We start from the raw sequence: 144,179 nt of genomic DNA, 5'->3' as shown, positions 1-144,179 counted from the left end.
ACTGGTCCAATCCTTTTGAAACTTGGAGGGTATTTTGAGGAGAGGCATCAGATGCTATCCTGCAAATTTGCTGCCTCTATTTCAAAAGCAGACCCCCCCCCCCATAGCCCCAGATACCTGTGGATCAATTCATTATATCCTATGGGAATTGGTCTCCATAGGGAACAATGAAGTGCCCAGGAGACGGTTTAATCCCCCCCCCCCGCTTACTGATGACGGTTTAATCCCCCTCCTGGCTTACTGATGACCCTGAAGTGGGGGGAGTGCCTCCAAACCAGAGTTGGGAGTGAGCAGTGAAGTGGCCAAGTTTGCGGATGACGCTAAATTGTTCAGGGTGGTGAGAACCAGAGAGGATTGTGAGGAACTCCGAAGGGAGGCTGGGTGAGTGGGCGTCAATGTGGCAGATGAGGTTCAATGTGGCCAAGTGCAAAGTAATGCACATTGGGGCCAAGAATCCCAGCTACAAATACAAGTTGATGGGGTGTGAACTGGCAGAGACTGACCAAGAGAGAGATCTTGGGGTCGTGGTAGATAACTCACTGAAAATGTCAAGACAGTGTGCGTTTGCAATAAAAAAGGCCAACGCCATGCTGGGAATTATTAGGAAGGGAATTGAAAACAAATCAGCCAGTATCACAATGCCCTTGTAAAAATCGATGGTGTGGTCTCATTTGGAGTACTGTTTGTAGTTCTGGTCGCCGCACCTCAAAAAGGATATTATAGCATTGGAGAAAGTCCAGAAAAGGGCAACTAGAATGATTAAAGGGCTGGAACACTTTCCCTATGAAGAAAGGTTGAAACGCTTGGGACTCTTTAGCTTGGAGAAACGTCGACTGCGGGGTGACATGATAGAGGTTTACAAGATAATGCATGGGATGGAGAAAGTAGAGAAAGAAGTACTTTTCTCCCTTTCTCACAATACAAGAACTCGTGGGCATTCGATGAAATTGCTGAGCAGACAGGTTAAAAGGGATAAAAGGAAGTACTTCTTCACCCAAAGGGTGATTAACATGTAGAATTCACTGCCACAGGAGGTGGTGGCGGCCACAAGCATAGCCACCTTCAAGAGGGGTTTAGATGAAAATATGGAGCAGAGATCCATCAGTGGCTATTAGCCACAGTGTGTGTGTGTGTGTATATAAATTTGCCATTGTGTGACACAGAGTGTTGGACTGGATGGGCCACTTGCCTGATCTAACATGGCTTCTCTTATGTTCTTATCCCCTGCCCCCACTTGGGGATTACAAAAACAAGAGAAATCACAGGAACAAGAGGCAAACCAAAAACCTCTGGAGGTATATGTGATCCCAATTACTAGGCTGTAATGTCCATATTGAAGATATATTTGTTCTACCTGTGAACCATACCTGTGTGAGACATTTCTATGAGACATGTGGTTTATTAAAGAATTTGATATGCAATATGGACATTACAGCCTAGTAATTGGGATCACATATATCTCCAGAGGTTTTTGGTTTCCCCACCTGGGGATTGGCAGCCCTATGCCCACCAAATACAGTCCACCAGGGCTTTCTTTGTAGCAGGAGCTCCTTTCCATATTAGGCCACACACCCCTGATGTAGCCAATCCCCCCGGAGCTTACAGTAGGCCCTGTATGAAGAGCCCTGTAAGGAATTCTAGCAGGACCTCCTTTACATATTAGGCCACGCCCCCCTGATGTAGCCAATCCTCCTGGAGCTTCCAGTAGGCCCTGTACTTAGAGCCCTGTAAGGAATTCTAGCAGGACCTCCTTTACATATTAGGCCACGCCCCCCTGATGTAGCCAATCCTCCTGGAGCTTCCAGTAGGCCCTGTACTTAGAGCCCTGTAAGGAATTCTAGCAGGACCTCCTTTGCATATTAGGCCACACACCCCTGATGTAGCCAATCCTCCCAGAGCTTATAGTAGGCCTTGTACTAAGAGCCCTGTAAGGAATTCTAGCAGGACCTCCTTTGTATATTAGGCCATGCCCCCCTGATGTAGCCAATCCTCCAAGAGCTTACAGGGCTCTTAGTACAGGGCCTACTGTAAGCTCCGGGAGGATTGGCTACATCAGGGGTGTGTGGCCTAATATGGAAAGGAGGTCCTGCTACAAAAAAACAAACACCTGCAGTCCACCAAATGCATACTGACCTCAGAAGGGACTGGATGGACCGTATGATTTTGTTGCCTTTCTCTGGCGGGGCTGATTCACATGTGACTTTTATTCAGACATGAACTGGGAGTTCCATGCTGAGAGATTATTTCCCAGGCTTGTGGGATCTGAATTCCAATTTAAATCCGAGTAATGTTTGGAGTCCATACCATCAAGTCAAGGGTGTAATGGTGCGCAGACTCTTATCTGGGAGAACCGGGTTTGAGTCCCCACTGCTCCACTTGCAGCTGCTAGAATGGCCTTGGGTTAGCCATAGCTCTCGCAGAGTTGTCCTTGAAAGGGCAGCTTCTGTGAGAGCTCTCTCAACCCCACCTTGTGGGGGAGGAGGGTAAAGGAGATTGTAAGCCACTCGGAGACTGATTCAGAGAGAATGGCAGGATATAAATCTATGGTCTTCTTCTTCTTTATTTGAATAGGGGTCCTATTCCCCACCCCAGTGAGGATGGTGTTTCCTCTCGCCTCCTGTTGCCTTCCACTGCTCTGAGAGATGGTGGGAGAATTTAAAAAAAAACCCAAACCAAAACACCACAACGTATGCAACAATATGTCACTTCTGGTGAAAAAAACCCAGGTTGTGACATAGGTTTAGGTATAGGAATCACCCCAATCTCTATGGCTTTACCTATGTCACCTGTTTTGGGGTTTTTCACTAGAGTCATGTGTTGCTGCAGTGGGCATCAGAATAATAAATAATTATTATTATTGTGTGACGTTGTGTAGAATAGCCAGGAAATCATAAGATTGTCTGGCAGCCTGAAGTTCTAGCTCTTTTAGAATTATGCGCCACTAGGGGGCAAGCTAGATTTGTTTTCAAGGCAAGAGACATTTCAGAGGTGGGCATCGCAGCTCCTTTGTGAGGGGGCATCACAGCTCCCCCTTGTTCCCCACCCACAACCCTCCCAGTGTGTCACGAGCTGGGGCCAGGCCAGGCGAAGTCCAGGGGCAGTCCAAGGTCTGTAGCTGGGTAGCAAGGAAGGACCAAAGCGCCAAAACCGAATCACCATCCAGGTATCGCAGGTCAGAGGTTCAGAAGCCGAAGTCAGGGGGTCCAGAAGCCGAAGTGGATGCTAGAACGTCAGGTAAGTGACTAGTTGCTTCCACAAAGCCTTCTCTCAAAGCCCACAGCTATATAGCCCTCTGCTGTCTGTTGCCCATTTGGGCTAATTGCTGACTCAGAGGGCAGCCAGGATCCTGCTGAGACTCAAGCACCCTCACTCCTAGAAGGGCCAGAATCCTTTCAAAACTCAGGGCTCAGGGAGCGTCTTGCTCATGAGCGTGCCGCCCTCCTCCGATCCCTGAGGTCCTGACGAAGGCGGTCACGCACACGAGCCACCCGAGAGGGCGAGGCAGGGGGGCTTGGATCTTCTCCAGCAGGAGGCAGGGGCACTGGTGCAGGTGGCAGGGGCACAGTTTCTTCTGCAGGCTCGGCTTCTTCTGCAGGGCCCCCAGCACCCATGACACTCTGGCTCTTTCTTTCCTTCCCCAGGGGACTGGGCAGGGGGGGAAGGAGCCTCAGCCAATAGAAGGAAGAAAGACTTGGCTCAGCAGCTCTACTGTGCAATTGAGAGAGCCTGGCAAAACAAGCTATTCCTCCCCCCTTCCTCCCCAAGGGAGGAGCCTCAGCCAATGGAGAGAAATAGAGGTTTTGCTCTGTAGCTCCTGTGTGATTGAGGAAGCCTGGCAAAGCAAGTTGTGATGCAGAAGGAAGCAAGAGAGAGGGAGAAGGAAGCAGGTGACAGGCAGTTGCTCAGGGGCCTGATAGGAGCCCTCTGGGGACCTGATTCGGCCCCCCACCTGCATGTTTGACAACCTTGTTCTAGACAAGATAACTGCAAATTACCCCTCTATGTTGAGTATGCAGTTTTAAAATTACTTTCTCCTATGCAGCCACAATGTCTGCTTTATATGTTTTGGTTATTTCCCCTTTTTTGCGGGGGGAAATATTAGAAAGTTTGCGAAATCTTAGCATTCAGCAGAATTCTCACAGGAGCTAATAGTTGGGGTGGGGGTAAGAAAGAGCGAGCACAATAATATTTGGAGGTTCTGAAGCTTCGCTCCTGCCCAAAATGAGGCCTGGTACTACGCAGGGCCGTAGCCAGGATTTCACGTTTGGTGGGCACACCGCAGGATTTGTTGTTGGGGGGGTGCGGTGCGAGGAGCCACCTGGTTTGGTGGCCCTGCGCTCTTAGCATTGTAAGCTGCCCTGAGTTCCACAATCTAACCCCCCTTTGCCTGGACGGTCACAGCAGCTCTGCTCCCCCCCACCCCCTTCTTATGTGCCCCTCTCTCAAAGAGAGACCTTGTGACTCCCCCCCCCCCGCCCCCTTGCTCTGCATGCTGTGTTAGGGAAGGGGAGAGAAAAAAGCAAAAAGACCAGCAGCAATAGGGTTGCCAATCCCCAGGTGGGGGCAGGGGATCCCCCGGTTTGCAGACCCTCCCCCCGCTTCAGGGTCGTCAGAAAGCAAAGGGAGGGGAGGGAAATGTCTGCTGGGAACTCTGTTATTCCCTATGGAGATTTATTCCCATAGAAAATAATGGAGAATTGATCTGTGGGTATCTGGGGCTCTGAGGGGGGCTGTTTTTTGAGGTAGAGGCACCAAATTTTCAGTACAGTATCTAGTGCCTCTCCCCAAAATACCCCCCCTAGTTTCAAAACGATTGGACCAGGGGGTCCAATTCTATGAGCCCCAAAAGAAGGTGCCCCTATCCTTTATTATTTTCTATGGAAGGAAAGCATTGAAAAGGTTGGCCAGAACTCCCTTTAGAGTTCAATTATGCTTGTCACAGCCTTGATTTTGACTCCACCCCAAAGTCTCCAGGCTCCACCCCCAAAGTCCCCAGATATTTCTTAAATTGGACTTGGCAACCCTAAGCAGCAATGATGCTACTTGTTCAGAGTGGCAGTGAGCAAAGGAGACAGATTTGGGTGGGGCCCTCCATACAGTTGGAACAGGGGTTTGAAAGGATGGGCCTGGCCTGGTCTCTCCCAGGCCCCCCTGTAGCTACGGGCGCGGTACTGCGTCAGGTTAATTTCACATTCGCCAGATATTATGTTTTCAACGTGCTGTAGCAACCCTTTGCGACCTCAGTGCCCAGTTGCTGGCTGTTCAGAGAAACTGGCCAACCACTGTGTGAGGTGAGATGCTTGACCCTGCTGAGGCCCCTCCCCTTTCCAAACCTTGCCTGCCCCCCAAATCTCCCGAAATTTCCCAGCCTAGAGCTGGCAACCCTAAATAGGGGACAGATGGGAAGCTGTGGACAGTGATCCATAAAGGTGATCGCTTAGTTCCCCCATTAGACTGCTTGAGAGGTGCTCCCCTCCCATTTGTTTTACCATCCAACCCCACCGAAGAATTCAAAGAGGGTGAAAGCGTGTGTATTTTTTATTTATTTTATTTAGTAGGCTTATATTTCACCCTTTCCCATAACGGGCTCTGGGCGGATGACAACATAAATTGAACAATAAAAACCTAAAATTTAAATTTGAAACAATATAATAAAAACCCAAACAATAGATCAATAAAACAAAATAAAGTGCATTATCGGCAGGAAGGGCACATTTCACAAGATGCAGCAGTCTTGGACCCAAGGAAAATGATGTTAATAAGATTCAGCAACATAATAAGGCTGTAAAGCATGGTGTCAAAACAAGGGAAGCCAACTGGTGGAATAGCTGCTAAAACTGGACGTCCACTGCCGTGTTGGATACTGGCATGACTTTTTTGTTATTATTTTTTAAAAAACCAGAGTATTTTACATTTTTCACATGCATACTGAAATCTGAATTCTTTTCCATGCGCTCCTGTTCTTTTTCTTCTGTGAGACACTTGGCTTTTAAGCTTCTCTACCGATTTTTAAACTACTAGCATCAACTGCAACACTGGTACAGAAGTATTTTGTCACCTGCCTACAAGGTGGTAGGCTTTTAAAAACATGTATGCATTGATTGACCAATAATCACCTTTCTCTTCAGAGAGGACCCAGAGTGGCGGACACCATACTCTTATCCTCTGTTATAACCTCACAATCAGGGCATTTTTTATAGCAGGATCTCCTTTGCATATCAGGCCACACCTCCCTGATGTAGCCAATCCTCCTGCAGCTTACAGTAGGACCTGTACTAAGAGCCTTGTAAGCTCTTAGAGGATTGGCTACATCAGGGGATTGTGGCCTAATATGCAAAGGACTTCCTGCTACAAAGGGAAAAAAGCGCTCTGCTCACAATAACCCTGTCACAATAAGCCTGTGAGGTGGGATGTGACCAGCTCTGGGTTGTGAAATACTTGGGAGAGTTGGTGGGGAGGGGGGGAGCCTGGAAAGGGTGGAGTTTTGGGAAGGGAGGGGACTCTGCAGGTATAACGTCATAGAGTTCACCTTCCAAAGCAGCCATTTTTACCTTGAGGTTGGCAGCCCTCATGTGTCTGGCCCGGGGCTACCCAGCAAGCTTCCATGGCACAAGTGGGAATCTGACAGGGTCTCCCAGATGCCAGTCCCGCACTCTAACCACTATACATCACTGCTCCCCCCCCAAACACAACCCAGGCTTGAGTCTGATCTTCTCTTCTAATCAGGCCTCTCTAAGTCCCACTTTTCCTCATGAGGTGCTTCATTTTAAGGGATCTTTTGTCCCAACAAAGGACAGAACATAAGAACATAAGAGAAGCCATGTTAGATCAGGCCAATGGCCCATCCAGTCCAACATTCTGTGTCACACAGCGGCCAAATATATATATATATATATATATATATATATATATATATATATACACACACATACACACTGTGGCTAATAGCCACTGATGGACCTCTGCTCCATATTTTTATCTAACCCCCTCTTGAAGGTGGCCATGCTTGTGGCCGCCACCACCTCCTGTGGCAGTGAATTCCACATGTTAATCACCCTTTGGGTGAAGAAGTACTTCCTTTTATCCGTTTTAACCTGTCTGCTCAGCAATTTCATCGAATGCCCACGAGTTCTCGTATTGTGAGAAAGGGAGAAAAGTACTTCTTTCTCTACTTTCTCCATCCCATGCATAATCTTGTAAACCTCTATCATGTCACCCCGCAGTCGACGTTTCTCCAAGCTAAAGAGCCCTAAGCGTTTCAACCTTTCTTCATAGGGAAGGTGTTCCAGCCCTTTAATCATTCTAGTTGCCCTTTTCTGAACTTTCTCCAATGCTATAATCCTCAATATGTCACAAAAGAGACAATTCCAGGCAGTAAAGACACAGGACCAAGGTGATATGGTTGAATTATGACATTCATCAGATAATGTTTTGATTGCCCACAGTTTAACTCATTTGTCGGATGCCATCAAGATGGGCCATCCGTCAAATGAAGGCAGTGCAGAGAAGGCGAAAAACCTGGGACCACCAGGGAAAAATTCCTTCTCAGCTCCAAATAGCGGCAACTAGAAAAACAATCCTGCACTGTCGGGTTAAAATGGTGGGCATTGCAGTGACAAGAAATTTATTGTGATGAACAGTCATTGTCTTCTGCATCCCGAGTCTTCGGCAAGGCTGCCTCGAGAGAGAAGCCCGTGGCGTCTTCTGTCTTCAGCCGCTCTCTCAGAGGGTTCATAATGAATGGCTCCCATATCTGGGAGATCGTCCTGTAAACGGGAGGATAGTTTTGCTGGAAGAGAAAGTTACCTACCTGACTTACCTTCTGCAGGTGGGCACTGCGCTGAGGACAAGGAACTTGTCATGAACAGCCATTGTCTTCGGGATCCTGAGGGTGTCTTCAGCAAGGTTGCCTCGAGAGAGAAGCCTGTGGCGTCTTCTGTCTTCCGCCGCTCTCTCAGAGGGTTCATAATGAATGGCTCCCATATCTGGGAGATCATCCTGTAAACGGGAGGATAGTTTTGCTGGAAGAGAAAATTACCTACCTGACTTACCTTCTGCAGGTGGGCACTGCGCTGAGGACAAGGAACTTGTCATGAACAGCCATTGTCTTCGGGATCCTGAGGGTGTCTTCAGCAAGGTTGCCTCGAGAGAGAAGCCCGTGGTGTCTTCTGTCTTCAGCCGCTCTCTCTGAGGGTTCATAATGAATGGCTCCCGTATCTGGGAGATCGTCCTGTAAACGGGAGGATAGTTTTGCTGGAAGAGAAAGTTACCTACCTGACTTACCTTCTGCAGGTGGGCACTGCGCTGAGGACAAGGAACTTGTCATGAACAGCCATTGTCTTCGGGATCCTGAGGGTGTCTTCAGCAAGGTTGCCTCGAGAGAGAAGCCCGTGGCGTCTTCTGTCTTCAGCCGCTCTCTCTGAGGGTTCATAATGAATGGCTCCCGTATCTGGGAGAATCGTCCTGTAAACGGGAGGATAGTTTTGCTGGAAGAGAAATCTACTTACCTGACTTACCTTTGTCAGGTGGCCTCTTTCAAATATGAGGGTGCACCTGGATCCTGAAAGGGAATGTTACACATTTTGCCATCTTCTACCTTTGGCAGGTAACCTCTCCTAACAAGAGGGGGATGGGAGAGGACTGAGATCAGTCCAGCAGGCCACAGCGGGGAGGGTGCCTCTGAGGATAGGCCAGAAATCCTGGCTTTTTATAGAAATGGTCTGATTTCCTAAGCAACATGGAGCATTATGACATCGTAGAGGCACCTGTCGCATCAACCATCACCAGTGGTCTGACCTAGCCTCAGATCGCAAAGCATGGAGACACACCATCCACCAGGCTGTCTCTTTCTTTAAGAACGCACGCATAGCTGGTCTTGAGGACAAAAGGAGATTGAGGAAGAATCGCACTGCTACAGCAACAACCCTAAATCAGACTTTTCCCTGCAGCCACTGTGGCCGGACATGCCTGTCCCGCATTGGTCTTGTCAGCCACCAGCGAGCCTGCAGCAGACGTGGACTATTGCACCCTTCTTAAATCTTCGTTCGCGAAGCCAAGCCGAGAGAGAGAGAGGCTGTTTTGGCTTCATTGTGACTGATTTTTTCCCCCATAGGCAGGTTTGAGACCTGTTGGTTTGGGGTATAAGTATGATCATTGTCACTGATAATGACAAAAATGTAAAGAAATAATTATATACGGGGCTTTTTTGGTAGCAGGAACTCCTCTGTCTATTAGGCCATGCCCCTCTTATGTAGCCAGTCCTCCAAGAGCTTACAGGACTCTTATTACAAGGCCTACTGTAAGCTCCAGGAGGATTGGCTACATCAGGGGTGTGTGGTCTAATATGCAAAGGAATTCCTGCTACAAAAAAAAGCCCTGATTATATACATTGTTGGTTGCACACAGATTTTTGAAGGTTTATTAGTACAGTTTACACAGTGGTTATTTTCATTACTAGTCTGATTTCCGTGTTTCCATTCGGTGGTTTATTTCCTATCTTAGGAATATGACGGACAAGCAATTTTTTTTGGTATTTACTACTGATGATCTAAACCAGGGTTGTCAAACTCATTTGTTTTGAGGTCTGGATCTGACATAGATGAGACCTTGTTGGGCCAGGCCATGTTGGGTTGGGCCAAGCCATGTCAGGACGAGACACTATTTAAGATTAGGTAGCAAAGATATAAATTTTATAAAGAACACATAGAAACACAAATGTTTTTTAAAAACTTAAAAAATGCTTAAAACATTAGCACTCATTGGTCTTAAAGGTGCTTTCTTTGTATTTCTCCCATGGGATCCAGAGAACTGGCAAAAGAAGCTCTGTGTCACGGGCTGGGGCCAGGCCAGGCGAAGTCCAGGGGCAGTCCAAGGTCTGTAGCTGGGTAGCAAGGAGGGTCCAAAGCGCCAAAACCGAATCACCATCCAGGTATCGCAGGTCAGAGGTTCAGAAGCCAAAGTCAGGGGGTCCAGAGGTCAATGCCAGAGTCAGGGGGTCCAGAAGCCGAAGTGGATGCTAGGACGTCAGGTAAGTGACTAGTTGCTTCCACAAAGCCTCCTCCCAAAGCCCACAGCTATATAGCCCTCTGCTGTCTGTTGCCTATTTGGGCTAATTGCTGACTCAGAGGGCAGCCAGGATCCTGCTGAGACTCAAGCACCCTCACTCCTAGAAGGGCCGGAATCCTTTCAAAACTCAGGGCTCAGGGAGCGTCTTGCTCGTGAGCGTGCCGCCCTCCTCCGATCCCTGAGGTCCTGACGAAGGCGGTCACGCACACGAGCCACCTGAGAGGGCGAGGCAGGGGGGCTTGGATCTTCTCCAGCAGGAGGCAGGGGCACTGGTGCAGGTGGCAGGGGCACAGTTTCTTCTGCAGGCTCGGCTTCTTCTGCAGGGCCCCCAGCACCCATGACACAGTGGGGGCCAGGCATTGCCTGCCCGCCCTAATTTAAGCTGCGGTATACAAAGCCTCATCTACCCTTCTTGGAATCAGGCCTCGAAAAACCCACCTTCCTCAAGAGCCTACTTCGTCTGGCTGATCAATACAAAGTATCTGCCACTCAACCAGGGGTCGTTTTGGAGAAAAACAGATGGTGGAGCTCTTTAGCATCTTATTAGCATATGCCCCCCATCAGCCAAAAGCAAGTCGACGCAAGAAAGGAGAGCCCCGGGTGAGCGAGGCCTGCTTGGGCTGGCTAGAGACCCAGCCAGCCCAAGCAGGCCTCGCTCACCTGGGGCTCTCCTTGGCTGCCTCCCCCACAGTCAAAAGGCCAGCAAGCCACCCGCCACCCAAAATCACATAAGAGGTGGAGAAAGGGTGGTGTGGGCTTCTCCGGGGGTTAATAGGGGCTGCTGGGGGCGTGGCAAAGCCTCTGGTGGCTGGCTGGCTGCCCGCTCTCCTAATCCAGGGATTGTTATGCAGCTGCACCTCCTATTCAATGGACAAGGTAGGTGGGGGGAGGAGGGGGAACCCTCAGAAAGGTTCAGGAGCTGTGCTCCTGTGAGCTCCTGCTGAATTCAAGGTCTTGTGGCAACTAATAAGAGCGTCTGGGCCATGGCACACAGGGACAGGGTGCTAAACCTTTCTGTAACACTATTTTCATTACCTGAAATGGATGTCAGGGAACTTTGTTGGCCCCAATGCAGGTTTCACCTAAACCAGAGAGTTATACACAGTTTTCTGCAGTGGGGCACATAGCATCCCTCCAAGAACCTGTCGGGTCAGGAAAATGTAGGTTTCCCAACACTACCTAGGCAAATCTCAGGAGATGTTGTGGGTGGTGCCTGGGGAGGGTAGCGTCAGGAGAGGATGCAATGTCACTTTCAGGTGATGCTCTAGGAATTTCCTCTTAACTCTATGGTGAAGGCCATAGAGACTAAGGAAAATTCCTAGAGTGTCCCTATGGAGACCATTTTTTTCCATCAGCTTCGCAATTTCATGAGAGGGAGGTGGGGCTGGGGGTAAGGGATTGGGCCTGGGCATTTGTGAAGTTTAAGAAAATGACATGAGGGAGGCTAGCCGCTGCACCTGTAGCGGAAATTACAATCGTAAACATGAGATAGGTGGTGAGCTATACAGCCCTTCTCCATGCAAACAGCAATCCCAGGGCAGCAGGGTGTTCAATTCTACACAGCACTGTAGATAAAGAACACCTGGGATGAGAGGGCTGTGTAGATAATAAGCAAACAGAAGCAGAAGAAAATGGTAGCTTCTTCGAGAGAAGAGAGAGAGCGTGGCTTCGAGCAGAGAAGAAGATACTGGATTAATATCCTGCCCTATACTCTGAATCTCAGAGTGGTCACGATCTCCTTTACCTTCCCCACCCACAGGACTCCTTTTGTAGAAAAAGCCCAGTAGGAACTCATTTACATATTAGGCCACACACCCCTGATATCGCCATTGTTCCACGCAGGACTTTTATTGTAGAAAAAGACCAGCAGGGACTCATTTGCATATTAGGCCACACCCCTGACACCAAGCCAGCCGGAACCATGTTCCTGTGCGTTCCTGCTCAATAAAAAGCCCTGCCCACCCATAACAGACACCCTGTGAGGTGGGTGGGGCTGAGAGAGCTCTTACAGCAGCTACCTTTTCATGGACAACTCCTGCAAGAGCTATGGCTGATCCAAGACCATTCCAGCAGGTGCAAGTGGAAGAGTGGAGAATCAAACCCGCTTCTCCCAGATAAGAGTCCTCACCCTTAACCACTACACCAAACTGGCCCTTGGCAGCCTGGAAGAAAAGAACCTTCAATGAGAGAGGACAGAGGTTTCTGGGCTGTGTAGGCTGCTGAGAAGTTCTGTACTCCGTTCTTGGACCCAGCCTGGTTCCTTGGAAGACTGCCTGACTTTGTGAAGTAGACTTTTTTTTTTTAATAAAGCTCACTGGGTGGGTGAGGGATTCGCACTGTTCTTTCTGTTAAGCTGAATAAAGCTGCATTCCATTTTTCACAGTTATTGCTTGTAGGAATCAATAGAACCCATGGATAATATAGCACCTCATTTACCGTATGTTCTTAACCTATCTACAATATGCAGCCAAAACTCCACCATGTACGTATCCAGGGCTTTTTTTGTTAGCAGGAACTCCTTTGCATATTAGGCCACACACCCCTGTTGTAGCCAGACCTCCAAGAGCTTACAGTAGGCTCTGTACGAAGAGCCCTGTAAGCTCTTGGAGGATCGGCTACATAAGAGGGGTGTGGCTTAATATGCAAATGAGTTCCTGTTACAAAAAAAAAAAACAAACCCTTGTAGGTATCTTCGCCTATCCCAGCTCCTTTAATTCCTTGCAGCAAAACTGGCCAAAATAGTTCCGTCTCTGCTGACTCACATTTTTGTGATTGCTGAATTTGCAGCAAGCACAAGACTTATAATCCTATCCTCAGCGTTTCTCCTCATCCTCCAACGAAGGAGAACGCAGGAAAGATGGTTGTGATTGTGGCACATTTTTCTCAGCTCTTTGAAGGGCTCTGCAAAGATAATATTGCAAGCCAAGCCTTAGAAGACAATACATTTTCAAGCTCTGATCTGTAGATCTTTACTCATTCACGCGGTGTACCGGGTTATTACAAGGTCTGCAGAATGATCATACAAAGTGCTTTTTAAAAGCATTATAGTGGTGCTGAGTAATTCCTTTCAACCATCACTCTTTCTAGCGGTAAAGATTAAGGGTTGTGCGAGGGGCGAAAGGGGGGGGGGTTTACCTTCAGACAAAGGAGGGGTTTCTACAGCTTGTGGGAATTCTCCAAATTGGAGAAAAAGAAGACTTTGTGAATGAAAAGATAGCCTCCCTCCCCAAATAGAGAGGACTGATGATGGTGTTCTAAAAGTCATAGAATATTGAGACGGTCCAATGAGTTAAAACAAAAAGGGCAGAGAAGGAAAGAAAGGAAGCTGTTCAACCCCTTGAATGGGCAGGGCTGTCAAACATGCAGTTTGGGGGCCGAATCAGGCCCCCAGAGGGCTCCTATCAGGCCCTCGAGCAACTAGCTGTCATCTGCTTCCTTCTTGCCAGTTTGGTGTAGTGGTTAAGTGTGCGGACTCGTATCTGGGAGAACCGGGTTTGATTCTCCACTCCTCCACTTGCAGCTGCTGGAATGGCCTTGGGTCAGCCATAGCTCTGGCAGGAGTTGTCGTTGAAAGGGCAGTTGCTGTAAGAGCCCTCTCAGCCCCACCCACCTCACAGGGTGTCTGTTGTGGGGGGAGAAGATATAGGAGATTGTAAGCCGCTCCGAGTCTCTGATTCAGAAAGGGCGGGGTATAAATCTGCAATTCTTCTTCTTCTGCCTATATCTTGCTTCCTTCTGCATCTCAGCCTGCTTTGCAAGGCTTGCTCAATTGCACAAGAGCTATAGACTAGAGCAAAGCCTCTATTTTCTCCATTGCTTGAAGAGCACTTGGTGTAATTAGTAGACTGATCAAAGCCCCAAGGTAATACACCGTCTTTCAGTTTGCAAAAATATATTATAAGGATTGTGTACAATGCATAATAAACAATACACTAATGATAGAGGCCGGCAATGCAGGGGCCTTTTAAAGTAACAGAAACCCCAATGGACCAAAAAAAAACCCCATCCCCAAATGAATAGATATAAGTCCAAACTTAGAAAGAATCCAAATGAAATTCACAAGGTGAACGCTGCTGAGAAGCGTAGCTTCAATGCAGCCGCTTTCTTAAAAAGACGTCGCTCTAGATTTTGAAGACATTTCAATTCTTTCTTATTTATTATTTATTTACTTGCTGCACTCAGAATAGGTTTGTCAATCCCCAGGTGGGGGCAGGGGATCCCCCGGTTTGGAGGCCCTCCCCACCTGCTTCAGGGTTGTCAGAAAGCTGGGGGAGGGGAGGGAAATGTCTGCTGGGAACTCTGTTATTCCCTATGGAGATTTATTCCCATAGAAAATAATGGAGAATTGATCCACGGGTATCTGGGGCTTTGGGGGGGCTGTTTTTTGAGGTAGAGGCACCAAATTTTCAGTACAGCATCTAGTGCCTCTCCCCAAAATATCCCCCAAGTTTCAAAACGATTGGACCTGGGGGCCCAATTTTATGAGCCCCAAAAGAGGGTGCCGCTATCCTTCATTATTTCCTATGGAAGCAAGGCATTGAAAAGGTGTGCCGTCCCTTTAAATGTGATGGCCAGAACTCCCTTTGGAGTTCAATTATGCTTGTCACAGCCTTGATCTTGGCTCCACCCCTAATGTCTCCTGGCTCCTCCCCCAAAGTCCCCAGATAGTTCTTAAATTGGACTTGGCAACCCTAACTCAGAATCATGCTTCCACAACTGGGCAAAACTCTGCCAGTTTGGTGTAGAAGAAGAAGAAGAAGATATTGGATTTATATCCCGCCCTCCACTCCGAAGAGTCTCAGAGCGGCTCACAATCTCCTTTACCTTCCTCCCCCACAACAGACACCCTGTGAGGTGGGTGGGGCTGGAGAGAGCTCTCACAGCAGCTGCCCTTTCAAGGACAACCTCTGCCAGAGCTACGGCTGACCCAAGGCCATGCTAGCAGGTGCAAGTGGAGGAGTGGGGAATCAAACCCGGTTCTCCCAGATAAGAGTCCGCACACTTAACCACTACACCAAACTGGTTAGGAGTGTAGACTCTTATATGAGAGAACCGGGTTTGATTCCCCACTTCTCCACTTGCACCTGCTGGAATGGCCTTGGGTCAGCCATAGCTCTCGTAGATGTCCTTGAAAGGGCAGCTGCTGTAAGAGCTCTCTCAGCCCCACCCACCTCACAGGGTGTCTGTTGCATGCGGGGGGGGGGGGGGTGGAAGGTAAAGGAGATTGTGACCGCTCTGAGACTCTGAGATTCAGAGCATAGGACGGGATATAACTCTAATATAAATCCAATATCATCAAACATCTGATGTTCATGTCTTGTGGCTCTCAGACATCTGCCGTTTATTCTACATGGCTCTTACGTTAAGCAAGTTTGGCCACCCCTGGGCTACGTGATGTTTAAACAGGTGATCTAACATTTGTCACTGTGGCAGATGCGCTCTGGCTTCAACACAACCGAGCGATCGAGACAAATGCGTTTGCTCAGCTTAATTAAAGTAACTCTTGAGGGTTGGTTTGTTTGACAAGCTGCAGGAGGGATGTCTCTTTAGATCCAGCAGGCTCGCTTGGTCGCCACTGCTCAGAGCTCCATTTGGCGTTCCTCACGTGGCCCGTCCCTTCTGCTGAAGTCTGTCGCTGTGTAAGCAGCCGTGGTGGCAAGATCCCCCCCTCAATGCAGATCCCCCCCTCAATGAGCGGAATTCAGCAGAACATCAATAATCGTCAAGTCGTTTACCGCAGAAGTCTTTGCCAGCTTGCGCAACTCATTATGGTTCCTAATTGAGTCTCCCACTTTACAGACTCTTTCGCTAATGCTCTGTGGCAGGTTTTGGTGCCCGCTTTAGATTCGTTCATGCAATGGTTGCAAAAAAAAAATCAAAATCAAAACAACAACAATAACAAACACACATCCTAGGACCCGCTCTAGACTGTCTGGCACCCTAGGCTAACTTCCGCCCCCCACCCTGCACTGATAACATCACAGAATCACATGGGGAGTGCCTAATTTGGCGTCTGCCTTCTGGGGGACAATTGCCTAGTTTGCCTAATGGCAGGGCCAGCCCCGCACACCCCAGTGTGCTCAAAGATTACTCACCGGGTCCATTTCCTCTCAAGGGGATAGATCAGGGGTGTCAAACATCTGTCCCAGGGGCTGAATCAAGCCCCCGGAGGGCTCCTATCAGGCTCCCGAGCAACTAGCTGCCATCTGCTCCCTCTCTCTTGCTTCCTTCTGCATCACGGCTTGCTTTGCAAAGCTTGCTCAATCGCACAGGAGCTACAGAGCAAAACCTCTATTTTCTCCATTGGCTGAGGCTCCTCCCTTGGGCAGGAAGGGGGGAAAGGAAGAGCTTGCTTTGCCAGGCTATCACAATGGCACAGCAGAGCTACTGAGCCAAGCCTCTCTTCCTTCTATTGGCTGAAGCTCCTCCCCCTCCTGGTCCCCTGGGGAAGGCAGGAAAGAGCCAGAGCTTCCTTTGCCCAGTTCCCTGGGCCCCATGGGAGAAATACAAAGAAAGCCCCTGTAAAACCAATGAAAGCTAATATTTTAAGCATGTTTTAATGTGTTTGTATGTGTGCTTTGTATGTGTGCTTTGTATGTGTGCTTTGTGTTTGTATGTGTGCTTTATAAAGCTTATATCTTTGCTATCTATTCTTAAATATGTACACATATAGCCGGCCCAACAAGGTCTCATTTATGTCAGATCCGGCCCTCATAACAAATGAGTTCGACACCCCTGGGATAGATCAAGAGAATCGCCATGTTAACCTGTCTGTCACAACAGCACCCTAAAGACCAACAAGATTTGTGGAAGGGAGGTGCTTTTGTGAGCCATGGCTCACTTCTTCAAGCAGCGTTCCCTCTAAGCTGAGATCGTGTGAGCTACCTCGCCGATTTTTAGCCTCCACCTCATGCATATCTTAGTTCAGGAAGGATGGCCCCAGAGCAAACTAATTGATGCAGGAGCTCACCACTTTATTGCCAGTAGCTCACAAAGCAGAATTTTTGTTCACAAGAGTCCACAGCTTAGAGGGAATATAGTTCTTCCGATACAACTAGAACGTGAGTCTATTTGTCCTTATATCTTGGAGAGTGGAGTGATTTCAGATGGACTCAGGTTCTAGCTGCTATCTGGAAAAGTGATCAGTGTGACTCACGGAGAGCCAGTTTGGTGTAGTGGTTAAGTGAGCGGACTCTTGTCTGGGAGAACCGGGTTCGATTCCCCACTCCTCCACTTGCAGCTGCTGGAATGGCCTTGGGTCAGCCATAGCTCTGGCAGAGGTTGTCCTTGAAAGGGCAGCTGCTGTGAGAACCCTCTCCAGACCCACCCACCTCACAGGGTGTCTGTTGTAGGGGAGGAAGGTAAAGGAGATTGTGAGCTGCTCTGAGACTCTTCAGAGTGGAGGGCAGGTTATAAATCCAATATCTTCTTCGTCTCCTATCCAGTCACAAAGTTTGTTAGTCTTTAAGGTTCAACTGGACCAGGCCTCAGATTCAGCAGGAGCTCACAGGAGCACAGCTCCTGAACCTTTCTGAGGGTTCCCCCGCTTCCTCTCCACCTACCTTGTCCATTTTGTCGTCGCCCATGACACATTGAACAGTAGGTGCATAACAATTCCTGGTAGGGTTGCCAAATCCAAATCAAGAAATATCAGGGGACTTTGGGGTGGGGCCAGAAGACTTTGGGGGTGGAGCCAGGAGAAGAAGAAGATATTGGGTTTATATCCCACCCTCCACTCCGAAGAGTTTCAGAGCGGCTCACAATCTCCTTTACCTTCCTCCCCCACAACAGACACCCTGTGAGGTGGGTGGGGCTGAGAGGGCTCTTCTAGCAGCTGCCCTTTCAAGGACAGAGTCTCAGAGCGGCCTACAATCTCCTTTCCCTTCCTCCCCCACAACAGACACCCTGTGAGGTGGGTGGGGCTGGAGAGGGCTCTCACAGCAGCTGCCCTTTCAAGGACAACCTCTGCCAGAGCTATGGCTGACCCAAGGCCATGCTAGCAGGTGCAAGTGGAGGAGTGGGGAATCAAACCCGGTTCTCCCAGATAAGAGTCCGCACAACCACTGCACCAAACTGGCTCTCCAGGGTGTGACAAGCATTATTGAACTCCAAAGTGAGTTCAGGCCATCACATTTCAAGGGACTGCACATAGAGTTGCCAAGTCCAATTCAAGAAGTATCTGGGGGTGGAGCCAGGATACATTGGGATGGAGCCAGGAGGAATGGTATGACAAGCATAATTGAACTCCAAAGGGAGTTCTGGCCATCACATTTAAAGGGACTGCACACCTTTTTAAATGCCTTCCCTCCATTGGAAATAATGAAGGATAGGGGCACCTTCTTTTTGGGCTCAAAGAATTGGATCCTCTGGTCCAATCTTTTTGAAACTAGGTGGGTATTTTGGGGAGAGGCACTGGTTGTTATACTGAGATTTTGGAGCCAGTTTGGTGTAGTGGTTAAGTGTGCGGACTCTTATCTGGGAGAACCGGGTTGATTCCCCACTCCTCCACTTGCACCTGCTAGCATGGCCTTGGGTTAGCCATAGCTCTGGCAGAGGTTGTCCTTGAAAGGGCAGCTGCTGTGAGAGCCCTTTCAGCCCCACCCACCTCACAGGGTGTCTGTTGTGGGGGAGGAAGGTAAAGGAGATTGTGAGCCGCTCTGAGACTCTTCGGAGTGGAGGGCGGGGTATAAATCCAATATCTTCTTCTTCTTCTACATAAAAAAAACAGCCCCTCCAGAGCCCCAGATACCCATGGATCAATTCTTCATTATTTTTCTATGGGCATTTAATGTATTTTAGTTTGTGATGATAATAACATAATTGCATCGTTATTAAAGAAATTGCTTAAGCATTTATTTGCAACATAAAAAAGCAGTGGTTTATTTCTAGTGTTTGCCCACCTGGGGATTAGGAGAATGGGCAGCCAGCCAGACACCAGGAGCTTTGCCCCCCCCCCCCCAGCAGCCCTCATTAACCCCTGGAGAAGCCCACACCACCCTTTCTCCACTTCTTATGTGATTTTGGGCGGCGGGTGGCTTGATGGCCTTTTGACTGGGAGTATGTGTGGCCAAGGAGAGCCCCAGGTGAGTGAGGCCTGCTTGGCCTCACTCGCCCAGGATTCTCCTTTCTTGCATCAGGTTGCTTTTGGCTGGTTGGGGGGGTCATATGCTAATGAGTTATGCTAATGAGCGCCGCCACCTATTTTTCTACAAAATGACCCCTGGACTGGACTCTTGCTCTTTTCTGCTGCTAAGGTGAACACTCAGTGTCTTCACCTTGATGGCATGTTCACAGCTTGAGCAAAGCCATATTTTTCATAACTTTGCACGCACAGTTGGAGGCCTCCAGCCGGGCAGGCAGGTGACTGGGCAGACAAGTATGGTCTGTGCAGGATGTACTGGATTTCTGCACTCATATGCACCCCCAGGTCATCACGGACAAGCCACACATCATTTTGTCAACTTAATTTGCTTGCGTTATCGTCTTCCGAGCTTGCATGTTGGGCAGCATCTGTTGTTTAGACTTATTCATCCTAGAGTTGGAAGGGACCTCCAGGGTCATCTAGTCCAACCCCCTGCACAATGCAGGAAACTCACAAATACCTCCCCCTAAATTCACAGGATCTTCATCGCTGTCAGATGGCCATCTAGCCTCATTTCATAACCTCCAAGGAAGGAGAGCCCACCACCTCCCGAGGAAGCCTGTTCCACTGAGGAATCGCTCTAAACTCACAAACACCTTCACCTAAATTCACAGGATCTTCATTGCTGTCAGATGGCCATCTAGCCTCTGTTTCAAAACCTCGAAGGAAGGAGAGCCCACCACCTCCCAAGGAAGCCTGTTCCACTGAGGAATCGCTCTAAGGGTCAGGAAGTTCTTTCTGAAGTTGAGCTGGAAACTGTTTTGATTCAATTTCAACCCGTTGGTTCTGGTCCTACCTTCTGGGGCCACAGAAAACAATTCCACACTGTCCTCTATATGACAGCCCTTCAAGTACTTGAAGATAGTGATCATATCACCTCTCAGCTGCCTCCTCTCCAGGCTAAACATGCCGAGCTCTTTCAACCTTTCTTCATAGGACTTGGTCTCCAGATCCCTCACCATCTTTGTTGCCCTCCTCTGGACCCGTTCCAGCTTGTCTATATGTCAGTACACCTTGTAGTGAGACAATGCGTAATTTAGAGACAGCCCCTTCAAATTAAAAATGATGGGGAACCTGTAGTCTGTGGACTTCCCCTCAGATCACATGACTGTAGCTGGTTCTAGAACTGGAGTGGCCAAACTTGCTTAATGTAAGAGCCATGTAGAATAAATGACAGACGTTTGAGAGCCACAAGACATAAAAGTCAGATGTTTGAGAGCAGGAAGGAGGCAAATAGATGGGGGAGGGAGAGGTGGAAAGAAAACAACTTTAAATGCATTCTACAAGCTGTCAGCTGGCTTGGCTTGGAGAAGTGATTTCAAGAGAGAGTGTTTTCTGTGGCCCCAGAAGATAGGACCAGAACCAGTGGGTTGAAATTAAATCAAAAGAGTTTCTGGCTCAACGTTAGGAAGAACTTCCTGACCGTTAGAGCGGTTCCTCAGTGGAACAGGCTTCCTCAGAAGGTGGTAGGCTCTCCTTCCTTGGAGGTTTTTCAACAGAGGCTAGATGGCCGTCTGACAGCAATGAAGATCCTGTGAATTTAGGGGGACGTGTTTGTGAGTTTCCTGCATCGTGCAGGGGGTTGGACTAGATGACCCTGGAGGTCCCTTCCAACCCTATGATTCTATGGCAACAACATGCACCACATTGGGGCCTTTTGGTGTAGTGGTTAAGTGCACGGACTCTTATCTAGGAGAACCGGGTTTGATTCCCCCCCCTCCTCCACTTGCACCTGCTGGAATGGCCTTAGGTCAGCCATAGCTCTGGCAGAGGTTGTCCTTGAAAGGGCAGCTGCTGTGAGAGCCCTCTCAGCCCCACCCACCTCACAGGGTGTCTGCTGCAGGGGGAGGAGATACGGGAGATTGTAAGCCGCTCTGAGTCTCTGTGTCAGAGAGAAGGGTAGGGTATAAATCTGCAGTCTTCTTCTTTGGCGTAATCCTATGCTGGGTGCCTCCAGTGCAAATCCATTCATTTCAATACGCCTCGGCAAGTAACTCAGAGTCAGATTACCTGGTTAATTGATCCAAACATTTCCATCCCATTCATCTAACCCATTTTTCAGCTGATTGTTGCAGGCGCGGTAGCGCTAGGTGTGCAAGATTTGCTACCTCTGAGCCGACGACACGCACAGAGATGTCCTGGCCAAGTCGCGTGGTGTGCCAAGCTCTGTTTTAGTGAAAACTGCAAGGCAAGGGAGTGCGTTTGCCAGCTGCTGCTGCTGCAGCTTGCCTGAGCAAAGAGAAAAAAGACGACTTGTGACTGGCTCTGACCAGGAGCTACACAAACGAGCACGCTGGAGAAAAGCAAGGCAGCATTCCTGTCAAACCCTTGACACAACCCACGACTGATGCGTGATGGAAAAGGCTGGCAGATCTTTCTAATTCTGAGGAAGTATCTTTGAAAATCAGGGTCCTCCACAAAGGTCTTGGGTACTGGGAAAGATGGAAGAGACGACAACCGAGCCAAAGGCCACTGCGAGCAAACTCAGGATCCGTACCTACTCCTGGCCCACACTTAAAACTTTTCCAGAGTCTGTGGTGCATAACACTAAGTTTGGTGTAGTGCTTAAGTGTGTGGACTCTTATCTGGGAGAACTGGGTTTGATTTCCCACTCCTCCATTTGCACCTGCTGGAATGGCCCTAGGTCAGCCACAGCTCTCGTATGAATATATGAAGCTGCCTTATAGTGAATCAGACCCTCGGTCCATCACAGTCAGTATTGTCTACTCAGACTGGCAGCGGCTCCCCAAGGTTTCAAGCTGAGGTTTTTCACACCTACTCGCCTGGACCCTTTTTAGTTGGAGTTGCAGGGGATTGAACCTGGGACCTTCTGCTTACCAAGCAGATGCTCTACCACTGAGCCACCATCCCTGGCAAAGATGGAAGAGACGACAACCGAGCCAAAGGCCACTGTGAGCAAACTCAGGATCCGTACCTACTCCTGCCCCACACTTAAAACTTTTCCAGAGTCTGTGGTGCATAACACTAAGTTTGGTGTAGTGCTTAAGTGTGCGGACTCTTATCTGGGAGAACTGGGTTTGATTTCCCACTCCTCCATTTGCACCTGCTGGAATGGCCTTAGGTCAGCCACAGCTCTCATATGAACATATGAAGCTGCCTTATAGTGAATCAGACCCTCGGTCCATCACAGTCAGTATTGTCTACTCAGACTGGCAGCGGCTCCCCAAGGTTTCAAGCTGAGGTTTTTCACACCTACTCGCCTGGACCCTTTTTAGTTGGAGTTGCAGGGGATTGAACCTGGGACCTTCTGCTTACCAAGCAGATGCTCTACCACTGAGCCACCGTCCCTCCCAGAGCTATCTTTGAAAGGGCAGCTTCTGGGAGTGCTCTCTCAGCCCCACCTACCTCACAGCGTATCTGTTGTGGGGGAGGAAGGTAAAGGAGACTTTAAGCCGCTCTGAGACTCTAAGATTCAGAGTGGAGGGTGGGATATAAATCCAATTTCTTCTTCTAAAGGAACTTGAACATCTGGCTGCCAAACAATCTTAGGATCCCCTGGCTATTCTGCACACGCTGTCATACGATGATGATAATTATTATTAACGTTCCTATACTGCATTCACCCTTTGTGCAGGGAGGAAAACCTGTGTACTGACCGGTTGAAGCTTGTCTTGTTCGTTCTGTCCATGAAAGATGCATTTCAGACTCCCACAGCCTCAATTTGCCTTAGGATTGTGCAGCAAAAGGGAGATGGTTAACTTTTCAATCTCCACTAAGTTTTAATATTTGAAACTGGAATCCCTGCTTGTTATCAGCATTGTGACTGGAAGGAGACATTTCTAAAGGATGTATCTTTTTCTCCTTTAGAACGCAAATCACAAGCAGCAAGCTTGGTTTCAAACACTAAAACCAAACAGCCTGAAAGGGTTAAGAGCCCCTCTCCCAGCACTGCCCTCAGGCAATCTGAGGCTGCACAAGTCTGCAGTTTGCAATTTATAGGTGGAATGGCATGTGATCTTCATCTTGTCTGCTTTGGGGGGTGGGGTAGAAGGGGTTTAATAAAGAGTTAGGTATTTCTAAGAAATAGAAGAGAAAAAGAAATTATATTCAGATTTCTGTTCTTCAATTTGCTGTTATCTTCCCTTCCTCCTATCCTTCCTCCTCATTGGGAAAAAAAACACCCATTCAGGATGTTTGTAGGTTCATTGATTTAGATCAGGGGCAGTGTTTCCTCTAAGCTGAGTTAGTGTGAGCTAGCTCACAGATTTTTAGCCTCCGGTTCACAAATTTTTGTCTTCGGTCAGGAAGGATGACCCCGGAGCACACTCATTGATGCAGGAGCTCACAACTTTAATTCCAGGAGCTCACAAAGTGGAATTTTTGCTCAGAAGACTGCAGCTTAGAGGGAACATTGATCAGGGGTGTCGAACTCATTTGTTATGAGGGCTGGATCTGACACAAATGCAGGGGTGGAATTCCAGCAGGAGCTCCTTTGCATATTAGGCCACACACCCCTGATGTAGCCAGTCCTCCTAGAGTTTACAAGGCTTCTTTTACAGGGCCTACTGTAAGCTCTTGGAGGACTGGCAACATCAGGGGTGTGTGGCCTAATATGCAAAGGAGCTCCTGCTAGAATTCCTTACAGGGCTCTCAGTACAGGGTCTACTGGAAGCTCTTGGAGGATTGGCTGCATCAGGGGTGTGTGGCCTAATACGCAAAGGAGGTCCTGCTAGAATTCCTTACAGGGCTCTTCGTACAGGGCCTACTGGAAGCTCCAGGAGGATTGGCTACATCAGGGGGCGTGGCCTAATATGCAAAGGAGGTCCTGCTAGAATTCCTTACAGGGCTCTCAGTACAGGACCTACTGTAAGTTCCAGGAGGATTGGCTACATCAGGAGGGCGTGGCCTAATATGCAAAGGAGGTCCTGCTAGAATTCCTTACAGGGCTCTTTGTACAGGGCCTACTGGAAGCTCCAGGAGGATTGGCTACATCAGGGGTGTGTGGCCTAATATGCAAAGGAGGTCCTGCTAGAATTCCTTACAGGGCTCTTAGTACAGGCCCTACTGGAAGCTCCAGGATTGGCTACATCAGGGGGGCGTGGCCTAATATGCAAAGAAGGTCCTGCTAGAATTCCTTACAGGGCTCTCAGTACAGGGCCTACTGGAAGCTCCAGGAGGACTGGCTACATCAGGGGTGTGTGGCCTAATATGCAAAGGAGGTCCTGCTAGAATTCCTTACAGGGCTCTCAGTACAGGGCCTCCTAGAAGTTCCAGGAGGATTGGCTACATCAGGGGGGCGTGGCCTAATATGCAAAGGAGGTCCTGCTAGAATTCCTTACAGGGCTCTCAGTACAGGGCCTACTGGAAGCTCCAGGAGGATTGGCTACATCAGGGGGGCGTGGCCTAATTTGCAAAGGAGCACCTGCTAGAGTTTCACCCCTGCATAAGTGAGATCTTGTTAGGCTGGGCCATGTCAGGTTGGGCCAAGCCATGTTGGACTGGGCCAGTCGGGCCAGGGTATGTGTGTACTTATTTAACATTAGGTAGCAGAGATATAAACTTTATAAAAGACACAGACAAACACAATTAAATATATTTTTAAAAAAGCTTAAAACATTAGCACTCGTTGGTCTTAAAGGTGCTTTCCTTGTATTTCTCTCATGGGGTCCAGGGAACTGGGCAAAGGAAGCTCTGGCTCCTTCCTTCCCTCTAGGGCTGCCGTCCCCAGTCCAGGCGGGGATTCCCCCGCCCGGAAGGTTCCCCCCCACTGGCCCAATGTGGGCTGGCAGGGGAAACCTCCCCCCACGTTGCCGGCGTGATGATGTCACTCGGAAGTGACATCATCGCGCTGGTGACAGAACGCAGCGGCTGCTCTAGGTGGTTCCAGGAGAACTCTATGGTTTTCCTTGATGCTCTAGCCATTTGGGAGGGGAAACTCTATGGTACAATAGGTACCAAAGTCCACCACTCTGGGGTTAAGGGGACTTGGCAACCCTACTTCCTTCCCCAGGGGATGGGGGGAGGAGACTCAGCCAATAGAAGGAAGAGAGACTTGACTCAGTAGGTCTGCTGTGTGATTGAGAGAGCCTTGCAAAGCAAGCTGTTATGCAGAGGGAAGCAAGAGAGAGGGAGAAGGAAGCAGATGACAGCCAGTCATGACAGCCCCCGAGCTTCATGCTTGACACCCCTGCATTAGATATTTGCAAGGTGGAGGGAGAGGGAAGGTCAGAATAAAACCTGATGCTTTTCACTGCAAACTTCCAGAAAAGTAACCTGCAGTCTAGCAAAAGAAAACCACTGTTATTTTAAAATAAACTATACAAATGGCTGCTCTTTTTTTTAATGTTTAAATGGCACAGTTGGTAGAAAACGTTTGCAAATAAGGCATCTGCAAGGGCCTAAAGCAGGGGTCCTCAAACTTTTTAAATAGGGGGCCAGTTCACTGTCCCTCAGACTGTTGGAGGGCCGGATTGTTGTGGTGGCTGCCGTTACTGTACAAGGCCGCGGGCCGTCAGTTCTCCGTCTTATGCATCTCTCTCCCTTCCCCACACCACACACCCCAGCCTGGGAACTCACCTCACCTCAGTATCGCCTTACACTCTGTCTCTGCTGCCTCAGCCCAGTGCCAGAAGTGTGTGTTGCTAACGCGAGTTTAGGTCGAACGTCACTTCCGGTCTGATTTTGCCATAACCCGGGCCGCATAAACATCCTCAGCGGGCCGCATCTGGCCCGCGGGCCGTAGTTTGAGGACCCCTGGCCTAAAGCGACTGGGTTGGCGTAGGAAGCAACGTGGAGCCTTCACTGTTGGGCTGAGAACTCTACGCTAGGGATTGTTAGATCCAGACGGGTAGCCGTGTTAGTCTGTTTGCAGCAGTAGAAAAGAGCAAGACCGATTTCCCACTCACCCGACGCCGCTCTGACGCTCCTCTTTTCAGCGTGATGTCCTTCCGATTTCCCACTATCTGCTCCGGGGCTTCAGCTTGCGTCGGCATTTTTGTGCGGCAACAAGAAACTGGTTTTTAGCAGTTTCTGTTTACTGCACAAAAATGCCGATGTAAGCTGAAGCCCCGGGGCAGATAGTGGGAGACCGGAAGGACGCTGCGTTGAAAAGAAGAACGTCAGGGCAGCGTAGGGTGAGTGGGAAATCGGTCCAAGTGTCCAGTAGCACCTTTGAGAGTAACAAAATTTGCGGCAGGGAAGAAGCTTTCGTGATTCACTGCTCACTTCTTCCGATTATTAGGAAAGGAACCGAGGATAAAATGACCGATATTGTAATGCTCTTGTATAGTGCTCTGGTGCGGCCTTGTTCGGAATACTGTGTACAGTTCCGGTCACCGTATCTCAAAAAGGATCTCTCAGAGCTGGGGGGAAAAACTACAGAGGAGGGAAACCAAGATGATTAGGGGATTGGAGCACCTTCCCTGTGAGGAATGGCTGACCAGTCTGGGACTTTTCAGTTTAGAAAAGAGACAACTAAGGGAGGACATGAGAGAAATTTTTAAACAAAATTATGTGTGGGCTGGAGAGAGTTGACAAAGAGAACTTTTTCTCTCCCTCCCGAAAGACTAGAACTTGAGGGCATCCAAATGAAGCTGATGGGCAGGAGGTTCAGGACGGACAAAAGCAGGGGTGGAATTCTGTCAGGAGCTACGTTGCTTATTAGGCCACCCCTCCCTGATGTAGCCAATCCTCCGAGAGCTTACGAGGCTCTTTTTTGTAAGCTCTTGGAGGATTGGCTACATCAGGGAGGGGTGGCCTAATATGCAAAGGAGCTCCTGCTAGAATTCCACCCCTGGACAAAAGGAAATACTAGTTGACACAGAGTGTGATTAAAATGTGGAACTTGCTGCCAGAAGATGTAGTGATGGCCACAGGAATAAACCACTTTCAAAGGGGATTAGATAGATTCATAGTGGATAAGTCTATCAGTGGCTACCAGCCACAGTGGCTGAGGGGAACCTCGACATTCACAGTCAGTCAGTCTCTGGGAGCTGGGAGGCAACCTCAGGGGAAGGCCTCAGCCTCTGTGCGCTGTTGTTGGCCCTCCAGAGGAACTGGTTGGGGCCACTGTGTGAGACAGGAGGCTGGACTAGATGGACCACTGGTCTGATCTAGCAGGGCTCTTCTGATGTTCTAATGAAGGCCTCGGCCTCTGTGCCCTGTTGTTGGCCCTCCAGAGGAACAGTTTGGCCACTGCGTGAGGCAGGGTGCTGGACTAGTTGGAGCTGAGGTCTGATCCAGCAGGGCTCTTCCGGTGTTCTGTTTGGATTAGGCTGACTATACAAAAGGAAGACAAACTGCAGGACAGGTTATTCCGATCCTTGGTTAAGCAAATCTTTTGAAAATGGAGATCATTTGAATTCAAACCATCTTCCTGCATTTCACCGGAACCTTCAGAGTGTCATTTTCAAAAGAAACATGTTCGGTTGCATTCACATTCAGTAATTATTGCATGTTTTTGCTAGTGGTGCAGCTCGACTTCTTTCTTTCTGAAGGGTTCAGATAATGAACCCCAAGACTTTTCTTGTAGCAGAAACGCCTTTGCATTATTAGGCCACACACCCCTGATGTATCCAATCCTCCAAGAGCTTCCGGGGCTCTTAGTTCTCATCCTAATGTAAATTCCAGGAGGTATAGTGGTTTGTAGCTCCAGGAGGTGTAGTGAGCCAGTTTGGTGTAGTGGTTAAGTGTGTGGACTCTTATCTGGGAGAACTGGGTTTGATACCCCACTCCTCCGCTTGCAGCTGGGTTAGGCATAGCTCTTGCAGAGTTGTCTTTGAAAGGGCAGCTTCTGGGACAGCTCTCTCAGCCCCACCCACCTCACAGGGTGTCTGTTGTGGGGGAAGAAGATAAAGGACACTGTAAGCCACTCTGAGACTCTGATTCAGAGAAGGGTGGGGTATAAATCTACGCTCTTCTTCTTGGCTACGTCTGGGGGTGCGTGGCCTAATATGCAAAGGAGTTCCTGCTACAGAACAAAAGCCCCGATGAACCCAACGACTCTCGGTCACGCTGCAGGATCTTTGAATTCTTTTCCTTCCATCGCACCGTCTCTCGTGCAGATCAAGGCCAAAGCAACAGAAGCGCTTTCTTCACCTATCGGCTGGCGCAGTGGAAACTGCCATGCTAATGGGCCCGGCTGCCCTGTCAATGGTTAGAAAAGCAAATAGATGCGAGAAGATCGAAGAGGTTGCAGGACTGAGGAGGCGCAGACTGGGAGAAGTCTCCACGCCATCCGGCTCCTTTCTGGTCATGTCCCTCATTCCCCTGGGGATGCTTTGGTTGGATGACGGCACGGGGGGGTTGGAGTTCCGGGTAGCATCATAAGACCTTGCAGGAGCTGCAGCATTTGGCACAGTGGGGCTTCTTTTTCTTGGGGTTGAAGATCATGAGGATCGCTTCATCAAAGACGGCCTTCAGGCCCTTCTGGGTCAGTGCGGAACACTCCAGGTAGCACTGAGCCCCAATCTTGAAAGAGAGGGAGAAAACCAGGCATGAATGGGGGGTGAGCAGTGCACAGTGTTTCTATCATTTTGTTCTCGGCAGATATTACGCTCGGTTCATAGAATATTATTCCATTAACTAAGGCAGGAGCGTCGAACTCATTTGTTACGAGGGCCGGATCTGACATAAATGAGACCTTGTTGGGTAGGCTTCCCAACCCTCCTGCCCTGGCGGGGGACCCCTGGATTTCCAGCCTCTTCCCCCACTCCCCCCAAAAAATGGAAGCGGGGGGAGGGGGGGGAACGGCGCCAAGGAGCGTGGCGAGCCACCCCATCTCGGAGCAGGCGACGCCGCTGTGCAGCTGCCGCCTCTTCTCTGCTTCACCATAGCTGCTCCTCCAAGATGGGATCAGGCTGAGCCCATCTCAGAGGAGCAGCTACGGTGAAGCGGAGAAGAGGCAGCAGCTGCACAGCGGCGTCGCCCGCTCCGCTCCGCCTCTGAAGTGAAATCAGAGAAAGGGAGGGTGGAGGGAAGGAAGGCATTTAAAAAGTTGTGAGGTCCCTTTAATTGTGATGGACAGAACTCCCTTTGGAGTTCAATTGTGCTTGTCACACCCTTGCTCCTGGCTCCACCCCCAAAGTCCCCAGATATTTCTGGAATTGGACTTGGCAACCCTATTGTTCGGCCAGGCCATGTGTGGACCTATTTAAGATTAGGTAGCGGAGATAGAAATTTTTTATAAAGAACACAATCACAAATACACACACACACACACACACACACACACACACACACACACACACACACACACACACACATATATATATATATATATATATATATATATATATATATATATATATATATATATATATAAAACTTAAAACATGCTTAAAACATTAGCACTCATTGGTCCTGAAGACGTTTTCTCCATAGGATCCAGGGAACTGGGTAAAGGAAGCTCTGGCTTTTTTCTTCCTTCCCTAGGCGACCAGGAGGGGGAGGAGCCTCAGCCAATAGAAGGAAGAGAGCTGCCGTTTGAAGGGCACTTGGTGTAATTAGTAGACTGATCGAAGCCACCAAGTAATACACCATTGTTCAGGTTGCAAAAATATATTACAAGAATTGTGTACAACACATAATAAACAATACAATAATGATAAAGGTCGGCAGTGCTAGGACCTTTTAAAGTAGCAGAAACCCCAAAGGGGCCCCAAAAACCCTTCCCCAAATGAATAGATAAGGCCAAACTTGGAAATAGTCCAACTGGAATTCACAAAGTGGGTGCTCCTAACATAGCTTCAACGCAGCCGCTTTCTTAAAAAAGACATCTTCCTAGATTTTGAAGACGTTTCCATTGGCCCCGATGTTTATACTGAAATGAGAAGCTTGATGCTGTGGTTAGAGAGTGTAGAATGGGGTTCCTGAATAACTGAGCCCTTAAACTGAAGAAAGAATTGAAACAGCATCAAAATCTAGAGAAACGTCTTTTTAAGAAAGCGGCTGCATTGAATTCCAGTTGGACTATTTCCAAGTTTGGACTTGTATCTATTCATTTGGAGATGGAGTTTTTTGGCCCCTTTGGGGTTACTGTTAGTTTAAAAGGTCCTGGCATCGTCGACCTTTATAATTATTGTGTTGTTTATTATGTGTTGTACACAATTCTTGTAATGTATTTTTGCAAACTGAAAGACGGTGTATTACTTGGTGGCTTTGATCAATCTAATAGAAGAAAGAGAGGCTTGGCTCAGTAGCTCCGCTGTGCAGTTGAGAGAGCCTGGCAAAGCAAGCTATTCCTCCCGCCCCCCCAAGGAAGGAGCCTCAGCCAATGGAGAAAATAGAGGTTTCGCTCTGTAGCTCCTGTGCAATTGAGCAAGCCTTGCAAAACAAGCTGTGATGCAGAAGGAAGCAAGAGAGAGGGAGAAGGAAGCAGATGACAGCCAGTTGCTTGGGGGCCGGATAGGAGCCCTCTGGGGGCCTGATTAGGCCCCCAAACTGCATGTTTGACACCCCAGAACTAAGGGGTCACCATAGGGTTGCCAGGTCCAACTAAAGAAATATCTCGGGACTTTGGGGATGGGGCAAGGAGACTTTGGGAGTGGAGCCAGGAGCAAGGGTGTGACAAGCATGATTGAACTCCAAAGGAAGTTCTAGCAACCACTTTTAAACGGACCTTTTAAATGCCATCCCTCCATTTGGATGAATGAAGGAAAGGCGCACCCTGTGTATGAGTGTTATCTCCTTGAATGGGATGCCTCTTTTGTCTCAACCTGGGAACTCCCCTCTGACCCCTCCTCTCTCGCTTTGTCCTCTCCCTTTCTCACATGGCCTTCCATGTCTCTGCAGATTTCTGCTGTAGAGACAATGCCCTCACACTCCCACACACACGATGCTGGACAAGCTGACCATTTGTCATAGGAGAAGTCCTCTTTAGATTAGGCTTCTCTTTCTTTGCTGGACTGCAACCTGAATGTCAACTGGATCTACTTGAATAAAGGTAAGTTTACCTTTTTTGCAATATCCTTCTTGGGAGATTTATTTACTGCACTTAGTTTCACACTTCTATGACTGTGCAAACTCTGCTTATTAACCAGATATCCCAATAGTAAGTTGGTACGATCAATAGCATGAGAAGACATGTAATAAACAGTGTGATAGGACTAGGATGGCAGAAATCTGACCCAAGGCATAACTATTATACATGACATGTTCAACAGTGCAAGAAAGGGAATTAAGCAGAGAACTCTATGATTCTGTTATTTCTATACTTCATTTGAGTCACTTGCAACACCAAAAATGTTAACTGAAATGTTCTCATGCTCCAAGAAAACCACCCTACCTCTTTTGCCAGCTTGATGCCATGCTCATAAGTCAGGGGCTTCTCCTTCATGTAGAGCAACCGGGTCAGGGTTTTGGGGTCGTCTCGAAGGTCAATCTAAAAAGTGGACAGATACACAACTCTTTAACAGCCTCCGAGCAGGCATCTTTAGCGTATGTGGAGAAATGAAGAATCAAACTCGGTTCTCCCAGATAAGAGTCCGCACACTTAACTACACCAAACCACATTTTTGTAGAATCACAAACCAAACCATGAACCAAGATATCAGTTCACGAACCGAACCAATTCATACCGGTTTGTGAGCCATTTAAAGTTTAAACCCCTGCTTTCTGCTCCCCATGAAAAGCTGCAGGGAGCAGAAAGTGTGGGGCTCATTTAAAACAAACAGCTGGGCAGGCAGAAAGCTCCTGGCTGCTCAGCTGTTGTTTATGAAGAGCAGAAAGCAGGTGTGATGGACTCAGGTCCTTAGCCTGAGTAGCTGAGGAACAGGCTTGCAGCGATTGGCTGGAACGTTGCCCAAGCAATGGAAAAGTATCCTTTGGAGGTTTGCTCAGCAGAAAATCACCTCAGGATTGTTAGTCTGAGCCAGGGGGTCTTTGAATTCTTCAGTATACCAGTCTAAAGTGAAGACAGTGGGCTTAAGCCGGGCAGTTGTAAAACCAACTGGACGAGGGGCTGAGAACAACCAGAGAGGCTGAGGTTCTTGTGGGAGACAGAGCTGAGTGGACTCTGTCTGGAAGAGGGAATTTTCAAGCACTGTGAAACTCTGAGGGAGATTTTGCCAGTGCATCAGGCAATCTCCAGGTACAAACAAAATCACACAAAGACACACTGAGGGGAGAACTGGATTCTGGAGGTCAGCAGGGTTACCCAAGACTCAGACCAGAGGACTAGCTGTGGGCCTGAGACGCATCGGAATTGAGGGGCGCGAGTCCTGGAAGATAGCTAGTGTGAAAGGGTCTGTGAGGCAGAATACTGACACCAGTCAGGAGTTCTCTATGTGTGTGTGGAAGAGTGATTGAAGTTTGTTATTTATATGATTTGGCACTGCCTAAGTTAGGGTAAAACATCTGAAGAAACAGCATTCTGAGTGCCCAGAAAGCACAGATAGCCTGTGTGAAATAAGAGTCTAGTGGGACTCTGAAACTTGCCTGGTTTACTGTTCATTTTAAAGATATTCTGCCAAAGTCTTGTTATATTTTTACCTCAGCCTGAGAAATCTCTACTCTCTGCAATTATTTTATTCCGCCAACCAGCTGCCAACTGATTTTAACATTGAACAGTTCTAATCAATATTATTTCACCCCCCCTCCTTGTCTTTTGTTACCTAATAAATATTTTGTGGTTTTTAACTCTAAAACTATCTGGTGCCAATTATTAATAGATCTGACAGGATTTCTGGGAGTGTTACTGAGGGACTGTGGGAAGGTGACCGGGGAGAAATTTTAAAGTGGTTGTCTCCTGAGTGAAGCCTCTGATGGGGTTCCTTACAGCAGGGGCTTCAGCCCCCTGCTTTCTGCTCTTTGTGAACCAATGTGAATTGCTTCTATACTGCCTCTTCTCCATCATTCACCTGTGTTCCTATAAGGACGTAAGGCACATGAGGCATGCACCCTTTCAGTTCCGGCACCCATTCTTCCTGGACGTTGTGGTACGAGGCGGGGTTCACAACAGAGAAACAGATCAAAAACACATCTGTGTTGGAGTAGGAGAGGGGTCGGAGCTGATTGTAGTCCTCCTGCCAAATAAGGGAAAGAATCCAAATTAGGGCATTGCGACATCAGTGAAATGTAGAGAAAACTGAAACCAACTATTTTTCCAACCTTGGAAGGGGGCAAGGGGAAGAATTGATTCCTAAGGTTCATCCAAGCTACCACAAGAACACAAGAGAAGCCATGTTGGATCAGACCCATGGCCCATCCAGTCCAATACCCTGTGTCACACAGTGGCCAAAACCCAGGTGCCATCTGGAGGCTAAACTACTTCACGGGACTGTTGCAGTTAAGATAAGAAAGGAAAATAAAGTATGCCACTTTGAGTCCCTATTGGGGAGAAAGATGGGTATAAATAATATGATGAACCTGATAAATAGTGGTGTGGTGTTGTAGTTTGCATGTAGGATTAAGACTGGGGTTCAAATCCCCATCCAGTCTTGTGATCCTAAAACCACCATTCAGCCTACTGAAAACCACTTGTCTGGCGCAAATGGCTCTGGCGCATAGGGAAATGCATTTCATGACAGAGGCATGCATGAACTCATTCATAGCAAGGGACTTTCAGGGCCAGGGAGAAGCAGAGGTGGTTGGCCATCGTTTTCCTCTGCAGAGCCTTCCTTGGTGGTCTCTTATCCAAGTCAAATCACAACCATGAACCAAAATATCACTTTGTGAACTGAATCAGTTCATACCGGTTTGCGAGTCATTTAAAGTTTGAACCCCTGCTTTCTGCTCCCCGAGAAAAGCCCCAGGGAGCAGAAAGTGTAGGGGGGCATTTAAACCAAACAGCTGGGCGGGTCGGAAGCTCCTGGCTGCGCAGCTGTTTTTCATGCAGAGCAGAAAACAGGGGCTTAAACCCTGGTGACCCCAGAAAGGGTTTTTCAAAGTAAGTAAGAAAGCAGAGGTGGTTTGCCACTGCCTTCCTCTGCAGAGTCTTCCTTGGAGGTCCCTCTTCCCAGTACTGACCCTGCTTAGCTTCCTAGGTCTGATGAGACTGGGCTTTAACAGGCTGCCTTCCTGCCTTTCTTCTTTCTGTGTCACTTTATTGCCAAACGGAGCTCTTAGAGTAACCACAAGATGGCAGTAGATATCTGGATAAGGTTGGAACTCCTCCGCCCGTCCTACCTCATTCAAACATCTTAAGTCTTTCCTGGTTTGAAAGTGGAAGCTGGGAGCACTATTCAGAATGTCAGTACCACCATGGAAATATGGACTACTGAGTCAACATGCTAACTAGATGGTATGCGGGGCAGGCACCTGACTTAATTGCAGCTGGATTATATGGCCACTCACTCTGGCCTAGGAGCACAGCTTCGCCTCTTGCAAGCACCAACGGACAACTGCCTTGAACTGCTCTTTCCTGCCCCCAAACCACTAATATAAATAGGGCTGCAAAGCCCCCGGGCCGGGCAGGGGTTCTCTCGCCCAGGAGGTTCCCAACTTGCCGGCCCACATTGGGCTGGCGGGGGGAACCTCCTTTGACATCATCATGCCGGCGACATTGCGCGCCGGCCACTCTAGGCGTTTCTGGGAAAACTCTATGGTTTTCCTGGATGCTCTAGGATTTTGGGAGGGAAAAGTCTATGGTACCATAGAGTTTTTACCTTCCAAAATGCTAGAGTGTCTGGGAAAACCACAGAGTTTCCCCGGAAATGCCTAGAGTGGCCGGTGCGTGACATCGCTGGCACGATGATGTCACTTGTGGGTGACATCATCGTGCTGCGTGCGCAAAGAGCGCGTGCAAAACCAATCCCCTGCTGGAGGCCGTGGGGGACTTGGCAACCCTAAATATAAATTCCAGTTCTCACCTGGGAATTGGCTCTCCCTCCTGAAGCATTCTGGGACAGATACTCTCATAACTCTGATGGACTTCCTGTCCCCTCTAGGGAGTTGCCCTCAGATGTCTGGTTTAAGAGAGGAGGGGAGGATGGGAATGAAATTAGGCCAAGGCCTACCTTGAGTTTGACATATCTCCCCATCCTCCTCACAGTTAAACAACTACAAAATGGCATTTCTCGTAGGGTTGCCAGGTCCGACTCAGGAAATCTGGACACTTTGGGAATGGAGCCACGAAGGGCGTGACAAGCAGGACTGAACTCTGACGGGAGTTCTGGCCATCACATTTAAAGGGACTGTATGCCTTGTAATTGCATTCCCTCTATTCAGAAATAATGAAGGATAGGGGCATCTTCTTTGGGGGCTCATAGAACTGGACCCCGTGGTCCAATCTTTTTGAAATTTGGAAGGTGTTTTGAGGAGAGGCGCTGGATGCTATGCTGAAATCTGGTGCCTCTACCTCAAAACAACAACCCCTCCAGTGTCCCGGATACCCACAGATCAATTCTCCACTATACCTTATGGGAATTGATATTAATAGGGTACAATGGAGTGCCCAGCAGACATTTTCCTCCCCCCCTTTCTGCTAACCCTGAAATGGGGGGGGGAACCTCCAAACTGGGGGTTCCACTGCCCCCAACTGGGGATTGGCAACCCTAGTTTCTCCACAGCCTGTTCAGACAGGCAGCAGCTTTCCAGGATCTCAACTAGAAGTCTTTCTCATTACAATCTTTTTAACTGGAGATGCTGGGGATTGAACCTGGGACCTTCTGCATACCAAGCAGATGCTCTACCACTGAGTCATAGTCCCCTAATATATCTCATCTGACAGAAAGGTGGTGAAAAAAAGGAGAATTGCTTCAGTAATGGTCAGTTTATGGCAGGGCTTTTTGTGAGCAGGAATGCAGCTCCGGGTGGCTTGGTGTCAGGGGGTGTGGCCCAATATTCAAATGAGACACTGCAGGGATTTTTCTTAGGGTTGCCAAGTCCAATTCAAGAAATATCTGGGGCTTTGGGGGTGGAGCCAGGAGATATTAGGGGTGGAGCCAAGATCAAGGCTGTAACAAGCATCATTGAACTCCAAAGGGAGTTCTGGCCATCACATTTAAAGGGACGGCACACCTTTTCAATGCCTTCCTTCCATAGGAAATAATGAAGGGCACCTTCTTTTGGGGCTCATAGAATTGGACCCCCTGGTCCAATCTTTTTGAAACTTGGGGGATATTTTGGGAAGAGGCACTAGATGCTATACTGAAAATTTGGTGCATTTACCCCAAAAGACAGCCCCCCCCCAGAGCCCCAGATACCCGCGGATCAATTCTCCATGATTTTCTATGGGAATAAATCTCCCTAGGGAATAATAAGAGATCCCAGCAGACCTTTCCCTCCCCTCCCCTCCGCTTTCTGACGACCCCAAAGCAGGGGGAGGGCCTCCAAACTGGGGGATCCCCTGCCCCCACCTGGGGATTGGCAACCCTACTTTTTCTACAAAAAACCCTGTGCTAAACAATGGTGAAGTCAGGCGATGTGGCCTAATATGCAAATGAGATACTGCTGGGCTTATTCTACAAAAAAAACCCTGCGCTAAACAATGGCGATGTCAGGGGGTGTGACCTAATATGCCAATGAGTTCCTGCTGGGTTTTCTGTACAAGAAAAAACATGAGCTTATCTATTACGGTAAAAATTCTTGGGCAGCACTGGTATTGCTATCCTTGTTCCTTTTTTCATGCAAAGGAAAAGCTGATGCGTTCAAGGGAGACGAGGAAGGCGGTGCCATAATGTTGAATGCAGGAGATCCAAGGATGGTATCCAAAAATGGAAATCAAACAAATCTTAAATGCTAATGGACTGAATTGATCTTACCTGCCCAGCAGTATCGTAAAGTCCAAGCAAGTATTGTTTCCCTCCTACTGTCACAGTTACTGTAAAAAAAAAAATCAGAAAAGGTGTCAGATGAGGACAAAAAGCCAACCCAGAATATATCTAGTGACATCTTGGATGTGTGTCCTCCTCTCCTTGGCCATTATTACCGCAAGAACCTCAAGGTGTTGGGTTTTGGACCAAATATGCTCCCTTTTTTTTTACCATCCGTACCGTAGAGTTTCCCCCCCTCCAATTGCTAGAGCATCCCATAGAGTTTTGAGCAAAATCCTAGAGCAGCCGTGGCACTTCACTGGCAGCCGTGGGGGACTTGGCAATCCTAACATTAGTAAGAAACCTGAAAGGTTAATACGCAATTAAAGAGCCAAACATTAAAAACAAACTGTAAAATAAATTATAAACCAACATACATGTATTTATTGTAGAAAGCTAAAACCATTTCAGGGCCCATCATAAGCCTCTATCGTATGTACAATCATAAAACCTCAATGGGAACCCACTCAACTTGACCTGACGTGTTTCAGCCTAGACTGGTCTTCTTCAGAGATCAGAAATGTAAGTACACCTATTGGCTCATAATACAGACTAGAACAAAACAACAGAACGATGCTGGACCACAAGGAAATGTAATGAAGTGACAAAGGCTTAAAGGAATTCTTGAGGCCTCTTATTCTACAGTCTTATGTCTTAATCAAGGGCGTACATATTGCATCCAGTGTCTTATTGTATGCCGCATGGTCCAGAATTGATCAAGATAGGTCAGAGCCTATGTGCCAAGAGTTAAGTGTAGTTCACCAGCTTCCTTGCGGTCTAGCATTGCTCTATTGTTTTATTCTATTCTGTATTATGAGCCAATATGTGTACTTACCTTTCTGACCTCCGAAGAAGACCAGTCTAGGTTGAAACGCGTCAGGTCAAGTTGAGTGGGTTCCCATTGAGGTTTTATGATAGAGGCTTATGATGGGCCCTTAAATGGTTTTAGCTTCCTACAAGAAATACATGTATGTTGGTTTATGATTGATTTTACAGTTTGTTTTTTTAATGTTTGGCCCTTTAATTGCATATTCACCTTTCAGGTTTCTTACTCCAGTTTTTGGGTTAAGTTTCTTTCCCGTCTTTGTTTTTCCTTTGCCCTAACATTAGGCCACACCCCCCCTGATGTAATCATTACTCCTGGAGCTTACAGTAGGCCTTGTACTAAGAACTCTGTAAGCTCTTGGAGGATTGGCTACATCAGGAGGGTGTGGCCTAATATGCAAAGGAGTTCCTGCTACAAAAAAAGCCCTGGTTTAAGGTATTTGATTGCCCCCAAGCAAGACAACCCGCTCCTCCTTTCTCTGCCATAGCCCGTTAAGTCCAAACTGGGTTGCCACAATCCCCAGGCAGATAAAGACAGCACAACCGAAATTATAGTGACCAAATAACTAAGAACGTATTGAAACAAAATCATACAAATACGTTCAATAGAAGACTAAATAGCAATAACAATTCCGCAAAAGTTTCACACTTCCATCAAAGGAGTCCCAATGAACAGGAGGTCGACTGGATCATTCCTGCTTCGGATGCCCTTCTAGCATAGGGGGCTCCAACCGAAAATCTCAACCAAAGGCAAAAGCTCAGAAAAGGTATGAAAGTGTTTCTGATGCATCAATAAGTTGCCAAAAGTTGCAAAACCCACAAGGTTTTTTTTTTTTCAGCGCATCCAAAGACTGCACCTAGAATTCTCCGTGGACAAATGGGGCAGAAAATCTCCAGTAAGATTTCAAGATGGCACTAACACTGTAAAAGGCTGGGGTTCTGGGGGGCTGTTTTTTTGAGGCAGAGGCACCAAATGTGGAGCGAAGCATCCAGTGCCTCTCCTCAAAAGTCTCAGGTTTCAAAAAGATTGAATCAGGGGGTCCAATTCTATGAGCCCCCAAAGAAGGTGCCCCTATCCTTCATATGGAGGGAAGGCACGTAAAAGGTGTGCAGTCCCTTTAAATGTGATGGCCAGGACTCCCTTTGGAGTTCAGTCAGGTTTGCCACACCCTTGCTCCTGGCTCCACCCCCAAAGTCCCCAGATATTTCTTGAATTGGACTTGGCAACCCTAGTCCAAACTGAGTCCAGGGGCTCAGCTCAGATCTGACCAGACACAATCATTTTGAGCTGGTCCCCTGGGGTGACCTGGTCTCTTCCTCGGGGGCTATCCCCAAAAGTCTATGGTTTCCTGGGACAGAGAATCGACCCTGTAGTAACGTTTTAATAATAGAGCATCACCAACGCCCTTGGTTCTCTACAGGACTATGTAAAACCTCTCCCTGCCTAATAAGACATATCCTTAGAGAAAGTCTGACATTTATAGATAGACAGCAAAGGTTGGGGTGATGCACGGGTTCACGTGGCGGGGCAGGGATGCTAACGAGTGAAAGGGAGAGCCGTGGCGTCTGCTTCAGGCCACCTGTTGACCCACTCGCCCTTTCATGACAGTCCCTTTGGATGGAGATGATCTCCTTAAAGGTCACAAAGAGGGCTACCCTGGCCCCCTGCCCCCCAAATGAAGACAGCCTTCAGTCCAAAGAGTCCTTTGTTATTCCACAGATGCAGAGTCAAACTTCACAAGCAGCTGGTTGTGTCTGGGCTGCTGGAGATCTAAGGCAGCTCGACAGGGTCAGGAAGAGACCCGCAGAGGGGGCATCCTTGCCTTTAGACCCCAAAACTGCTGCGCAGATCTTCCCCGCTGGGAGTGTTTGGGTTATGTCTGGCTTACATACGCGCTGCATTCATTCCCCCTTCCTCCTCATCTATTTGTTCGAAGGGGGGAGGCTCTTTGTAAAATCTCGGGTCTTTGCGTCAGGAGCGGCTGTCTTGCTGAGATCCTGGAAATGATGGATGCTTCCGTGGGATCAAGCAAGACTGCCGCTGGATCTGTTTATGTCTTCTGTCGCTCATCCATTGACATCTTACTCCTTTGATCATATTGGTGTTGTGCCCTTCCTCGTGGTGCCCCAAATCAAAGGAGTACCGCACAGGTATCAGCCAATATTGGGTCTGCTTAGTGTTGTTAATGTAGTAGTATTGCCTAGGCTAAATGCTCTATGTAAATTTTACAACAAATTAATTCAATGTTAAGTCTTTTTTTGTCTTTTTCCTATTTTTCCTACAAATTTATGTTTTTACAACTTGATGATAATACATTTTAACCAATCTTTTAACCAACTGGAGAGCCAGTTTGGTGTAGTGGTTAAGTGTGTGGACTCTTATCTGGGAGAACCAGGTTTGATTCCCCACTCCTCCACTTGCACCTGCTAGCATGGCCTTGGGTCAGCCATAGCTCTGGCAGAGGTTGTCCTTGAAAGGGCAGCTGCTGTGAGAGCCCCCTCAGCCCCACCCACCTCACAGGGTGTCTGTTGTGGGGGAGGAAGGTAAAGGAGATTGTGAGCCGCTCTGAGACTCTTTGGAGTGGAGGGCGGGATATAAATCCAATATCTTCATCTACCTCACAGGGTGTCTGTTGTGGAGGAGAGGAAGGTAAAGGAGATTGTGAGCCGCTCTGAGACTCTTTGGAGTGGAGGGCGGCATATAAATCCAATATCTTCATCTACCTCACAGGGTGTCTGTTGTGGGGGAGGAAGGTAAAGGAGATTGTGAGCCGCTCTGAGACTCTTCGGAGTGGAGGGCGGGATATAAATCCAATATCTTCATCTACCTCACAGGGCGTCTGTTGTGGGGGAGGAAGGTAAAGGAGATTGTGAGCCGCTCTGAGACTCTTCGGCGTGGAGGGCGGGATATAAATCCAATAATAAAAAAATATATCAGGGATGGCCAACGGTAGCTCTCCAGATGTTTTTTGCCTACAACTCCCATCAGCCCCAGCCATTGGCCATGCTGATGGGAGTTGTAGGCAAAAAACATCTGGAGAGCTACCGTTGGCAACCCCCGTTACATATAACCTGGGCTTTTTTTGCAGCAGGGACTCCTTTGCATATTAGGCCACACGCCCATGATGTCACCAATCCTCCTGGAGTTTACAGTAGGCCCTGTACAAAGAGCCCTGTAAGTTGATGAAGGATTGGCTACATCAGGGAGGGTGTGGCCTAATATGCAAAGGTGTTCCTGCTACAAAATTCCTGTATACAACGCACAAGTTCATACAGTCCAATCACAGAACAAAAGCCCACAGATAACAAGTCTGAGGAACCAGCATGGAGATATCACCAAAGCTTTTTTTGAGCAGGAACACACAGGAATGCAATGGCTTGGTGTCAGAGGGTGTGGCCTAATATGCAAATGAGTTCCTGCTGGGCTTTTTCTACAAAAAAGCCCTGCATGAAACAATGGTGACATCAGGGATGTGGCCTAATACGCAAATGAGCTCCTTCTGGGCTTTTTCTACAAAAAAAGCCCCAGATATCACTATATTATGGGATCAGAAAGCTCTCTCCCACATGGAAATAATGTTCTAAGGAGAAGAGCCCTGTGGCGCAAAGCTGCAGTACTGCAGTCCAAACTCTCTGCTCATGACCTGAGTTTGATCCCAGTGGAAGCTGGGTTCAGGTAGAAAAAGAAGAAGATATTGGCTTTATATCCCGCCCTCCACTCCGAAGAGTCTCAGAGCGGCTCACAATCTCCTTTACCTTCCTCCCCCACAACAGACACCCTGTGAGGTGGGTGGGGCTGGAGAGGGCTCTCACAGCAGCTGCCCTTTCAAGGACAACCTCTGCCAGAGCTATGGCTGACCCAAGGCCATGCCAGCAGGTGCAAGTGGAGGAGTGGGGAATCAAACCCGGTTCTCCCAGATAAGAGTCCGCACACTTAACCACTACACCAAACTGGCTCTCCACTCAAGCCGGCTCAAGGTTGATTCAGCCTTCCCTCTTTCCGTGTTGGTAAAATGAGTCCCCAGCTTGCTGGAGGGGGGGAAGTGTGGATGACTGGGGAAGGCACTGGCAAACCACCCCGTAAAAAATTCTGCCAAGAAAACTTCATGATGTGACGTCACCCCAGAGTCGGAAACGACTGGTGCTTCTAAGGACAAAGTGGTTCCCTGGATATAAAATATACCCAGTCTTGTGAATAACAGCTTCAATATTTAGAAAAATGTGATCTAATGAGGTTCAAGATGCGGCAGAACATCCACTGTATGTCAAGGATGAACCTGATGACTCTTGCCGAACCTTGGTGCTTGCCTAACTTGAACTAATACGGATCCTAGCTAACCTTGACGTTTCGTTCGTTTTTCAGAGTGCAATTCACACAGTGTCCCTTTAACAGTTTCTGTGTTGGAGCTCATATACAGCAGAGCATCTAACACCTCCGAAGAGCAACCAAGCTTCACAAACTAGTAAGGAAAAGTGCCAAGCATGGGCTATATTACTACGTTTATTTTGCTGTATTCTGAAGAAAAAGAAGAAGAAGAAATTGGATTTATATCCCGCCCTCCTCTCTGAATCTTAGAGTCTCAGAGCAGTCATAATCTCCTTTACCTCCCCATTCATAATCTTGTAAACCTCTAAAGGGGAATTTATCTCTGTCTCCTGGAGATTAGCTGCAATCCCAGGAGATCTCCAGCGAGTACCTGGAGAGCAGATGTAAGCCCAGGAGATCTCCGACACCCTGTGAGGTAAATGTGGCTGAGAGAGCTCTCACAGCAGCTGCCCTTTCAAGGACAACTCCTACGAGAGCTATGGCTGACCCAAGGCCATTCCAGCAGCTGCAAGTGGAGGAGTGGGGAATGAAACCTGGTTCTCCCAGATAAGAGTCCGCACACTTAACCACTTAACCACTTAACTGGCTCTTAGTGATCAAACTGTAGTTTTGTTAATGAACATTTATTTACATCTTTAGCTCGTGGAAAACCTCTGGGGAGTATACATTAGCACGGCCAACCACTTAAAGATCTGCTACTTTTATATGATTATATTTCAGATGGGTATTCCCCAAAAAAATTTTTTTGGGGGGTACCCTATTGTGTCTGTCTATTATTTCTCCTGGGCATAAGGGGGTGGGGGATGTAATTTTCAACTAGGGTAACGGCGACAGAGAAAGAATTAAGCTCCTCATTCCCCAATCATCCATAGTGCTCCCTAGTGGCTGCTTTTGGGAACTTAACTCTATGTCTGAAGGTCTGGGAATGAATATCCATCCCTTAGTTCATTACAACAGCTTGAGATAAAGAGAACCTTTGCCGGCAAACTTTTTTGTTTTCAATCCGCTGTCCCCAAAGATTCTTTTCCAAGACAGAAAAAAGTACTTCTTTCTCAGCCTTCTCTATCCCATGCATAATCTTGTAAACCTCTAAAGGGGGATTTGTCACTGTCGCCTGGAGATTAGCTGCTATCCCAGGAGATCTCCAGCGAGTACCTGGAGAGCAGGTGTAATCCCAGGAGATCTCCAGACAGCACCTGGAGGCTGGCAACCCCACTCCATATCCTGCTAGCCACATTGCATGAGCACGACTTAGAATTCATTGCCATATGAAGTGTTGGTGGCTACAAGCATAGCTTCAGGAGGGGATTAGATAAAGATATGGAGCAGAGGTCCATCAGTGGCTACGAGCCACAAGGAATCCATGGAACACCTTGTCGGGGAACAGTGATGCTTTGTCTTCTTGGGGGGGGGCACTGTGGGAGGGCTTCTGGAGTTCTGGCTCCACTGGTGGACCTCTTGATGGCCCTTGGGGTTTGACCACTGTGTGACATAGAGCAGGGGTGGCCAATGGTAGCTCTCCAGGTGTTTTTTGCCTACAACTCCCATCAGCTGGCTGGGGCTGTTGGGAGTTGTAGGCAAAAAAACATCTGGAGAGTTACCATTGGCCACCCCTGACATAGAGTGTTGGACTGGATAGGCCAGCATGGTTTATATTCTTATGTAAAGGACAACAACTGGAGATTTTGAATGGATTCTGGGAGTCTCACTCCATAATACAGCCTTAGCATGGTTGGACTAAAGCTGGCTGCATAGTTTTTTGTATATTCAAATGCGGCCGGAGGAAGGCCAGAAATCACACTGATGGGGAAGAGGTCCAGGGAGGGGCCACTTGTGAGTAGGGTTGCCAACTCCAGTTCAAGAAATATCTGGGGACGTTGGGGGTGGAGCCAGGAGACATTGGGGTGGAGCCAGGAGCAAGGTTGGGACAAGCACAATTGAACTCCAAAGGGAGTTCTGGCCATCATATTTAAAAGGATCGCATATCTTTTAAATGTCTTCCCTTCCTTGGAAATAATGGATAGGGCCACCTTCTTTGGGGGCTCACAGAATTGAACCCCTTGGTCCAATCCTTTTGAAACTTGGAGGGTGTTTTGAGGAGAGGCATTGGATGCTATGCTAAAAATTCGGTGTCTTGCCTCAAAACACTGCCTCCCCAGAGCCCCAGATACATGCAGATCAATTCTTCATTATATCTTATGCGAATCGATCTCCGTAGGGAATAATGGGGTGGCCAGCAGACATTTCCCTCCCCCCACCGCTTTCTGTTGACCCTGAAGTCGGGGGAGGGCCTCCAAACAGGGGATCTCCTGCCCCCACCTGGGGATTGGCAACCCTACTTGTGGGCAGGCCAATCTAACCATTAGACGACAAGAGGGAAAGGATTGATCGGCCGTCACCTCCTCAAAAATGGCTTCCTGGTAACTCTAGTTGCCGACAACGGATCTCCGCTATTTATTAAATCAACGGCCAACACCAGCCAGCCTCAATGAAGATACACAAAGCCTTGCGAGAGACAGTTAATGAACAGCCCTGCCGGAGGGGAAAGATTCTTCCTAACGCTTATCGGCTGGAGGTTGACAAGCTGGTAATAGGAATTCAATGTCCAACAAATCTGTTCTTTAAACAGCGAAGGGAAAGCGACAGTCAGGAAGATAAATAGGACAACAGGCCTCTGGCAACCTCCAGAGCGAGGTGGGAGCCTGTGTGTTAAATGCTCGGGATGGTGCTGATTGACAAGAGTTAGATTGATATCCTCACATCGGCAGCCGGAGTGTTGTCTTTAACAGGGTTTCAGGAGCCCTTTCATCACTGCTGCTACTTAAACAGAATTCTGACCAAAGAGGGAAGGGTTTGTTATTGTGATCCCTCAACTTCAGCCCTTGCCTCTGGATTTCCCCCTAGGGTTGCCAGGTCCAATTTAACGAATCTTTTGGGACTTTGGGGTGAAACCAGGAGAGATTGGAGTGGAACCAGGAGTCAGGTTGTGACAAGCATAATTGAACTCCAAAGGGAGTTCCGGCCATCACATTCCAAGAGACAGCACATCTTTTAAATGCCTTCCTTCCATTGGAAATAATGAAGGATAGGGGCACCTTCTGTTTGGGGCTCATAGAATTGGACCCCCCATCCACTCCTTTTGAAACTTGGAGAGTGTTTTGAGGAGAGGCACTGGATGCTATGCTGCAAATGTGGTGCCTGTACCTAAAAAAAACAGCCTCCCCAAAGCCCCAGATACCTGTGGATCAATTTTCCATTATACCCTATGGGCCTCCAAACTGGGGGATCCCCCGCCCTCACCTGGAGTTTGGCAACCTTACTTCCTCCCCACCCCTTCAGCATCCCAGACTGAGAACCTGATGCCTTTAAGGAGAAAAATACGTGTGTGAGCGGAAAAGACAGAGCAGCTGAGAGGAAGGGGAGAGGTGGATCGTGGGGGTTTGGTCATCCAAAATCACCTCCAGATGGAGAGAAGCAGCTCATTTCCCTTGCCCAAACGGAATGTTTCCATCCAAGTTATCAGCACAAATTGCGTGGGTGGGCAGTGCTGTCCTGAGCAGCTTTTGCGCTCTTCTAAGGGCACTGAAGTCAAGGGTCTTTGAAGAGCACAGTTCTGCTTGGGATTGCAAAGTTTAAAATGCACCATAAGGCTCCAAACTGACTGGCGTGACCTTTCTCTACTACTAAGCAGGGGCTGCAGCTGATCTTTCTCAGCGCTTTTAAGCACAGCAACAAAAGAAAGACTCATCCAGTCTGTGATTTCCTCATCCATGCTACGGATGCCAGCCTCCAGGCGGGGCCTGGAGATCCCCCTGGAATTACAGCTCATCTCCAGACTGCAGTTCGGGACAAAATGGATGATTTGGAGGGTGGACTCTGTGGCCTTGTACCCCACGGAGGTCCCTGACCTTCCCAGGCTCCACCCCCAAATATCCAGGAGTTTCTCAACCTGGAGCTGGCAACCCTATGCCCTTCATCTCCTGCTGGTGCCAGGGGTAGGGTTGCCAATCCCCAGGTGGGGGCAGGAGAGCCTCCAGTTTGGAGGCCCTCCCCCTACTTCAGGGTCATCAGAAAGCGGTGGAGGGGGGAGAGAAGTGTCCGCGGGGTACTCCATTATTCCCTATGGAGGCAGATTCTCATATGATATAAAGGATAATTGAACTATGAGCATCTGGGGCTCTGGGGAGGGGTGCTGTTTGTTGAGATAGAGGCACCAAATTTGCAGCATAGCATCTGATGCCTCTCCTCAAAACTCCTTCCAAGTTTCAAAAAGATTGGACAAGGAGGTCCAATTCTATGAGCCCCCAAAGAAGGTGCCCCTATCCATTATTTCCAATGGAGGGAAGGTGAAGAAAAAGAAGATATTGGATTTAGGTATATCCCACCCTATACTCTGAATTTCAGAGTCTCAGAACGGCTCACAATCTCCTTTACCTCCCCGCCCCCGCAACATACACCCTGTGAGGTGGGTGGGGCTGAGAGAGCTCTTACAGCAGCTGTCCTTTCAGGGACAACTCTGCGAGAGCTATGGCTGACCCAAGGCCATTCCAGCAGCTGCAAGTGGAGGAGTGGGGAATCAAACCTGATTATCCCAAATAATAGTTAACCACTACACCAAACTGGCTCTCTGAAGATGTGCGATCTCTTTAAATGTGATGGTCAGGACTCCCTTTGGAGTTCAATTATGCTTGCCACAACCTTGCTCCGGGCTCCACCCCCAAAGTCCCCAGATATTTCTTGAATCAGACCTGGCAACCCTAGCCAGGGGGGACTTTCTAACCCTCCTTGTAACTAACAGAAACAACCAGACCCCTGAAACCAAGCCCCTCTGTGGACGAAGTATTACGGATCTCAAATGTTCCCGTCAGAAATGCAGAAAATGGATTAGGAGAGTTATTTTTAAGCTCACATGCTTTCCCTTCTTACACTAACACTTTCTTAAAATAAACACGTTCCTAAAGACATCCCTTAACTCTTTAAGCTCCTTGTGGTGCTCAAGGAATTAAAGTTAGATTAAACTCTTTAGCAGTGTTTTTGAGACGGCTTCCGAACCAGTCGCATTAAAAACCATACGAAAGCCAGCAGTGCCAATAAAACCTGTCTATCTTAATGCTCAGCTGTGGATGTGTCTGATGGTGAAAGAACAGTCCGATGCTGCAAAGAACAATACTGCATTGGAATGTGGAATGTACGATCTATGAATCAAGGTAAGCTAGATGTGGTCAAACAAGAGGACGGTGGCTCAGCAGTAGAGCATCTGCTTGGGAAGCAGAAGGTCCCAGGTTCAATCCCTGGCATCTCCAACTAAAAAGGGTCCAGGCAAATAGGCATGAAAAACCTCAGCTTGAGTCCCTGGAGAGCCGCTGCCAATCTGAGTAGGCAATACTGACTTAGATGGACCAAGGGTCTGATTCAGTATAGGGCAGCTTCATATGTTCATATGTTCAAGAGATGGCAAGACTGAACATTGACATCTTGGGAATCAGTGAACTAAAATGGACGGGAATGGGTGAATTTAACTCAGAGGATCACTATATCTATTATTGTGGCCAAGAGTCCCATAGAAGAAACGGTGTGGCCTTTATAGTTAACAAGAGAATGAGGAAGGCAGTAATGGGATACAATCTCAAAAATGACAGAATGATCTCGGTCCGCATCCAAGGCAAGCCATTCAATATCACAGTAATCCAGGTCTATGCCCCAACCACTGATGCAGAAGAGGCTGAAGTGGACCAGTTCTATGAAGATCTACAACACCTTCTAGAATTAGCACCAAAAAAAAGATGTCCTCCTCATCATAGGGGACTGGAATGCCAAAGTAGGAAGTCAAAAGATAACCGGAACAACTGACAAGTTTGGCCTTGGAGAACAAAATGAAGCAGGGCAAAGGCTAATAGAGTTTTGTCAAGAGAACAAGCTGGTCATAGCGAACACCCTCTTCCAACAACCTAAAAGGCGACTCTACACATGGACATCCGCCTGATGGGCAACACAGAAATCAGATTGATTATATACCCTGCAGTCAAAGATGGAGAAGCTCCTTTCAGTCAGCAAAAACAAGACCTGGAGCTGACTGCGGCTCAGATCATGAGCTACTCATCGCAAAATTCAGGCTTAAACTGAAGAAAACTGGGGAAGCCATTAGGCCATTCAGGTTTGACCTTGATAACATCCCTTATGAATATACAGCGGAGGTGAAGAATAGGTTTAAGGAACCAGAGTTGATAGACAGAGTGCCTGAAGAACTATGGACAAAAGTTCATGACATTGTACAGAAGGCAGCAATCAGCACCATCCCAAAGAAAAAGAAATGCAAGAAAGCAAAGTGGCTGTCTGATGAGGCTTTACAAATAGCTGAGGAAAGAAGGAAAGCGAAAGGCAAAGGTGAAAGGAAAGATTCACCCAACTGAATGTGGATTTCCAGAGAACAGCAAGGAGAGATAAGGAGGCCTTCCTGAAGGAACAATGCAAAGCAATAGAGGAAAATAATAGAATGGGGAGGAAAGAGATCTATTCAAGAAAATTGGAGAAATCAAGGGAACGTTTCGTGCAAAGATGGCCATGATAAAGGACAAAAATGGTAGAGACCTAACAGAAGCAGAAGAAATCAGGAAGAGGTGGCAAGAATACACAGAAGAATTATACAAGCTGGGTACTCATTTTACTGACCTCGGAGGGATGGAAGGCTGAATCAACTTGGAGGCGGCTATCTGAACCAGCTTTCACTGGGATCGAACTCAGGTCATGAGCAGAGGGCTCCAACTGCAGTACTGCAGCTTTACCACTCTGCGCCAAGGGGCTCTCAGGCAGTGGCAAACCACCCCGTAAAAAGTCTGCTGTGAAAACGTCCTGATGCGACGTCACCCCAGAGTCGGAAACAACTGGTGCTTGCACAGGGGATTACTTTTAACTTTATCTTAACTTGGCACATTTTCACCGTGCCCTGCCTTTGAGGCGTGCAGAGTACCATACAAGATTCTCCCTTCTGTTCTCATGGCAAGCCTGTGAGGTTAATTATTCTACAAAAATGAGACTGTTGCCAAGTTGGATAAAAGGCACATCAGTGGCTATTAGCCACAGAGTATAGATGGAACGCTCTGTCGGGGGCAGTGATGCTCTGTATTCTTGGTGCTTGGGGGGGGGGTCAACAGTGGGAGGGTTTCTGGAGTTCTGGCCCCACTGGTGGACCTCCTGGTGCCCCTGGGGTTTGGCTACTGTGTGACACAGAGTGTTGGACTGGAGGGGCCACTGATTTGATTTAACATGTCTTCTCTTAGAGGAAGAAGAAGATATTGGATTTATATCCCACCCTCCACTCTGAGGAGTCTCAGAGCGGCTCACAATCTCCTTTCTCTTCCTCATCCACAACAGACCTGTGAGGTAGGTGGGGCTGAGAGAGCTCTGACAGAAGCTGTCCTTTCAAGGACAACCTCTGCCAGAGCTATGGCTGACCCGAGGCCATTCCAGCAGCTGCAAGCGGAGGAGTGGGGAATCAAACCCGGTTCTCCCAGATAAGAGTCCGCACACTTGACCACTGCGATGTTGTGTATGTGGACTCAATAGAGGAATAATCGGGTGTCCCTGCCTGGCTCATTGGAGCCATACTGACTGAGTTTGGGGACTTGGGAACAATGGGCAGCAGCAGGATCCAAATCTCTGCCACCCTACACCAATCACAAGCCCTCGCTGGTTTGAATAACCCATTAATATGCTTGTGCGGGAACCCCGAGTTGTATATAGTTGGCCCGTTAGCCCAGTCCTCCAGTCTTTACTGTGCGGCCATCTACAATGCTGTACCAAATAAAGAGCTGCTATTTACTATCACTTTGTCTCTTCAGTGCATAGAACCCACTATATTATAACACCAAACTGGCTCTCTTAAGGTTCCTACGAGTAGACATCAGGGCTTGAATTCAGCAGGAGCTCACAGGAGCACAGCTCCTGAACCTCCAGCCAGGGTCTGCATGCTGTGGGGAGTTCTCTCCCTGCTGCACACAGATCCCAGGGCATATGCAAATGAGGTATGCTACTGAGCGCTCCTGAAGCTTTTTTTCTACAAAATGACCCCTGGCAGACATCCATCAGTAGTTCTTACCAAAAGGTATAGATGGAACTCTCTGTTGGAGGCAAGTGATGCTTTGTATTCTTGGTGCGTGGGGGGGCGGACAGTGGGAGGGCTTCTAGTGTCCTGGCCCCACTGGTGGACCTCCTGATGGCACCTTTTTTTTGGGCCACTGTGTGACACAGAGTGTTGGACTGGATGGGCCATTGGCCTGATCCAACATGGCTTCTCTTATGTTCTTATGTGTGACACAGAGTGTTGGACTGGATGGGCCATTGGTCTGATCCAACATGGCTTCTCTTATATTCTTAAGTGTGACACAGAGTGTTGGACTGGATGGGCCATTGGCCTGATCCAACATGGCTTCTCTTATGTTCTTATAGATTTTCCCTGACCACTTCCAGGGGATGGGTGGGGAGGGGTATGGTTTCCAGATCCAGCAGGTTGAGAAACTCCTAGATATTTGGGAATGGAGTCTGGGGAGAACCTCAGTGGGGTACAATATCATAGTGTCCACCCTCCAAAACATATATTTTTTTCTCCCTGGAAAACTGATCTCTGTAGTCTGGTGATGAACTGTAATGGCAGAGGATCCCCAAGTCCCATGTGGAGGCTGACATTCCTACTGGTCCTAGATCAGCCAGCAGGTTTCATAGCAGTGCAGAGATTTAAACTCAGGGTTTTTCTGGTAGAAAAAGTCCAGCAGAAACTCATTTGCATATTAGACCATCCCCTTGATGTCCCCATTGTTTCGCACAGGGCTTTTTTGCGGAAAAGGCCCAGCAGGGACTCATTTGCATATTAGGCCATACACCCCTGACACCACCATTTCCCCACACAGTGCTTTTTTGTAGAAAAAGCCCAGCAGAAACTCATTTGCATATTAGACCACACCCCTGATGTCCCCATTGTTTCGCACAGGGATTTTTTGTGGAAAAGGCCCAGCAAGGACTCATTTGCATATCAGGCCACACCCCCTGACACCAAGCCAGCCGGAACTCTGTTCCTGCTCAAAAAAAGCCTTGCTTAGGTTTCTCAGTTCATAGGCTTATGCTTTTACCCAGTGGAATTCAGTCTGTGTCACACATAAGAACATAAGAGAAGCGATGATGGATCAGGCCAAAGGCCCATCCAGTCCAACACTCTGTGTCACACATAAAAACATAAGAGAAGCCATGTTGGATCAGGCCAAAGGCCCATCCAGTCCAACACTCTGTGTCACACACTGTGGCTAATAGCCACTGATGGACCTCTGCTCCATATTTTTATCTAACCCCTTCCTGAAGTTGGCTATGCTTGCAGCTGCCACCACCTCCTGTGGCAGTGAATTCCACATGTTAATCACCCTTTGGGTGAAGAAGGACTTCCTTCTATCCGTTTTAACCCGACTGCTCAGCAATTTTGTTGAATGCCCACGAGTTCTTGTATTGTGAGAAAGAGAGAAAAGGACTTCTTTCTCTACTTTCTCCATCCCATGCATAATCTTGTAAACCTCTATCATGTCACCCTGCAGTCGACGTTTCTCCAAGCTGAAGAGCCCCAAGAGAGCTAGATTTACAATGGGCATCAATCAAAAAAGACACATTTATTTTCCTTCCTGGCATGAGGACTTTGCCTCTGGGAGGGCCACGGTTTACTCATTCCTCCAGCGGAAGCTGTTTCAAGGAGGGAACCTCGTGTCTGCAGCAAGCCCCCCAGGGGTAAGGGCTCCCCCCCAACTTTCCTGAAACATGGGGCAGGTGTCACAATGGAGGACAGTGCTTGGGAGAGCCACAGGTGGCACAAAGAGCCACACGGGTGGGGTTGCCAACCTCCAGATGGGCAAGCGAACCAAAAGAGGAAGCCGTGCAACTGACTAAAATGGGAAAAGCACAGAGCTCACGGCAAAAAAAATACCGCAAACCATAAATTGTATTGAAAAACAGAACACACAATGAAAATCCAAACATTACAATTGCAATGTTCCAAATAGATAACACTGCAAATAAAGAACACTGACTTGAGAAAATAACGATAAGCGCTAATCCACACCGATTGCATCTTCACCATAGTTCTTAAAGAGCCCAAGCTCCAATTCCTTCAGCAATCATGTGAAGTTGAGTTTTGGACCAGAAGTCCTAAAGAATTGTTAAACGTCCCAAGCTATTGATATCCAAAGTGCAACAGTGGATTGGTATTGAGGCTGTTTCCCAGAAGACTGCTTCATCAGGCTGGCGCTTCTGGTAGCTCAGGAAGCGCCAGCATTATTAAGCTGACTCGATGAGCGACTGCGATTGTTGCACTTGAGGGTCCACATATAACGGATCAGCGCCTGACGACGAAGTCATCTGGGAAACGGGTTCATTACTGGTCCACCGTTGCGCTTTGGATATCAACAACTTGGGACGTTTAACAATTCCTTAGGACTTCTAGGGATAATTTAGCAGTCGTGCTTGAAAAGCCAGCCAAGACAAAAATTCTCTCATTTTCCCCCTTGTCGTTCTTCTCTTATGTCCAAGAGAACTGAAATGAGAGTTGATCGGCCCAGAACAGGATTAATAATTAATTTGTAACATCCAGGGGGGGGGTTTTGTAGCAGGGACTCCTTTGCATATTAGGCCACCTCCTCCCTCCCCCCAATGTAGCCAATCCTCCAAGAGCTTACAGTAGGCCCTGTACTAAGAGCCCTGTAAGCTCTTGGAGGATTGGCTACATCAGGGGGGTGGGGCCTAATATGCAAAGGAGCTCCTGCTCTTAAGAAATGTAAAAGGGCAGCATTTATACAACCCATCCTCAGTTCTATCAGTAAGATTAAGAGAAGTGGGGTGGGGGAGAAGTGATCTTTATATTTTCAAAATGGGAAAATAATATTAAAAGGTGTAGTCGCTACTCCAAAGGAGCCAAATTAGCAGCATTACCTAGTGAAAGGAGGCTACGCCATTAGTTTGACGTTGGGCTTTGGAAGCCATGGAAATGGAAGAGAACTGGGCTGATCTAAAAACCTAAAGAAATGTGACAAGCTTGTAGGGCTTGTAGGGCTGTCCGGGAGGTTCCTAACCCACCAGCCCACATTGGGTTGGCGGGGGGAACCTCCTCCAACATCGCCGGTGCAATAACATCACCCATGAGTGACGTCATTGTGCCGGTGACATTGCGTGCCGACCACTCTAGGCATTTCCAGGAAAACTCTATGGTTTTCCCGGATTCTCTAGCATTTTGGGAGGGAAAACTCTCTGGTACAATAGGGGGACTTGGCAGCCCTACTGGCTTGTAATTATTTTCCTTTCCTGCAGCCCAATTTCAAACTTTGGGAAGTGTGTGGGGGGGGGGGCGCACGACTTGTTAACTCTCTGACGGCTCTCAAAAATGTTGAGGTCTGCTAATCTTTTCTCCCAACAGGGCTCTTTCCCCTCCCCTTCTAACTGTGTATTTTAATATTCAACAGATGGTACATTATTTTCTGCGTACTGATTTTCAGCATATGGTTTGAATGGGAACACATATTTTTTAAAACCCTAATCGAGGCTTTCCAAACATGGAGTGGAACAGCAGACAGAACCAGCTGTTGGCCAGGGGTTTTCTGCGAAAGCACATCTTGACGGCTCACTTCAGCGGCTGAGATTCTGGACTGGTTGAGTGTTGTATTCAATTTAACAAAAAAAAAAAAAAAAAGTGCAGAGAAACTATTCAATTCCGTATTATTGTGTTCTGTTGGGAAGTAGCTGAGATACTTAAAGCTGCAAAAGCGATGCTTACTTCTTTGGAAGGTAATTGCATTTAGGTGAACAGGATTTAAAAAGGTAAAGGTAGTCCCCTGTGCAAGCACCAGTCGTTTCCAACTCTGGGGTGATGTTGCTTTCACAACGTTTTCATGGCAGTCTTTTTACAAGGCGGTTTGCCATTGCCTTCCCCAATCGTCTACACTTTCCCCCCAGCAAGCTGGGTCCTCATACTGCATAAATTAGGAATCAAGGGCTGATAACAGATGGGGATTTGGGGGCAGTTGGGAGGCATCCCAATAGGGTTGCCTGGTCCCTCGCAGCCTCCAGTGGAGGACTTTCTTTATGCGTGCTTTGTGTGAGTGTGATGACGTCATAGAGTTTCCCCTCCCAAATGGCTAGAGCGTCTGGGAAAACCATAGTGTTTCCCTGGAAACGCCTAGAGTGGCCACCGCATGATGTCGCCGACACAATGACATCACATCTGGGGGACATCATTGCCCCAGCAATGTCGGGGGAGGTTCCCCCCACCGGCCCAACATGGACTGGCGGGTTAGGAACCCCCCAGACGGCAGAACCCCTGCCCAAATTGGGGGCTCAGCAGCCCTATGTCCCAAATTGGGTTGGCTGAAAAAGCCATCCTGAAGCCTCCTCACGCTCCCCCACAAGCCGTTTGCAAGGCGCCAAGTTGCCTCATTTGCGCCCTTCCCCATCCAAGACAAAAAGAGCCCCGTGGCGCAGAGTGTTAAAGCTGCAGTACTGCAGTCCTAAGCTCTGCTCACGACCTGAGTTTGATCCCCGGGGGAAGCTGGGTTTTCAGGTAGCCGGCTCGAGGTTGAGTCAGCCTTCCATCCTTTCGAGGTCGGTCAAATGAGCACCCAGCTTGCTGGGGGGAAAGCGTAGATGACTGGGGAAGGCAATGGCAAACCACCCCGTAAAATGTCTGCTGTGGAAACATCGTGATGTGATGTCACCCCAGAGTCGGAAACGACTGGTGCTTGCACAGGGGACCTTTCCTTACCTTCCATCCAAGACACCCAGGAGGCGAATGGCGTCTGGCTCAAAGACTCGCTATAGCTTTGGAAGTGGCAGCTTTTTGAGTTGCTCTCAGGAGCCATGAGGACGGGAGGAGGACGGGCGGCAGATTTTGCTATAGGGTTGCCAATCCCCAGGTGGGGGCAGGGGATCCCCTGGTTTGGAGACCCTCCGCCCGCTTCAGGGTCATCAGAAAGCGGGGGGGAGGGGAGGGAAATGTCTGCTGGGAACTCTATCATTCCTTATGGAGATTTATTCCCATAGAAAATCATGGAGAATTGATCTGCGGGTATGTGGGGCTCTGGGGGGGCTGTTTTTTGGGGTAGAGGCACCAAATTTTCAGTATAGCATCTAGTGCCTCTCCCCAAAATACCCTCCAAGTTTCAAAAAGTTTGGACCAGGGGGTCCAATTCTATGAGTCCCAAAAGAAGGTGCCCCTGTCCATTATTTCCTATGGAAGGAAGGCATTGAAAAGGTGTGCCATCCCTTTAAATGTGATGGCCCGAACTCCCTTTGGAGTTCAGTTATGCTTGTCACAGCCTTGATCTTGGCTCCACCCCTAATGTCTCCTGGCTCCACCCCCAAAGTCTCCTGGCTCCACCCCCAAAGTCCCCAGATATTTCTTGAATTGGATTTGGCAACCCTATTTTGCTACCTGGAAGGATTTTTAGGTCAATTTCAAAGGCATCTGTGAGTCGACCCAAAGTGCCGGTCTGTAATCCCCCTAGGATTGCCAGCAAGATATGGGAAGGTGGATATGTGGGGGGGGGGGCACTGTCAGCAACATTGTTTGCTGTGCGAAATCATTTCTGGGGGAAACTTGGAAGTGATGCCAGTCCTCTCTAGGAATTGCTAGAAACTCTAAGGTAAAACTGTGTTTCCCCCAAAAGCAACATCGTGAGGTTGGGCCAATATTTTGGTTCACTTCCTCACCACCACTGTTCTCAATCGTGGAGGAAAATGGGAGCTGGTGGGAGGGCTGGGAGCAAAGACATGGAGGAGTGGCAACATGGGTGTGATGCAATCGCTTCTATGTTTTAACAATTTATTAATAACATACGGTTACAATATTTAATTGTCTTTTTCTATACTAACCCATATGATATTTCTACCCCCTCCCTCCAATATTTGACTTCCCCGAAGTTATTAATTTGAGTTCCATCATAAAGGTACCACTAATCTATCAAAGTTCAATACTTTTCTTTTCTCACTAATACTAAAAAATCGTCCAATATCGTTTTACTTTCCACTCTTTCTCCATATATCCTTTAAATTTCTTCCACTCCTTTTTGAATATGTCTATGTCATAGTCTCTCCAAGTTTTAGTTAATTTGTCCATCTCACTCCACGATAAAAGTTTCACAATCCAATCCCATTTCTCTGGTATTTTTCCTTGTTTCCACAGCTGCGCATACAATGTTCTAGCAGCTGAGAGCTGATGCAATCACTTCTGGGGAAAACCAGGAAGTGACACTGGGTAGTTCTGGGAATCTCTGGGAACTCTATGGTAAGAGCTACCTGCTCTAACTTCTGGGTTTTCCTCAGTGGTGATGTCATCACAGCTGCACTGCAAGGGCCTTGCCCACTTCTCTTGCTGAGACCCACCTTGGTTAGCGGAGTCCCTCTTTTATTTTGGACTGGAGAAGGTTGGCTTTGTAAACACACAAAAAAACTGCTTGTGAACTGACTCAAATGTTCATTAATAACTCCTTATTATAATGATTAGATTCACCAATCTATGCATCAAAACAGATGTTTTACATACCCTTACAAATACTTTTGCATCCAGAAAACTCTATTTAGCAGGGCTCTTTTTTCTAGCAGGAACTCCTCTGCATATTAGGCCACGCCCCCTGATGTAGCCTATCCTCCTGGAGCTTACAGTAGGCCCTGTACTAAAAGCCCTCTAAGCTCTTGGAGGACTGGCTACTTCAGGGACGTGGCCTAATATGCAGAAGAGCTCCTGCTAGAAAAAGAGCCCTGCTTCTACTACTGATTTAAAGAAAAAGTCCCAATAATATCCATTCTGTGCATCTGAAATCTCATCACCAACTCCACCTTCCTGTTGATGGTAGACTGTTGTCTTGTGCAAACTGAACGGGTCGTTGGACCTTTGAAGAGCGCAGCCTGGACTCTGTTACAGGGCCGGATCTAGGGGGAGGCAGAGGGGGGTGCTTGCCCTGGGTGCTGACGGAGGGGGGGAGCCAAATTGGGTATGGAGTCCATTGTATTCTATGGGACCATAAAATAGAATGACGCACAAGGGGGTGTCATTTTTCAATTCCCCCCCCTCAAAAAACAGTTCTGCTCTGTTATAAAGTATTCTTCAGTAACATCAACAGGTGACATAAATCCTAGGTTAATTTCATGTTTCTGATTTCCTTCTTCTTGGCCACAACTTAGGTCGGAGCCCGCACTCAGACAAACTCTCCCTCAGAAGCAATAGCTCATCACTCTCAGCATTGGGACATATGGTTCAGAAAAGGGCATCTAGAATAGGGTTGCCAAGTCCAATTCAAGAAATATCTGGGGACTTTGGGGGTGGAGCCAGGAGACACTGGGGTGGAGCCAGGAGCAAGGGCGTGACAAGCATAATTGAACTCCAAGGGAGTTCTGGCCATCACATTTAAAGGGACAGCACACCTTTTTAAATGCCTTCCTTCCATAGGAAATAATGAAGGATAGGGGTACCTTCTTTTGGGGCTCATAGAATTGGACCCCCCTGGTCCAATTGTTTTGGAACTTGGGAGGTATTTTGGGGAGAGGCACTATTCTGAAAATTTGGTGCTTCTACCTCAAAAAACAGCCCCCCCCAGAGCCCCCGATACCTCCAGATCAATTCCCCATTATACCCTATGAGAATCGATCTCCACATAGGGAATAATGAAGTGCCCAGCAGACATTCCCCTCCCACCGTTTCTGGTGACTCTGAAGTGATGGATTGGCATCTCTACTCACGTGTTGCAGCCAGCTTCTTCAAAGTAACACAGACACACCATCCCAAGAGTAAGCCTTTCCAATTGAAGACTGAAGCCTCCGGAGGTGGAAAGTCACATGGTGGCTTTGGGGGTGGGGCTTCCCCCCTGTCGGCCAGTAGACTGGGGACAGGAAGGAGCCTGGGAAAGTGGAAGAACCACTGCTGGGACCTGAGGATTGGCAAGCCTAATCTAGAATGATTCAAGGGTTGGAACACTTTCCCTATGAAGAAAGGTTAAAACGCTTGGGGCTCTTTAGCTTGGAGAAACGTCGACTGAGAAGTGACATGATAGAGGTTTACAAGATTATGCCTGGGATAGAGGAGGGAGAGAAAGAAGTCCTTTTTTCCCTTTCTCACAATACGAGAACTCATGAGCACTCAATGAAATTGCTGAGCAGTCGGTTTAGAACGGATAAAAGGAAATACTTCTTCACCCAAAGGGTGATTAGCACATGGAATTCACTGTCACAGGAAGTGGCGGCGGCTACAAGCATAGCCAGCTTCAAGAGGGGATTGGAAAAACATCTGGAGCAGAGGTCCATCAGTGGCTCTTAGCTGTGGGTTTTAGATGGAGCTCTCTATCTGAGGCAGAGATGCTTGCTGATGGGGGGTGGGGAAACAGTAGGATGACTTCTAGTGTCCCATCCCCCCTGATGGACCTCCTGATGGCACCTGTTTTTTTGGCCACTGTGTGACACAGAGTGTTGGACTGGATGGGCCATTGGCCTGATCCAACATGGCTTCTGTTATGTTCTTATGTTTTTGCAGCCCTGCACGTCGACCGGGAGGCCTTGAGTTTGACAAAACGGCTGCGGAAAGACAGAGTGATAATCGGTTCTCCTTTTACTTTCAGATCTATAGGGGTGATCCGGCTGGCTGCCTTCTTACCCCGGGCAAGCCTCCAAACGGCTTTGTTAGCGAGAAAACCTGCTGAGCTCTCAATCTGTCCGCCTCCCTCCAGCTATATTGATAAAGCCTGAAAGTGAGATGGATGGGGCCCAAGACGCAGGCCATAGTGGAGGTTGTGCAGGCTCTGCACTAAAGGGGTACAAATTCCGGGCCAAAAAAAGCTGGCGCTTTGGAAGCTGCATAAATTCAGCAAAATGAAGCACATTTTCATGGGGATGCACAAGTGCTCACGCACGGTCCTGACGTTTTCCTTCCTCGACTGTTGGAAACCGTGATGACCCTTTGGCTTTGGAGAACTACTGCCAGTTTCTTTTTAAACATACTTTGGGCTTTTCTGCAATCTCCTTTTGGGGAGCCCCGGGTGGAAGGTCTCCAGGGGGTCCCATCTGGAACTGACCCCGTATGGCATTCTGCCCCATCGACGTTCCTCCCCTCCCTAAAATGCACCCTTCTCAAGCTCCACCTCTCAAATCTCCAGGTATTTCCCAACCCAGAGTTGGCAATCCTGGGATATGCTTATATCACAACCAGGGCTTTTTTTGAGCAGGAACTCACAGCAACACAGTTCCAACTGGCTTGATGTCAGGGGTGTGGATTAATAGACAAATGAGCTCCTGCTGGGCTTTTCTACAAAAAAGCCCTGTGTGGAACAATGGTGACATCAGGGTGTGTGGCCTAATAGGCAAATAAGTTCCTTCCGGGCTTTTTCTACAAAAAGCCCCGTGTGGAACAATGGCGATGTCAGGGGTGTTTGGCCTAATATGCAAATGAGCTCCTGCTGAGCTTTTCCCACAAAAGCTCTGTGTGGAACAATGGTGACATCAGGGGGTGTGGCCTAATAAGCAAATAAGTTCCTTCCGGGCTTTTCCTACAAAAAGCCCTGTGTGGAACAATGGTGACACCAGAGGGCATGGCCTAATATGCAAATGAGTTCCTGCTGGGCTCCCTCTACAAAAAAAGCCCCGCGCAGAACAATGGTGACATCATGGGGTGTGGCCTAATATGCAAATTAGTTCCTGTTGGGTTTTTTCTACAAAAAGCCCCATGTGAAACAAGGGTGATGTCATGAGGTGTAGCCCAATATGCGAATGAGTTCCTCCTGGGCTTTTTCTACAAAAAAGCCCTGTGCGAATCAAATGGTGATGTCATGGGGTGTGACCTAATATGTAAATGAGTCCCTGCTGGGCTTTTTCTACTAAAAAAAGCCCTTTTCACAACAGATAGCAATGTAGAGGATGCATGAGCTATGGCTTTGGACAAGGTTTGCACCATCTAACGTGGGCTCTGAAAACATGTTAGATAAGCTGGTTTTCGTGTTTTCCTGCTGTATGACTTTAGAGCATTGTGTTGCCAGTAGATAACGATCTTTTGTTTTGACAGAAATTAAATAAAACTTTAGATATTTTAAAAAACAAAAAAGAAGGTTTGGTTACTCATGTACAACAGCCCTGGGGACCCACAAGAGTTCCACTTTGGACTCCTTGACAGTGTTAGTTTTCGAAGAGCTACAAGGATCTTTAAAGACCTACAAGAGAAAAATTACACAATAACAGGTAATTCTCGATGCTTTGGGGCTGTCTCCTTTGGGGCAGTTAATTTAGCTGTTAGCTGGATACAGGCTTTTCTCCTAGTACAACATCTGTTTAAGTTTGTGTCACCAAACATGCTTTATTACCTATATATTATACTTAGAAGTTTGATTCTCTGACATTTCGGACTGAAAATATCTGCTTTGCTTGGCTCAGTGGCAGAGCATCTGCTTGGTATGTAGAAAATCTCAGGTTCAAACCCCGGCATCTCCACTTAAAACAGGGGTGGGGAAACTTTTTTCTGCCAAGGGCCATATGGATATTTATAACATCATTTGCGGGCCATAAAAAATTATCAACTTAAAAAACAGTGCTCCACCGAGGGAGAATGATTCAGGCCAGCAAAATTAACGCAAATAATTGTTTTTCTACTAGAAGTCACGTGGGGAGAGACTAATCTGGCACACACACACACACCCGGCCCACTGCCCTGGGCAAATGCATAGGTCCAGGGCTTTTTTGTAGAAAAAGCCCAGCAGGAACTCAGTAGCATATTAGACCACACACCGCTCTCTCTCTCGGCTTGACTTCACGAACGAAGATTTAAGAAGGGTGCAGTAGTCCACGTCTGCTGCAGGCTGGCTGGTGGCTGACAAGACCAATGCGGGACAGGCAGATCCGGCCACAGTGGCTTCAGGGAAAAGTCTGATTTGGGGTTGGTGCTGTAGCAGTGCGATTCTTCCTCAATCTCCTTTTGTCCTCAAGACCAGCTATGCGTGCATTCTCAAAGGAAGAGACAGCCTGGTGGATGGTGTGCCTCCATGCTTTGCGATCTGAGGCTAGGTCAGACCACTGGTGATGGTTGATGCGACAGGTGCCAAGGGATTTCTTCAAGGAGTCCTTGTACCTCTTCTTTGGTGCCCCTCTATTTCGATGGCTGGTGGAAAGTTCGCCATACAGAGCAATCTTGGGAAGGCGGTGGTTTTCCATCCTAGAAATATGCCCTGCCCAGCGCAGCTGCGTCTTCAACAGCAGTGCTTTGATGCTTGTAACCTCCGCCCTCTTGAGGACTTCAGTGTTGGTCACAAAGTCACTCCAGTGGATGTTGAGGATGGTGCGAAGGCAGCGCTGATGAAAGCGCTCAAGGAGTCGCAGGTGATGACGGTATAAAACCCACGATTCGGAGCCGTAGATGAGGGTTGTCATCACAACCGCTTTGTAAACATTGATCTTTGTGCTTGTTGCTCCACACTCTTTTGTGCAGTCGGCCAAATGCACGATTTGCCTTTGCCAGCCTGTTGTCAATCTCCTTGTCGATCTTGGCATCTGAGGAGATGATGCACCCCAGGTAGCTGAACTGCAGGACCACACCCCCTAATATTAGCATATTAGGCCACACACTCATTAGCATATTAGGCCACACCATCTGGGATAATCAAGTGCAAACTGAAGTGTGATAGTAACTTTTCCAGGCCCTGCAGCAATTCTGGCCGGCCAGCCAGGCCCCAGGGAGGCTGCCGCACAGTACATCTGGGCCCTGTGATCCCTGCCGACCCTGGGGAGGCTGCTGCACAGCGCGGCTGGGCCCCACAATCCCCGCTGGCCAGCCAAGCCCCAGGGAGGCTGCCACATGGCTCAGTTCAGCCCAGCAATCCCCAAGGGCCACACCAAATGACCTTGAGGGCCGTATACGGCCCTCGGGATGAAGGTTCCCCACCCCTGACCAGGCATTAGATGAAGTGACATTTAGATGCTTCTGAAAGAGGTAGGCCTTATGAAGAAGAAGAGATTGGGTTCACTACTTTAAGGGGTCTCAGAGAGGCTTACAATCTCCTTTCCCCTCCCCACAACAGATACCCTGTGAGGTAGGTGGAGATGAGAGCGCTCCAACAGAAACTGCTCTTGAGAGGAACAGCTCTGTGAGAACTTGTGACTGACTCAAGGTCACACCAACAGCTGCATGTGGAGGAGTGGGGAAATCAAACCCAGTTCTCCCAGATATGAATCTGCTTATCCACTATACCAAACTGGCTTATACAGAAGTGTTACAGACAATCCCATGATCCCATGAAGCTGCCTTATCTACACCATTAAGGAATTCATTAGAGATACAAGCAGATCTACTTAAATGGATGCCAGTTTTCCTTGTTCTTTGGAGAGCCAGTTTGGCGTAGTGTTTAAGTGAGCGGACTCTTATCTGGGAGAACCGGGTTTGATTCCCTGCTCGTCCACTTACAGCTGCTGATGTGACCTTGGGTCAACCACAAGTTCTCTCAGGGCTGTTCCGCTCAGGAGCAGTTCTAGAAGAACTCTCTCAGACCCACTGATCTCACAGGGTGTCTTTTGTGGGGAGTGGATTTGTAAGTCGCTCTGAGACTCCTTTGGTTAGCAAAGGGCGGGGTATAAATTCAATCCCTTCCTCCTCTTCTTCTTCAACTTCTTCTTCTCTTCCTCCTCCTTCTTCTCATGCCCAGTGTGTTCTCATCAGGGCTTTTTTTTGTAGCAGAAATTCCTTTGCATATTAGGCCATGCCCCTCTTATGTAGCCAATCCTCCAAGAGCTTACGGGGCTCTTAGTGCAGGACCTACTGTAAGCTCCAGGAGGATTGACTATATCAGGGATGTGTGGTCTAATATGCAAAGGAGCTCCTGCTACAAAAAAAGCCCTGGTCTGATCATAAAATCTGGATGGCACAAAATTAGTCTTCTGTTGCTTTAAACCAGAGGTGGCCAAACGTGGCTCTTTCACACATATTGTGTGGCTCTTGAAGCCCCCACTGCCCCGTCAGCTGACTTGGAGAAAGCATTTGTCTCTTTAAGTCAGTTCTCCAAGCCAAGCCAGATGGCAGCTTGGAGCATGCCTTTAAAGTTAAAGTTGCTTTCTTTCCACCTCTCTTCCTTCTTCATCTATTTTCCTTCCTCCCTCCCTTGTGGCTCTTGAACATCTGATGTTCACGTTTTGCGGCTCTTAAACATCTGACATTCATGTCTTGCAGCTCTCAAATGTTTGACATTCATGTCTTGAGGCTCTCAAACATCTGATATTTATTCTATGTGACTCTTACGTTAAACAAGTTTGGCCACACATGCTTTAAATGCTATATTCCCTGACCCGGATGGTCCACGCTATCCCCATCTGAACGCAGCAAGATGTTAGCTTCAGGGGTCCTTCAGCTGACTTGAGCCCCAGGAATTTCAATCCCCCAGTCCCCCCCCCCCCCCATGGCCCTGGCCCATTCCACAGAGAGGAGCCACAAAGGAGAAGGCCACGCTCTGGTCGATGCCAGGCAGTCTGTTTTAAGTGCAATATAGCTAACAGATAGCCGCTGAAAAACCGCAGTTGGGCACGGGGACATATGGAAAGAGACGGTTGTTTCCTGGCATTTTTACTGAAGCCTGGACCAACTGTAAGAAGGCGTATTCAGTTCCCTGTAACTTTCCTATGACTTCTCCCCTGGGGTACATATTAAGCTGTTTGATTATCAACGGGTGTGGAAGGGAATCGAGTATTGTTTTATGCTGGGCGGGTGTCTATCCCCTTGACATGTTTTGTCAGGAGGCTAAAATATTATCTTTTTTTTTTTTTAAAAAAGGGCTGCTTATTTTCTCCTTTGAAGTGCATTAACGAGCCTGAAGGATAAACATTTTCGGAGGCGAAGATACAATGCCCCGTGTAAGACTGATCGGTGTCACGGGAAGACTGGAATAGTTGTGGCACATCCTGTATTTATATACGGATTTGACCCAACCCGGTGAAAAGAAGGCAGTAAGGCAGGGTCCATTCTGAAAGTAAGTGGGGGCACGGCCGCCCCTGCCACTAGGCAAACTAGGCGATTGTCTAGGGCGCCAGCCTTCTGGAGGCACTAAATTGGGTGCTCCCCATGTGACTCGATGAGGTTATCTGTGCTCCGGGAGCACTAGGAGAACACTAGCACACTTCTCCAATTCTTGCTGCAAATACTCCTGTAGCAGAGACACCCTTGGCGAAACGAATATTCGCAAGCGTTTGAAATCTGCCTCCCTGCACTGCGATGCTCAGATCTGCACTGATTTCAAGCAACATCACAGGGCTCCGATTCTTGCTGCAAGTACACCTGTAGTAGAGAAACCCTGGCAAAATGAATATTTGCAAGCATTTGAGACCTGCCTCCCCGCACTATGCTGCTCAGGTCTGCACTGATTTCAAACAACATCACAGGGCTCCAATTCTTGCTGCAGATACAACTGTAGTAGAGACACCCTTGGCGAAATGAATATTCGGAAGAAGAAGAAGAAGAAGAAGAAGAAGAAGAAGAAGAAGAAGAAGAAGAAGAAGAAGAAGAAGAAGAAGAAGATGATGATATTGGATTTATATGCCGCCCTCCACTCCAAAGAGTCTCAGAGCGGCTCACACTCTCCTTTCCCTTCCTCCCCCACAACAGACGCCCTGTGAGGTAAATGAAGATACTGGATTTATATGCCGCCCTCCACTCCAAAGAGTCTCAGAGCGGCTCACAATCTCCTTTACCTTCCCCCCCACACACAACAGACACCCTGTGAGGTAGATGAAGATATTGGATTTCTATCCCGCCCTCCACTCCGAAGAGTCTCAGAGCGGCTCACAATCTCCTTTACCTTCCTCCTCCACAACAGACACCCTGTGAGGTAGATGAAGATATTGGATTTCTATCCCGCCCTCCACTCCGAAGAGTCTCAGAGCGGCTCACAATCTCCTTTACCTTCCTCCCCCACAACAGACACCCTGTGAGGTGGGTGGGGCTGGAGAGGGCTCTCACAGCAGCTGCCCTTTCAAGGACAACCTCTGCCAGAGCGATGGCTGACCCAAGGCCATGCTAGCAGGTGCAAGTGAAGGAGTGGGGAATCAAACCCGGTTTTTCCAGAGACGAGTCCGCATACTTAACCACTACACTGAACTGGCAAGCATTTGAAATCTGCCTCCTCTCCCTGCACTGCTCAGATCTGCACTGATTTCAAACAATATCACAGGGCTCTGATTCGTGCTACAAATACACCCGCACTGTAGTAGAGACACCCTTGGCGAAATGAATATTCGCAAGCATTTGAAATCTGCCTCCCCGCACTGTGATGCTCAGATCTGCACTGATTTCAAACAGCATCACAGGGCTCCGATTCTTGCTGCAAAGATACCTGTAGTAGAACCCCCCCCCCCCCCGGCAAGACGAATATTCGCAAGCATTTGAAACCTGCCTCCCCTCCCTGCTCAGCTGAGATCTAGAGTGTGAAATGCTAGCTCAACATTCCTGTTTGTATTTTAGAGGCGAAAATTTTGCCTCATGGCCAGAGGGACAACCCAGCTGCAATGGTGGTATATTTGCAGCTGACTCATCCTAGCATTTCTAAAAAGGACAATAGCGGCCGGTCGCAGGTTGGCGGGGGGGGGGGAAGGAGTGTCAGTTTGGATGGGGTGAGGGTGCGACGTGAGAAGATTGTTAACCCTTCGTCCCTTGACATTTTATCATTTGCCACTGATCTCCTCCCCAGTGCTGTCATTTCCCTTTGCAAAAGGGGGGGGGGAACACAAGAAAAGAAGGAGGTTCCCATCTTAATTTTCTCTTCGAGGACTAATAATAGCCTCAGGATCCATTGGCAGAACTGTTGGGGGAGGGGGAAGGTTAAATGCCTTGGTTGTGTTGACTGTTAGCTGTCTAGTAGAAAATACCACGGTCTTTTCCCCATTAAGAGCTGTCAAATGCTTAATAGTGTTGCATGACAGCTATGTGATACCGAAACATTATTACATGTTATTGTCAGATAAGATAACAGGATGCATTAAATTCTAAATAGCTTTGAATGTCAACTATCAAAGCCTGGTGCGTGCATCACCGGCTATCAAATACTGCAAGCAAACAGCATTGGCAGTCAACTCTACTTTGACACAATGATTCAGAGAGAAGCTTGGGGGTAAAGCGTTAAGGACTATAGACTATACTGGAGAGCCAGTTTGGTGTAGTGGTTAAGTGTGAGGACTCTTATCTGGGAGAACCGGGTTTGATTCCCTACTCCTCCACTTGCACCTGCTGGAATGGCCTTGGGTCAGCCATAGCTCTGGCAAAGGTTGTCCTTGAAAGGGCAGCTGCTGTGAGAGTGCTCAGCCCCACATACCTCACAGGGTGTCTGTTGCGGGGGGAGAAAGGTAAAGGAGATTGTGAGCTGCCCTGAGACTCTGAGATTTGGAGTGGAGGGCCGGATATAGATCCAATATCATCATCATCATCATCATCATCATCATCATCATCATCATCATCATCATCATCATCATCATCTTCTTCTTCTTCTTCTTCTTCTTCTTCTTCTTCTTCTTCTTCTTCTTCTTCTTCTTCTTCTCTGCTGTACATAGTTCATACATTCTATTGGCATAAGTGGGTTTCTGCTATGCAATTTTTGCATTGCTCAATGTATAATGCTGATACTTTCCCCATTGTGTTTGATCTCTGGTTGGTTCCAGATTTCCACAAGTCAAATCCGATGGCATTGTCTGTTGGATGTCCCATCCTGTTGATCATATTGACCTGTTCTTTGTCATTTGCTTGGTGCATCAGAGAGAAAGGTGGACTACAAATAATGTTGGTTCATTGAAGAATGAATAATAAACTCTAGGCAGCAAATCTTTAGCGAACATTCCCTTATCCTGGGAACAGCTTGAGAATATTTCGTTGGAGTGAATAGCTCAGCATGCTCGGACATTGGGGGGGGGGGGCGTTACAACACTCCAAGTGTGTATAGGTGCTGTTTCTTGAATGGGATGCCTCTCTTTATCTCAACCTGGAAGCTGCCCTCTGACCCCTCCTTGCTTTGTCCTCTCCCTCACTTCCATCGCCTTTCACTTAGACACAAGCAGGGCTTTTTTTAATAGCAGGAACTCCTTTTGCATATTAGGCCACACACCCGGCTGATGTAGCCAGTCCTCCTGGAGCTTATAGTAGGCTCTGTGCTAAGAGCCCTGTCAGCTCTCTGAGGATTGGCTACATTCCTCTTCCATTTTTTTAGGAAACCTCTGGGGGAAATGATCATGAGGTGACACCAGAAAATGACACATTGTCACTGCAACAGGGATGAAGTGTTTGCAAAACATGGAAGGGTGGCATTTTTAGGATGCCAGCCTCCAAGTGGGACCTGGGGATTCCTCTGGAATTACAGCTCATTTCCACAATACAAAGACCAATCCCCCAGGAGAAAATGGAAGCTTTGGAGGGTCAATGCTGAGGGTCAGTGTGTACCCCACTGAGGCCCTGTCCTCCCCATATCTCCAGGAGTATCCCAGCCTGCATCTAGCAACCCTACTAGGGTTGCTAACTCCCAAACAGCCTCCAGGGGGGATGTTGCATGCGTGGCACAATGACATCACCTGTGATGTCATCGCACCAGTGCCGCCATGCGCTGACCGCTCTAGGTGTTTCCGGGGAAACTCTATGGTTTTCCCGGACACTCTAGCAATTTGGGAGGTAGTGATGTAATTTCGCCGGTGACATCGGGGGAGGTTGGGAACCTCCAGGGCGGGGGCTTGGCAGCCCTATTCTCTACCATCCCATTCCCCCAGAGCCATACCCAGTGGTGGGGCACATGGGGCTCCGCCCCTTCAAAAGAAGAAGAAGAATTGCAGATTTATACCCCACCCTTCTCTCTGGATCAGAGACTCAGAGTGGCTTACAATCTCCTTTATCTTCCTCCCCCCACAACAGACACCCTGTGAGGTAGATGAAGATATTGGATTTATATCCCGCCTTCCACTCTGAAGAGTCTCAGAGTGGCTCACAATCTCCTTTACCTTCCCCTCCCCCACAACAGATGCCCTGTGAGGTAGATGAAGATATTGGATTTATATCTCGCCCTCCACTCTGAAGAGTCTCAGAGCGGCTCACAATCTCCTTTACCTTCCTCCCCCACAACAGACACCCTGTGAGGTGGGTGGGGCTGGAGAGGGCTCTCACAGCAGCTGCCCTTTCAAGGACAACCTCTGCCAGAGTTATGGCTGACCCAAGGCCATTCCAGCAGGTGCAAGCGGAGGAGTGGGGAATCAAACCCGGTTCTCCCAGTCCATGCACTTAAACACTACACGAAACTGACTCTCAACTGGCTGTGGCCTCACTGGTGACCAGGGAAGACCTGGCAACCCTAGGACATACCAGAGGCCTCCTACCTAGACAGGGCCAGAAATCTGTAGCCAGCGCTGGCTGACCGCCTGGCTAACCTTTGAGCAAAACAAAGAAATCTGCCCTGTGGGCGGTTGCAGAGTGCTCTGTTTTTGCTCAAGCTTCGGGTAAACATTCATTCAGACCAGGATGTCATTCGGCACCATTTTGCTGTCACAGTGTCCTCTTAAAAGTGAGATTTTCGGTACTTTCCTCTTGCCAAGAGAGACAACATAGGAAACAGACTGTGGAGGCAGATAGGAAAGGCTGTGGAAGGAGCGGACGGGAGGGGAATTGAATTAAGTTTTCCACAATACTATAATAATGAAGGAGAGTTATGATTAAGGGTGGAAGAATGTGGAAAACACAGAACAATGAGTTCCTCTGAACGCGAGTTTGTTTTAACAGCTGACTCCTGAACAAATGAAGCTGCCATAAAGGGAGCTGAGTGAGGCCACACCCTTGGTTCATTTGTCTTCTGGTGAGCACCAGTATGGTGTAAAAGCTAGAGAGCTGAAGTTGGACCTGGGAGACCAAGGTTCAAATCCCACTCTGCTCTAAACCTTATTGTGTGATCTTGAAGAAATTTTGAGTCCAGTGGCACCTGTAAGACCAACCACAGTTTATTCAGTCTATGAGCTTTAGTGTGTACACACACTTCCTCAGATACATTGATACATATTATGACCAGGCCTCAGATTCAGCGGGAGCTCACAGGAGCACAGCTCCTGAATCCTTCTGAGAGTTCCACCTCCTCTTCCTGAGAGTTCCACCTCCTTGTCCATTGAATAGTAGGTGCAGCTGCATAACAATCCCTGGATGAGCTCCACCACCTATTTTTCTACAAAATAACCCCTGATTATGACCTATAAACTTAGCTTATTATTGCTGCTTAGTCTTTGTGTATTCATTAAGCTGTATGCTCATCCATCCATCCATCCATCCATCCATCCATCTATCTATCTATCTATCTATCTATCTATCTATCTATCTATCTATCTATCTATCTATCTATCTATCTATCTATCTATCTATCTATCCATATCTGTCTGTCTGTCTGTCTGTCTGTCTGTCAGTCATAAGAACAAAAAAAAATAAGAGAAGCCATGTTGGATCAGGCCAATGGCCCATCCAGTCCAATATTCTGTGTCGCACAGTGGCCAAAAAACCCCAGGTGTCATCAGGAGGTCCATCAGTGGGGCCAGGACACTAAAAGCCCTCACACTGTTGCCCCCCCCCACAAGCACCAAGAATACAGAGCATCACTTGCCCCAGATAGAGAGTTCCAACAATACATTATGGCTAATAGCCACTGATGGACCTCTGCTCCATATGTTTATCCAATCCCCTCTTGAAGCTGGCTATGCTTGTAGCCGCTACCACCTCCTGTGGCAGTGAATTCCATGTGCTAATCACCCTTTGAGTGAAGAAGTACTTCCTTTGATCCGTTCTAACCCAACTGCTCAGCAATTTCATTGAGTGCCCATAAGTTCTTGTACCATTAGAAAGGGGAAAAAGTACTTCTTTCTCTACCTTCTCTATCCCATGCAGAATCTTATAAACCTCTATCATGTCACTCCTCAGTCGACATTTCTCCAAGAGCCCCAAGTGTTTTAACCTTTCTTCATAGGGAAAGTGTTCCAACCCTTGAATCATTCTAGTTGCCCTTTTCTGCACTTTCCCCACTGCTATAATATCTTTTTTGAGGTGCGGTGACCAGAATTGTATACAGTACTCCAAATGAGGCTGCACCATTGATTTATACAGGGGCATTATGAAACTGGCCGATTTGTTTTCAGTTCCCTTCCTAATAATTCCCAGCATGGCGTTGGCCTTTTTTATTGCAGTCGCACACTGTCTTGACATTTTCAGTGAGTTATCTACCACGACCCCAAGATCTCTCTCTTGTCTGTCTATCATCCATCCATCTGTCTATCATCCAGCCAGCCACTGGCTGGCTTGGAGAAATGATTTAAAAAGAGAAACGCTTTCTCCAAGCTGGCTGATGGGGGTGGTGGGGGCTTCGAGAGCCACACAACGTGTGTGAGAAGCCTCATGTGGCTCCTAAACCACAGTTTGGCCACCCCTGTAACAGACGCATAAGCTGTTCTGTCCACAATCTACATTTAGCCAGGAAGTTTCTGATGCAAGAACCTAGAACTTTGGACATCAAAGTGTGTCTCTTTTTGAAAGGAATCTGTTACCCTCTGGGGTCACCGCTGGGCTTCAGAAAGTACAAACAGCAACTTCAAAACAGGAATAGGCTGCAAAGATTCTGGACGCTAATTCTTCTTGCCAAATTAACATTTTGCAGAAATGGCTGGATTTAGAGTAATAATCCCGAGTGTTCGTGCTTTGTATCCTATATTTAGAAACACTAAACCTAACAATGTTTTCTCTCTGTAAATTAGTTGTTTCAACTACTCTGTCACGAGTGCAATCATCCAGATATATAGCTTCATAAAAGCATGAGCCGGTCTGAAACTTCTGCCTCGACGCAGCTCATCCTGCCTTCTGTGACTGAACAGAACTACATCCCCATCCAGTTGTCTTACAGTCAATTGGCAAACCATCTGAGCTACAACAGCCTCATTTTGGGCAGCAGCTCACAGGAGCGGAGCTTTGGAACCTCTGAATTTTGTTGTGCTCTTTCTTTCTCCCCCACCCCCAACCTCTTCCCACAAATTCTTGATTCTGGGCTCTATTGTTCAAGCCCCCTGTGAGAATTTTGCTGAACTCTTAAGATTTGACAAACTGTCTAATACTACCCCACCACCACAAAAAAAGAGAAAATCACCAAAACGTATACAGTAGACAGATGGAAATCTTCCTCATGCCACTGTGGCCACATAGGAGAAAGTCATTTAAAAAAGTATGATGGGATTAAGGTTTTTTGATGGCAATCGGTTTTTTTTTTTTAGCAGGAACGCACAGGAATACAGTTCCAACTGGCTTGATGCTGGGGGTGTGGTCTAATATGCAAAAGAACCCCTCCAAACTTGCTGCACCTACCTCACAGGGTGTCTGTTGTGGGGAGAGGAGGGGAGGGGGGAGGGGAGGGAGGGAGGAAGGAAGGAAGGAAGGAAGGAAGGAAGGAAGGAAGGAAGGAAGGAAGGAAGGAAGGAAGGAAGGAAGGAAGGAAGGACAATACAAGAACTCGTGGGCATTCGATGAAATTGCTGAGCAGACAGGTTAAAACGGATAAAAGGAAGTACTTCTTCACCCAAAGGGTGATTAACATGTGGAATTCACTGCCACAGGAGGTGGTGGCGGCCACAAGTATAGCCACCTTCAAGAAGAGTTTAGATAAAAATATGGAGCACAGGTCCATCAGTGGCTATTAGCCACAGTGTATGTGTCTATATAAATTTTTTTGCCACTGTGTGACACAGAGTGTTGGACTTGATGGGCCGTTGGCCTGATCCAACATGGCTTCTCTTATGTTCTTAGGAAGGAAGGAAGGAAGGAAGGAAGGAAGGAAGGAAGGAAGGAAGGAAGGAGATTAGATTTATACCCCAACCTCCACTTGGATTCTCAGAGCAGCTTACAATGTCCTTTCCCTTCCTCTCCCCACAACAGATGTTGATCACCAGAGCACAATGCTCTCCTGGGATATACCAGGAAAGCCAGTCCCAGAGATACTCAGCTCCCTGGCTGTTAAGGGCCTCCAAGGTCACCCCCAACACCTTGAACTTGGTCCATTACTCCACTGGAAGCCAATGCAGCTCTTGTAGCACTGGAGAGATGTGAACCATGCATGGGGTCCCCATATTGCAACATAAATCTAAACCAAATAGTTGAAAGCTGGTTGCTTATGGGGTGGGAGTGCGACAGGAGCCATGTTCCCTCTAAGCTATGGAGTCTTGTGAGCAGAAATTCTACTTTGTGAGCTACTGGCATGAAAGTTGTGAGCTGCTGCATGAATTAGTTTGCTCTGGGGCCATTTTTCCTGAGCTGAGACAAGAATGTGTGAGCCAGAGGCTAAAAAATTGTGAGCTAGTTCACACGAACTCAGCTTAGAGGGAACACTGGACAGGAGTAGATGAAGCATGTTGCCTTCAAGCCCTGCTTATGGGCTTTCCAGAGGTATCTAGTTGGCCACTGTGGGAAACAGGGAGATAGACTAGATCAGGGGTTGGGAACAGTGGCTCTCCAGATGTTTTTTGCCTACAACTTCCATCAGCCTCAGCCATTGGCCATGCTGGCTGGGGCTGATGGGAGTGGTAGGCAAAAACCATCTTGAGAGCAACTGTTCCCCACCCCTGGACTAGATGGACCATGGGATTAGATCTAGCAAGGCTCTTAAGTTATTATGGGGATAGATGGGTAACTACTGCAAAAAGGGTCTTTTCTGTGAACATATGAAGCTGCCTTATACTGAATCAGACTCTTGGTCCATCAAAGTCAGTATTGTCTTCTCAGACTGGCAGCGGCTCTCCAGGGTCTCAGGCTGAGGTTTTTCACACCTATTTGCCTGGACCCTTTTTTGGAGATGCCAGGGATTGAACCTGGGACCTTCTGCTTCCCAAGCAGATGCTCTACCACTGAGCCACCGTCCCTCCCCTGTAGTGGCTCCCTGGTTCCAGAGCTCCCTCTAGAGACATATTTGTATGACAACTTTGTTCTTTTCTTCTCTGTGTGGGTTTTTTTTTTAAACAACAACAACAACAAGATTTAGCAGTGACTGCTCCCTATCTTTTTCTTAAGCTCCCTTGTAGTCTTCTGTAGTGGAAAGGAAAGGATGAATTAAAGCAATCCCAATACAATAAATAAAGGCTGAAGAAAAGGCTACATTGACTTTTTCTGGCTAGTTGTGTGCATAACATGTGACCGCCCTGGTGGGGTTTTCAAGCCAAGAGACAATCAGAGATGGTTTGCCATCGCCAGTTTGGTGTAGAGAGCCAGTTTGGCGTAATGGTTAAGTATGTAGACTCCTATCTGGGAGAATCGGGTTTGATTCCCCACTCCTCCACTTGCAGCTGCTGGAATAGCCTTGGGTCAGCCATAGCTATTGCAGGAGTTGTCCTTGAAAGGGCAGCTGCTGTGAGAGCCCTCTCAGCCCCACCCACCTCACAGGGTCTCTGTTGTTGGAACCAGCTGCCAGAAGAGGTGCGGGCCGTGCGGGATCTTGGCCAATTCCGTAGGGCCTGCAAAACCGCCCTCTTCCGGCTAGCCTTCTAAGATGGATCTTGGAATAAACATCACACCATCATTAACATAACTGAGATAGTAGCACTATTAGATTATATTTTTTAGAATTTTAGATTATTTAAATATTTAATTGTACAGTATATATTTAATTATACAGTATTGAACTGTATAATCTTGTTTTATTGTTTTAATATGGCTTTTGCCATGGCCTGTAAGCCGCCCTGAGCCTGCCTCGGCAGGGAGGGCGGGGTATAAATAAAATTTATTATTATTATTATTATTATTATTATTATTATTATTATTATTATTATTATTATTATTGTGGGGGAGGAAGATAAAGGAGATTGTAAGCCGCTGTGAGTCTCTGATTCAGAGAGAAGGGCGGAGTTTAAATCTGCAGCCTTTTTCTTCTTCTTGCCTATCTCTGCATAGCAACCCTGGACGTCCTTGGTGGGCTCCCATCCAAGGACTCACCGGAGCTGACCATGTTTAGCTTCTGAGATCTGACAAGATCACACCAGCCTGGACCATCCCAGCAGGGCTATGACTAGACAGCAACCTTAATCGCTGCATTTGATGGGGCCGAGGAAGCGTGCTTTCAGGTTCTGTGTGTTCATCTTAATCAGATGGATTTCTTAGAACTTTAACTTCTCTCCCTGTTCCTAATGAAGAATCCCTTGCGGAGACGGACGGCTTCCTTCCCCTAATGCTGGCAATGGACACAGGCTCCTGCGTTCATTGACAAAACATATTATCTCCCTCTTGTTCGAGCTAGGCAGTGCGTATTACCAAAAAATCCCAGGGGCACCTACTCAATGTGGGACTGAAAAGAATCAAGTTGTTAAGGACAAGCTTCCATTTCAGAGGCGTCGGCCGTGTTAGTCTGTTGCTGCAAACTAGTAAAGAGTTCAGCAGCACCTTTAAGACTAACAAATCTTATTGCGGCATCAGCGCTGGAGAAACACAGCTCTCTTTGTCAGCATCTGATGAAGAGAGCTGTGTTTCTCAAAAGCTTATGCTACAATAAAATTTGTGAGTCTTAAAGGTACTCTTCACTATGAAGAAGAAGAGTCATAGAGTTAGAAGGGACCTCCACAGTCATCTAGACCAACCTCCTGCACAATGCAGGAAACTCACAAATACCTCCCCCTAAAGTCACAGGATCCTCATTGCTGTCAGGTGGCCACCTAGCCTCTGTTTAAAAACCTCCAAGGAAGGAGAGCCCACCACCTCCCGAGGAAGCCTGTTCCACTGAGGAACCGCTCTAACGGTCAGGAAGTTCTTCCAAATGTTGGGCTGGAAACTCTTGATTCAATTTCAACTCATTGGTTCTGGTCCCACATTCTGGGGCCACAGAAAACAATTCCGCACCATTCTCTATATGACAGCCTTTCAAGTACTTGAAGATGGTGATCCTATCACCTCTCAGCCATCTCCTTTCAGGCTAAACATCCCCAGCTCCTTCAATCTTTCTTCACAGGACTTGGTCTCCAGACCCCTCACCAGCTTTTTTGCCTTCCTCTGCACCCGTTCCAGCTTGTCTATATCCTTCTTAAAACGTGGTGCCCAAAAATGAACACAAGATTCCAGGTGAGGTCTTACCAGAGCTGAGTAAAGCGACACCATCATTTCACGTGATCTGGACATTATACTTTTGTAGATACAGCCCAAAATTGCATTTGCCTTTTTAGCCACCACATCACACTGTTGACTCGAAGAAGAAGAAAAAAAGAAGAAGAGGAGATTGGGTTTATACCCTGTCCTTCACTACCCAAAGGAGTCTCAGCTTACAAATCTCCTTCCCCTTCCCCTCCCCACAAAAGATATCCTGTGAGATAGGTGGGGCTGAGAGAGCTCTGACAGAACTGCTCTTGAGCAGAGCCGCTCTGCGAGAACTTGTGACTGGCCCAAGGTCACATCAGCAGGTGCATGGGAAGGAGTGGGGGATCAAACCCAGATAAGAGTCCCTGCACTTAAGCATTATACCAAACTCTCAGTTTGGATCTTTTAAGCTGAATTGTGGCTCAGTGGAAGAGCCTCTACCTTTCATGATGGAGAAGACCCCAGGTTTAATCCATGGCATCTCCAGTTGAAAGGATCAGGCTGTAGGTGAAGTGAGAGACTTTAGCCTGAGTCCCTGAAGAGCTGCTGCTGGTCTGAGTAGACAAGACTGACCCTGGATAAAGCAGTTTCATATGTGTTCATGTATGCACTAAGAAACAGCGGTATCAGAGAAAGATGTCAAACTGGCCGGGAGAAAATTGCTTCCTGACCCCAAAGTGGTGACCGACATTTTTTTGGGTGTGTAAGAAAGGGCCATGAGAACAAAGCATTGAGGCAACCCTTCCTGCCCTCCAGGGGTGGAATTCTCGCAGGAGCTCCTTTGCATATTAGGCCACACACCCCTGATGTAGCCAATCCTCCGGGAGCTTACAAAAAAGAGCCTTGTAAGCTCTTGGAGGATTTGCTACGTCAGAGGGGTGTGGCCTAATATGCAAAGGAGCTCCTGCGAGAATTCCACCCCTGCTGCCATCCCTCTCATTATCTACTTAAGTTCACTGATGTAATACTGGAAGCTCCCCAGGCAGCACCTGGGGGATGGCAATCCAAGCTGACAGGTTGACTTTCAGGATCAGGCCGCTGTGCCTTTTTTGAAAGAAGAGAATCCCAGCCTTAAAGTGGCAGTGAGTCCCCATCTTGGAGATGAGGACACTGTCCTGTCTAGTTGATCCCTGAGTCTGCTCCTACCTAGTAAACAGAGCTTGTATTGCATTCCTGGTCTTTCACTGGTCGCATTACGCAGGTCACATTAACCTGCTTAACGTAAGATCCACACAGAATAAACGTCAGATGTTTGAAAGCTGCAAGACATGAATGCCAGATGCTCAAGAGCCACAAGCGAGGGAGGGATGGAGGAAGGAAGGAAGGAAGAAAGAAAGAAAGGAAGGAAAAAATAGATGGAGGAGGGAGGGATGGAAAGAAAGAAATGTTAAGTTTAAATGCATTTTCGAAGCTGGCTTGGCTTGGAGCAGTGATTTAAAGAGACAAATGCCTTCTCCAAACCAGTCGATGGGGCGGTGGGGGCTTCAAGAACCACACGATATGGGTGAAGGAAGAAGAAGAAGAGGAAGATATTGGATTTATATCCCGCCATCCACTCTGAAGAGTCTCAAAGCAGCTCACAATCTCCTTTACTTTCCTCCCCCACAACAGACGCCCTATGAGGTAGATGAAGATATTGGATTTATATCCCGCCCTCCACTCCGAAGAGTCTCAGAGCGGCTCACAATCTCCTTCATCCCCCACAACAGACACCCTGTGAGGTAGATGAAGATATTGGATTTATATCCCGCCCTCCACTCCGAAGAGTCTCAGAGCAGCTCACAATCTCCTTTACCTTCCTCCCCCGCAACAGACACCCTGTGAGGTAGATGAAGATATTGGATTTATATCCCACCCTCCACTCCGAAGAGTCTCAGAGCGGCTCACAATCTCCTTTACCTTCCCCTCCCCCACAACAGACACCCTGTGAGGTAGATGAAGATATTGGATTTCTATCCCGCCCTCCACTCCGAAGAGTCTCAGAGCGGCTCACAATCTCCTTTACCTTCCCCTCCCCCACAACAGATGCCCTGTGAGGTAGATGAAGATATTGGATTTATATCCCGCCCTCCACTCCGAAGAGTCTCAGAGCAGCTCACGATCTCCTTTACCTTCCTCCCCCGCAACAGACACCCTGTGAGGTAGATGAAGATATTGGATTTCTATCCCGCCCTCCACTCCGAAGAGTCTCAGAGCGGCTCACAATCTCCTTTACCTTCCTCCCCCACAACAGACACCCTGTGAGGTAGATGAAGATATTGGATTTATATCCCGCCCTCCACTCCGAAGAGTCTCAGAGCAGCTCACAATCTCCTTTACCTTCCTCCCCCGCAACAGACACCCTGTGAGGTAGATAGATAGATAGATAGATAGATAGATAGATAGATAGATAGATAGATAGATAGATAGATAGATAGATAGATAGATACATTTTATTTGTATCCCGCCCTCCCCGACCAAGCGGCTCAGGGCGGCTAACAGCATAAAATTCGATACATACATTGTATAATAAATAACATTTAAAAACAGTTAATTAAATCCATAAAATTCTAAAAACATTAATACATTTAGTGCTATTCCATCAGTAAGTTTAGTTGGCAATTTAGTAGTATCAGCTGGTGAAGGCCATTTGGAACAGAGTGGTTTTGCAGGCCCTGCGGAATTGTTCAATGTCCCGCAGGGCCCGCATTTCCTCTGGGAGCTGATTCCACAGCTGTAGGGCCAGAACTGAGAAGGCCTGAGTACGGGTACTTTGGAGTCTTACCTCCTTTGGCCCGGGGATAGTCAGCAGGTTCTTCCCTGCTGACCTCAGTGCTCTCTGGGGTTCGTACGGGGAGGGGCGGTCCCTAAGGTAGGCAGGTCCTCGGCCATATAGGGCTTTAAATGAAGCCCCACAACAGACACCCTGTGAGGTAGATGAAGATATTGGATTTATATCCCGCCCTCCACTCCGAAGAGTCTCAGAGTGGCTCACAATCTCCTTTACCTTCCTCCCCCACAACAGTCACCCTGTGAGGTACATGAAGATATTGGATTTATATCCCGCCCTCCACTCCGAAGAGTCTCAGAGTGGCTCACAATCTCCTTTACCTTCCTCCCCCACAACAGACACCCTGTGAGGTAGATGAAGATATTGGATTTATATCCCGCCCTCCACTCCGAAGAGTCTCAGAGTGGCTCACAATCTCCTTTACCTTCCTCCCCCACAACAGTCACCCTGTGAGGTGGGTGGGGCTGGAGAGGGCTCTCACAGCAGCTGCCCTTTCAAGGACAACCTCTGCCAGAGCTATGGCTCACCCAAGGCCATGCTAACAGGTGCAAATGGAGGAGTGGGGAATCAAACCTGGTTCTCCCAGATAAGAGTTCGCACACTTAACCACTACACCAAACTGGCTCTCCAGGAGCCACATGTGGTTCCCAAAGCACAGTTTGGTCACCCCTGCATTAAAGCATAACAAAGACACACCTCAAGAACTGGTTTCTCTTTGAAGATTGACTTGCTCCTGCATGGATTGAAATTACAGAATTCACAAGCAATTTATCTTCTTTCAGTCAACCAAAACTGGACCGCTTTTTTGTTTTGTTTGACTGCTCGTATGCTTTTGTTCTCTGCCGTTAGCAACCGCATAATGTGCTCACGATGGCTTGTGGCTTTCCAGAGAGGAAATGGAGAAGAAGACACCACAAACCACAGAACGTTTCCTCCTGGGAATGCAAATGCATATTTAAGAGGGGAAGTTCGATTGTTTCCCCCTTAATGAGTGATATTTCTAGCACCAACATATTGGCCATTGTGTTTTGCCAGGCCTAAGTTGCTGAAACACCCAGTATAGAGGAGTTGGATGTTGCAGATCTATTCCTCTAATGCAGGGGTGGCCAAACTCAAGCTCGGAGCCACATGTTGCTCTTTCACACATTTTGGGTGTTTTTACACTGACAGGTTGTGACTCTCTATCACTGCATTGGAAACTCACCTTTTACATTACCTAACGTTCTCACAACTGTTTTGCAACGTTGCTGCCCAAAGCGTCTACATTTGTTTCGGTGAGATGAGTTCCGGTGCCGCTGCCGCAAACGTTTTTCTCGAAACTAGTTTTGATCTGGTCATTTCTCTACAGGCGTTTCAAACTTGCATTGTAGAAGTTTTCATGCCTTTTAAAAGGCTCCTCCAAAAGTCACAAGGCGCAGTAATTTGCATGAGAAATGACAGCGCTTGAAATTTTTACGTATCATTGCTTGCCTCATCTTGTAATTTAAATTTGTAACGTTTTTGCAGTGTTGATTTCCAAGCAATCGTATACATTTCACTAAGCACTGGTATTCCGTCTGCCCTCTGATCAGAGACCTCCCCCCCCCCCCCCAAATTGAAACGCTTTCAGCAGGAAATATAGAAGTTTGGCTACACAAAATGAGCAGAGCAAATCCACCGACGTGAAAGGAAAACAATTAAAGCGGGATGGTGGCAGGCGATTTGAAGAATCTAAAACTCTGGATCAAACTGAATGTAAAAACACCCATTGTGCAGCACTTGAAGCCCTAACTTGGAGAAGGCATTGTCTCTTTAAATCACTTCTCCAAGCCAGCCAACTGGCAGCTTGGAGAATGCATCCGGTGCCTCTCTTCAAAACACCCTCCAAGTTTCAAAAAGATTGAACCAGGGGAAATTTTTCCATTTGTAATCCCGACAGGTAAGTCTCTGCTACTTTTTTAAAGTCATATCCCAGAATCTTAGATATTTTTCGTTGTATCATTTGCCAAAACTTTTTCGCTTTTCCACATGTCCACCACATATGATAAAAAGAACCTTCATGTTTTTTTACATTTCCAACATCTACCTGACATCTTCTTGCTCATCTTTGCCAACTTTTTAGGAGTCATATACCACCTATACATCATCTTGAAACAATTCTCTTTAATACTCTGACATGTTGATATTCGCATAGAGTTCTTCCAAAGATATTCCCATGTATCCATCTGTATGTCCTTATTTACATTAATTGCCCATTTAATCATTTGAGATTTTACTACTTCTTCTTCTGTAGACCACTTCAACAATAACTTAGATATTTTTGATATTAATTTTTCGTTATCTCCGAGCAGAACCTTTTCCATTTCTGTTTGTTTGCGTCTAATTCCTTCAGATTTAATGTCGTTATCCATCGAACTTTTTATTTGTTGCATTTGAAACCAATCATACTTATTACTCAGCTCTTCAGCAGATTTTAATTCAATTTTTTCACTTTGAATCTTTAATAATTGATTAGATGACAAGCCTCTCTCTTCATCAGATTCAGCCATTATTTTTAATATTTCTGCTGGTACTATCCATAATTTCCAAAAGAAGATAGAACTTTAATTTGGCACTTGCTCTCAGCTGCTAGGACATTGTATGCGCAGTTGTGGAAGCAAGAAATAATATCAGAGAAATGGGACTGGATTTTGAAAGTTTTATCGTGGAGTGAGATGGATAAATTAACAAGAACACTAAGAGACTATGATATGGAAGTGTTTAAAAATGTGTGGAAGAAATTTAGAAGTTATGTAGAGAAAGAATGGAATGTAAAAAGACATTGGACAATTTTTTAACAATAAGTATTAGGGAAAGTTAGAATATGAATTTAGATTTTGATAGTTAAGGGTACCTTTATAAGTTAACTTTAAGTATATAGCTTCGGCAGGAGTCTAGTAATGGAGGGAGGGGGGTATAGAAAATATATGGGTTAGGGATAGAGGTGATATAAATAGATATTGTTACCATATGTTATCAATAAAAATTGTTTAACACACACACACACAAAGATTGAATCAGGGGGTCCAATTCTATGATTCCCCAAAGAAGGTGCCCCTATCCATTAGTTGCTCATGCCCCTTAAGTGAGGTCGAATCTGTAGAGCATATGTTTTTCAGTTGCCTGTATTATAGGGAGGCTCATTTTAGAATTATTACTCCATTAGTTGATAAGACACCTGGTTATATTAATACAAACAAAGCAAGACTTTATTGGCTCTTATCAGATAAGAATCCAGAGATTACATATACAGTCGCTGAGTTTTGTGCATCGGTTTTTAGACGACGGGATTTGCATTTTAAAGATTCTTAAACTTAGATTTTTACTTTGTATATTGTGTCTGTTTTTACTGTATCCTGGTCTTGAGACTGTAATAAACTATGATGATCCCTACAAATTTCAAAAAGATTGGACCACCAAGACCCTCAAAGAAGGTGCCCCTATAATTAATTATTTCCAATGGAGGGAAAGCTTTTAAAAGGGGTGCCGTCCCTTTCAATGTGATGGGCAGAACTCCCTTTGGAGTTCAATTATGCTTGTCACAACCTTGCTCCTGGCTCCACCCAATGTCTCCTGGCTCCACCCCCAATGTCTCCTAGTTCCTACTAGAAGCTTACAGGGTTCTTAGTACAGGGCTTACTGTAAGCTCCAGAAGGACTGACTACAACAGAGGGGTGTGGCCTAATATGCAAAGGAGTTCCTGCTACAAAAAAAGAAGCTTTGCTGGGAGGTATTTATGCTGAGAGCTTTAGAACGATGCCTTGCTTGGCGCGTGCCGGCTGAGAGAATGAGCAATTGTCAGCTTGCTTCCAGTTCAGTGAAGGAGCATATGCTCAACCCCTCCAAAGGCATTTCTCCCCAAGAGCAAGTTGGAAGCGCTGCCCTCTCGCACTCGGCCCATGTTGCTATAAATACAGCTGAGACTGTGATGCGGGCTGACACTTTTGTTAAAACCGGCCCTCTGTTCTCTACCTTCGATAGATAATTTCCCTGTCCGCAAGGAAGGCTCTGCAAGTACAGGCTGCTGATGCTCCTCTTAATAGATTTCTCCTTGCCTGTCAGGTTCTGTAAAGGATGTTCCGTCTCCGGCGGTTCTAAACTCAGCACGCCTGGGAGTTAGGCGGCTAGGTCGCCAAGTCACGCAATGCTGCGGATCCAGAGTTGAAAACGAATCCAACCAGAGGCTCCTTTTATATGCTTTCGGATTAGGCTTGCCAATCCCCAGGTGGGGGCAGGGGATCCCTCAGTTTGGAGGCCCTCTCCCTGCTTCAGGGTCATCAGAAAGCGGGGGCGGGGAGGGAAATTTCTGCTGGACACTCCATCATTCCCTACGGAGACTGATTCCCATAGAGTATAATGGAGAATTGATCTGCGGGTATCTGGGGCTCTGGAGTGGCTGCTTTTTGAGGTAAAGGCACCAAATTTTTCAGTATAGCATCCAGTTCCTCTCCCCAAAATACCCTGCAAGTTTGGAGAGGTTCGTTTGCATATCAGACCACACCCCCAACACCAAGCTGTTTTTTGAGATAGGGGCACCAAATTTTCAGCATAGCATCCACTGCCTCCCCCCAAAAATACCTTCTGAAAGGCTATGCTCATGCCCCTTAAGTGAGGTCGAATCTGTAGAGCATATGTTTTTCAGTTGTCTGTATTATAGGGAGGCTCATTTTAGAATTATTACTCCATTAGTTGATAGGACACCTGGTTATATTAATACAAACAAAGCAAGACTTTATCAAAGATTTCAGGTTTTCACGGCTGGTAACATCATTAGGGTTTGTAGAATCTTTCAGACTCAAGTGCCGTGTTCTACTGGAGAAAGTTTTCCTTCCAGACGTTTCGTTCTCAGCTGCGGAGAACATCCTCAGTGGCGTTGCAGCCGGACCTTCTTGGCTGCTGTGCAATGCAAGACTTTATTGGCTCTTATCAGATAAGAATCCAGAGATTACATATACAGTTGCTGAGTTCTGTGCATCAGTTTTTAGACGACGGGATTTGCATTTGAAAGGTTCTTAAACTTAGATTTTTTACTTTGTATGTTATGTCTGTTTTTACTTCTCCATATTATGTTTATACTGTATCCTGGTCCTGAAACTGTAATAAACTATGATGATCCCTACAAATTTCAAAAAGATTGGACCAGGACCCCCAAAGAAGGCGCCCCTATCATTAATTATTTCCAGTGGAGGGAAGGCATTTAAAAGGTGTGCGGTCCCTTTAAATGTGATGGCCAGAACTCCCTTTGGAGTTCAGTTATGCTCGTCACAACCTGGTTCCTGGCTCCACCCCCAATGTCGCCTGGCCCCACCCCCAAAGTCTCCTGGCCCCACCCCCAAAGTCCCCAGATATTTCTTGAATCGGACTTGGCAACCCTATCTGATTCTGGAGCCTTTCCAAAGGGTGGGAAAGGGGGTGGGAATGGGGGTTAGAGATGCCATACTCCAGGTAGGACCCGGAGATCTCCTGGAATTACAGCTTATCTCCAGACTTCAGAGATCATTTCCCCTGAAGAAAATGGATGCTTTGGAGGGTGGACTCTACAGCATTGTACCCCACTGGGGTCCCTGTTCTCCCAGGGCTCCACCCCCAAATCTCCACAAGTTTCCCAACCCAGATCTGGCAACCCTACCTACCCATGGCTGGTAGCCAGGGGGGACTTGGCAACCCTAAGGTAGGTACTTACTGGGGAAGGGCACAGTGATCTTCACTGCTATACAATGACATAACTTCTGGTGTGACCCAGAAGTGGTGGTATCACACCAGTGTAGTCACCAGTGTTCCCTCTAAGCTGAGTTAGCTTGAGCTAGGTTTTTTAGCCTCCAGTTTGCGCATCTTTGTCTTAGCTCAGGAAAGATGGCCCCAGAGCACACTAATTTATGCAGTAGCTCACAACTTTAATGCCAGTAGCTCACAGTTTTGATACCAGTGGCTCACAAAGTAGAATTTTTGCTCACAAGACTCTGCAGCTTAGAGGGAACATTAGTTGTCACCCCAAAGCACTATGGATTTTCTGGGCAAGTGCTAGAGTGCCACTCCAGTGTGATGCTGGCACTTTCGGGTTGTGCCAGAAGTGACGTCATAGCAACGTCGGTAAACTGTGCAGCGCTGCTCAAGTATTCAATATTAATAGTATCTCAGGTGTTCTCAGATTAATAGTATCTCAGTATCTTATTTCAACAATGATTGTATCAATTTATGAACAATAAAGATCACGTATCAAAAAACAATGCTGAGCATCTTACATCTACACAGAAGAGTGTTATTCCAATCAAACATTCAATAGCGAATGAAAAACAAGTAATCTTTTGATGTATAAATCATCACGTCTCTAGCTGTAAATTTCTTTCCTTCTGTCAATGAAAATTGAAGCGAGGAAACCGGTTTCAGTAACTGGACCTTTCTCAGCCCGAAGCCTCACTTGCCCTTCACAAGAGCTTCATTTGCCATTCGTTCCCAAATTACTTATTAGTTGAAGCACCGGTCTATTCTATTTCCAGGACAAAAGTTCCCCCGTTCTCTTGGTGGCTGTTTTTTTATAAGTAATATTTATTGTTCATAAATTGATACAGTCATTGTTGAAATTAGAACATTTGAGAAACTGTTACTATTGAATACTTGAGTGGTGCTGCACAGTTTACCGATTTTGGCAGCATTGTTCAAACTGTGGTTCTTCTTTTCTAGAAGTTACATCATTGCATGACAGTGAAGACATATGAAGCTGCCTTATACTGAATCAGACCCTCAGTCCATCAAAGTCAGTCTTGTCTACTCAGACTGGCAGCAGCTCTCCAGGTTCTCAAGTTGAGGTTTTTCACACCTACTTGCCTGGACCCTTTTTAGTTGGAGATGCCAGGATTGAACCTGGGACCTTCTGCTTACCAAGCAGATGCTCTACTACTGAGCCACTGTCCATCCCCGAAGACCCCCCTCCCCCCATTTTGCCAGCTTGCTTCTGCCTGCCAATCTGATTAGTGTTGGTGGGCCCCAGCAACAATTGCCAGGAGTTTGCCCACTTCTAGCGCGCACTTGGTCAGCGTAGTTATGAAGCGTACAAACTAGACATAACAGTGGGAGATCCATGCATGCATTTCCTTTTTTTTTTTTTACAGCCTTAGTCGCAGACAAAGTCTGCCAAATCTGTACTGAGATTGCAATGGGCGAAGAAGAAGGATTTCCCATTTTGCATACAGAATTCTTCTTCCCTCAAAGAGCCCCCTAGAGTCTCCCCCATTTTTTCTCAGGTCATCCTAGCCAATCGTCAGCGATCACATATCGAGCACAATAACGTCATCAGGTTTCAGAGCTTATCGGATTTGGTGTGCCGTAGCATTACAGAAATGGAATGCAATTGAACTGCTCTGCGGGCAAGGCCTTTTTGCATACTGCGTGTGACGATCCTAGCCAATCAGGAATAAGATAATAAGCATTATAATGTCTTCGTATTTCCTGGCTTATCAGATCTATTGCGATGTAATATTACAAAGAGCGAATGAAACCTAGGTCCTGCAGGCAAGGCCCTTTTATGTATTGCAGGGGGTGATCCTAGCCAATCAGGGAACAAAGACTAAGCATGGGAACATCATGAAGTTTCATACTTTATCAGATCTAGTATGCTGTAACAATAAAAAAGAGCAAAGGCAACCTAACATGGGACTGCAGGCAACGCCCTTTTACGTATTGCATGGGGTGATCCTAGCCAATCAGGGAGACAAAGACTAAGCATGGGAGTTCCATACCTTATCAGATCTAGTATGTAGTAACTGGATTGGTTTTAACTTAATATTTTAATGTTTTATTGCTCTATATTGTAATTTTAAGGTTTTACTTGTTATTGTATGATTGTAGAATGTTGTTAGCCGCCCTGAGCCTGCCGTGGTGGGGGAGGGCGGGATATAAATGAAATAAATAAATAAAAAATAAAAAAAGAGCAAATGAAACCTATTGGGACTGCAGGCAGGGCCCTTTTATGTGCTGCATGTGGGGATCCTGGCCAATCAGGGATCACATACTAAGCATGATAACATCATCAAGTTTCATTCATAGCATATCAGATCTGATATGCTGGAATATAGAAAAGAAGCAAATGAAACCTACTTGTAGGGCAGGCAAGTCTTTTTTTTGGTATACTGATCAAGTGGTGATCCTAGCCAATGAAGGATCACTGTAACAGTCCGACACTTTTGTAGTCATTTATAGCGCCTCCCCTGAGCCCTCCACCCCAACCCATACTGATAAATGAAATGGGCGATTCCTTTCAGCTTAGCTCTACTGCGTGTTCGCAGGTAGGAGATTCGAACCAGGGACTTCCCAGCTAGGGTTGTCAAGTCCAATTCAAGAAATATCTGGGGACTTTGGGGGTGGAGCCAGGAGACTTTGGGGGTGGAGCCAGGAGACATTGGGGGCAGAGCCAGGAGCAAGGGTGTGATAAGCAAAATTGAACTCCAACGGAGTTCTGGCCATCACATTTAAAGGGACAGCACACCTTTTAAAATGCCTTCCTTCCATAGAAAATAATGAAAGCTAGGGGCACCTTCTTTTGGGGCTCGTAGAATTGGACCCCCTGGTCCAATCCTTTTGAAACTTGGGGGGTATTTTGGGGAGAGGTGCTAGATGCTATACTGAAAATTTGGCATCTCTACCTCAAAAAACAGCTCCCCCCAGAGCCCCTGATACCCGCAGACCAATTCCCCATCATTCCCTATGGGAATTGTTCATGGAGGTGCATAATGGCTGTAGGGGTGGGGCTTCCCCCGCTGGCCAGCTGGCTGGGGGAGGGGGGAAGCCTGTAAAACCGGGGGATCCCCCTCTGGGACCTGGGGATTGGGAAGCCTATTCCCGGCTCATACAGCACAACCAGCGGCTTCCATTTTTCAGCTGGCTGTACTATGTGAAGGCCTTCCTGTTTTAAGAAACCAAATAGTTACCACCACCACCACCCCCCGGCCCTTCTTCTTTGCAGCCTGCTCCTCCGATGACAATTAGGCTTTCGCCGCCTAATGATAATCTCCACTGGTTGTGTTCGTCCCCAGAATTATGCAAAAGCTCACTGCCACTCTCAAATTATTACGGTATAAAAACAGCTCAACAGGCCAGTGAGTCACGGCAGTCATTTGGCTTTCGCAGTGACCCCAAGTGTGTTCTCTGTGCATTATGAAGAGGACACCCACCGTGAGCCTTAATGAAGCATAGCTTCTTGGGATTTAATCAGCTCAGAGGAGGGCTACTGCAAAGTGGGACGAAAAAGAAGAGCCTACTTATCTGCCTCTAAACCAGAGGTGGCCACACTTGCTTAACGAAAGAGCCTCAGAGAATAAATGTCAGATGCCTGAGAGCCGCAAGACATGAACATCGGATGTTTGAGAGCTGTGAGACAAGGGAGGAAGGAAGGAAGGCAAATAGATGAGGTGGGATGAGGGAGAGAGAGGCGGAAAGAAAGCAACTTTTAAATGCATTCTCCAAGCTACCAGTTGGCTTGGATTGGAGAAGTGATTTAAAGAGACAGTTGCCGTCTCCAAGCCAGCTGATAGGGCAGCAGGGGCTTCAAGAGCCACACAATATGTGTGAAAGAGCCACATGTGGCTCCCGAGCCACAGTTTGGCCACCTCTGCTCTAAACTGTTAGAGTAACGGCCAAGCTGCGCGATACACTTTTTGGCAAGTCAGATCCAGGGAATGCCATTTTAGAAATCACCGGGAGTCCGATTCAGCTCGGAACTGTGCCATGGGTGGAGGTCTCTGGGCTCTTAAATGAATCAGAGAGTGTTAGCAGGACCCCATCAAAAGTGGAGAGCACAGTGCCCATCAAGATTGGTCAGGGAGCCTGGAACATTTTTGCCTTCTCCTGGGCAAACAGCAGGAGTCACTGGGAAAGTGGAAGAGGAAAGGTAGTTGTGAATTTCCTGTGTTATGCAGGGGGTTGAACTAGATGACCCTTGAGGCCCCTTCCAGTTCTATATTTCTAAGACCTCAGTCTTCCTGACCTGCATAACATCCATCTTATGGCTCCCGCAGTACTCTCATTCTGCAATACATCCAGGGGTGGAATTCTAGCAGGAGCTCCTTTGTATTTTTGGCCATATACCCCTGATGTAGCCAATCCTCCCAGAGTCTTACAAGGCTCTTTTTTGTAACCTATTGGAGGATTGGCTACATTAGGGGGCATGGTCTAATATGCAAAGCAGCTCTTGCTAGAATTCCACCCCTGAACATGTCCAAAATAGAATTGCTCAAGAAGACATTCTTGTAACGGAACTGATCTGTAGCGGGGACAGAATGGCATTGCCTGTACCTTTGTACTTCTGCACCAATCTCAACTGGGTTTGATTCCCCCACTCCTCCATTTGCAGCTGCTGGAATGGCCTTGGGTCAGCCATAGCTCTTGCAGAGTTGTCCTTGAAAGGGCAGCTTCTGGGAGAGCTCTCTCAGACCCACCCACCTCACAGGGTGTCTGTTGTGGGAGAGGAAGATAAAGGAGATTGTGAGCTGCTCTGAGACTCTGATCTCTTCCTCCTCCTCATTATGCTAGCCTGGGCAATTGGGTGCCTACACTGTCATTTAAATTTGCATTCCACATACTATTGCATTATTCATTCCACGTCCTATGTAATCTGCCTGGAGACTCAGTGAGAAGGGCAGGCTCTAAAGAAGCAAAACAACACTGAATGATAATAAAACAGCCTAGGCAAATGTGTCTTGAAGAGAAACCCCACTCTACAATCCTGTGCAATGATTGGGAGAAAAGTTTGCTGTGCACAGAGATGCTAGTGATGGTGATCCTGTTTGGCATGAACATCGGTTAAGGGTTCTGGTTGGAGGAAGTCCCTATCAGATATGTATATTTGCTTATTTCTCTTTGCTGACTCTTCCCCCATTCCAGGAAATGGAAAGTTAAAGACAAACCGAAAGCAGAACGTACCTACAGTCACTGTACAGTTGCCAAGGATAATGTTTGGACATGGCCCTGTGAGTTTCTTACTGGAAGTTGGAGGTAATTTCTGTCACAGTATAGTGGTCTTTCCATGGTAGGCGATTGTTTGGATGGGAGTTTTGATACGTTCTGAACGCATACCCTTGCTAGGAACTCAGGCATAGTTCTGTTTGTGCATTTGTATGACTAAGTGTGACTAAGAAATAGTGTCGCAAGCTTTCTTCAGTGATTCTCTTTGTCTCGTCTCCTCTGGCCCTTCCAACGGGCTGTGAGTTCTTGTCACCCCCTTTGAGCTCCTCCGTCTGTTTTATCTCATTCTTTCCCTAGCCACTCCTTGTTGTCGGGAAGTTTTCGGCACATGACTCAGGCTTATCTCAGAAATCTGGCCAGCTTGAGAGAGGCGGGATCGCTTCTGGACATCATCCCCAGTTTTTTATTGTGTGCAGATAAATTATTCAAAACACGGTCAAACTTTAGGAAGGCCTCTCAACAAAGAAACAAAAAGGCTGAGTTATGTTTCAAGATTCCACAGAGATTTTTCTACATCAATGGTTCCCTGAACTTTTAATCAGGGGATTAAAGACATACATACCCCCCCTTTTTGGTCAATGGCTGTGATCTAGGGTTGCCAAGTTCAATTCAAGAAATATCTGGAGACTTTGGGGGTGGAGCCAGGAGACATTGGGGGCAGAGCCAGGAGCAAGGTTGTGACAAACATCATTGAACTCCAAAGGGAGTTCTGGCCATCACATTTTAAGGGACATCACACCTTTTTAAATGCCTTCCTTCCATAGGAAATAATGGATAGGGGCAGCTTCTTTTGGGGCTCATAGAATTGGACCCCCTGGTCCAATCGTTTTGAAACTTGGGGGATATTTCGGGGAGAGGCGCTAGATGCTATACTGAAAATTTGGGGATTGGCAACCCTCTCTCTCTCTCTCACACACACTCACACACACTTACCGGTTGGTTCCTCCACAACGACATCCGAAAAGAACAGGGGCTACACTGCTCACTTTCTCTCTCTCTCTCTCTCTCTCTCTCTCTCTCTCTCTCTCTCTCACACATACACACACACATACACTTAATTCCTCTGAAACCAAACCAAAACAAACAGAGGGACTGTTGTTGACCCTTCTCATGAAGTACTTCCTGCTCAACTTTAAAGGCACATACACACATTTTGAAACGGACCTGATTGCAGGATTCTAAACCTGCGGAAGTTCTAGAGCTGCATAGTGGCTGTGGGGGGCAGGGCTTCCCCTGTCGGCCAGCTGGCTGGGGGCGGGGGGGGGGGAAGCCTGTAAAACCGGGGGATCCCCCGCTGGGACCTGGGGATTGGGAAGCCTACTGTGATCACACACACTAAATAATGCATTTTCAATCCAATTCTAATGCACTTTCCAACTGGATTTTGCCAGTTCACACAGTAAAATCCAGTTGTAAAGTGCATCAAAAGTGGGTTGGAAGTGCATTATTTAGTGGGTGTGACAGCAGTCAATGTTTGCCTGTTCCCTGTCTTAACCTAGATGTAGGGTTTTCAAACTTCAGGTGGTGACTGGAGTTCTCCTGGGATTACAACTGATCTCCAGCTGACTTTGGCAATTTTCCTTCTTTATTATTATTTTTTTCACCCCAGACCTATCCAGTGTATTCTTAATTGTTCCGTTAAAGTCCCCCATTATCAAAACTTGGTCATAGGTCAGTTCATCAAATTGTTGTATAATGTCTTTTTAAAAATCATCCTTTGCACCATTAGGTGCATACAGTCCCAATAACAACGGGTTTTTTTGCATTTAATATTATTTCTACTGCTACAAATCTTCCATCTTTATCTTTAAACACTAATTTTGGCTCCAATTCTTCTTTAATATAAAAAATCACTCCCCTTTTCTTCTGTTTAGTCAATGAATAAAATTCTAGTCCCAATTGTTTATTCCATAAAAATTTGTAATCCTTTTGTTTAATATGCACTTCTTGTAAACAAACTATATTACAATTTTGCTTTTTAATCCAATGAAACGTTGCCCTTCTTTTTTGTGGTGAATTTAGTCCATTTACATTCCAAGACAATAATTTGTAATCCATCATGGTGCAAATTCTTTATGTTCTTCATAAAATCTACGCAGTTCCTGTGTATTTGTAATTGTGATTATTTTCCCTTGAAGTTCAAAGCTCAAACCTTCAGGAATTATCCATCTAAACCTCATTTAATTGTCCCGTAATTTTTCTGTCAATTTCTTATATGTTCTTCTATCATTTATCACTTGCCTTGGCAACTCCTTCATAATTCTTACTCTGCTGCCTCCCACTATCAATGTCTTTTCAAAGTTTTTGTTCATGATCTTTCCCACCATTTCTTTTGTCATATATCTTATGACAACTTCTCTTGGTAAATTATTTTTTTTGGCATAGAGTGAGTTCATTCTATACATATAATCATACATATTTTTAGTCTCTTCAGGATCTTCCTCTAAAAATTCTGCAATTATTTTTATTATATATTCTTTCAAGTCACCATCTTCCTTTTCAGGTACTCCTCTCAGACGTATCTGAGTCTCCATCAATTTGCAGTCATGGATTGTCATTTTTTCTTGTATTTTCAACAAGGTGGAGTCATGTACTTTCATTCTCCCTTCTACCTCCTGCACTTTCTTCGATGTTTCCTCTGTCTCATTTCTGAGATCTTCCATATCTTTTTTAATCTCTTCCATAATTTCTTTTTTAGATGCAGTTATCATCTCTTCCATGCCTTTCATCATTCTGGCCTCTATTGCCTCTAATTGATCTTGCATTTTCTCCAATGAAGTAGCCCTTTCACGGGTTTGCTTGTGTTCTGACATTTAAAAACACCGAAAATTTTAATCTCACCAATTTCAAATTTGACTATCAAGTTCAAAAGATTAGAGCTTGCTTTTTTACAACAAGCCTAATTTCGCCATCCTCAGAGCTTCCCAGACCGAGATATTAATTTTTAAAGTTTTTAAATCCTTCAAAACGGCGGTCGTGACTTTTTGCTTCTCTCTAAAAAAAATTCTTTTTTCTTTTAAAGGCTTCTAAAGTCCATTATAAACAATATGTCCAATAGTATTTATCTTCTTATCATCACCTCAATTATTTCCAACAATTTTTAATGTCCCGAACACTTTAAAAATATTATTTTAATTTTAACCTCCTTGCAATGGCCGCCGATGTTTCTCTATGGTATTATAATCCTAGAGTAGGCTTTTCATCTGCTAGTTCCTGCTTTACTTGCCACCAAATCTCGTTTTCGCTGGTAAAGAGATCTCGCGATACTTGATGTACTTCCTGTGTTGATTGTATATGCTGCAGGTCTGTGACGATGGTGCTCTTTTTTTCAAAACTGCAAGTAGACCAAACAATAAATTCCTTCCCACTTCTTAGCACTGTCCTTTAAATTTACAAAGTCCAAATTTCACCTCTTCCTCCTTTCTTCTTCCAAGCTTTCTAGATTTTCATTTCCCACCTTCTGAATTTATTCTGTTTAACAGTAAAAAGTCCCAGAAGGAAAGATAATAATCTGTACCTTTTCTGCCAATTATCCAGATCCACTCCGGTCTTGTGTAGCTTGAGATGTTTAGCAATGTCCAAGAAGGTTAGGATTCTGTCGAGCTTATGTCAAATAAATGACTCTGAGGACTTCTGCAGATGATGAAAATGCAACTCTTCTCCGGAGACCCTCAAAGCCTCAAAGGAGCCCCCCCCAGGGCTCCCTTTTAGCCAAGGTAAATCTCCTCAGAGTTTTCTGTGCATATCTTGGACTAATCTCTATCTGAAAAAAGTAGGCAGTAGGCATTAATTTGCCTTCCATTACCCCGAACAGAAGTTCCAGCCTGCTCCCGTTATGAGAAGCAGCTCAGCTCGGCATTTTTCTCCCCTGGAAGTCCATAAACTGTGGGATTTTTGTTTCTATGGTTGTTTAGAAAAGCTCAGTGAAGGGGTAAGCTTGGCCTGTATCCAAGAGCATGATGGGAAAGTCACAAGCTTACGCTGGGGCTGACCTTTACGGAATGTTCCCTATGGGGAATCCACAGGATCATCTCAGCTCAATGAATGGGCCTTCAGAAAATGGCTCTCTTGTGTCTTCGTTTCCTGCTCACACCCGGTATTGTACAAAACCTTTACGAGGATGAAGAGTCACAGCGTGCGTGAGGGTTTCACATGGCTGTTGTCTGACATCCGAATGATGTTTCCTGAATAAAGGCTACTTTAGACATTAGGTTGCTGTGGCGCGTAGGCCCAATTCAAAGGCAACCAAGCCTACCTCAAATCTGTTGGAATTAAAGCTGAAATGAATTCAGTAAAAAGTGTCCTTAAGACACTATGTGTTAAGTGCTGTCGAGTCACTTCTTTCTTATGGGGATCTTATGAATTAATAACCCCCAAAACATAGAAGAAGGAGAAGAAGAAGAGGAGGAAGAAGAGGAGGAGATTGGATTTATACCCTGTCTTTTACTTGGAGACTCAGAGAGGTTTACAATCTCCTTTTCCATTCTCTCCCCACAGCAGACACCCTGTGAGGTAGGTGGGGCTGAGAGAGCCCTGAGAGACCCGCTCTTGAGAGAAAAGCTCTGAGAGAACTGTGACTGATCCAAGGTCACCCAGCTGGCTGCATGTGGAGGAGTGGGGGATCAAGCCTGGTTCTTCAGATTACAACCCTGGTTCCTCAGATTCACCACTACACCTAACTGGCTCTCTTGTGTCAACACAACTCTTTCCCTGCTGTTTTCAACTTTTCCTAGCACTATTGTCTTTTCTCGTGAGTGTGAATTCACCTGCAAAGTTAACAGCTGAATTGTTTCTGCAGGGCTTTTTTTTTTTTGTAGCAGGAACTCCTTTGCATATTAGACCACACACCCCTGATGTAGCCAATCCTCCAAGAGCTCTTAGTACAGGGCCTACTGTAAGCTCCAGGAGGATTGGCTACATCAGAGTCTGTGTGGCCTAATATGCAAAGGAGTTCCTGCTACAAAAAAAGTCCTGGTTTCTAGTGATCTAAGGTATGAATGCTATTGGGTAGAAGTGGTGTTTGGGGACAAAACCCTTGAGGCAATTACCCTTTCTCTGTGCTTGTAGCTTTGCCTCTTATGGAGTCCTTCCTACTGGTGAACTCATCCAACCAATAACTGTTTATACCAGCAGAACAAAGTTCCACCCAAGTGGCATCTTTAAGACCAACAAAGTTTAATTCTAAGTATAAGCGTTCGTGTGCACACATGCTTCCTCAGATACCAATTTATACCAGTAATTCCCAGCGAGGTGCATATTAAAACTGCCAGGTCTCCCACAATGGTGTTCTGTCAATTGTTGACATCACCTACAGTTGCTTTGAGTGGTGGAAAACCAAACCAAATCTGCAAAAAAGTGTGCGGACTCTTATCAGAGAGAACCGGGTTTGATTCCCCATTCCTCCACTTCCACCTGCTGGAATGCCTTGGGTCAGCCATAGCTATCGCAGAGGTTGTCCTTGAAAGGGCAACTTCTGGTAAGAGCTCTCAGCCCCACCCACCTCACAGGGTGTCTGTTGTTGGGGGAGAAGATATAGAAGATTGTAAACCGCTCTGAGTCTCTGATTCAGAGAGAAGGCTGGGGTATAAATCTGCAATTCTTCTTCTAATTCAAAGACTTTTGAGCAGGAAAGAGTTAGGTGAGAGAAAGAATGAGCCGTTAACATGTAACCCGTATTTGGAATGGATTTTTCACTTATTGTCAGTCTGGCAAGACAAGTATTCTTGCTTGCACCTGCTACAAGGGTTTGCTATCTGATTCTTCCTAAAAGCTTCTTTTGCATCTACATAAGAAGTCTTGTGATAGATCTTGGGCAAAACCTTACAATTCCCAGCGTCACTATTGCATTCTACCTGGATGTGATGCTGGCACCACACCCCCTAACATCACCATTGTTTCGCGCAGGTTTTTTGTAGAAAAAGCCCAGCAGGGACTCATTTGCATATTAGGCCACACCCCTTAACATCACCATTGTTTCACGCAGGGTTTTTTGGTAGAAAAAACCCAGCAGAGACTCATTTGCATATTAGGCCACACCCCTAATATCACCATTGTTTCACACAGGGTTTTTTGTAGAAAAAGCCCAGCAGGGATTCATTTGTATATTAGACCACACCCTCTGACACAAGGCCAGCCGGAACACCCGTTGGGGAGTGCAATTGGCCTGAAACGTCAGCCTTCTGTTCACCACTCTTCTCTTCAAAGCTGGTTTCAACGCAGCTCTTCATCCTTGACTTTTATAATACCATTAATCAAAGTGAGCCGTTGCTTCAACAAATGCATTCAAAAGCACCTGGAAGGCAGCCACTGGATGGCTTTGCGGAGTTGTGTTTCAATAAGCCCTTGGTCTCTAGTGTTTGAAGAAATAATTAGTTGGTATGCCCAGCTGGTCCCTGTAATCACTGCTCTTCAGTAATTGCCAGGCCCTCCCCTCCTCCTCTCTCTCTCCCTCCCCCCTTCTCTCTCTTCATCCCCCTTCCCTTCCCCTCTCTCCCTCCCTCCTTCTCTCTTTTCCCCTCCCTCCCTCCTCCTTCCCTCCCCCTCTCTCCCTCCCTCCCTTCTTCTCTCTTTTCCCCTCCCTCCCTCCTTCTCTCTCTCCCTCTCTCCCTCCCTCTTTTATTCTCCCCCCTCCCTCTCCCTCCCTTCTTCTCTCTCCCTCCCTCCCCATCTCCTCCCCTCCCTCTCCCTGTCTCTCCCTCTATCCCTTCCTCCCCCCCCCCCCGTGTGTGTGTGTGTGTGCATACAGCTAGTACTGGATGGGCATTCTCATCAGATTGCTTGGGCAAGAGACCATTCAAATAGTTGGAGGAGGTTGTGGCTTCATGATAGAGGTTATTATTACTACTACTACTACTACTGTTGTTGTTGTTATTGTTATTTTATGAATAACTGAAAATAAAGAGTGCTTTAAAAAACACCATAGTGTTTCCAGTGATCCCTAGAGTGGTGTGGCATCACTTCTGGGTTTCCACGGAAGTGACATAACCCTATCACACCAATAGTGCCTTCGCCACGTCCCTGATTCTTGCTGGTTGCCAGCAGGGTTGCCCGTCTCCAAGTAGGATCTGGAGATCTCCCAGAACTGCAACTGGTCTCCAGGCAAAAGAGATCAGTTCCCCTGGAGGAAATGGCCGCTTTGCATGCTGGGCTCTGTGGTGGTTCTATAAACCTCTAATGTCCCTCCCCTCCCCTCCCCTCCCCTCCCTTCTCCAAATCCCACCCTCCCTAGATTCCGCCTCTAAATTTTCAGGGATTTTTCAACCTGGACTTGGCAATTCTGATGGTCTCTCTGACTTTAAAGCTGTTTGATGCTTCTATTTTAGCTCTGTTCTAGACTGGAACTCTTTTTTTTTTTTTTTGCTTCTCATCTCATTTGTTTCAGTCTTCCATTGTAGCTTGTTTTCCAAGAAGACTGCAGTTTTATACCCCGCCCTTCTCTCTGAAATCAGAGACTCAGAGCGGCTTACAATCTACTGTATTTTTTGCACCGTAAGGCTCACTTTCCCCTCCCAAAAAAGTGGAGGGAAAAGTGTGTGCATCTTAAGGAGCGAATACTGCAAAAAATTCACACAAATGCCTCTAAATTCACACAAACGGCTCTAAAAACTAGGTGCGTCTTATGGTCAGGTGCGTCTTATGGAGCGAAAAATACGGTATATCTTTTCCCCCCACAACAAACACCCTGTGAGGTGGATGAGGCTGAGAGAGCTCTCCAAGAGGCTGCCCTTTCAAGGACAACCTCTGCCAGAGCTATGGCTGACCCAAGGCCACTCCAGCAGCTGCAAGTGGAGGAGTGGGGAATCAAACCCAGTTCTCCCAGATAAGAGTCCGCACACTTAACCACTACACCAAACTGGCTCTCTCAAGCACCATGTTTGGGGCATATTGTATTTTGATGCCCCGTACATTGCCTTAATCTTTAAGAGAAAGGCAAAATGTTTTCCAAGGAAACAAAAATGTCTGCACACACTATAAATTGCGTACAAAAAAAATACGATAGGCGTATACATGACAGATGAATCTACACGGCAAGAAGGAAAAAAGAGAGAGCTGCAATAGTTCATACAGAGGTTACCAAATCAGATATCTGAAAAAGAAACTAAACAGGATCCATTTGCGCACCCTCAGTTGCGTCCTCGGTGGTTGCTATTAAGTTCTGTGAGAGGAGAAACATAGCTCTTTGTCGGATGCATCTGATGAAGAGAGCTATTTTCTCAAAAGTTTATGAACAATAAAAAATTGTGAGTCTTAAAGGTGCTACTGGGCTCTTTAATATTATCCTGGAGAAAATAGCTGCTTTGGAGGAGGGTAGGTTTGCCAGTCCCCAGATCCAGGCGGGGGATTCCCCAGTTTTGCAGGCTCTTCCCTGCCGCCAGCCAGCTGGTTGGTGAGGGAAGCCAAGCCCCACCCCAACAACCACCATGCGCCTTTAGATCTCAGGCAGATTTAGAAGCTTGCAAACAGCTTGTTTTTTTGGAAGGTGTGTTTGCGTGCCTTTAAATCTCAGCAAGACTGAAGCTCATGGGGGTGTGGCGAGCAGGCATGTGTGAGAGTGGAAGGGAGACAGCCCAGTCCCTCTGTTTATTTTGCATTCTTTTCAGAAGCTGTTTGCATAGTAAAAACAGCTATTAAAAGTTAACAAGAACCTGATTATGGGCTAGAGGAAAACTCCATTCGCTAGACCTCTCTCTCCATAAGTTGGTTGAAATACAGCAGATTGTTACATTCAGCAGCTCCAGTGAGTAAAGCTATCTATACCATTGCCACAGGGAAATCCCAAAAGTGTGGGCATGCAAACTATTTATTTTGGCTGCTTTGTGTGTGTGTGTGTGTGAGAGTTCACTTTAATTTAGTGGAAGTGCAGCTGCTGGGGTACAAAAAAGAGAAGGAGGAAAGGAAGACTATTCAGGAGAACTGCACTGCTGTATTTGTATTTATTTGGAACAGGAAAGTCTCCAGGCTCCACCCCCAAAGTCTCCTGGCTCCACCCCCAAATTCCCCAGATATTTCCTGAGTTGGACCTAAAGGGTGGAGTCTCTGGCATTATGCCCTGCTGGAGTTCCTCCCCTCCCCAAATGCTTCCCTCCCCACACTCCATCCCCTAAATCTCTGGCTATTTCCCAACCCGGAGCTGACAACCCAAACAGTGACATGTGTACTGTTCTTTCTCAGATCTCTGTGGTATATTGACACTCTTCCTGAGCACTCATAATGGGCTCGTGACCAATGTTTCCTCTAAGCTGCAGATTCTTGTGAGCAAAAATTCTACTTTGTGAGCTACTGGCATTAAAGGCAGGACTTTTTTTGTAGCACGAACTTCTTTGCCTATTAGGCCACACACCCCTGATGTAGCCAATCCTCCAAGAGCTTACAATAGGCCCTGGAATAAGAGTCCTGTAAGCTGTTGGAGGATTGGCTACACTGATTAGCTACGGGTCCAGAGGGGGGCAACGAAGATGGTGAGGGGTCTGGAGACCAAGTCCTATGAAGAAAGGTTGAAGGAGCTGGGCATGTTTAGCCTGGAGAGGAGGCGGCTGAGAGGTGATAGGATCACCATCTTCAAGTACTTGAAAGGCTATCATATAGAGGATGGTGTGGAATTGTTTTCTGTGGCCTCAGAAGGTAGGACCAGAACCAATGGGTTGAAATTAAATCAAAAGAGTTCCTGGTTCAACATTAGGAAGAACTTCCTAACCATTAAAGCGGTTCCTCAGTGGAACAGGCTTTCTCGGGAGGTGGTGGGCTCCTTCTTTGGAAGTTTTTAAACAGAGGCTGACAGCAATGAGGATCCTGTGAATTTGGCCATCTGACAGCAATGAGGCCATCTGACAGCAATGAGGATCCTGTGAATTTGGGGGAGGCGTTTGTGAGTTTCCTGCACGGTGCAGGGGGTTGGACTAGATGACCCTGGAGGTCCCTTCCAACTCTATAATTCTGTGATTAAGGGTGTGTGGTCTAGTATGCAAAGGAGTTCCTGCTAAAAAAAGCCCTGATTAAAGGTGTGAGCTACTGTATAAATTAGTTTGCTTTGGGGCCATTTTTCCTGAGCTAAGTCAAAAATGTGTGAGCTGGAAGCTAAAAAACTGAGAACTAGCTCACACTAGCTCAGCTTAGAGAGAACACTGCTGGTGACATTTCTTCCCCAAGACCCAGGAGGGCATCTGCAATTTGTGTAGTGGTTAAGTGTGCGTACTCTTATCTGGGAGAACCAGGTTTGATTCCCCACTCTTCCACTTACAGCTGCTGGAATGGCCTTGGGTCAGCCATAGCTCTCGCAGGAGTTGTCCTTGAAAGGGCAGCTGCTGTGAGAGCCTTCTCAGCCTCACCTACCTCACAGGGTGTCTATTGTGGGGGAGGAAGGTAAAGGAGATTGTAGGCCGCTCTGAGACTCTGTCCTTGAAAGGGTAGCTGCTGTGAGAGCCTTCTCAGCCTCACCTACCTCACAGGGTGTCTGTTGTGAAGGGAGAATATATAGGAGATTGTAAGCCGCTCTGAGTCTCTGATTCAGAGAGAACCGCGGGGTATAAATCTGCAGTCTTCTTCTTCTTCATGAGTCTAAACCTGCATGCTTCTCATTCCTCTTTTGGAATGGCTTGTGCATAAGACGCTCCCGATGGATTTTTGCTCAAAAGACTTCACAGTTGCCCGAAGGGAAGGCATTAAGCGCCACCTTCGTGCGTAACCCGAGGAAGAAAATGACTTTGCATCAGTCTAAATGAACGTTAATGAGTTGAGAAAGGTGGTCTTATTCGGCTCGTGCTGCGACAACCCCGCCTGAGGCACGGCGCTGAAATAGATGTTAGGACATTTGGATGGTGCGCTTTGAATGGTTCCTGGGGGGGAGGAACTCTTGGGAGGCTAAAGCTCTGAGAATCCGTTTATTCCTCCTACTTATGATTTCAAGATAATTTGAACATGGTGTTTTCTCCCACCAAGCAGCAATAAAGTTGGGAATGAGTGCAGCCGTGCCTCTTAAATGAAATGAGACACTTCCTCACATCATTTTGGCCCTGACATTTTAAGCAAGTGCTTCTTTTTCTATGAGGTGTCTTCCGGTAGCTTCTTAGCTGAGGGACCGCGGTTCGAAGCAGGAACTAGGGTGGCCAATGTTTAGGGTTGCCAAACCCCAGGTGGGGGCCCCGCTTTAGAGGCCCTCTCCCCACTTCATGGTCATCAGAAAGCCGGGGGGGGAGGAGGGAAATGCCTCCTGGGCACTCCATTATACCCAATGGAGACCAATTGGAATAACAGAGAATTGATCCGCAAGTATCCAGGGCTGTTTCTATCTAGAGAGGCTGTTTCTTGAAGCAGAGACACCAAATTTTCAGCATAGCATCCAGGGCCTCGCCTCAAAACACCCTCCAGGTTTCAAAAGGATTGGACCAGGGGGTCCAATTCTATGAGCCCCAAAAGGAGGTCCCCCATCCTTCATTATTTCCAATGGAGGGAAGGCATTTAAAAGGTGTGCGGTCCCTTTAAATGTGATGGCCAGAACTCCCTTGGAGTTCAATTATGCTTGTCACACCCTTGCTCCTGGCTCCGCCCCAATGTCTCCTGGCTCCACCCCCAAAGTCCCCAGATATTTCTTGAATTAGAGCTGGCAACCCTACTATTCATGCCTGGAGATTTGGGGGCAGTGCCAGGAAAGGGTGGGGTTTGGACGGAGGAGAGGCTTCAGCAGAGTAGAATGCCATAGAGTTCACCGCCCAGAGCAGTCATTTTTGCCAGGGGAACTGACGTTTGCAGTCTGGAGATCAGTTGTAATCCCAGGAGAGCTCCAGGCAGTGCCTGGAGGTTGGCACCACACAGATTTGGGAGGGAAGTGGCCTTGCAACGAATTGTACAGGTTCTGCCATGATTTCCCCCATTTCCATTTCTGTTGCTGCCACCGCTGGTTGACCTGCTGCAAAGTTTATGCCAGCAAGTTGCCCGCCTCCAGGTGGAATTTGGAGACCTCCTGGAATGACAATTGATGCCCAGGACTCCAGATTACAGAGTCGGAGTGTCGTGGTGACACAGCGAATGATGCGGGAAGTGGCGTAGTGCTGCAGCTGACATCATGGCCCTCAGAGCTTTTTTTTTGTAGCAGGAACTCCTTTGCATATTAGGCCACACTGCCCTGATGTAGCCCATCCTCCAAGAGCTTATAGGGCTCTTCTTACAGGGTCTACTGTAAGCTCTTGGAGATGGGCTACATCAGGGGGGCATAGCCTAATATGCAAAGGAATAAAGGTAAAGGTAGTCCCCTGGGCAAGCACCAGTCGTTTCCGACTCTGGGGTGATGTTGCTTTCACAACGTTTTCACGGAAGACTTTTTACGGGGTGGTTTGCCATTGCTTCCCCTAGTCATCTACACTCCCCCCCCCCCCGGCAAGCTGGGTACTCATTCTACCGACCTTGGAAGGATGGAAGGCTGAGTCAACTTGGAGCCGGCTACCTGAACCCAGCTTCCACCGGGATCAAACTCAGGTCATGGGCAGGGAGCTCAGACTGCAGTACTGCAGTTTTACCACTCTGCGCCACGGGGCTCTTCATGCAAAGGAATACCTGCTACAAAAAGAAGCCCCGGTGGCCCCCCGTGTCCCCACCCTCAACACTTCCACAGGTTGAATGAGTTGAAATTAAGATTAAACACAAGAGAGTTTTTGGCTCAACATTAGGAAGAACTTCCTGACCGTTAGAGCGGTTCCTCAGTGGAGAAGGCTTCCTCCTAGGGAGGTGGTGGGCTCTCCTTCCTTGGAGGTTTTTAAGCAGAGGCTAGATGGCCATCTGACAGCAATGCTGATCCTGTGAACTTAAGCAGATCCTGAGAAGGAGGGCAGGAAGGGATTAGGGTTGCCAAGTCCTCTTCAAGCCCCGGCGGGGATATCCACGCATACGCAATGAAATGACGTCACCCGGAAGTGGCGTCATCAAAATGGCGGCACGCATGTGGGCTGCTCTAGGCATCTCCAGGAAAACGCTATGGTTTTCTCAGACGCTCTAGCCATTTGGGAGGTTAAAACTCTATGGTACCTATTGTACCATAGAGTTTTAACTCCGAAATGGCTAGAGCGTCCGAGAAAACCATAGAATTTTCCCAGAAATGCCTAGAACGGCCCCATGAGCACGCGGCCATTTTGATGACGCCACTTCTGGGTGACATCATCGTGCAGGTGACGCAGGGGGAGGTTCCCTCTGCCAGCCCAATGTGGGCCGGCGGGTTATCAACCTCTGGAGTGGGGGATTCCCCACCCAGACTGCGGGCTTGGCAGCCCTAGAAGGGATACATCAGTGCTTAGTTCTTGTGGTCCTTTCTTACACGCCCAGGGAAATGCTTTGGGATCAGGAAGCAATTTTTCTCCAGTCCAGTTTGGGTGGGGATCCTGGAGGGTTTTTGTCACTTTTTGGGGACGGAGCAAGGGTCACTGTGCGTGTAAGTGGGCGAGGTATTTGCGAATTTCCCAGGACTTTTTTGGTAGAACAAGCCTAGCAGGAACTCATTTGCATATTAGCCCACACCACCTGGTGCCACCATTGTTCCACGCAGGGCATAAGAACATAAGAACATAAGAGAAGCCATGTTGGATCAGGCCAACGGCCCATCAAGTCCAACACTCTGTGTCACACAGTGGCAAAAAATTTTATATACACACATACACCGTGGCTAATAGCCACTAATGGACGTTTTGTAAAAAAATCCCAGCAGGAACTCATTTGCATATTAGGCCACACACCCCTGATGCCACCATGGTTCCACACAGGGCTTTTGTGGAAAACTCCCAGCAGGAACTCATTTGCATATTAGGCCACACACCCCTGATGCCACCATTGTTCCACATGGGGCTTTTTGTAGAAAAATCCCAGCAGAAACTCATTTGCATATTAGGCCACACCCCCTGATGCCACCATGGTTCCACGCAGGGCTTTTGGAGAAAAATCCCAGCGGGAACTCATTTGCATATTAGGCCACACCCCCTGATGCCAAGTCAGCCAGAACTGCGTTCCTGTGCCTTCCTGCTAAAAAAAAGTCCTGGAATTTCCTGTATTGTGCAGGGGATTGGACTAGGGGTGGCCAGTAGCTGGCTGGGGCTGATGGGAGTTGTAGGAAAAAATCATCTGGAGAGCTACTGTTGGCCACCACTGGACTAGATGACTCTGGAGGTCCTTTCCAACTTTATGATTGTATGATTCTAGGTTGGGCGCCTCACAGTCCTAGATGCAGTGAATGTACTTCCTCCAGTAGGTTCATGGCTGAAATGTTGCTCCCCTGTAATGCACCCTGGCTAGCCTGATCTTGTCAGATCTTGGAAGCTAAGCAGGCTTGGGCTGGCTGAGTACCTGAACTGGAAACCCCCAAGGAAGTCCAGGGTTGCAGGGCAGAGGAAGGCAACGGCAAACAACCTCTGAATATTTCTTGCTTTAAAAACGCTATGGGATTGCCATAAGTTGCCTGTGACTTGATGCTACATTCATTCATTCAGGCCTCAGATTCAGCAGGAGCTCACAGGAGTGCGACTCCTGAACCTTTCCGAGCGTTCCCCCTCCTCCTCACCACCTTCTCCGTCGAATAGTAGGTAGAGCCAATACCTGATCCCCTTGTCCGATGAAGTGTGCCTAGAGAGCACACGAAAGCTTATGTTCTAAATAAAATTTGGTTGGTCTTAAAGGTGCAACTTGACTCCTGCTCTATTGAATAGTAGGTGCAGCTGCATAACAATCCCTGGATGAGCTCCACCACCTATTTTTCTACAAAGCAACCCCTGCATGCATTCATTCATTCATTCATTCATTCATTCATTCATTCATTCATTCGATTTTTAGCCCGCCCTTCCCGCAAATGGGCTCAGGGTGGGGTACAACACAGTCATAAACTGTCAGCATTTAACATAAAACTATCAGTATTTAAAACTCATTCCACCAGGTTGATGGCACTTTCCACCACCATTTTGCCTTCACCTGGATGACCCAGACTAGCTGGAAGGGTAGGGTCGCTATGCAGAGGCAGGCAATGGCGAACCACCTCTGAGCATCTCTTGCCTCAAAAATGCTGTGAGGTTGCCATAAGTTAGCTGTGGCTTGACAGCAAAAAAGAGGATGCAATCACACACACACACACACACACACACACAATACTGCACTTTCAATCCACTTCCGGTGTGCTTTCCAACCGGATTTTGCCAGTTCACATAAATAAAGTCCAATTGGAAAGCGCGTTGAAAATGGATCGAAAGTGCATTGTTTAGCGTGTGTGATTGCAGCCTGACTTTGATGGCCCTTACCCCCTGGTAAACATGCGCAGGACCGAAGACTTAAATGCTTGAGCTGCTGAATAATCCCTTTGCCTTGACAAAAACAAATTGCTTGGTATTTAATACTCCAGAATCTGCACTGTTTCTCTTCCAGGCAGGAAAAGCCGGTTGCCGTCTTCTTCTGCGCCCTGACAAATTAACTGTTGCGCTCCATAAATCTCCTCGCTCCAGTTTCTGACGAGGTTAGCAGCACTTTGCAGAGACGCACATTAAGGAAATGATCTACTCCTGCATTCGTCTAGTCAGCTGTTAATGGTGATGAAGCGCTTGCTGGTGCTTCAAGGATTCCTTTTCTTTGTATAGCGTCTACTGTTCCTGCAGGAGGGCTGACAGGTCGAATTGACACCATAGCAAGGCTTTCTGCTTTCATTGCCAGAAACGCTGATGCGATGGATTCAATTTGGATGCCCTAGACCAGGGATGTCAAACATGTGGCCCAGGAGCTGAATCAGGCCCCCAGAGGGCTCCGATCAGGCCCCTGAGCAACTGGCTCTCGTCTGCTTCCTTCTCCCTCTCTCTTGCTTCCTTCTGTATCACAGCTTGCTTTGCAAGGCTTGCTCAATCGCACAGGAGCTACAGAGCAAAACCTAGACTTTCTCCATTGGTTGAGGCTCCTCCCCCTCCTGGTCCCCTGGGCAGGGAGGGAAAGACCCAGAGCTTCCTTTGCCCAGTTCCCTGGATCCCATGGGAGAAACACAAAGAAAGCACCTTTAAGACCAACAGGTGCTAATGTTTTAAGCATGTTTTATTTCACGTTTTTTTTTAAAAAAAACCCTTTAGTCGTATTTGTCTGTGTCCTTTAAAAAGTTTATATCTCTGCAACCTAATCTTAAATAGGTACGCACCTAGTCCAGCCCGACCAGGTCTCATTTAGAACAGGTCTTATTAGAACAGTGTATCAGAATATTTGGGATTTTTGCTTTTTTGGTATTGACATATTCAAATGGGGGGGGGGGGGTATTGGCTGTTTGTCTTATTGCATATACCAGCCCACCCTCCACTGTATTTTAATGTCTTCCTTTTTTTCTAATGGCAAACTGTAAAGGATGTTATAACCTCTTGAGAAACCGTGCCCTCTATTTAAACGAACAAAGCCAGAATGTTACCTAGATTTATGGCACTTTGCACCTACGACAGCAGTCTGCTTTTTATCACCCTCCAGTGTTTTTTCAGCCCTGCTTTGTCCTAACACTAACAAACACAGATCCCTATTTGTCATTCTTTTAACCTGCTAAAAAACATTCCCATGATTCTACACTGCCCACTTCTATTAAGAATCGCTGCTTCCATTCCCATTTTGTCTGCTGAAGTCTGCTGAAGAGCATACGAAAGCTGACCTTCTGGGAGAGCCAGTTTGGTGTAGTGGTTAAGTGTGCGGACTCTTATCTGGGAGAACCGGGTTTGATTCCCCACTCCTCCACTTGCACCTGCTGGAATGGCCTTGGGTCAGCCATAGCTCTGGCAGAGGTTGTCCTTGAAAGGGCAGCTGCTGTGAGAGCCTTCTCAGCCTCACCGACCTCACAGGGTGCCTGTTGTGGGGGAGGAAGGTAAAGGAGATTGTGAGCCACTCTGAGACTCTTTGGAGTGGAGGGCGGGATATAAATCCAATATCTTCATCTACCTCACAGGGTGTCTGTTGTGGGGGAGGAAGGTAAAGGAGATTGTGAGCCGCTCCGAGACTCTTCAGAGTAGAGAGCGGGATATAAATCCAATATCTTCATTTACCTCACAGGGTGCCTGTTGTGGTGGAGGAAGGTAAAGGAGATTGTGAGCCGCTCTGAGACTCTTCGGAGTGGAGGGCGGGATATAAATCCAATATCTTCATCTACCTCACAGGGTGCCAGTTGTGGTGGAGGAAGGTAAAGGAGATTGTGAGCCGCTCTGAGACTCTTCGGAGTGGAGGGCGGGATATAAATCCAATATCATCTTCATCTTCTTCTTTTGAATAAAACTTAGTTGGTCTTAAAGGCGCACTTGTCTACTGCTTTGTTCTACAACAAGTGAGACTGCCCCTGCCCTAGACTGTCTAGCACCCTAGGCAAGACTAACTTCTGGTACCTTCCCTCCCGCACTGATAACATCACCAAATCACATGGGGGTATCCAATTTGGCACCCGAAATGCTGGCGCCCTAGGCAATAGCCTAGTTTGCCTAGTGGCAGGCCAAGCCCTGAATACATCAGCTTGCAAGAAAACCAGTTTGGACAACAGAGGACAGTTTTCTAAACTCAAGAAAGCACATTTCCAGTCCCTGGAAGAGCCTGTATGTGCAAGCATATGTTTTATACCCAGGCACATAAATAGCAAGGGCAACGCTGGTGTCAACGGGCCATTTTATTGCAGTATTTTTGTCGCATTCCCCAAAGGAGAAATATTTTTCCTGGTGCTTTATTAATATCCACAGAGTCCCCGCTTTGCGATACAGCTGCAGCTTTCCAAGGAAGCAAAACCCAGCCTTTGGAAGAGCCTACTGCTGCTTTGGCTGGATAGCTTTGCCAGGGACGTTAATAGAAAACACGGCCTTTCCTTCTTTTGAAACGCTGGTGTTTGGAAGGGGCCTGAAATTAAGTCATCTCGCACCCATTTCCCTCCAGCCCTGGGTTTTTGGCAGACATCAAGAATTGGGTCATGTTTCATGAATCACAGTTAACTCTTCCCCTCCTAATCGTCTTTTGCTAACTAGCAACTCATCACCCCTTACAAGCATTGAAGGCTTCCTCGGGAGGAGGTGGGCTCTCTTTTGGAGGTTTTTAAACAGCTAGCCATGGGGACTGAGGGGAACCTCCGCATTCAGAGGCTCTAAATCTTCCAAATCTCAGAGCTGGGAGGCAACATCAGGGGAAGGCCTCAGACTCTCTGCCCTGTGGTTGGCCCTCTAGAGGAACTGGCTGGCCAATGTGTGAGGTAGGATGCTGGACTAGATGGACTATTGGTCTGATCCAGCAAGGCTCTTCTGATGAAGGCCTCGGTCTCTCTGCCCTGTGGTTGGCCCTCTAGAGGAACTGGCTGGCCAATGTGTGAGGTAGGATGCTGGACTAGATGGACTATTGGTCTGATCCAGCAAGGCTCTTCTGATGAAGGCCTCAGTCTCTCTGCCCTGTTGTTTGTCCTCCAGAGGAACTAGTTGGCCACTGTGTGAGACAACAGGCTGGATTAGATGGACCACTGGTCTGACGCAGCAGGGCTCTTTTGAAGTTCTTATGATACCAGTTCTGATCCTATGAATTTAGGTAGATTGTGAGGAGGGCAGAATGGGATGAGCCAATGCTTGGTCTTGTGGTCCTTTTTCATATGCCCAGGAAGAAATTTTACTCCATGATAGATAGGCCCAGAAATCCTGGAAGTTTTTTGCCTTTCTCTGGGCTTAGAGCAGCAGTCACTGGGGAAGTGTGGGGGAAGGTAGCTGTGGATTTCCTGCATTGTGTAATGTGCTTGACTAGATGATCCTTGGGGTCCCTTCCAGCTCTGTGTGCTTCCATGTACATTGGATGTTGGATGTATGGCTGTCAGTATCTTGCTTGTTTGTCTGCTGCTGATCTGAGCAGTGTTGGGAGTGAAGAAAAACAAACAGTGATGTCAGCTATGTCATAACATCACTTCCAGGGAGAACTGTTTTTCCCGTAGAGTTTCCAGTGATTCCTAGAGCTACCTGATGTCACTTCTGGTTTTCTCCCAGAAGTAAAGTCAATGTAACTTACATTCAGGGGTAGCAGGAGCTCATTTGCATATTAGGCCACACCCTCTGATGTAGTCAATCCTCCAAGAGCTTACAAAAAAGAGTCTTGTAAGCTCTTGGAGGATTGGCTACATCAGGGGTGTGTGGCCTAATATGCAAAGGAGCTCCTGCTAGAATTCCACCCCTGTTTATGTTGCTTGATTCCACATTTCCATACCGCCAACCCACCCGCCCTTTGCTGGGTGCAAAAACCCACAAATCCATTCTGCTGCAGGGGGTTTTTTTCTAGAAGAATGAGCCCACCTTTGCAAATGAATGCAAACCACTATCTCACCTGTTAGTCTTGCACTTCCTAAAAAATTCTACGTAGACTCTGTTTTGTTAATATATATATATATATATATATATATATATATATATATATATATTTAAAAATTGTCTTTATCCATTTAATTATTTGTGTAGAAAAAAGTCCTGCTTTTCTAATGTGGGATGTAGTTCTTGGTGAAGTTATGGAAACTAGCCAACCAGTGCTGTACTATAAGCTTGCAGGGGTTTTTTTTTTTTAAACCCCTCAACATTAGCAAATAGTATTACCTTTGATATGAATGTGACATGGCCATTCCCAACCTGGCCTCAGCATAGGGTTGCCAAGTCCAATTCAAGAAATATCTGGGGACTTTGGGGGTGGAGCCAGGAGACATTGGGGGTGGACCCAGGAGCAAGGGTGTGACAAGCATAATTGAACTCCAATGGAGTTCTGGCCATCACATTTAAAGGGACAGCACACCTTATACCCTATGAGAATCGATCTCCACATAGGGAATAATGAAGTGCCCAGCAGACATTTCCCTCCCCCCCTCCCACTTTCTGATGACCCTTAAGCGGGGGGAGGGCCTCCAAACCAGGGGATCTCCTGCCCCCACCTGGGGATTGGCAACCCTACCTCAGCACCCTAAAAATGTTGTCTCCTTCCTAAGACCATTTATTGTTCAAAAAGCGGCATTTTTTTTTTTTAAATTTCCTCCCCCACCTGAATACTTTGGGGGAATCAAAGGATATGCATCACGCTTTCTGTAATGCTCAGGGCTTTCCTTATACCAGTTTTGTCCTGTGTTGCTTTGGGGATATAATTAGGAAATGCATCATTTAGTCTTTGCCAACACATTTGTACTGTTTTTATTCAATAGGCACGTGGGCTGGATTTATGACTCCCTCCTCCTCCTTGGCTCTAGTCCTGTCAGTGGCGAATGAACAGGAGAACAGAGTTAAGTGAGCTACACACCTGTTACGATCTGAAGCCTAGGGCGGCCTAGAGGGCAGGGAGAAGCCTGCCTAAGAGTAGATACAAGGGCCTACATCTCCCAGGATCCCTGCTGTCCCTCTGATTGGTTGAAGAAGTTTAGGAGGGAAAACTAGCTCAAGAGGGTGGGACCTGGGAGAAAAGCATAAATAGGCCTAGCTGGAAAAGAGGTTTGTTCTCTTTGGATAAGACAGCAGGAGAGATCCCTTACCCAAGGTGTGAGTTTTTGGTATTAGGGAAGGGAATGTTTAGCAAGTCGCGTTATGGCTCTCCTTTTCTTTTGAAGCAACCTTTACTGTTTCTTCGTTCATAGTTAGTTTTATTACCCACTTATTGTCTTGAGCACTTATAATAAATCTGTTTTTGTTAAACTGCCTGGGTCCTCATGTCGCTTTGGTCATGGTTGAAAGGTGCTTGCTAATAAGGAAGATACAGGGGTTTGGTGGGTGCTCTGGACCCTCCCAGAGAGACGCTTACCAGAGTGGTGGCAGCCAGCAGCAGGCCAACTAGGTAGGGAGTCATGCGCTTCCATCCACATTCGCAGGATCCATCTTCTGTTCTGACACACCACCAGGGATGCTTGCAAAGGTAAAGGCAGGTTTCCATAGCATCCCAGCATCTGTGCAGTGCTGTCAGGTTATGTTTGACAACCTTGTGAATGAGCGACCTCCAAAATGGTTTATCGTTGACAGGCATTCTCAGGTCTTGCAATTGCAAACCGAGGGCTGTGGCTTCCTTCAGCCCATCTCATGTTGAGTCTTCCTTTCTTCCTGCTGCATTCAACTATTCATAGCATTATTGCTTTTCCAGTGACTAGGAGAGCCAGTTTGGTGTAGTGGTTAAGTGCACGGATTCTTATCTGGGAGAACCGGGTTTGATTCCCCACTCCTCCACTTGCACCTGCTGGCATGGCCTTGGGTCAGCCATAGCTCTGGCAGAGGTTGTCCTTGAAAGGGCAGCTGCTGTGAGAGCCCTCTCAGCCCCACCCACCTCACAGGGTGACTTTTTGTGGGGGAGGAAGGGAAAGGAGATTGTGACCGCTCTGAGACTCTTCAGAGTGGAGGGCGGGATATAAATCCAATATCTTCATCTACCTCACAGGGTGTCTGTTGTGGGGGAGGAAGGGAAAGGAGATTGTGAGCCGCTCTGAGACTCTTCGGAGTGGAGGGCGGGATATAAATCCAATATCTTCATCTACCTCACAGGGTGTCTGTTGTGGGGGAGGAAGGGAAAGGAGATTGTGAGCCGCTCTGAGACTCTTCGGAGTGGAGGGCGGGATATAAATCCAATATCTTCATCTACCTCACAGGGTGTCTGTTGTGGGGGAGGAAGGTAAAGGAGATTGTGAGCCGCTCTGAGACTTTTCGGAGTGGAGGGCAGGATATAAATCCAATATCTTCTTATTATTTATTTATTTTTATTTTATTCGATTTTTAACCTGCCCTTCCCATAGGACAGGCTCAGGGCGGGTTACATCATAAAAGCAGTCAACAATAAAAACAATGAAAGACCAATTTAAATGTATATCATCTAAAACTACAGAATGACAGTAGACTAAAATGGCAAGTTCTGCCTCACAGATATGCCATATTGTCCAGGTCCAGTAGATCTTATAGCACTGGGATGGAATGAATGAAGAAGGAGGCTGGTAACAAATGACATCCACTGCCTCAGCTGAAAGCTTGGTGAAGGAACTCTGTTTTACAGGCCCTGCGGAACTGGAGCAGATCCTGCAGGGCCTGGATCTCCAGGGGGAGCTCATTCCACCTCGTCAAGACAAGATGGACGTCTCTGGGGCCGGATATTACCAAAAGTTGTTGGGTCACTGATCGTAAAGACCCTTGTCTTCTTAGAATGTGACTGAAGTACAACAGCCTCTGTTTCATCATTGTTGCTTCTAGGGAGAGTTCAGGCTTGAATTGGTCTAGAACCCACTGACTTGTCTTTTGGGCGGTATCCGTAAAACTCTCTTCTAACATCACATTTCAAATGATACCATTCTCTCCCTGTCAGCTTTCTTCATTGCCCAGTGTTCACACCCAGGAGTGACCAAACTGCGGCTTGGGAGCCACATGTGGCTCTTTCACACGTATTGTGTGGTTCTCGAAGCCCCTACCGTCCCATTGGCTTCCTTGGAGAAGAATAGATGCTTTCGAGCTGTGGTGCTGGATAAGAATCTTGAGACTGCAAGAAGATCAAATCAGTCAGTCCTAAGGGAAATCAACCCAGACTGTTCCCTGGAAGGTCAGATGCTGAAGCTGAAGCTCAAATACTTTGGCCACCAAATGAGAAGGGAGCACTCACTAGAGAAGATCCTGATGCTGGGAAAGACAGAAGGCAAGAGAAGAAGGGGACGGCAAAAGATGAGATGACTGGACAGCGTTACTGATGTAACAAACATGAAATTTGAGCAGACTTTGGAGGATGGTGGAAGACCGAAGGGCCTGGTGTGACTTGGTCCATGGGGTTGCAAAGAGTCGGACTCGACTGTGCGACTGAACAACAACAAATCGACATTAGGAATCCATCCTTCCCCCATCCCCCAGTTCTTTCATGTATCAGTCAAATCCAGCTGGAGATAAGGTGACAAAGTTTATTTCTCCATCCCCAAGATGATTAATCATACCGATTGCTCAATACCTCCGTGCGCTCAAAGTGCTCGAGCACCAGCGGGAATCTAAATGCATCATTTGTCCCAAGTCTCTTTCGATACAGGATTATACTAATCAGGGGAAGGGGGAAAACTATTACCAATTGCACAAGTTATCCCACTAAGCAGAGTTTTACTAAAAACACATGCCTCGTTCTTTGGCTTTGAGAAGTACATTTTATAATCCCCTCTTATGGCTGATTAACATTACTTCTGAATTCTAATCAGAGAAGCATGCACTTCTCCCTCCTCCCCCCCCAATGTAAAACTTCTGTAGGCTTCAGACTCGTATTCCAGTCCATCAACAAAACTTCAGTGAACACCATGAAAGCAGGGCTGGTCCAGGCATCTCCAGTTTTCTCCCCAAAGCTCTGTTCCGAGGAAACGTCTGACTCTTACAGCGCATGAATCATCTACCACAAGGGAGTGAGGAAATACAAGTTTGACACGAAGCATGCGTGTGTTTTAGATTTTAAAGACCCGATGTTTAGAAAACCGAAAGGATTGCGGGAAGGAAAATCACGGCCTGTGGTGAGCTCTGTTTTCTGACTCGGGCCTCGAATTTCAGTCTCTCCAGCCAAAGGGGACACGACACAGGAGAGAAATGGAGCATTGTTGGATTGTTTTTAAGAACGTCAAAGAAGACATGTTGAATCAGGCCAATGGCCCATCCAGTCCAACACTCTGTGTCACGCAGTGGCCAAAACCCAGCTGCTATCAGGAGGTCCACCAATGGGGCCAGAACTCCAGAAGCCCTCCCACTGTTGCTCCCCAAGCACCAAGAATACAAAGCATCACCGCCCCAAACATAAGAACATAAGTGAAGTCATGTTGGATCAGGCCAATAACCCATCCAGTCCAACACTCTGTGTCACACAGTGGCCAAATCCCAGCTGCCATCAGGAGGTCCACCAGTGGGGCCAGGACACTAGAAGCCTTCCCACTGTTGCCCCCCCCCCCCCAGCACCAAGAATACAAAGCATCAATGCCCCAGACATAAGAACAGAAGCGAAGCCATGTTGGATCAGGCCAATGGCCCCTCCAGTCTCAACGCTCTGTGTCACACAGAGGCCAAATCCCAGCTTCCATCAGTGGGGCCAGGACACTAGAAGCCCTCCCACTGTTGCCCCCCCCCCAGCACCAAGAATACAAAGCATCAGTGCCCCAGACATAAGAACAGAAGCGAAGCCATGTTGGATCAGACCAATGGCCTATCCAGTCCAACACTTTGTGTCACGCAGTGGCCAAAACCCAGCTGCCATCAGGAGGTCCACCAGTGGGGACCTTGGAATTCTGGGGTGGTGGCTCTCAGTTTCCTCTCTGAGTAGCTCTTTAGTTCAGTGTTATTTGCTTGCAGTGGCAGTGACTTTCCAAGGTCTTTCCAACTCCCTGACACCTTTAACTTGGAGATGCTGTGATGCAATGGTAAAGCATTGGCTTGTTGTGCAGAAGGCCCCAGGTTCAATCCCTGTCATCTCCAGTAAGTGATGTGATAGATCTCAGTCTGAGACAATAGACATCGGTTTGATGGACCGATGGTCCGATTCAGTATAAGGCAGGTTCCATAAACACAAGTGACCTTCCACTGAACATCACCCTTTCCCCTTCATAGAGGATAATTCCCCTGAAAGCAGGTGTTGTATGATGGCTAGAGTGGTGAATTAGGATCTAGGAGACCTAGGTTTGAATCCCCACTCTACCATGCTGGGTGATCTTGGGCCATTCATGTACTCTCAACCTAACCTACCTCGAGGATAAAATGGAGGAGAGGAGAATGATGTTATAAGGTACTTTGGTACCCGTAGAGAAGAAAAGCGGGGTATAAATCTATAGAGGTATAACTATCAAAGTCAGTATTGTCTACTCAGACTGGCAGTGCAATATACTGTGGCTAATAGCCACTGATGGACCCCTACTCCATATGTTTATCCAATCCCCTCTTGAAGCTGTCTATGCTGTAGCCGCCGCCACCTCCTGTGGCAGTGCATTCCACGTGTTAATCACCCTTTTGGAATATCTTCAGCCGCTACCTGGAGGTTGGTAACCCTAGCAGACATCCACATTTCTAAACCAGGAAAGAGGAAGATGCAGGAAAAACAGACATCGGATCAAAAGGGAAAGGGAATGTTAGCACAATCTCCTTGCTTTTCAACATATACTCTGAAATGGAAAGATTTGTCCAAAAAAACCCACCCGAAACTAGAGAATATTTGACTGCAGCTCTAAAGAGAAGATTGTTGTCACATGTAATGCTAAGAATAACCTTTGAGCAGGGGTGGAATTCTAGTAGGAGCTCCTTTGCATATTAGGCCACACAGCCCTGATGTAGCCAATCTTCCAAGAGCTTACAAAAAAGAGCCTTGTAAGCTCTTGGAGGATTGGCTACATCAGGGGTGTGTGGCCTAATATGCAAAGGAGCTCCTGCTAGAATTCCACCCCTGCCTTTGAGTTTCTTATACGTGATCTGGGCATAGCATGGTGCCTTGTTCACATTCTCCAAGCAATGTGTGAACCGTGAGTCACCCCAACGTAGCTGGGGAAGTATCTAAAAGACCCATTGTGGAGCCACCTGCATGAGGTGTGCCCCTAGGGTGCCAGTTCTGTAACAAAGACCATATCAGTGTCCACACCAACACAGCTGGTTCATTTTGACATGGTCCTGGCAATGCCGAAGCTACCCATGGTGTGAGGGCCACCCATGCGTCCTATTAACATGGGGTAGAAAATGGAAGATCAATTAGCTGAACACACAAGTGCATTCCAGACCAATGAAACAATAGAAGGGGCCTTTTGTTTGTATAAACTCCGTTTGTATAAGCCGGCTTGGTGTAGTGGTTAAGTGTGTGGAGTCATATCTGGGAGAACCAGGTTTGATTCCCCACTCCTCCACTTGCACCTTCTGGAATGGCCTTCGGTTAGCCATAGCTCTGGCAGAGGTTGTCCTTGAAAGGGCAGCTTCTGGGAGAGCTCTCTCAGCCCTACCTACCTCATGGGGTGTCTGTTGTGTGTGGCGGGGGGAGGTAAAGGAGATTGTGACCGCTCTGAGATTCAGAGTATAGTTTGGGATATAAATCCAGTATCTTATTACTATTATTATTGGAAAGGAACCGGTATGGATCACTGCTCCACTCCAAACACTCTCTGTCCCTGATCCAATCAAAACACACATGGGCCCAGAGCCCAATGAAAACAGGCTAGGCTAGGTAGGGGCTTTCATCACCCCTGGCAACCATCCTTCCTGACTTACCCTTGAAGAACCATTGGGCCGAAGTATTCTCAAGCATATGCTACGGCACGGAAATATTAATTCATTTATTTTGTGGAAGCCATCGTGCGGCTGACATTCCAACCATAAGTGACAGAAACCAACAGAAATGGAGAACAGTTACCTAGCGGGAAGGGGGTGGGGAGTAGCAAATGAAACAGAAAAAAAGTAGCTTTCAGAGGAGTCAGATTTTAGACTTCCTTGACACATTACGGGAATGGTAGGGTTGGGGATTCTTCCACTTGCCCAGCAAGGCCCAGTTTTAGAATGTTCCCCCATGGGAAAAAAAAACCATGCATGCGGCAAACTAGCATCTCAAAAGGGAAAAAGATTAGCACAGCTTTCGTCCTCATCAGCTACTTTTCTGCATGCAGGAAGGCTTTTTTTTTTGCCTGGGGAAAGATTAAAAAAAAAAAAGTTCTCCCGCAACAAGATGTGGCACAATCTAGAATCTGTCTCCTCTACCCTGTATCACGTACTATGCAGAACAGCCGAGAGATGCGGATTTCACGGGGTTGGAAGGGTGGGGGAACATCAGGGTGGCATGCATAATTAATAAGATACTTGGAAAGCACACGGCAGTCTTACCTGCATAGTGGTCGAACACAGTGGGCACGTACTCTTCCGGGAAAGCATCGTTGGCATAACTCATGAGCAAACAAGTCTTGCCAACGGCACCGTCACCGACCACGACACACTTCAGCATCTTCTTGGTACCGCTGGAGTCACTGTCTTCTTCTCCGCTGCAGCTCATCCTGCTTCCGTCCGCTTTTCTTTTCGAGCCACACTTCTTGGTGCCCATGAAAACGGAACACAAAGGGGAAGGCGTACGGTTCCTACAGGGCTCGTCCCGAGTAGACGCTTTGCCTGTTTGGTTCAGTGGTGGAATTTCATGAAATCATAACTTAATTTTCCAGGCTATCCGAGCCTCCTTGTCTCGAACCATATGGGCGAAGCAACCGAAAATCCACATGTGTGCCTGTTCGCTTGAGTCAAGAAATCTTCATCTTGGACACAGAGACTTTGGTATTTCGCACAGCTTAAAAATAGCAGCCGTCTGAAGAGTTGCGTGCCTGTTCCTCCGCTCCGGTCGGGCTCAAAAAACTTACAGATTCATGTTAAATCCACTTCATTTTCCGTTCCATTTCCAAACAGAGAAGGGAAGCTGGAAGGGATTTAATGGACTCTGTCTCTTGCTTTCCTTTTTTTTTTTCATGCAAGCCCTTTTATTTTCTTCGGCTTGGTGCATGTCAGGAAATCATGGGTTTCCTGCTGAATTCCATATTAGGATCAGAGGGGCTCGTGAAGGGCTGCAAACAATAGCGCTCTGTGTGTGTTTGTACTTCACAGGAACGCTGCCAGGACATAGAGGAAGGGGGGGAAAAAAGAGCAAGAGGTCTCACTTCAGGCTGAAGTTCATCGGTTTCCTGCTCCACTTGTCTGTCCCAAAAGCTGACACTTTGGAGGCGGTGCTGGGGAACAATCCCGTCACTTGCCGGTTTTCATGGCCCGGGCAGGCTCTCCTTTTGGCGCCCCTCCCCAGGAGCCCGCAACAGCATGCACATTTGAAAAAGATCATCTGGGATATATATATATATATAAGATGCAGTAAGAGTTTACCCTTGGACTGACCCTTGTGAGGAGTGATTGGTAACATCTGGGAGAAGTTATGAGTCGCCTGGCCCTTTCGGGAGGCTGCTGCCGAATTGCCAAGTTCTTCTCGGTCAGAAAGGTCGCTCCTGCTCAGAAGCTGCTGCGCAATTCCCACCTGGAACGAAATCGAAATCCTCGCTGAGTGCTGCTAGGCGGTCATAATCTGCTGGCGAAAGTTGCGGCTCCATGTTCAGAGGCGGTCAAAGATTTTTCAAAGGGGATTAGAGATTTATGGAGGATAAATCCACTCTCCATGGTGACTGAGGAGAACCTCCATGTTCAGAGGCACTAATCCTCTGAATCTCAGAGCTAGGAGGCAATTTCAGGGGAAGGCCTCAGCCTCTCTGCCCTGTTGTTGGCCCTCCAGAAGAACTGGTTGGCCACTGTGTGAGGCAGGGTGCTGGACTAGATGGACCACTGGTCTGATCCAGCAGGGCTCTTCCTATGTTCTTACAAAGGCCTCAGCCTCTATGGCCTGTTGTTGGCCCTCCAGAGGAACTGGTTGGCCACTGTGGGAGGCAGGGTGCTGGACTAGATGGACCACTGGTCTGATCCAGCAGGGCTCTGCTGATGTTCTAATGAAGGTCTCAGATTCTATGTCCTGTTTTTGGCCCTCCAGAGGAACTGGTTGACCAGTGTGTGAGACAGGATGCTGGACTAGATGGACCATTGGTTTGATCCAGCAGGACTCTTCTGATGTTCTAATGAAGGCCTCAGTCTCTCTGCCCTGTTGTTGGCCCTCCAGGGAAACTGGTTGGCCACTGTGTGAGGCAGGATGCTGGACTAGATGGACCATTAGTCTGATCCAGCAGGGCTCTTCTGATGTTCCTATGAAAGCCTCTGCCATCTTCTTCTGGCCCCGTGCAGGCAGAGGCAGAGGGTGGGGAGGCTCTCGGAAGCCAAAGCAGTGGTGCCACAGCACACACCCTCCCTGCCCTCTGCCTTTGCCTATGGGGCAGCAATGGGGGCAGCAGCAAGGGCAAGGGCGAGTGGGGGCAGCGGGGTGCCTAGGGTGCACAGTGCCCTAGGGCTACTTCTGTGGCCAGCAACGGGGCATAGATGCCTTCCCCTGATGTTGCCTCCTGGTTCTGGAATTCAGAGGTTGACTGCCTCTTCTTGTGGAAGTTTTCTTCAGTCACCATGGTGAGTAGCCATTAGGGCTGCCAAGTTCCCTGGCCTGGCAGGGGTTCTCCTGTCCTGGAGGTTCCCAACCCTCCGGTCCACATTGGGCTGGTGGAGGGATCCTCCCCCGATGTTGCGATGACGTCACTCAGAAACAACGTCAACCCGCCGGTGATGTTGTGCACCAGCCGTTCTAGGAGCATTTGGGAAAACTCTATGGTTTTCCTGGAAGCTCTAGCAATGTGGGAGGAAAACTCTATGGTACCATATGACAACCATATAGCACCATAGAGTTTCCCCTCCCAAATTGCTAGAGTGTCCGGGATAACCACAGAGTTTTCCCGGACATTCCTAGAGCGTCCGGTGTGTGACATTGCCGGTGCAATGACGTCACTTCCCACCAGAGGCCGCAGGGGTCTTGGCAACCCTAGTAGCCATTGATATATTCCAGGAATCTTCCTTGCCCCATTTTGAAGCTCTTTATTCCTCTGGCAGCAAATTCCACATTTTAATCAACCCTTTTTGGCGTAAAAGAAAGCAAAAGGGTTTTTAGGGTTTTTTTTAAAGAGGCAAAGGAATAGTCACTAGCAGGAATGAAAATGGGTGGACCAAAACCGGTCACAGTGACAACATACAGGAACCAAAAGAAACAAAGCAGGTCACATTGAGCTACCCTTTGGGGTGTGCGCCTTGGTATGTCTGTGTGATCATCACTGATGTACAGGAAGGAAACAGCTCATTGGGTGTCAGCAGGGGATTTCAGGCTAAATTAAACAAGCTTGTTTTAAAAGGGAGTCAGCTTTAAAAAATATAGAACAGAATGTAAGACAAAGGCTTTCTTGGCCCACATCTCCTTTGACCGACTGTTCTCCTTTGACCGGCTGTCTCATTTGGAGTACTGTGTACAATTCTGGTCACCGCACCTCAAAAAGAATATTATATCATTGGAAAAAGTCCAGAAAAGGGCAACTAGAATGATTAAAGGTTTGGAACACCTTCCCTGTGAAGAAAGGTTCAAACGCTTGGAGCTCTTTAGCTTGGAGAAACATCGATTGCTGGGTGACATGATAGAGGTTTACAAGATTATGCATGGGATGGAGAAAGCAGAGAAAGAAGTCCTTTTCTCCCTTTCTCACAATACAAGAACTTGTGGGCATTCAATGAAATTGCTGAGCAGTCAGGTTAAAATGGATAAAAGGAAATCCTTCTTCACCAAAAGGGTGATTAACATGTGGAATTCACTGCCACAGGAGGTGGTGGCGGCTACAAGCATAGACAGCTTCAAGAGGGGATTGGATAAAAATATGGAGCAGATGTCCATCAGTGGCTATTAGCCACAGTGTGTGTGTGTGTGTGTGTGTTTTGGCCACTGTGTGATACAGAGTGTTGGACTGGATGGGCCATTGGCCTGATCCAACATGGTTTCTCTTATGTTCTTATAACTCCAAGAAGTGAGCATTGACTCGTAAAAGTTCCTACCCTGCTACAAATGTTATTAGCAGGGGTGGCGCTGGGATTTTCGCCGCTCAAGACCACCGCCCCCCCCTGTGCCCTGCTGTCCTTGCTCCCAATAGAGGGTCTTTAAATGGGGGGGAGGTGGGGCTGCTTCTGTCACCTCCCCGCTAGGCGGAGAAGCGGAAGAAGTAGCTGATCTGCCTCCCCCTTCCCATTTAAAGACCCCCACCATCTGGGGATGAGGTGGCCGCAGCACCGCCTGTTTCATTTGCCCGGGTCCTGGGCAGGTGAAAGAGGTGGTGTGGCACCTTTGCCTTGCTCCAAGGTGCCTTTCCTCACGGGAGGCAGCCTCAGAGCGAGGCCATGCTGCCTCTTTCGTCTGCCCGAGTCTCAGGCGGGCAGAAGGGGCAACAAGGCACTGGGCGGCATGTGCAGAGAGGGTGTCCAGCAGTGCCCTGTAGGGCAGGAGGCACCCCAGCCAGATGCCTACATGGCCTATGCACCGGCCGTGGTGGTTAGTCTTTAAAGTGCTACTGGACTCTTGCTCTTTTTTATACTGCTACAGACAGACTAACACTGCTACCCAACTTCATCTATCTCCTGTGAAGAAGAGAGAGAGAGAGAGATAGACCCATCGTCAATATACTCAATATGTGAAACAAACAGTATAGAACACTTAAGCTTCATTTGTAGAGCTGGCAATGGACCTGCACAGACAGCTGTATGTCGGCTGTTGCTTTTTAATATTAAGAACATTAGAAGAGCCCTGCTGGATCAGACCAGTAGTCTATCTAGTCCAGCATCCTGTTTCGCACAGTGGTCAACAAGTTCCTCTGGAGAGCCAACAACAGAGAGGCTGAGGCCTTCATAAGAACATCAGAAGAGCCCTGCTGGATCAGACCAGAAGTCTATCTAGTCCAGCATCCTGTTTCACACAGTGGTCAACAAGTTCCTCTGGAGGGCCAACAACAGAGAGGCTGAGGCCTTCATAAGAACATCAGAAGAGCCCTGCTGGATCAGACCAGAAGTCTATCTAGTCCAGCATCCTGTTTCACACAGTGGTCAACAAGTTCCTCTGGAAGGCCAACAACAGAGAGGCTGAGGCCTTCATAAGAACATCAGAAGAGCCCTGCTGGATCAGACCAGAAGTCTATCTAGTCCAGCATCCTGTTTCACACAGTGGCCAGCCAGTTCCTCCGGAGGACCAACAACAGGGCATAGAGACTAAGGCCTTCATCAGAACATCAGAAGATCCCTGCTTAATCAGACCAGTGGTCTATCTAGTCCAGCATCCTGTCTCACACAGTGGCCAACCAGTTCCTCTGGAGGGCCAACAACAGGGCAGAGAGACTAAGGCCTTCATTAGAACATCAGAAGAGCCCTGCTTGATCAGACCAGTGCCCCATCTAGTCCAACATCCTTTCTCACACAGTGGCCAACCAGTTCCTCTGGAGGACCAGCAACAGAGTATAGAGACCAAGGTCTTCATTAGAACATCAGAAGAGCCCTGCTGGATCAGACCAGTGGTCCATCTAGTCCAGCATCCTGTTTCACACATGGTCAGTCAGTTACTCTGGATGGTCAACAACAGGGCATAGAGGCTGAGGCCTTTCCCTGTTGTTGTCTCAGGGATTTGGAGGATGAGTGCACCTCTGAATGTGGAGGTTCCCCTCAGTCACCATGGCTAGTAGACACTGACAGACTCCTTGAATCTACCTAATCCCCTTTTCAAGCTGTCGATTCCTTCGGCCATCACCAACGAATGCTGACATTTCCATCAGTGCCTATTCAACCAATGGTGCCCATGAGCAATTTGTGATATTGAAACTAATTAATCATCATGAGATCGAGAAGTCTCAAACCCGAGCAAATTTGTTTTCATTTGCTTATTTACGGCATGAATAAATATAGATGCAGAGCATGTGAATTTGTCATCTTATCGGACAAGGATAAATCACACATGCAAATCAGGCATCTGAGCTGTGAAAAATGGCAACCAAAGCAATTCCCTCCCTCCCTCTTTCTCTCCAAACTATTCAAAAGTTGGATCAGTTTAGAGGAGGGGGATTCTTGCCTGGGAGGTGACTTGGCTGAGGGTCAGCCCACCTCATCACCCAGGTCAGAAAATCCCAGACATGAAAGTTCTCTAAGCCAGGGGTGTCAAATATGCTGCCCAGGGGCTGAATCAGGCCCCTGGAGGACTTCTCTCAGGCCCCCCAACAATGGCTGTTATCTGTTTCCTTCTCTCTCTCTCTTGCTTCCTTCTGCAGCACAGCTTTTTGCCAGGCTTGCTCAATCACTCAGGAGCTACAGAGCAAAACCTCTATTTTCTCCATTGGCTGAGGCTCCTCCCTTGGGAGACTGTTTGTCTTATTGCTGGTTCCATGTGTCCCCTGGACATAAGAACATAAGAGAAGCCATGCTGGATCAGGCCAATGGCCCATCCAGTCCAACACTCTGTGTCACACATAAGAACATAAGAGAAGCCATGGTGGATCAGGCCAATGGCCCATCCAGTCCAACACTCTGTGTCACACATAAGAACATAAGAGAAGCCATGTTGGATCAGGCCAATGGCCCATCCAGTCCAACACTCTGTGTCACACATAAGAACATAAGAGAAGCCATGTTGGATCAGGCCAATGGCCCATCCTGTCCAACACTCTGTGTCACACAGTGGCCAAAAATTTATTTATATATATATATATATATATATATATATACACACACACACACACACACACACACACACACACATACATACATACACACACATATATATATACACACTGTGGCAGGCAGTCCATTCTGTTTGTCACCGTCTCAGTGGACAACTCTGTTCCATTACCCGGTAGAAAAGTAACAGCTAACCCTTCATCTCTTTGAGATGAGTCTTCCCGAACCAGAGACATTTCATCTCCTGTTGGCTTTCCCCCTAGATTTAGTTTAAAAACTGCTCTTCCACCTTTTTGATTTTAAGCGCCAGCAGCCTGGTTCCATCCGGGGACAAGTGGAGACCGTCTTTTTTGTGCAGCTCCCACTTGTTCCAGAAAGCATCCCAGTGCCTAACAAACCTAAACCCTTCCTCCTTGCACCTTCGTCTCATCCACACATTGAGACTTCTAATTTGTGCCTGTCTCTCCAGCCCTGTACCTGGAACAGGTAGCACTTCCGAGAAGGCTACCTTGGAGGTCCTGGCCTTAAGTCTCCCACCTAGCAGCCTAAATTTTTCCTCCAGGACCTCACGACTGCATTTTCCCACAACATTGGTGCCAACATGCACCACGACCACCGGCTCCTCCCCAGCACTGTCTATCAGCCTATCTACTACATGCGTAATGTCCGCTACCTTTGCACCAGGCAGGCAAGTCACCATACGGTCAGTACGCGGCTTTGCCACCCAGCTGTCTACTTGCCTAAGGATCGAATCACCAACTACCAAGACCCTCCCTCTCTCCCCGCCCAGGGATGGTTCCTTGGCACGAAAGGATTCCCGTTCACCAACCGAAGAAGAGGTTGCTTCTGAGGGCGCATTCCCCTTATCCTCAGCCCGGTGCCCTGTTCCCTCTCGACCCTCACACTCCCTGGCAGCAACGGGGCTGCCACGTTCAGAGCAGGGCTCAACTAACACGTCCCCGAGAGTCTTCTGTGAGTGCCTAACTGACTGTCTCTGCTTCTCCAGGTCAGTCACCTCAGCCTCAAGTGTACAAACTCGTTCCCTGAGGACCAGGAGCTCCTTGCATCGAGCACACACCCAAGACTCCTGTCCTATGGGCAGATAGTCATACATGTGACACTCAGTGCAAAACACTGGAAAGCCCCCACTCCCCTGCTGGCATTCTACCTTCATGATAGCTGCCAAGCCTCACCCTTTAAGACCAACAAAGTTTTATTCAAGGCATGAGCTTTCGTGTGCACACGTGCTTCCTCAGATGCAGTGGAATAACCGTCCGCTGCATCTGAAAAATAACTCAAAAAAACCTCTACGCAGCCAATTGCCCCGCTACAATGAAAAATGCTGCAGGGTCTCCTCCGTGCTTGCCAGGAGACAGATGGGACCTATGGGACTTGCCACAATTAAGGATACAACCAGGGGTGGAATTCTAGCAGAAGCTCCTTTACATTGTAGGCACACACCCCTGAGGTAGCCAATCCTCCAAGAGCTTACAAAAAAGAGCCTTGTAAGCTCTTGGAGGATTGGCTACTTCAGGGGTGTGTGGCCTAATATGCAAAGGAGCGCCTGCTAGAATTCCACCTCCGGACAACGGTCTCCAGTTCTGACATATTTGTAATCTTTGGTGAGTTCCCCCCCAGCCCCAAGCTGATCCCAAACAAATGATAATCAGATACACTAAAGCTCAGCATTCTTTTCATCTGTTAAAAAGCATCTCCTTTATTCTGTATGCTAATTGACGGCCACCCTCGAGACGCACGACTGTTGTTTCTATTTTCGTTTCATTGTATCCGAAGAAGTATGCTTGCACACAAAAACTGTCTCTTACCTTAAATAAAACTTTGTTGGTTTTAAAGGTGCCGCTGGACTCCAACTGTCTTCTACTGCTTCAGACCAACATGGCTGCCCACCTTAACATAAGAGAACACAAGAGAAGCCATGTTGGATCAGGCCAATGACTCATCCAGTCCAACACTCTGTCACACAGCGGCCAAAAAAACAGTCTCCATCAGGAGGTCCACCAGCAGAGCCAGGACATTAGAAGTCCTCCCACTGCGGCTCCCCTCCCCCCTGCCCAAGCACGAAGAATAAAAGGCCTCATGTGCCTCAGACGGAGAGTTCCATCTATACTTTGTGGCTAATAGCCGCTGATGGACCTCTGCTCTGTATCCCCTCTTGAAACTGTCTATGCTTGTAGCTGCCACCAGCTCCTGTGGCAGTGAATTCCACGTGTTAATCACCCTTTGGGTGAAGAAGGACTCCCTTTTATCCATTCTAATCTGACTGCTTAGCAATTTCATTGAATGCCCACGAGTTCTCGTATTGTGAGAAAGGGAGAAAAGTACTTCTTTCTCTACTTTCTCCATCCCATGCATTATCTTGTAAACCTCTATCATGTCACCCTCAGTCGACGTTTCTCCAAGCTAAAGAGCCCCAAGTGTTTTAACCTTTCTTCATAGGGAAAATGTTCCAACCCTTGAATCATTCTAGTTGCCCTTTTCTGGACTTTTTCCCAGTGCTATAATACTTTTTTTTGAGGGATGGTGACCAGAATTGCACACAGTACTCCAAATGAGGCTGCACCATCGATTTATACAGGGGCATTATGATACTGGCTGATTTGTTTTCAATTCCCTTCCTAATAATTCCCGGCATAGCGTTGGCCTTTTTTATTGCAGTCGCATGCTGTCTTGACTTTTTCAGTGAGTTATCTACCACGACCCCTAGATCTCTCAGTCACCTTGGCAGCAAGACAAACGATCCCTGTCCCATGGCCCTTTCCTGCTAAGTGAAAATGCTCAGGGAGGGAATGAAGCTTCTGTTGCCACCATGTGCAAGCTTGGGGGCTGATTCTCACCCCCTCCCATTATTTTAAAGGCAAATGCTGCATCACATGTTAAATGCGAGTTGGGGGACCTCCAACTTGTATTTAATGTATAATCTAATGGCATTTAATGTATGGTCTAAGAGAGCCAGTTTGGTGTAGCGTAGTGGTTATCTTATCTTATCTGGGAGAACTGGGTTTGATTCCCCACTCCTCCGCTTGCAGCTGCTGGAATGGCCTTGGGTCAGCCATAGCTCTTGCAGAGTTGTCCTTGAAAGGGCCACTTCTGTGAGAGCTCTCTCATCCCCACCCACCTCACAGGGTGTCTGTTGTGGGGGAAGAAGACAAAGGAGATTGTAAGCTGCTCTGAGACTCTAATTCAGACAGAAGGGTGAGCTATAAATCTGCAGTCTTCTCCTCCTCCTCCTCCATCCCTGAGTCTTAAACTGGGTTCCAGTATTTCCAAAATTTTAAGAACATTGCACTGTGGCCAACATTGTGCTCACTGCTTGTCGAGATTTCAATCATTTACAGAAATATGGGGGGAAAGCACCCTTATTAATTCCATTCATCAGAAACAATGCTCCCTAGTCACCAGGAATCTCCAGGGCCATCTAAATCAAGGCGCTCGCACTGGGTTCACTCGCCCACGTGCGATCTGAGAACCGTTTTTTCCAGAAAGGGCCCGAATTCTTTCTCCACATGCCATGAAATGGCTTCCTTCACAGCACATCACAGTGTCTGAAAGTGAAATTAATTCAGAGCCTGGTTACCATAGTGAAGCCCAACACCCGAGGGTAACTTCTCTGGCTCACTAATGAGGGATGCTGGGGGTACCTGAAGACCGAACAGAGTGTTGACTGTGAAATTGTCTGAAGTGGCTGTGCTTCTCAGCAATGCCGTCCTTTCTGTCTTGATGTGAAAATTCAGAGGCAAGGCAGAACTTTGCTTTAATTGACCGTGGCTAGGGTTGCCAAGTCCAATTCAAGAAATATCTGGGGACTTTGGGGGTGGAGCCAGGAGACTTTGGGGGTGGAGCCAGGATAAATTGCGGGCGGAGCCAGGAACAAGGGTGTGACAAGCATAATGGAACTCCAAGGGAGTTCTGACCATCACATTTAAAGGGACAGCACACCTTTTTAAATGTCTTCCATAGGAAATAATGAAGGATGGGGCACCTTCTTTTGGGGCTCATAGAATTGGACCTCCTGGTCCAATCTTTTTGAAACTTGGGGAGTACTTTGGGGAGAGGCACTAGATACTATACTGAAAATTTGGTGCCTCTAACTCAAAAAACAGCTCCCGCAGAGCCCCCAGATCAAGCCTCCAGATCAATTCTCCATTATACCCTATGAGAATCGATCTCCACATAGGGAATAATGAAGTTCTCAGCAGACGTTTCCCTCCCCCCCCCACCCCCACCCCGTTTCTGGCGACTCTGAAGCGAGGGATTGGCCTCTCTACTCACGAGTTGCTGCCAAATTCTTCAAAGTAACACAGACACACCATCCCAAGAGGAAGTCTTTCAATTGGAGACTGAAGCCTCCGGAGGTAGAAAGGCACATGGTCCTCTGGGGGCGGGGCTTCCGTGCCCCCGCCGGACAGCTGACTGGGGGCAGGAAGGAGCTGGGAAAAGCGTAAGAACCCCCGCTGGGACCTGGGGATTGGCAAGCCTAACCGTGGCGCTTACCCTGCACTCAGGCTGACAATAGGCCAGTGTCCTGATCTTATTGGATTGGAGAATTGATCAGCAGGTATCCAGGGGCTCTGTTTCTTGAAGTAGAGACACCAAATTATCAGCATAGCATCTGGTCCCTCTCCTCAAAACACCCTCCAAGTTTCAAAATGATTGGACCAGGGTGTCAAATTCTACGAGCCCCAAAAGCAGGTACCCCTGTCTTTTATTATTTCCAATGGAGGGATAGCCAGAACTCCCTTTGGAGTTCAGTTACGCTTGTCAAAACCTTGCTCCTAGCTCCACCACTAAAATCCCCATAGATCTGACCTGACAACCACATCTAACACAGAACCTTGGCCTTGTAATCTGCCCTGAGCCCACTTGTGGGGACCCACCATTCCTGAAGTTCTGCATTCTGTTGATGTGATATGGTCCTTCCTTTGCATATTAAGCTGCCTTCTACCACATTATTGGCCACACCTAGCTCAGCACACTCTGAGAGCCAGCATGGTATGGTGGTGAAGAGTAGCAAATTCTAATCTGGAGAACTGGGCTTGATTCCCAACTCCTCCTCTCTATGAAGCTTGCTGGGTAGGCTTGCCAATCCCCAGGTCCCAGCAGGGGTTCTCCTACTTTCCCAGGCTCCTTCCTGCTTCCAGTCAGCTGGCCAGTGGGGAGAAGCCCCGCCCCCACAGCCACCATGTGTCTTTCCACCTCAGGAGGCTTCAGACTCCACTTGGAAAGGTTTCCTCTTGGGATGGTGTGTCTGTGTCTTTAAGGCTGAAGGGGGGCGTGGGGAGCAGGCAGTACAACATGGCTGCTCTTAGTGGCCATGAAAGCAGCCCAGACCCTCCGTTGGTTGCACAATCTTTTCAGAGGTTGTTTGCATAGGAAAGGTAAACTTGAACCTTTGGTTGCTCTGTGTGACTTTGAAGAAGTTGGAAGTTCAGCAGCTCGTGAATGGAGATGACAATCCCCAGGTGGGAGCAGACCCTCCCCTGCTTCAGAGTCATAAAAAATGGGGGGGGGGGCAGGGAGGGACGTGTCTGCTGGGCACTTCATTATTTGCTATGGAGATCGATTCCCATAGGGTATAATGGAGAATTGATCTGGGTGTATCTGGGGCTCTGGAGGGGCTGTTTTTTGAGGCAGAGGCACCAAAATTTCAGCATAGCATTGGATGACTTGCCTCAAAATGGTCTCCAAGTTTCAAAAATATTGGACCAGGGGGTCCAATTCTATGAGCCCCAAAAGAAGGTGCCCCTATCCTTCATTATTTCTAATGTAGGGAAGGCATTTAAAAGGTGTGCAGTTCCTTTAAATGTGATGGCCAGAACTCCCTTTGGAGTTCAATTGGGCTCATCACAACTTTGCTTATGGCTCCACCCCCAAAGTCTCCTGGCTCCATCCCCAAAGTCCCCAGATATTTCTTGACTTGGACTTGGCAATCCTATTGCTGGTTGACTTTGGGATAGTCATGGTTCTCTCAGAGTTCTCAGCCTCATCTGCCCCACAGACTGCCTGTTGTAAGGAGAGGAAGGGGAGCTGCTTTGAAACACCGTAGGGTAGAGAAGAGCGAGGTAGAAAACCCAGCTCTTCTTCTATTAGTTTGGTAGGAGGCACCTGTTTCAGGATCCCAGACAAGGCCCTTCCCAACGCCTGCTTTCTTGTTGCAGGAACGCCTTTGCATATTAGGCCACACCCCCTGATGTAGCCATTAGCCAATCCTCCTGGAGCTTACAGTAGGCTCTGTACTGAGAGCCCTGTCAGCTCTTGGAAGATTGGCTACATCAGGAGTAGGTGGTCTAATATGCAAAGGAGTTCCTGCTACAAAAAAAGCCCTGCTGAAGACCCTTGATTAGGAGATGCCAGGGATTGAACCTGGGACCTCGGGCGTGCAAAGCAGATGCTTTCCCACTGAGCCACGCCCCTCCTTTCAACCCTAGCAAACCAATGCTAGGCTTTTGGAGAGCCAGTTTGGTGCAGTGCAGGGGTGGCCAACGGTAGCTCTCCAGATGTTTTTTGCCTATGACTCCCATCAGCCCCAATGGCTGGGGCTGATGGGAGTTGTAGGCAAAAACATCTGGAGAGCTACCGTTGGCCACCTCTGGTGTAGTGGTGAAGTGCGCGGACTCTTATCTGGGAGAACCAGGTTTGATTCCCCACTCCTCCACTTGCAGCTGCTGGAATGGCCTTGGGTCAGCCATAGCTCTCGTAGGAGTTGTCCTTGAAAGGGCAGCTGCTGTGAGAGCCTCTCATCCCCACCCACCTCACAGGGTGTCTGTTGTGGGGGGGGAGAAGATATAGGAGATTGTAAGCCGCTCTGAAACTCTGTCCTTGAAAGGGCAGCTGCTGTGAGAGCCCTCTCAGTCCCACCCACCTCACAGGGTGTCTGTTGTGGGGGGGAGAAGATATAGGAGATTGTAAGCCGCTCTGAAACTCTGTCCTTGAAAGGGCTGCTGCTGTGAGAGCCCTCTCAACCCCACCCACCTCACAGGGTGTCTGTTGGGGGGAGAAGATATAGGAGATTGTAAACCGCTCTGAAACTCTGTCCTTGAAAGGGCTGCTGCTGTGAGAGCCCTCTCAGCCCCACCCACCTCACAGGGTGTCTGTTGTGGGGGGGAGAAAATATAGGAGATTGTAAGCCGCTTTGAGATTCTGTCCTTGAAAGGGCAGCTGCTGTGAGAGCCCTCTCAGCCCCACCCACCTCACAGGGTGTCTGTTGTGGGGGGAAAAGATATAGGAGATTGTAAGCCGCTCTGAAACTCTGTCCTTGAAAGGGCTGCTGCTGTGAGAGCCCTCTCAGCCCCACCCACTTCACAGGGTGTCTGTTGTGGGGGGGAGAAGATATAGGCGATTGTAAGCCGCTCTGAGACTCTGATTCAGAGAGAAGGGCGGGGTATAAATCTGCAGTCTTCTTCTTCTTTTGATCAGCTCAGCAAATATTACAGGCTGATGGTACCATAGACCCAGTCTTGGGAAGGTAAATGCAATGAAACAATGAACCAAAAAAAAAAAAAAAAAAAAAGGGAGGGGAAGGAGAATTACTTGGAGGCCCTCCAGAGAAGGGCCAGATGACATCATTTCCTGGCTCTGTTTCACTCTCATTTGTCAACTATGCTCTCTTCCCCAAAGGCAACTGTTGCCTAATGTGAATTGCGAAATGATTACTTTCTGATTTGAGCTTGGAGGAATGGGGGGGGGGGCAAGCCAGTGGGGAGGACCACGGAGCCCGGCTTTATTAACGTGCGGTTATTTCTGAATTCAACTGACCGTGACGAGTGTTGGGTTACTCGCCCACCAAATACAGCTGTTGCCCCTTGAGCGGGGCCTGGCCTTCCAGCTGCTTGCTTTATGGCTTCACAGTTTTAATTTTAGTTTTCCGTGGCAGATGTGATGACACGTTGGGATTTTCTGAGTTCAGGCACTGCTTGTGGGAATGTCCGCGTTCGCGATTCCCACCGGGGGACTCTCTGGGTTCCCTTGGGCCTTGCTTGAGGCCTTCTGCTCTTTTCGTTTTTCGCCTCCTCGAAGGCGTTTTCTTCTCCTTCTCGATCCTTTCTTCCCATGAAACCGGGACATCATCTGTATGTATTTTTAGGTGCAGTGCTGGACTCGCTGAATAGTCTTGCCTCTTCCCTAGAAAACTATGCTGAGATAAGTCTCAGGCTAGCAGTCCATTTACTGGCACTGGTAGGCAGGCCTCAGATTCAGCAGGAGCTCACTGGAGCGCAGCTTCTGAACCTTATTGACGACCTCCCCCCTTGCATAAGAACATAAGAGAAGCCGTGTTGGATCAGGCCAATGGCCCATCCAGTCCAACACTCTGTGTCACACAGTGGTCAGAAAAACCCCAGGTGCCATCAGGAGGTCCATCAGTGGGGCCAGGACACTAGAAGCCCTCCCACTGTTGCCCACCCCCACCCCCAGCACCAAGAATACAGAGCATCACTTGCCCCAGACAGAGAGTTCCAACAATACACTGTGGCTAATAGCCACTGAGGGACCTCTGCTCCATATGTTGATCCAATCCCCTCTTGAAGCTGCCAATGCTTGCAGCCACCATCACCTCCCCACCTACTTTGTCTATTGAATAGTAGGTGCAGCTGCATAACAATCCCTGGATTAGGAGAGGAGAACGGGCAGCCAGCCAGTCGCCAGGAGCTTTGCCACACCCTCAGCAGCCCTCATTAACTCCTGGAGAAGCCCATGCCACCATTTCTCCACTTCTTATGTGATTTTGGGTGGCAGGTGAATTGCTGGCCTTTTGACTGTGGAGGGGAGACAGCCCAAGAGAGACCCAGGTCTCTTCTTGCATTGGGTTGCTTTTGGCTGGTGGGGGTGTGTGGCATAGCTAATGAGTTATACTCAAGGATCATTTTGTAGATAGGTGGTGGAGCTCATCCAGGGATTGTTATGCAGCTGCACGTACTATTCAATGGACAAGGAGGTGAAACTCTCAAAAAGAGGAGGTGGAACTCTCAGAAAGGTGCAGGAGCTGTGCTCCTGTGAGCTCCCACTGAATCTGAGGCCTGGTTATACTAATGAGCTCCACCACCTATTTTTCTACAAAACAACCCCTGCTGGTAGGTAAAGGTAAATGTAGTCCCCTGTGCAAGCACCAAGTCATTACCAACCCATGGGGTGACATCATGATTTTTCTTGGTGGACTTTTTACTGGGTGGTTTGCCATTGCCTTCCCCAGTCATCGACACTTTCCCCCCAGCAAGCTGGGGACTCATTTTACCAACCTCAGAAGGATGGAAGGCTGAGTCAACCTGGAGCCAGCTACCTGAACCCTACTTCCTCTGGGATCGAACTCAGGTCATGTGCAGAGCTTGGACTGCAGTACTGCAGCTTTACCACTCTGCGCCACAGGCTCCATACTGGCTATGGTAGCTTCTTTGAAAACAAAATAGAAGTCCAGTGGCAGTGTAAAGGCCAACAATATTTGAGAAGATAAGAATATAAGCTCATGCTGAAAGGGCAACCAAGATGATTAAGAACTTCACACCACTGGTGCATCTAAGAACATCACATAATTGGTCCATCTAGTCCAGATTTTTGTTAGGCTTGGAAGAAATCTACAGAGGGATAGTCATGTTAGTTTGTCATACCAAAATAAAACAGAAGCCCAGTGGCATCTGGAACACTTGGCTTCGACTCACAAAAACCCATATTGAAAGAACAACCAGGGTGATTAAGAACATCAAACCAAAGGTCCAGCTTTTTGTATCACACAGTGGTCAACCAGTTCCTCTGGACAGCCAACAACAGGACATAGAGGCCGAGGCCTTCATTTGAACATCAGAAGAGCCCTGATGGATCAGACCAGTGGGCTATCTTGTTCAGCATCCTGTCTCACACAGTGGCCAACCAGTTCCTCCAGAGGGTCAACAAAAGGGCATAGAGGCTGAGGGCTTCATTAGAACATCAGAAGAACCCTGCTGGATCAGACCAGTGGTCCATCTAGTCTACCATCCTGCCTCACACAGTGCCTGACCAGTTCCTCTGGAGGGGCAACTAAAGGGCAGAGAGGCCAAAGCCTTCCTAAGAACATAAGAAGAGCCCTGCTGGATCAGACCAGTGGTCCATCTAGCCCAACCTCCTGTCTCACACAGTGGTCAACCAGTTCCTCTGGAGGGCCAACAGCAGGGCATAGAGACTGAGGCTTTCCCATGGTGCTGCTTCTTAGCATTAGTATTCAAAGGACTGTTGCCTCAGAACATGGAGGTTTCTTTTACTCACCATGGCTAGTAGCCACTGTTAGACCGCTCCTTTATGAATCTATCTAATCCCCCTTTGAAGCTGTTCATTCCTGTGGCCATCACTACATCCTCTGACAGTGAATTCCACATTTTAATCGCTCCCTGTATAATGTAGTATTTCCTTTTGTTCGACTCCTGAACCTACTGCTCATCAGCTTCACTGGATGCCTCTGAATCCTAGTATTTGAGAAGGGGAAAGTTATTTTTGTACAACTCACTCTACCCTGTGCATAATTTTATAAACCTCTGTAGTGTATCGGACTCAGCGCAAGCGCCGCGCGACCCGAGCCACCCTCGGGTCGCCGTGCGCAGCGCGGGAAAAGCCACTGCCAATCCTGACCAAGGGCGGGAAGTTTGACTGGCCAGGATTGGGCTGGCCAGCGAAGGGGATGTTCCGGGAGGCATGTATATATTAGCGGACCCGGCCGCGTGTTCTCAGTTGCGTGTGATGTACTAGCCAATAAAGACCTATGCCTTCACCACGTCTCGTCTCCCAGTACATTACACTGGCGACGAGGATGGGATCTAGATAGGTCCGGCCGCCCCGAGGGGAACCTGACCGGGCCGGAGACGAGGAAGGCGTGAGACCGCAGGATCGCACAGCCCGCCGCCACCATGGCGAACTCTACAGTGACGACGGGCCATCTTGCGGAATTCAACCCGGAGCACCCCGAGAGATGGGAGACCTACACAGAAAGGGTCGAGTGCTACCTGCGGGCGAACCTGATCGAAGATGACGACAGGAAGAGAGACGTCCTGCTGAGCGTCTGTGGAGAAGAAACTTTCGAGATCGCAAGGGGCCTCTCCGCTCCAGCTAAGCTGACCGAGAGGACCTACCGGGAAGTCGTGAGACTCCTCACGGGCCACTTTTCGCCCCAACCGTCCATCGTCGCCCGCCGATTCCTCTTCCACAAGAGGGACCAAAAGTCGGGGGAGACAGCGGCGGTCTACCTGGCGGCCCTGCGACAGATCGCCGGGAACTGCAATTTTGACAAAAGGGACGAAGCCCTGAGGGACCGTTTCGTCTGGGGCCTCCGAGACGAACGACTGCAGCAGAAGCTCTTCGCTAAGGAGGAGCTCACGCTACAACAAGCCTTCAACGAGGCGACGGCGTTCGAGAGGGCCACCAAGGCGTTCGGCCAGCCACGCGGCGAAGCAGTCCACCAAGGGGAAACAGAGCTGGAAGACCGAGCAGAGGAAGAAGCGTTTCAGCTCCGGAGGCCTCAGAGAACGGACACACGGGCCCCCGCGAGACAACGAGCGACGGAGAGGGCCACCGCCACCACCGGTTCCAGGTGCGCCAGCTGCGGCGACCCCCACGAGCGACGGGACTGCCCGTACCGCAACCTGGACTGCCGCAGCTGCGGAAAGACAGGCCACATCGCCCGGGCTTGCCGGGCCAAGAACAGCCGCCGCCAACCGTCAGCGCATCACGACTCCCTGGACACACACACGACGGCATCCACCAGTCTGCAGGTATTGAACTTGCCCCTCTCGGCCCCAGACAAGGTCAAAATGTCGGTCCTAATCGAGGGCGCCCCCTGCATCATGGAAGTAGACTCGGGTTCCTCCATCTCTATCATTTCGGAGGAAACCCTCAAGAAACTATGTCCCCGCCGCCGCATCCAAACGAGGCCAGCGGACTTCGTACTGAGGGACTTTCAGAAGAACCCAGTACACATCGTGGGGTGGGCCCGGGTGCATGTAGAAAGAGGGGGTTTTAGGGGGCCCCTAGACATCCTAGTGGTCAAGCGCCAACTGACCACACTTCTCGGGTTGGCGTGGTTCAATCCACTGGGGATCCAGCTGGTGGGGGTGGACCAATTGCAGGCCAGCAATTTCGACGGGGTCTGCCGGGAGTTCCCCGAGGTCTTCGACGGGTCCTTGGGGAGCTACAAGGGTCCGCCCATCACCTTACCGATAGACCCAATGGTCAGGCCCATAAGGCTTAAAGCGAGGCGCGTCCCGTTCGCCCTTAAGCCTAAAATAGAGGCAGAACTGGACCGCCTAACAGCCCAGGGCGTCCTAGAACCTGTAACGTATGCGGAATGGGAGACCCCCATAGTAACGCCAGTCAAACCCAACGGGGAGGTTAGGATCTGCGCCGACTACAAGTGCACGATCAATAAGGCGCTGCAAGACAACCCCTACCCAGTCCCGGTGGTTAGCCACGTCCTAGCAGCACTAGCCGGGGCGAGGGTTTTTGGAAAGCTGGACTTAGCACAAGCATACCAGCAACTGCCGGTCGACGCTAAGACAGCGGAGGCGCAGACGATCGTGACCCACAGGGGCGCGTTCAGGGTTAAACGGCTGCAGTTCGGGGTCAGTGTAGCTCCGGGGATATTCCAGAGCATAATGGACTCTCTCTTGAAAGGGATCCCCGGAGTTCAACCCTTCTTTGACGACGTTTTAATCGCCGCCCCCACCGAAGGAGAGTTCAGCTGCCGCCTGCGAGAGGTCCTCAGACGGTTCCAAGCGGCGGGGCTGCGAGTCAAAAAGGAGAAATGTTTGTTGGGTGTTCCGCGAGTGGAGTTCCTGGGGTTCGCCGTGGACGCGGCTGGAATTCACCCGACGGCGGACAAGACCAGGGCCATAGTCCAGGCCCCTGCCCCCAAATGCAAGGCAGAACTACAGAGTTTTTTAGGATTATTGAACTTTTATCATGCATTCCTGCCACACAAAGCCGCCGTGGCGGAACCGTTGCACCGCTTGTTAGATAAACAGGCCCCGTGGGTCTGGGGTAAACGCCAAGCCGCGGCGTTCCAGGCAGTGAAAGACCTCTTGGTCTCTAACGCGGTACTTCATCACTACGATGAAAACCTACCCCTGATCCTGGCTTGCGACGCCTCCCCCTACGGAGTAGGAGCGGTCTTAGGGCACCAACTCCCGGACGGGAGAGAGGCGCCGATCGCTTACTACTCCCGGACTCTGTCCCCTGCCGAGCGGAACTACGCCCAGATCGATAAGGAGGCCCTGGCGATCGTGGCGGGGGTGCAAAAGTTCAATGACTACCTCTACGGTAGGCGTTTCACCATCGCCACTGACCACAAGCCGCTCCTCGGCCTCCTAGCCCCCGATCGTCAGACCCCCCAGATTCTGTCTCAGAGGGTTTTAAGGTGGAACCAGTTCCTGAATTCATACACTTACGCTCTGATACACCGCCCCGGTAAAGCAATGGGTCACGCAGATGCCCTCAGCCGCCTGCCGCTACCCACAACGGACCCAGATCCCGCCCCGGCACACGGGGTGATGCTCATTGAGTCGCTCCCCGAGCGCCCACTGCACGCGGACGAGGTGGCTCGGGCGACTGGGAGAGACCGCATCCTCGCACGGGTCAGGGACTGGGTGGGAAGGGGATGGCCCTCGGGCAAGGTGGAAGAAGCATTTCGGCCGTTCGCGTCCAGGAAGGACGAGCTATCGACACACAAGGGGTGCATACTCTGGGGGAGCCGGGTGGTGGTGCCCCCCCCCTGCGCAGACAGGTATTGGAGGATCTCCACGAGACCCACCCGGGCATCGTGAGAATGAAAGCCCTGGCCCGGAGCTACGTGTGGTGGCCGGGCATGGATGAGGAAATAGAGGGGTGGGTAAGAAGGTGCCAACCATGCCAGGAGTCCAGACCCAATCCGCCGTCCGCCCCGGTCCACAGGTGGGAGTCGAACGGGCGGCCGTGGTCCCGCCTCCATGTGGATTTCGCGGGGCCGTATCAGGGCCAGATCTTCTTTATACTTGTGGACGCATATACAAAATGGCTAGAGGTAATCCCGGTGGCCTCGACCTCCACCGCAGCAGCAGTCAGGGCGCTCAGAAGGGTCCTCTGCACACACGGGATCCCTGACACCCTGGTGACGGACAACGGCACGGCATTCACCTCCCGGGAATTCCGGGAGTTCACCGACCGGTACCTCATAAGGCACATAAGGTCCGCCCCATTCCATCCAGCCACCAACGGCCAGGCGGAGCGCATGGTGCGGACCACCAAAGAGGCCCTTGGCCGTATAGTACATGGGGATTGGGACCACCGCCTCTCAGCATTCCTGTTCCACAACAGGATCACCCCAAACCCTGTAACCGGTTTCAGCCCCGCAGAACTGCTCATGGGGAGGAAACTGACCACTCGTCTTGATAGGCTACACCCGGACCGGGCGCCGGATGTCCGCGGGTCCCCCGAGGTCCGGGAAGCAGTGAGAGGATTCTTTCCGGGCGACCCAGTGTATGCGAAAAACTTCGCAAGCGGCCCCGAGTGGTTGGCGGGAAGGGTTCTGAGGGTAACAGGCTCCCGGTCATACGAGGTAACCACCGCCGGAGGCCAGGTGCTGAGGCGGCACATCGACCAGCTGCGCCGCCGCACCCTACCCGAGGAGGCAGAAGAGGCAGAGAGTAGGGAACCGCCAGCAACGGAACCGCCAGAAGGGGCCCCGCCAATACAGGAGCTACCCACGTACGAGGCCCCGGCAGCCGCGGGACCAGAACCGGAGCCAGCACCCGACCCGGGCCGGCAACAGCCAGAAACGGCGCCACCCACGTTGGGATCGGGCCCCACACCAACGGCAACCCCGAGGAGATCAACACGGGAACGCAGGACGCCAGCGTACCTACAGGACTTTGTAGTTTAAACTAGGAGGGGAGGAGTGTAGTGTATCGGACTCAGCGCAAGCGCCGCGCGACCCGAGCCACCCTCGGGTCGCCGTGCGCAGCGCGGGAAAAGCCACTGCCAATCCTGACCAAGGGCGGGAAGTTTGACTGGCCAGGATTGGGCTGGCCAGCGAAGGGGATGTTCCGGGAGGCATGTATATATTAGCGGACCCGGCCGCGTGTTCTCAGTTGCGTGTGATGTACTAGCCAATAAAGACCTATGCCTTCACCACGTCTCGTCTCCCAGTACATTACAACCTCTTTCACGTTCCCCCTTAATTGTCTCTTTTTCTAAACCGAAAAGTTTCAAAATCTTCACCCTTTCCTCGTAGGAAAAGTGCTCCAGCCAGAGAAACAGGTTGGCTACTCTGTAATAGCACACTGGGCTAGATGGACCACTGGTCTGAACCAGCAGGGCTCTTCTGATGTTCTTATGAAGGCCTCAGCCTCTATGCCCTGTTGTTCGCCATCCAGAGCAACTGGTTGGCCAGTGTGGGAGACAGGATGCTGGTCTAGATAGATCACTGGTCTGATCCAGCAGAGCTCTTCTGATGTTCTCATGAAGGCCTCGGCTTCTCTGCCCTGTTGTTGGCACTCCAGAGGAACTGGTTGGCCACTTTGTGAGACAGGATGATGGACTAGATGGACCACTGGTCTGGTCTAGCAGAGCTCTTCTTATGTTCGTATGAAGGGCTCAGCTTCTGTGTCCTGTGGTTGAATCTGTAAAAGAATTGGTTTGCTTCTCTGTGGAACAGGAAACCTATGTCTCGATTCAGTCCCAGTGGAAGCATTGCCCTTTCTCATTACCAATGCCTACTACCCCGCTGCAAACCTAATCCAACCTAGCCTACTTTTGCCATTTACCTGCTATTGTCATTTGCCTGTTAATGTGATTCGTTCTCTGAAATCTTTTCACTTTCCAATATATAGGATAGATGGACTCATTTTCTGGCTGTATCTGAAGAAGTGAGCCATGACTCACAAAAGCTCCTCCCCTGCCACAAATTTCATTAATCTTTCAGGTGCTCCTGATGTTTGGTGTAGTGGTTAAGTGTGCCGGACTTTTATCTAGGAGAACTGAGTTTGATTCCCCACTCCTCCACATGTAGCTGCTGGAATGGCCTTGGGTTAGCCATAGCTATTGCAGGAGTTGTCCTTGAAAGGGCAGCTTCTCTGAGAGCTTTCTCAGCCTCACCTACCTCCCAGGATGTTTGTTGAGGGGGGGAAGGTAAAGGAGATTATGACTGCTCTGAAACTCTGAGATTTAGAGTATAGGGCGGGATATAACTCCAACATCTTCTTACTCTTTTCTACTGCTGCAGACAGACAAACACGGCTTCCCAGCTTGATCTAAAGTCAATGCTATCATGGGTAATGTGTATTATTTTGCCAACTATGACTCTATCGCTAGTCTATACCATTCTCTTCTTTTGCATCCAAGATATGAAAGGGTTTTTTTAATAGCTGAAACATATGCATGCAGCTGAGTGATAAATCATTCCTGGAAAGGTTTTTAAAAAGAAAAAAATTCCATTCTTGGAACTACAGAATAGCAGACCCCTTCTGGAAGAACAAAGCGCCTTTGTGTTTTGTGGGGGCTTCCAACCTCCGCCTTCAAATGAGTTGTGGATTCCAGGAGGGGGCAGCTGAAAGAAGCCGCCAACTAAAATAGGGGAGGGGAGGGCTTTTTTCTTGTAGCAGGAACTTCTTTGCATATTAGGCCACACCCCCTGATGTAGCCAATCCTCCTGCAGCTTACAGTAGGCCCTGCACTAAGACCTCTGTAAGCTCTTGGAGGATTGGCTCCATCAGGGGGTGTGTTTTAATATGCAGAGGAGTTCCTGCTACAAAAGAAACTCTGGGGGAGGGGCTTTCCTAGGGTTGCCAAAACCAGAATGAGAAGTAGGGTTGTCAGCCTCTAGGTGCTTGTGGAGATCTCCTGGTATTACAATTGGCCTCCAGGTAGCAGGGATCAGTTTCCCTGAAGAAAATGGCTGCTTTGGAAGGTGGACTCTATGGCATTATATCCCACTAAGGTCCCACCCTCCTAGGGTTGCCAATCCCCAGGTGGGGGCAGGGGATCCTCTGGATTGGAGGCCCTCTCCCGGCTTCAGATTCATTAGAAAAAAGGGTGGGGAGGGAAATGTCTGCTAGGCACTCCATCATTCCCTATGGAGTCTGATTCCCATAGGGTATAAAGGATAATTGAACCACGGGTATCTGGGACTCTGGGAGGGGGCTGTTTGTTGAGGTAGAGGCACCAAATTTGCAGCATAGCATCCGATGCCTCTCCTCAAAACACCCTCCAAGTTTCAAAAAGACTGGACCAGGGGGTTCAATTCTATGAGCCCCCAAAGAAGGCGCCCCTATCCTTTGTTATTTCCATTGGAGGGAAGGCATTTAAAAGGTGTGCGGTCCCTTTAAACGTGATGGCCAGAACTCCCTTTGGAGTTCAATTGTGCTTTTCACCAGGACCGAATTTACATGTTTTGAATGGGTGGGTGGAATTAAAAAATGATGCCCCCTTGTGGGCACATTCTAGAATAGAATGGACTCCATACCCAAATCTCCCTCCAGCGGCGCCAGGGGCAAGTGCCCCCTCACCCCTCCCTAGATCCAGCCCTGCTTTTCACAGCCTTGTTCCTGGCTCCACCCCCAAAGTCCCCAGATATTTCTTGAACTGGACTTGGCAACCCTACACCCTCCCGAAGCCCTATCCTTCCCAAGCTCCAACCTCCAAAATCTCCACGTATTTCTCAACCCAGGTTTGGCAATCCTAAAATTATTGGAGATTTGAGAAAGGAGCCTGGGGAGGCAAGGGGTTTTTTTTTTGGGGGGGGGAAGGATTCATCAGGGTGTGATGCCATAGAGCAGGGGTGGCCAACGGTAGCTCTCCAGATGTTTTTTGCCTACAACTCCCATCAGCCCCAGCCATTGGCCATGCTGGCTGGGGCTGATGAGAGTTGTAGGCAAAAGACATCTGGAGAGCGACCGTTGGGCAGCCCTGCCATAGAATCCACCCTTCCAAGCAGCCATTTTCTCCAGCGGGGAGCTGATCTCTGTATCCAGAGGACAGTTGTCATTCTGGGAGATCACTAGGCCTGGCTTGAAGGTTGGGAACCCTAGGTTTTGCCCACCTTGCGTAGTTGTACTCAGGGGTGGAATTCTAGCAGGAGCTTCTTTGCATATTAGGTAGGGTTGCCAATCCCCAGGTAGGGGCAGGGGATCCCCCAGTTTGGAGGCCCTCCCCCCACTTCAGGGTCATCAGAAAGCAGGGAGAGGGGTCTTCAGGGGAGGGACATGTCTGCTGGGAACTCTATTATTCCCTATGGAGACTTATTCCCATAGGAAATAATGGAGAATTGATCTACGGGTATCTGGGGCTCTGGGAGGGGGGGCTGTTTTTTGAGGCAGAGGCACCAGATTTTCAGCATAGCATCCAGTACCTCTCCTCAAAATACCCGCAAAGTTTCAAAATGATTGGACCATGGGATCCAATTCTATGAGCTCCAAAAGAAGGTGCCCCATCCTTCATTATTTCCTATGGAGGGAAGGCATTTAAAAGGTGTGTGGTCCCTTTAAATGTGTTGGCCAGAACTCCCTTTGGAGTTCAATTATGCTTGTCACAGCCTTACTCCTGGCTGCACCCCCAAAGTCCCCTGGCTCCATCTCCAAAGTCTCCTGGCTCCACCCCCAAAGTCCCCAGATATTTCTTGGAATTGGACTTGGCAACCCTAATAATACATCCCTGGTGTAGCCAATCCTCCAAGAGCTTACAAGGCTCTTTTTTGTAAGCTCTTGGAGGCTTGGCTACATCAGGGGTGTGTGGCCTAATATGCAAAGGAGCTCCTGCTAGAATTCCACCCCTGGTTTTATGCCACTGGCTTGTTTTTATGGTGTTTCATTGTGATAGTTTGGGTGAGGTTGTTTTTATGATTGAGCCAAGGGGCTTTTTTTGAGCAGGAGCACATAAGAACTCAGTTCCAGCTGGGCTGGTATAAGGGGGTATGTCCTAATATGCAAATGAGTTCCTGCTGGGCTTTTTCTACCAAAAAAACCCTGATTGAACCACCATGAGTAGGTCTCTGAAGAGATGGCATTAAAATAAAAATCCTCTAATTGTTCAAGTTTCCACCCCGCCATGTTCAGTAAGTTGTTGAAGTCCAGTCACTCCCTCAGCATGGCCTACCTCACAAGATGGTTGTGAAGCTTGAAGAACAGAAGAAGGTCATGTTGGCTCCCTCCCTTTAAAAATCTCATTGTCAATTTCTGGAGCCACTTCTCCATTTCTAGAGCCAGGAACCCTCTATAGCAGGGGTGGCCAACGGTAGCTCTCCAGGTGTTTTTTGCCTACAACTCCCATCAGCCCCAGCCAGCATGGCCAATGACTGGGGCTGATGGGAGTTGTAGGCAAAAAACATCTGGAGCGCTATCATTGGCCACCCCTGCTCTATAGCTCCTCCAGTAGCAACATGAGACCTAATCCAGTGTATGCACAGGGCAGAAAGCTGTACTAGATCAAAACAGCATTGTGAAGAGAAATTCTCTAAATCCCTCTTTCCCCAGTCTCTCCACAGTTGGCGGGTGACCTTGGGTCAGTCACAGTTCTTGGAAGCTGTTCTCTCAAGAGCGGTTCTCTCAGAGCTCTCTCAGCCCCACCTACCTCACAAGGATTCTGTTGTGAGGAGAAGGAAGGAAAGGCGATTGTATGCCACTCTGAGACTCTGAATGAAGGGCAGGGTATAAATCCTCCTCTTCCTCCTCCTCCTTTTCTTCTTCAAAATGGTGGCACGTTTCTGGGGACTCCAGATTCAACTCATTTGTCCCTCAGTGTTCATACAGAGATAGGAGCTGTGATACCATTTCTCTCTGCCACACGTGCCCTGGTGGCGGAGTCTATCCTAAAAGGAACAAAAACAACTGGCAGCCGTATAAGGATTTTCGACTAGGATAGATCATTTCGGAGATTTTGGGGATGGAGCCTGGGGAGGGTGTGGTTTGGGGAGGGGAAGGACCTCAGCTGAATGGCTGCTTAGGCCCTGTACTAAGAGCCCTGTAAACTCTCGGAGGATTGGCTATATCAGGGGGTGTGGCCTAATATGCAGAGGAGTTTCTGCTACAAAAAAAAAAAGCCTTGGTTATGGCAACTCCACATCGCTAAATAAAAGCTTACACGGATCACATATATACTTCGAAACACCCTAATTTCTACTTTTCTTCACCAAAGTGAGTGACATCAAATGTGACTCCCAATTACTTCCAGACAGTACAGCTTGAATAGCCCAGGCTACCTGAAGCTTGACAGATCTTGGAAGCTAAGCAGGCTCAACCCTGGTTAGAACTCGGATGGGAGACCACCAAGGAAGTCAAAGGTTGCTGCGCAGAGAGGAGCAAAGGCAAACCACATCTGCTGGCTTGGAAACTTCATAAGGGGTTGCCGCCATAAGGCGGTTGAGCCTGTTGTGCCTTGATGGTGTTTAACTATGATTTATTACTTCTAGGCCACCCAGAAAACTGAAATTTAGTACATACATAGCCCAAGAGGAAGCCATTTGATGAGTGAGTGAAGTCTAAGGCCGTTTTCACACACAGCTCACCTCGCAGTCACAATCCTGTTCCCTCCGCAGCGTCTGGTCGGACTTCCCACCATCTGCGCCAAAGTTACAGGAAGTGCCGCAGTTTTTGCGTAGCAAACGTAAACCGCTAAAACCCAGTTTACGTTTTCTATGCAAAAGACGCGGCACTTTCTGTAACTCTGGCGCAGATGGTGGGAAATCCGAAAGACGCTGCGGAGGGAACAGAATTGTGACTGCGAGGTAAGCTGTGTGCGAAAACGGTATAAATTTCCTTACAAATAACTTCATATATAGCAAACATCAGGGCTTTGTTGTAGAAAAAGCCCAGTAGGAGCTCTTTTGCATATTAGGCCACACCCTGATGTCGCCATAGTTCCACACAGGGATTTTTTTGTGGGGAAAACCTAGCAAGAACTCATTTGCATATGAGGCTATGACCCCTGACACAAAACCAGTTGGAACTGCGTTCCTGTTTGTTCCTGCTTTAAAAATAATAATAATAAAAGCTCTGGCAAGCATCCTTATATTCCAGATCTGAAGAAGAAGAAGATTGCAAATTTATACCCCGCCTTTCTCTCTGAATCAGGGACTCAGAGCGGCTTACAATCTCCCATATCTTCCTCCCCCACAAAAAGTCACCCTGTGAGGTGGGTGGGGCTGAGAGGGCTCTCACAGCAGCTGCCCTTTCAAGGACAACCTCTGCCAGAGCTATGGCTGACCCAAGGCCATTCCAGCAGCTACAAGTGGAGGAGGGGGGAATCAAACCCGGTTCTCCCAGATAAGAGTACGCACACTTAACCACTACACCAAACTGGCGTAATATTTGTATTAAATAGCAGTGATATTTCAGCCTGTGCTTGAAGTTTGGGAAACAAGCTGTGCTTATTTTGGTCTGGCTAAAAGCCTGTAGATTTACTGTGTTAGATTACTCCTGGCATCTCCCATTAAATAAAATGGGACTCCAGTGGCACCCGAGAGATGAACAGCATTTATTCCACCATAAATTTTCACAAAAGCTGATGCCGGAATAAACATCCTTAGTTTCTAAAGTGCCACCAAACCCCAGGCTGGTGTGTGGGAGTAGGCAAGGTAGGTGGCCGCCTAGAGCGCCACCTCGCCACAGGGGCACGGGTGGATGCCCCCTCCCTGCTTGTGCTGACGATACCGTGTGGCGTTCTTCTTTCTTCACTCCAAGTGATTGAAACAAAGAAAGAATGCCACGCCCCCTGCCCAGCAGCCCTCTCCCACTTCAGAGGGAGCTGAGCAGGGGCCGTGGGTGGCGTTGTTTCTTTGTTCCAAGCAATCGGAGTGAAGAAACAATGCCCCCCGCCGTAGCCCCTGCTCATCTCCCTCCAAAGCAGGATGCTGGGCAGGCGGTGTGCCACTGCGATGACATCACTTCCGGGTGACATCATTGCACTGCACACACTTTGCACGTGCGATTATAGCCCATGGGGGGCAGAAACCCTAGCACCGGGGCTGACTGGACCCCTCTTTTATGTTGTGCCTACAGGCTGACACAGCTGATGGTGGAATGTGCCACCAAGTTATAACCAATGTACATGGTTTTCAGGGCAAGGAGTGGCTGTTTGCCCTTTCCTGCCTCTGCATAGTGACACTGGACTTCTTTGGCAGCCTTGATGCTTGGAGGGGAGGGCACAGTGGGAGGGCTGCTAGTGTCCTGG

The 144,179-nt window shown here is 48.0% G+C and overlaps 1 protein-coding gene across 1 annotated transcript; it reads right to left on the bottom strand.

Moving 5' to 3' along the window:
* Positions 1 to 28,474: 28,474 nt before the first annotated feature.
* Positions 28,475 to 116,210, bottom strand: RHOJ (ras homolog family member J). The gene is made up of 5 exons (XM_060262487.1): positions 115,698 to 116,210; positions 36,868 to 36,926; positions 33,025 to 33,189; positions 31,452 to 31,547; positions 28,475 to 28,636 (listed from the first exon to the last, which is right to left on the bottom strand). Exons 1-5 carry the CDS (start codon positions 115,909 to 115,911, stop codon positions 28,490 to 28,492), a joined length of 681 nt encoding a protein of 226 aa, XP_060118470.1. The 5' UTR covers positions 115,912 to 116,210; the 3' UTR covers positions 28,475 to 28,489.
* Between the last annotated feature and the right edge of the window lie 27,969 nt (positions 116,211 to 144,179).

Source organism: Heteronotia binoei, chromosome 21 (assembly GCF_032191835.1).
Source record: "Heteronotia binoei isolate CCM8104 ecotype False Entrance Well chromosome 21, APGP_CSIRO_Hbin_v1, whole genome shotgun sequence".
NCBI lineage: Eukaryota > Metazoa > Chordata > Lepidosauria > Squamata > Gekkonidae > Heteronotia > Heteronotia binoei.
Note: the sequence above shows the minus strand (reverse complement) of the source record. Positions and strands in the feature narration are given on the sequence as shown.

Bases quoted from the DNA above. Each gene is read 5' to 3' on its own strand.
- RHOJ (XM_060262487.1), bottom strand. From the start codon at position 115,911: ATGGGCACCAAGAAGTGTGGCTCGAAAAGAAAAGCGGACGGAAGCAGG. The intron at 33,190-36,867 runs GTAAGATCAATT...CTTATTTGGCAG, and splicing joins TTTACGATACTGCTGGGCAG to GAGGACTACAATCAGCTCCG. The intron at 31,548-33,024 runs GTGAATGATGGA...TCCACTTTTTAG, and splicing joins ACGTCCTTATAGGAACACAG to ATTGACCTTCGAGACGACCC.